The sequence below is a fragment of the Scomber japonicus genome, chromosome 1, assembly GCF_027409825.1.
Source record: "Scomber japonicus isolate fScoJap1 chromosome 1, fScoJap1.pri, whole genome shotgun sequence".
In the NCBI taxonomy this organism is placed as follows: Eukaryota; Metazoa; Chordata; class Actinopteri; order Scombriformes; family Scombridae; genus Scomber; species Scomber japonicus.
Window position 1 is genome coordinate 4,424,464 of NC_070578.1, and position 144,179 is coordinate 4,568,642.

The following is a 144,179-nucleotide window of genomic DNA, read 5'->3' on the forward strand; positions in this document are numbered from 1 at the left end:
GAAAACCACACAGAATTATATGTGTGTATGGATAACTTCAATATGTATTTTATATGAACTGTTCTTAGTGTACATCAGGATCTTTACTGTGCCACTAGAGGGCGCCAGTGTTATGTTTTATTGTGCATTTTTACACAATTTGTATGTTGATTTCAATTCAAATACTAGTCCTGCTTTCCAATAAGGTACTCTATATAGAGGATTGATAGGTTGTAACTAGGACTTTATTAATACCCAATAATTCATGTATTAATGTTTTATAGATCACTTTTAAGCCATTCATAAGAAGAAGTAGAAGTCTCTATGGCAGGTGTTTATCCTCCTCCAGCAGTACATGTTCTTATAATGTTCATAAGTTTTCACTATGTTATTTCATCTCTGCATAAATGTTGTTGAGAATTGTTTTTTGTTCAAGATGGTCTGACAGTCTTTTTCCAGAAGGTCAGAGGTCAAACAGGCCACTAGAGGAATGTTTCTGATTCACTGAAGAGTTAAACAAAGAAACTGATACACTGGAGGAGGATGAACACCGACCACACACATTTTTAAGTTCTTATAAATGGATCTGTAAAGCATTAGTTTTATTAACCATTATGTTCCTGTACAGTCAAAAATGTCTTTTGGTTATTGTTCCTTCAGTTGGATATTGTTCTCTTCTCACAGAATGTTGTAAGCACAGAGTTTGTCTTTTCTCTGTCATGTCTTAAAGGACGACTTCACTATTTCTCAAGAATGTCTTAAACCATAAGTCAGAAACCCATATGAACATATAAAGCTGTAATCATTCCTCCTGTTCATACTGACCATTAGAAGATCCCTTCATAATGCACTTACAATGGAAGTGATGGAGGACTAAATCTACAGTCCAAAAATGTCTTTTTAAAGCCAAACCTAGCTGATGTCATGCCAGTAATTGGCCTGATCATTGATGACGATGTAATGGCCTACAGGGGATGAGATGGGCAAAAGGCACAGCAGTGCCTCTTTCTCCTCTGGCAGCTGGAGGAGTTTGGCATGGGATCCAAGATTCTACATGCTTTTTCCAGAAGCACCACTGAAAGCATCCTCACTGCATGTGTCATTCTCTGGTATGATAACTGCACCACACTCCACCGCTAAGCACTGAAGAGGGTGGTGTGGTCAGCCCAGGACATCAATGCATGTGAGCTTTCCTCCATCCAGGATATATACGACAGGAGGTGTGTCATTAAAGCCCATATAGGATTATTAAAGACCCCCCCCAAACCACCCAAAACCATGGACTGTTTCAGCTGCTGCCATCTGGCAAGTGGTCCTGAAGCCTCAAGGCCTGGAGCAGCACACTGTGGTAGAGCTTTTCTCAACCAGGAGAGCAGACTTATGAAGAACAGACACTAACAGTCTGTTGCCTGCTTAATGTAACACACACATACATACGCATATATATCTTTACATACACATATAATATATACATATACATTTCTATATACATGCACACAGCATTTTACATACAGTACATACTTATGTTTTATACTTTGGTTGTTTATACAGTTATGTATCACTATAAACCTGTCTTTATATAGATATAAATCTTATTTTTTAAACAATGTATAAACCTATTCCTTAGAAAGTGGTACTTAAATAGTTTATGGCCTTCATGTAATTATAATTCGTAAAATGTAATTAAGCACAAAACAACAACAAACATACACTTGGATGTATGTAGTAGTGTATTAGGATGTGTCAGTTGTGTTCAGGGACATGAGACATTTCTCTCTACACCACGCATACAGAGATCAGTCACATATATAGGCGTAAGGCAATACACAATATGATATAAGAAATGACTCATAATAATCATAATTGAAATTAAAGTAAATACATAGATAAATAATTCAAAAATGTGTGAGTTCATATATATTTTAGTTAGATGTTTCAGGGAACAGTGTTTCATAATGGTTTATTAATTTATTGCTTTTTTTATTATTTACTAGCTTATGTGATTTTAATAAGGAGTTCAGTTCTAGGAGGAAAGGTGAAATTTCAGTTGATGTTTTTGAATATTTTTGTTTATGAATAAAAACGATTGGCTTAAAGAATGATCAAATGAATAAGATATCATGCAGTGAGTGTTATTCTATGAGTTGTAGTAGCAGGTTAAAAGACAAAGCAGAGTGGAGAGCTTGAGAAAGGTGAGACACGAGCCACAGATCATCCAGCAGCTCTGATCCCGGTGCTGTAGTAATTTCGAAGGGACGGTCTTTTCCTCTGTCGACCAATGAGCGCCAGGCTGTGCGTTGGAAGCGAAACCCTGATTGGCTCGCTTCAGCAGCTCGCTCTCACATCGACAGTCGATTGGTCGAGTGCGTTGCCCAAACCCTCGACACCAGCCCGTTTTCCCTCCTCTGTGTGAAGACGACGTTTTCCATCCAGAGCAGAGGAGAAAAAACAGCAGTGAGAAAAAGGAGCTGTGGACGCAGGTCTGGAGGAGAAGAAAGGGGGGAAAGCTCGGCTGCTTCACCGGGAATACTACTCATACATTCCAGGAGGGAGACCGGACCGGCTGCCTTCACCCGCGGTTTCCTTTTTCGGTACGTTCTCCTCTCTGTTTGTTGTTATAGTGGCGGATAGTTTGACTGAGCCCTCTGCTTTCACTGGTGTCAAATGACACAAAAATCCAATTGTTCTTTGCTTTTTTTCCTCCCGTTGTACATTTGCTTTATTTTTATCTATTTATTCCCAACAAAAAGACCTAGCCCTCTGTGTGTTGTGAACGGGGAGTTACTTTACTGCTTCACCCGTCATTTCTCCAGTGTCAAGATACATTGTTGCTTTTAGGGAGGAGGAGGAGAAAAAAAAGCACTTTTGGTTGTTGAAGGCAGTGTGAAGTTTACACAGTGGGGCTCGTTTCTTTCTTTATTGACATTTTGAAACGTTTAACTCGTCTTGTGTAGGTTTATAACTTCCTTGAATTCCAGGAATATGACTAATGAGCTCCAGAAAGTAGACTGTAGAGGGGTTTCCAGAGTGGAGGAAACCCCCATGTACCTTGAAGGCAGCATTGGTACCTCCACAAATGTGATGGATAGGCTTACATCTTATCCTGTCTGGAGGTTTACTCAGCTTCACTTTAACCTACCAGTTGCATCTTTTTTTTTTTTTTGCATGAATAACTGTAATGTCATCTGTGAATGATGCATGTAGCTCCAGCTGCAGGAGTGAGACAGTGAAAGAGCCAGAGGGGTGAAACAGAGGAATTAGACATGTTACCTGAGGTTTGCTGCCGCTGCTAGAAAACTGAGTATTAGGCACTTCCTGGGTTAAATCAGAATGGACTTGACCCAGTTGGAATGATTGAATATGCTGGGATATGGTAGTGGTAGTGGTGGTGGTGGTGGTGGTATGGGATCAGTGTGTCATGGAGCTATACTGTATAAGGCTGGGTTTGCCCCAGTTTGTGCCTTTCATGTACATTCAAGTCCCTTCTTCTTCTTCTTCTTCTGAAAACACGAGTCCCTGTAGATCATTGAAAAACACTCACAGCTGCTTCGAAGGTCTTTCCAAAAAAACATTCAAAATCGTCCTTAATATTTTAAAGATTTTTAACCACGTTTCAAAGTTTACTGTTTCCTCATCAGCTGCAAGTGACAGGTCTCCTTGCTTGTCTGTGTTTTATTTACTATTTATGTGTGTATATTTTTCTGATGTTGAAGCTCAGAGAGAGTGTGTGTGTGTGTGTGTGTGTGTGTGTGTGTGTGTGTGTGTGTGTGTGTGTGTGTGTGCGCGCGCGCGCGCACGTGTTTTGACAAGTATGCAGGGCTGATAGCTGGCTGTGAAAGCTGTGTTTACTTATTCTTTGACAGTTCAGTTCAATATTTGCTTTTTTTTCACTTTTATTTTTATTCAGTCAGATGTTTTAAATTCCTGTAATAAGTGACGTACTGAAAAGTCATATTTTGCAGTCACGTTTTGGATGCGGTGAAACAGCAGAATTGCAACCTGTAATCTCTCCCTACTGGTTTTCATTAACCAAAAAAAAAAAAAAAAAAATAAGAAGAGGAAGGAGCAGTGTCTCATGCTTCATGTGTGCTCAGCTCTTTGCTTTCACTGGTTAAAATGGCCACCAGTGTCAGATCAGCTCAACTCTTGAAAGGCTACAGTGAAAATGGAGTGTTGTGTAGTTCATGTTGTGTGTGTGTGTGTGTGTGTGTGTGTGTGTGTGTGTGTGTGTGTGTGTGTGTGTGTGTGTGTGTGTGTGTGTGTGAGCAGGTGTCTATATTAGTGTGTGGAGGAAACATCTCTCAGAGCATTTTACATCGTTGTTACCCGTTGAATCAAATTCTGGTTCATTTCCTGTGTTGATGTGATTCATTAGAGCAGATCTGATCATAGTGGTCGTCCTCAGGTCAGCTGTACGGTGGAGCGGTTGGTCTGTGGTGGCAATGTGATCTGACCTCAATTCAATACTCCTGTGAGCTCCAGTAGTCAGGTGTGCTTTGCATGCTGGGAAACATACGAGTGAATTTAACTCAGATTTACTAGCAGCTATCTGGAGAATGAACTGAGGTGTAACTTGGTCTATCACACATTTAAGAGCACAGTGACATTTCTTTTTAAATTTTAAAGCTTTCCATTGAACATATGGGAGGCTTTTATTGTGAAACAACTACAAGATATGCTATGTGTTTGCATGTGAGTAGTTGGTAGTTTTAAACAAGCACATATATTTTGGAGCATTCTGTTAACAGAACAGTGGTCAGTGTATGTGTTACTGTATGCTTATGGTAGCATTAGCACATTCTGCTCATGTTTAATAATATTCACAGTTGTCTTGTATGTGGCTAAAAATATGACTCTAGCCTGTAATCTTCACTCTCACACTGTGATTGTAAATGGTTTTGCGTGCTTTACGTCTATATCATTTTAGAGTCAAATGACATATGACTGTGTTTTAGATTTGTGTACAACTCTTCTTATTCATTCCTCTGCCACTCTAACTCACACACAGCTGTTACTACAGTGTGTCACATACACATTCAGTTTGGATCACAGCTTTTTTTAGTTTTTGTTCATTGTAACTGAAGTTCATTGTAACTGTTATGTTGGGGTGGCTGTGGCTCAGGAGGTAGAGCAGCTCATCCACTAATTGCATGTATGGTTGTTTGATTCCTGGCTCCTCCAGTCCACATGTTGGTGTGTCCTTAGGCAAGATACATTACTCCAAATTGTGTGAATGGGTGTGAATAGCTCCTGTCATCAGTGTATGAATGTGTATGAATGTGACATGTAGTGTTAAAAAGTGCTTTGAGTGGTCAAAGTGCTATATAAGTACAGTCCTTTTACCACTTGTAAGATAAGTGATTAGAAAGGACTCAGTGATGTAATGAAAAGCTATCAAATCAAACCAGCCTACATGTATCTGTACTGGAAGTCAGGCACCTGTATTAACCCTTACATACTGTTTGGGTCAAATTTGACCCATATTGACATTTGACAGCTGCAAAAACACCCCAAATGTCTTTTATTCGGAAATTGATGACTTGTCCTAAAGTGGACCAGAATGCACAAAAATGAAAATAATTTAAAATGTTATGCTTTTGTATAGGTGCTACAAGTGTTTGTCCATTGAAGCTGTTAATAGTTTTAAGATAGTAGTTATGAGGATTTCTTTTTATGATGTAGCAGTGAAGACTGATGGCTCTAATGGTTATACAATAAACCCCACACTTCCATAAAGTTCTGCTCATTTTACCTTTACATTAAATACATTTCCATCATTATTGCTATGTTATATTTTCATGTCTTAGGTCAAATAGGACATGATATTGTGTGATAGTAGCTGAGTGGTGTAAAAGCTAAAAAATACACTCTCTCTGCTCTCTGAAACATGAATCAAACATTTATTGATCAGTCAGATCGACTATTGATGCTTTCTAAACACATCTGTGGTTCAATATTTAGTACAGACACTTTTTATGAGGAGATTCTTAGACTGGGTCCAAATCTGCAAGCTTGTAGAATATGAACAGAATGTGCTTTACATGGAGAGTGTGAAACCCGCTGTCAGCTGTGTGTGTGTGTGTGTGTGTGTGTGTGTGTGTGTGTGTGTGTGTGTGTGTGTATAAATGACCTCAAAAATTGCAAATAAAGAAGTGATTCAAAAGTGCTACATTAGCATTCCTATCAAATTAAAGGAGAGATGATTAGTCAGCTATAATCAATTTGCCAATTGACAGACAATGAATCAGCAATTTTTTTGATAATGGTCACTTCTTTTACGAGGCAGAGTTCGGTTATGTTGTTTTTCGTTGTGTCATTTATTGTAAATGGGCTGTTTTTATTGGCTTTTTTTCCACTTTATTTTCCCTCCCAAGTGTTTCAGTTTTAGTTAGTTGAATCATTTGTGTGCAAAAATAAAAAAAAGAGAGTTTAGAATAGCAGACCACACACTTTATCTTGTCACACTGGCGAGTAAACACAACGATCGGCAGGCCACTTCAGACGAGCTGCTCCCCAAAAAAATCCCGTCTGTCTGAGAGCATCCGTGATGTTTGTGCACCGCATTCCAGCAGCAGCGGCAAAGAGGCATTTGTGTTTGATTTATGTGCTGAATTTTGTGTGTGTGTGTGTGTGTATGTGTGTGTGTGTGGCCTGTAGGCTGGTGAGCTCACACAAATGAGGACTGCTCTGCTTTTTTCTGTTGTCATCTAAAGCTCTGGTAGTTTTTTAATGAACACTCTGCTTCCTTCTGGCTCAGCTGCAGAGCATGGAGGTATAACCTGCTTCCTAAGCCGCGGGATGCTTTACACACACACACACACACACACACACACACACACACACACACACACACACACACACACACACACACACACACACACACACACACATCGTGCAGCTGGAGAAGTTTTTGAACGGTCCGGACTCTCCCTCTCTGATGTGGTCAGATGTGCCTCCGACCGCTTTTAAAAGAGCCAGCGAATCGTCTCCAAACCACATTAAAGACATGGAAATAATGAAAATAAGCTCAGCATCCAAAACAACCAAACAAACACATGCTGACTTCCAAATCAGGTTGTTTTAATCTGAAGGTTTGCATAACTACACAAGTGTAGCTTTAAAAAAAGATGGAATTTTACCAGTCATTATATCCACATTACTCATGATTATTTATGAAACATCTCATTGTTTAAATATTCAGTGAAAGCACCCATCATCCCTACATGGGTTTCCATGGGTTCACACAGAGGAAAATGCCATGATATTTGATTCCGTGTGTAGTTTTAGGGTCATATGTGGGGTGGATCAGCAGGTAGAGCGGTCGTCCTCCAAGAAGATTGACAGTTCGATTGGCAGTTCGATTCCCGGCTCCTCCAGTCCACATGTCGATGTGTCCTTGGGCAAGACACTTAACCCCAAATTGCTCCCGTTGCTGTGCCAACGGTTTATGAATGTGATGAGCAGGTTGGCAGCCTGCGTGGTAGCTCCTGTCATCAGTGTATGAATGGGTGAATGACATGTCATGTAAATGATAAGAGTTTCCCAGGAGAAGCAGTAACTCAGGAGGATGCTGGGAAATGAAGTCCCCAGGAAACAGGAGTGTTGGCAGGTGTGTGTTTGAATAGAGGGTGCTGAGGACGTGGAGGGGAGTCGGCAGCATCTGTTCGGCCGTCTGATTGGCTGGCACGAGCACACACACAGTCAGTGCGCTGTCTGCTGTGTCTATCATCGACACACACACACACACACACACTCAGATCCTCCTTGTAACTCAATTCAGTCTGCTTTATGGGTCCTGACTGATGAAACATCCATTCGTCTCTCTAGTAAACACACACACACTAACATGTGGATGCCACACTCACACACAAAAGGGTGACTTCTGTGTGTGGTTGTCATGGAAACAAAGACCCATGTGCTCCTTGTTCAGACTCCGTGTCTGATCTGTGTGTGTGTGTATGTAGCCTTTGAGTACAGTGTTAATAATCCACTTATACATATTTTATCAGAGCTAATGCCCCAATTCATTTAATCAATACAGTGTAAAAATATTTGTCTCTGTGGTTTGAAAAGCTGTGTTTCATTCTCAAAGATGATTTTATTTCTTCGTCTTGTGTCACAGATACCATGATGTGTGTTCATGATATGTTAGAAACAGCTGTATACAGATATGAGCTGTTTTTGGTGTTTTGTAACATTTAATGATATCTGAATCTTTTTTTTTTTTGTTTAAGGTATTTTTTTTATTAGTATTTAGGTTAGAGAAAATAAAATCAGAAATATAATTAAATATGGTCCTACAGACTCCCATCCCACTAATAACCCTACCCCCATTGCACTATCCTTAATGTACAACATGACACATCATATTAAGTATGATAAACAACTTATAGAAGACACAAAAAACACAAATGAGTTCAGAAAAAGAAGGGTTATACATTTAAAAAGTCTTAAATCTAGTTTTAAATTGGTAAATCATAATCATAGTAAATCCATTTGGATCTAGCTTCTAAAATTCAGTTAAAGATGCCCTCCAGACATGTATGAAGATCTAAAAATGCTCGGCTTGAACAATAATGTGTGTCTGATATGGTTTGTCCTTTAAAAAAAGTCCAATTACCACCTTAAAATTCTTCAATTGACGTCTCCTCTTTCTCTCTCATTAACATACACATGTAAATATATTTCATCACAGAAGTGTTACTGCTGGATACAAGATGTCTCCTTCACTGTAAAGTCCATTCCCAGTGTTTGTGCACTTCAAGGACTGGCTCCAAATTGGTTGTGATGTCACAAATCCTGTTTATAGTCCCTCTCCTAAAAATGGGATCATGAATGAGCTCAGAGAAACGTTCTACTGTCAGCAGATGAGTGTGAAACAAACTCTGCACAGACATCATTCAGCACAGTGAAGCTCAAATATTCAACTGAAGTAACAAGAAGCAAAAAAAAAAAATCATTTTGAGTGGAGGGAGACTTTAAAGAATCACTACAGCTCAAAGATTGAACTGAGATCTGTATTGTTTGTTGGCTCAGAAGGCAGAAACACAACTAGGAGTCTCCACCTGTAAGACCTCAGCCTGGTGTTCCACCTGTAATGTGGTGTAGTATAGTGTACTGTAGTATAATGTAGTGTAGTGTAGAGTAGTGTGGTGAACTGTAATGTAGTGTGGTGTAGTAGTATAATGTACTGTAGTGTAGAGTAGTGTGGCGTAGTATAGTGTACTGTAATGTAGTATAGTGTGGTGTAGTATAGTGTGCTGTAATGTAGTATAGTGTGGTGTAGTATAGTGTACTGTACTGTACTGTACTGTAGTGTAGTGTAGAGTAGTATAGTGTAGTATAATGTACTGTAATGTAGTGTAGAGTTAGTATAGTGTACTGTAGTGTAGTGTAGAGTAGAGTAGTATAGTGTACTGTAGTGTAGTATAGTGTACTGTAATGTAGTGTAGAATAGTATAGTGTACTGTAGTGTAGTGTACTGTAATGTAGTGTAGAGTAGTGTGGTGTAGTATAGTGTACTGTAGTGTAGTATAGTGTACTGTAATGTAGTGTGGTGTAGTATAGTGTACTGTAGTGTAGTATAGTGTACTGTAATCTAGTGTAGAGTGCTGTAGTGTAGTATAGTGTACTATAATGTAGTGTAGAGTAGTATAGTGTACTGTAATGTAGTGTAGAGTGGTAGTGTAGTGTAGTATAGTGTACTGTAATGTAGAGTAGTATAGTGTACTGTAATATAGTGTAGAGTCGTGTGGTGTAGTATAGTGTACTGTAGTGTAGTATAGTGTACTGTAATGTAGTGTAGAGTAGTGTGGTGTAGTATAGTGTACTGTAGTATAATGTAGTATAGTGTAGTGTACTGTAATATAATGTAGTATAGTGTAGTGTAGTGTTGTGTAGTATAGTGTACTGTAGTATAATGTAGTGTAGTGTAGTGTGGTGTAGTATAGTGTACTGTAGTATAATGTAGTATAGTGTAGTGTAGTGTAGTATAATGTAGTATAATGTAGTATAGTGTAGTGTAGTGTGATGTAGTATAGTGTACTGTAGTATAATGTAGTATAGTGTAGTGTACTGTAGTATAATGTAGTGTAGTGTAGTGTGATGTAGTATAGTGTACTGTAGTATAATGTATTATAGTGTACTGTACTGTAGTGTAGTGTGGTGTAGTATAGTGTACTGTAGTATAATGTAGTATAGTGTACTGTAGTGTAGTGTGCTGTAGTATAGTGTACTGTAGTATAATGTAGTATAGTGTACTGTAGTGTAGTGTGGTGTAGTAAAATGTAGTATAATGTAGTATAGTGTACTGTAGTATAATGTAGTATAGTGTACTGTAGTGTAGTGTGGTGTAGTATAATGTAGTATAATGTAGTATAGTGTACTGTAGTATAATGTAGTATAGTGTACTGTAGTGTAGTGTGGTGTAGTATAATGTAGTATAATGTAGTATAGTGTAGTGTGGTGTAGTATAGTGTAGTGTGCTGTAGTATAATGTAGTATAGTGTACTGTAGTTTGGTGTAGTATAGTGTACTGTAGTATAATGTAGTATAGTGTAGTTTAGTGTGGTGTAGTATAGTGTACTGTAGTATAATGTAATATAGTGTAGTGTACTGTAGTATAATGTAGTTGTAAGGGACCGAGCTGGCTGACAAAGGAGACTGGAGTGTTTTTACAAGAAAGAGGGTTTTTTATTTTACCCAAAAATTGCAAAATGATACAACAACAAAATAACTAAAGTTTTGGGCCCATAAAAGAGGTCAAAATAAACAGAACGCAAATAAAGTCAACTTAACACTAACAGACCTGACCTCCCAAATGAAGACAATGGGGGAACATATATACTGGCTGATCAGACCATACATAACACAAGAGGGATGACTAACAGACAAACACTACCAAAAACACTACCCCCCCCCCCCCGCCCCCCCAAAAAAAACTAACTCAATTACATTAACAAACCCAAAAATACCTGAATAAATATTCAATAAAGAGAAAATAAATCAACATAACTAACTCCTAAACACACAGTTCCCTCCCTGAAGTAGCAGGACATGGTATGACCCAATCAGCCACTCCTGGTATTTAACAGTTCCATCTCCTGTTGCCCATCCTTTGCCTGGGCGTGGCCAGATGTCTCCAGCAGCAGCCCCTCAAACTGGTAACTCAAAAAAGAACAAATTAGAACTAATGACCTTACAAAAGTTTAACTAAATGTGCACGCTTACAAATAGAAACTAATGTACTGCCAAAATGTGAAATAAAATGAGTATTTTATAAACCAAATCTGTGTGTTATTTATTTGTGATGTAAAATATGGATTAAATGATGAAAAAGAATGAACTAAATGTAAAAGAAACCCGTGTGAGTGCAGTGGGAGTCATACAAACTTTAGTTTAGTTGTGTGGCTGCGAGTGCGGCCAGATCTGAAGGCAATGTGTGGCGACCGATGGGGGGGGGGGGGTTGGTTGGTTGGTCGGTTTCGATAAACCGGCCGACGGGGGGGGGGGGGGGGGGATGATCACGGGAGGGGCTGTGTGTGTGAGCTATGTGAGAGAGACGCGTGAGTGACAGAGAGACGCAGGGAGAGCAGAGAAAGGAAAAAGGAAATGCAGCTTAACGAATACGATGCGTATTTTTTAATTAGCGTTAAAAAAAAATTAATAACGAAACGCAATATGTGGTGGCCGGTGTTGAATCTGTGGCGCACCGCCACAAATTAGTCTATGTGTGGGAAACACTGATTGCAGTATAGTGTAGTGTACTGTGGTGTAGTATAGTATACTGTAGTATAATATAGTATAGTGTACTGTTGTATAATGTAGTGTAGTGTGGTGTAGTATAGTGTACTGTAGTACATTGCAGTATAGTGTAGTGTACTGTGGTGTAGTATAGTATACTGTAGTATAATGTAGTATAGTGTAGTGTAGTGTACTGTAGTATAATGTAGTATAAGTGTAGTGTAGTGTGGTGTAGTATAATATAGTATAGTGTAGTGTAGTGTTTTCACATATGATCAGCTGACTCTAAGTATTGTGTATTGGTTCTCTCTCTCTCTCTCTCTCTCTCTCTCTCTCTCTCTCTCTCTCTGTCTCTGTCTCTGTCTCTCTGTCTCTCTCTCTCTCTCTCTCTCTCTCTCTCTCTGTCTCTCTCTGTCTCTCTCTCTCTCTGTGTGTGTGTTATCAGAGCAGTTATGATGTCTGTTTAGACAGTCTCCTCACTCATAAAACTCACTCTGTGTGATGTAGCTGCTTGTTTCCCCTGAAGCTTCATATTGTTGTATTTCATACAGATGTAATCACTTCTCCTGGTATTAAGGAGAAGACAGGAGTGTCTCCACTATTAACTATTAACTGCTGTGTCAAATCCTGTACTGACTTAATAACAGCTGCAGTACTTTGTTTTCCACCATTTCTTGCTCCACATTCAGAAGCATTGTGTCTATTTTTTATTTTTCTTTGCAAATGAATGTCATATTTGCCCAACTCTCTCAAGATGAGTCTCTGTGTTGTTGTTACTCTATTCACATGAATGAAGGGGCTCAGTTCTAGCTCTTTGGCAAGTAGCTTCTGGCTTTAATGTGAACTAGCTACAGCTGCTAGATGTTTGTCCTTTATTCAAGAAAAAGCAGGAAGACGCCTGCTAACACAATGTGATTGTTTTTCTATATTTCTAACAGGAAAAAAGAAAAGAAGGAGGGAAGACATATTGTTAAATCCTAGAAGCCATTGACACTAGGGCTGCAACTGACAATAATTATTTATTATAGATTTTTTCCAATTAATTATTTTTTTATAATAATAATAACTTTATTTATATAACAGCTTTCATATAAGAAATGCAGCATGAAATGCTTTACAACAAAATCAATGACATACACCAAGTACTTCACATTAAAAGCACATACAAACATTGACATAATCAAGCAATCAATCAATCAATCTAATTTTAATTATACTACAGCTTTCATACAGGTTAATATAGTTAGGGTTAAATTGAAGAGAAATTAAGAATGTTAAAAATGTTTAGAAGATTTAAATGAAAATAAATAAGAACATGTAAAGGAAATACAGAGAGAATAAGAGAATTTGTTAAAAGTTAGAAAAGTAAAATGAAGTAAGATGGAAAATAATAGATCCATGAAACGTCAGAAAATAGTGAAAATGTGTATTGAACATCAGCTCTTTCTGAATACTTAACCACACTACTTAATACATTTTTAGACACTTTCAAGCAGCACAAAAATCTGTAAACACAACACTGACTCATTTCAACCTTCTACAATGATTATAATGAAGTACAGTATTCACTCATTAGCTGCAAAATGCTCCAGTATGTCTAATCTGAGACACACCTCTATATTTTATTAGCAGAGCAGAGCAGCTTTAAGATAGTTTAGGTTTTCTCTTTCACAATATGTTCTTCATCCTCATTACAATCTAGTTATTTAAGGTATTGTTAGATTATGTGTACTGAAAGCTTCAAAGCAGCTGGAACTGTGGCTGCTTACCCACATCACACAACAACAGGCTGTTCCACTAAGTAAAGTATAGTGTGTGTGTGTGTGTGTGTGTGTGTGTGTGTGTGTGTGTGTGTGTGTGTGTGTGTGTGTGTGTGTGTGTGTGTGTGTGTGTGTGTGAGTGTGAGAGAGAAATATGATTGGTGTGTTATTCCCAGTATGTAGCCTGTCCTTTGTTTGTCTGTCTTCCTGTGTGGAATATCAACATCCTCTCATTTGTTGCTCCACCCATCGAACATGCAGCCAAACCAGAGTCTCTCTGTCTTTGTCTGCTCATATACATCTCTCTGTGTTACTGAATGACACTGTGTGTGTGTCTGTGTGTGTGTCTGTGTTTGACTCTTGTGGAGCATGTGGTGAGAATGTCATATTTGTTCTGTGTGTGTGTGTGTGTGTGTGTGTGTCTGTGTCTGTGTCTGTGTCTGTGTGTGAGGCTGACAGTGTACCTTCAATCGCTGCGGCTGCTTAAACACATTCCAGTCCTCTCTCACTCTGTTTACTTTGCTGTAAGCATCTCCTTTCTCTCTCTCTTTCTTTTCTACTTCTTCAGTTCACTTGCTCTCCCCTCTCAGTCTTGTCCTCACTTCCTCCTCTCTTCCTCTCTTGTGTTTTTCTCTCTCCAGCTCAGCGAGCGTCTGGGCCTCTCGGAGGTCTGGGAAGTCAAGTTGTTGTCAGTGTGAGGTTTGTTACTGATTTACTGACCGCTGTGTGATGTCACTTTTAATCTCTCGCTCTGTCCAGTCCTCTCCGCTCATCCACTCTGACAGGAACGCCACAAGCTCCAAATAAGACTGGAGGAATCAGGTCCAAACCTCCACATCACTCCATCCAGACAGCTACCTGCTGCAGATGCCTGGACGAGGATTTCAACACCTTGCCTCTTTGTTATTGTGACTCCAGGTTATCCATTTTATCTCTTTAGTTGGAGATGATGAGATGTGTCAATCAGCTCTTCTTCATTTTTCTGAGTCTCTTTGATCAACTTTGAGAAAAAGACTGGGGAGTTTGATCCAGCTTCTCCACCATATGAATTATTTGATATTCTCTTTCTCTCTTTCATGTCCGAGCATTTTTCCTGCAGGCTCTCCACATTTCTCTCAAGCTTGTGTATGCTGTTCTGTAGAAATTACATATATCTAACATTGTTGTTTGACTTGTTTCTAAGTCAGAATGTAGCACCATGATTTTATTTGCACTTTCCATTTTTTAACTCCTTGTAATTCTAATTTAATCGCACCAACTTCCACATATGCAGCTCTGTTTGATAAAGACTAGCTATTCCCACGGCCGGATCTACCGCACAGGCAATCTGGGCAAATGCTCAGGGTCCCTTGAGCAGAAACAGGGCCCTTCATGATGGGCAAAAAAAAGTGCAGTATGAGTTTCAGATATGATACAGTATGATATGATATGATACGATACGATACAGTACGATATGATACAATATGATACGATATGATACAATACAATATGATACAATACAATACAATATGATATGATACAATACAACATGATACAATATGATACAATACGATATGATACAATATGATACAATACAATATGATATGATACGATACAATACAATATGATACAATATGATACAATATGATACGATACAATACAATATGATACAATATATGATACAATATGATACGATATGATACAATACAATATGATACAATATATGATACAATATGATACAATACAATATGATACGATACAATACAATATGATATACAGTACAATATGATACAATACAATATGATACAATATGATACGATACATTATGATACAATACAATATGATACGATACAATACAATATGACACGATATGACACAATACAATATGATACGATACAATACAATATGACACAATACAATATGATACGATACAGTACAATATGGTACAATATGATAGGATACAATATGATAGGATACAATACAATATGATACGATACAATACAATATGATACGATACAATACAATATGATACGATACAATACAATACGATACAATACGATACAATACGATACAATATGATACGATATGATATGATATGATACGATACAGTACAATATGATACGATACAATATGATACAATATAGGGCTGAACGATATGGACAAAATTTCATATCTCGATATTCATGCCAGATATCTCGATATCGATACGATACGATATGACTACGGGTTCGGTGAAAACCAAGCATTTTTCAGAAAAATAAAAACATCAGAAAACAAAGGAGTGCAGTTTTATTGATTAGAACTCACTGCCAGTCATCAACATTAACATAAAGTCACTCAATAATAAATAATAATCAAGTTGGTTGTGTTCCCTTGCTTCGTCGCAATTTTAGCCAAGCACGACTTGCACAACACCTCGCTCTGGTCAACATCATCCTTTCTAAATCCAAAATACCTCCAAATAATGGAGGATGATTTATGTTTTGGCACAAAATTAGATTCTGCACTGCCACCGGCCGCATTACCTTCCGCACTCATGTCTCTTTTCTTCCGTTTGGATTTCCCCGCTGTGAATGTCCTGTGTGTGTGGCTGTGTGCGTCTCAGTCTATGTCTCCCTCACTCCAACCCTCCTATGTTTGTCATTGGTTGGCTTCAGCTGTCGATCAACAGCAAGCATGAAATAAGCTTTGTGGTTGGCTGGCCGTAGTGGTGCGTTCAAGGGCAATCTTAAAAGTAATGTTTATGGAGACTGCTTGAGCTGTACAAGCAGGGCGAGCGCGGCGGAAATATATCGTTTATATCGTTGCTTTTCCGTTATTAATGTCTTGAATGTTCATATCTCGATATAGATACGATAACGATATATCGTTCAGCCCTAATACAATACGATACAATATGATACGATACAATATGATACAATACAATATGAAACGATACAATATGATACAATACAATATGAAACGATACAATATGATACAATACAATATGACACGATATGACACAATACAATATGATACGACACAATACAATATGATACGACGCAATACAATATGATACGATACGATACAATATGATACGACACAATACAATATGATACGACACAATACAATATGATACGATACGATACAATATGATACAATACAATATAATACGATACAATACAATATGATACAATACAATATGATACGATACAATACAATATTATACGATACAGTACAATATGATAAAATATGATATGATACGATAGTACAATATGATACAATACAATATACCTTACATTACAATACAGTATATGATATGATACGATATCATACAATACGATACAACACAACACAATATGATATGATACAATACAATACAATAAGATATGATATAAGTTATTGTCACCATAGGGAAATTCGTATCAAAGGCTGCACACAGAAATGCCTCCACAATCGCTCCAGTGATCAAATTCCGTTTTGGTGAATTTTGAAATGTGAATTCACTTCACTGACTCATCCAAACTTGGCTATTCCCATTTAGAGTGAGGACACAGGCTCAGCTTTACTCAGCTAGCTCAGACATGTCTCCATGTGTGGCAGCTCCCATCTTATTAACAATGTCCTTCTTTGTTTACTTGTATTTACACATATTACTCACCATTTACATGAAAAATGAAGAATAGAAACCAGTTGGAACCTTCTTCTGGTACTTGAGGTTACTACTACTCCATTGTGTGCTCACTAGCCCTAGTTCTCAGCCTTCAGATCACACACACACACACACACACACACACACACACACACACACACACACACACACACACAGGAGCAGGGCCAAGACTTCAACCCACAACCTTGTAGCTGTGAGGCAAACACACACTCAGCATCGCAGCTAATGTTAATCACTCAGTGTGAAAGTGTGTCATGAAACAAGAGGTTTGGTGGTCAGTAATATGGTATCAAACTCCAAATGGAAGCAGAAAAAATGCTGCTGAGAGTGTGTGTGTGTGTGTGTGTGTGTGTGTGTGTGTGTGTGTGTTTGTTTAGGACTTGGTAATTACAGCTGGCAGCAGAGTTTGAATTAGCAAGCAGGCAGAGGAATGTCTTTGGTGTGTTTGCTGCTGTCACTGTGAGCAAGGCCGCTTCACATGCTTTAACCTGTGTGTGTGTGTGTGTGTGTGTGTGTGTGTGTGTGTGTGTGAGTGTGAGTGTGTGTGTGGAGATATTACATGTTATTTATGTAAATGAAGGTGCTTTTCTCGAGAAGTGCATTTTTTAGCATGGGGATGCATTTTTGATTGGTTGCTCGTGTGTGTGTGTGTGTGTGTGTGTGTGTGTGTGTGTGTGACTCTTTGAATTGGCCGACTTGGCCAAAGCGAGTGTTGACCTCTTAAACACACACACACACACACACACACACACACACACACACACACACACACACACACACACACACACACACACACACACACACACACACACACACACACACACATTCTCTTTCCAGGCTGCCTCTACTAGGAGGAAGCTGTAACTTATCCTGTAACACACACACACACACACACACACACACACACACACACACACACACACACACACACACACACACACACACACACACACACACACACAGACTTCCTGTCTGGGTGGAACCACTGGATGACGTGCTTGGCTGCTTCTGGTGGCCTCTGGGTGATCTGTCTTCCAGATGTAGCGAATAGCAGCAGCAGATGGTGGTGCTGGGTGGAGTCAGGGGACTTCTCTGGTTCCTCACAGTGACAGTTGGGGTCAACAACTGTCCCAAGAGCTTTAGTGAAGGGGCTGATTATTCTTTCTGGAAGCAGATTTACAAGGTTTATGCCAAAAATACCAAAACATCACAAACATTTGGTGTATGTCAAAACTGTGAAGTGGAAACAAACAGGCATTTTCTTGATGAATTGTTTGGTTAAAATGTCAGATGTCTAGTTTCAGAAGTATTCTAAAGTAGTAGTTATCTAAGTGTTACTACTAAGTATTGTCTTATATGACAAATAACGAGCACATTTGAGAGGCTGAAACAAGGGAACGTTTTTTTATTCTTGGCTTGAAAAATGATTTACATCATCAAATTGGTTAAGTTCCTGTTGATTGATTAACCAGTTAATCAACAAATTGACGTTTGGAAATGAATCTAAATATACAGACCTAACTTTAGTCACATGATCAGCAAGTACATTCTGTTTTACAATAACAGTCTCATTATATAGACAGTAGAGTCAAGGAGAATTAATGAATCAATGAATTGAGATGTTGATAGTTAGTGATCTTGCTCCATATTGTGTACATGCTTATATCAGAGTGAACTGAGGTCACTGGCAGTAACACAGATATGTATTTGTTTCATGTCCAAACTCATCATAGTTTGTTTTTGTTGTGGTTCTAAATAGTGGATGAAGAAGCTGCTCTAAATCAGATTCATTTTAAATGTAATACTGTTTCTTGGCCAGCTCTAATTGCTTGCTGTCACATATATTATATTCTCTACCAGCTGGAAGAAGACCATGATGAACAGTATGATGTGATGTTCCTACAGGGTTAGACAGGAACATACAGCATACATACAGTAGCACACTGATGTTTTATATACATTTCTGGACTAGTTTTTGGACTCTCTCCCTTTCTGCTTTCATCGTTTGCTTGGACTAGTTAGTAATATTTGGCGCCGACAGAATCTGTCCTGCTGCTGGAAATGAGCCTGTAAAACTGCTCTGCTTCCTTTTTTACAATCTCTATACATCTGTAATGTGTCTATATGAATGCACGTATGTAATGAGACAAACACCAGCCAGGCGCCTTCTACTGACCACATGGAGACGTGGAGTTAGAAGAGTTCAAATATAACACACTGCTTTACTGAGTAGTTTTTAAGGTATACTATGCAAGAGAGAGAGAGAATGAACAGAGGAGGTACATAAAATGTTTTTTTCTGATTGCTTCACTACAGACACACAGAGCTGCTGCTCTTTATACATCACTGACACAGAGAGCAGAGTAGAGGGGAGCAGAGGAGAGAGACAGTGACGTAACTTGGTTTCTACACTACAAACAAGCTCCTAGGAACAGCACCGGGCTTTGAAGCCAGTTTGACATAGCAGTTGCACATCACATGATGCTACTGGGCCCTAAAAGACTTTTTCCAATAGACTAACATTTAGAAAGAGTCAGTGGATACATTATTAATTTGTCTGAGCGTCAAAACCTCTGCAAAATACTACTACAGTACTATCAGAATTTGGTCCGTTTGGTCCGATCTCACTTTGAAAGCAGCCGGCTCAGAAGAACCCTGAAGAACATTTTTTAGCTCCATGCGCCACTGAGCAGCTTTCATAGGAATGAACAAGGCCTTGGCCTCAGACACTGTATTCACTTCTCTTTAAACATCCATGTATGAGTCCTGAGTCTGACCTCACACCCTGCATGCTGTTATTAGCTGGGGACTATACACCCACTGCATAAAGCCCAGACATGTCCTGAACACAGCAAATAATAAGACAATAATAAAATGCAGACACATACAGCACCAAATACTATTAGTGGCTCATAAGTGATTGTCAGGGATCATTTGTGTTTGAGTCTATACATAGTTTTTTAGTAAAATCCTGCATAATATACCTTTTTAAGGACCTGTCATCATGTCTGCTCAAAGGTTTGAGACTGAAAGTGCACTCTTGAACTTGTTGATAGAAAAATTCTTATCACATCTGTGACAAACTCCATCAGTTGCGGAAGCTCATGTGATATAATGAAAAGGTCTAGAACGGCTACAAATGTACTCATCCCCTATGTACTGTCCTGTAGGTGCACCTTTTAAATCCCCCCGTAAAGCAGTAGTGTGTGGGTAGGCGCGGTAACCCCCCCCCCCCGCTGTGGTTGCAGACAGATTTACGAGGCTTTAACGCTCAATTGCCTCTGCTGGTGCTCAGACAACAGAGAGCCCCCATGCTTCCATGGCGATCTGCCTCACAGATCACACAAACAAATCATATCAGCTTCCGTAATCCATTTCTGCTTCCCCAACGTCTGTCAAGTGTGTCTATCCTTATCTCAATCACTCCGCCTTCAACCAGTCTGTGTTCATCTCCCGAGTGTTTTCACAGCTACACCCAATCATAAACTGTAAGTTCACACTGCAACAAGAGGAAGAAACATTGTATCAGTGTTGTCAAGGAGACGCTTATTGTAAAGAACATATTTTTGGTACAGTCTCAATCCCACTGAAATCCAGACTATAGTAAGGATGTAGTCTGGCTCAGTGGATTAAAGTGCAGCCTGACTGTGGATCATCCAGCACAGATATTGGATTTTTGGCACCGATTCTGACATTAGGGAGTAAAAAAAATTCTGATATTGATATTATATGTACAGAATATTTACATAAACATACTTTTTTTTAACAATGATCCAAGTGTCAAGTGTCATCAAAACACTTGTTACAAATATATGTTAAGGAGGTCATGATATTTTACAGTTAAACCATATTGTACCATATTGTTAAAACACATGTACAAATAGGCTCTATTAAACTTGAATTAAGAAAAAGTATCAAATGTATATAAAATGCTGCCTAATATAACTTACAACAAAAAAAAATCAGCTAACATAATACCGATATATCTGTTATAGGTCAATATCAGCTGACTGATATATCAATTGGGCTCCAAACAGAATAGAATAGAATAATTAAATAGAATAAACATTTAGCAGTGTCAGTGGAACTCCTACCAAAACACAAGATTTTACATTAACCAAATAATTAACACTAAACAACATAGTTGGTAGGAAAGTCATCAGTTTTACAGGTTTTGGCCTGATGATGGCCCTAAATGGAAAGTTCACCACAGTCATACAGATTCATCCATGAATGTGTGTAATTTGGTGACACTCTATCCAATAGTTATGGAGATTCACTTGCAACCACATGTATGAACTTCATGGTGGTGTTAGAGGAAATAGAGGTAAAGCTCATGAAATCACTAAAGTCTGGGAATCATGAATGCTCAAAAACAAATGTTGTACAAGTCCATGTAGCTGTTGAAGGACCTGACAGTATGTGAAAACCATCGCCATCACCACCATCATCTGGGCTGAATTCACAGACCTCCAACCACTAAAGTACTAAATTACAGCAGCAGAACTCTAGCAAGCCCCCCAACATGAACAATAATACTGAAATAGATCATAATTCAATATGTAATTTGTAGATAGAAATAACTCTGTCCTCACCCATAATGACAGTCTGTCACAAGTGTAGCACCCACTCTACAATCCCACCCCACACCCCCTTCCATTATTATGCTATTATATTATCATTATATCAGTGGTATAAAATGATCTTCAAACCATAATATCGTTTATCGCCATTATTTCTGCGACAATATATATTCCAAGAAGAGTTGTTATTGTGAAGGTCTGTATATTTCTATATACAGGTCAAGTATATTAGAAAAAGTAATATATACTGTACTGTGTGGTGATGAATAGTTAGGAAGAAAACCAGTGTGTTGCTATTCAATAGCCGCTGAAACAAGCAGTGGCTGTTTGAAAGCATGTAAATGTTACAAATGGTGTGTGTGTGTGCCAGATTTCAGTGTGCATGCATGCATTAAAGCGGAGGTGCAATTAGAATCCAGCTTGAATCAGATTGAGACGACACACCGTGTGAGTGTGTGTGTGATGGGAATGTTAAGCAGGTGGAAGATTAGAGGCTGTGATTGCTGTCATGTAGGACTGAGCCTGACCTTTCTGCCTCACCTGTCTCACTCACTCATTCACCTTAAAGCAGTGTGAATTAATGGCTCTTCTGAGGGCCCTCACACACTCATCTGCACACTCAGCATGACAGTTGGATTTATCTGTTTACATCCCTCACCCCTGTCACTGTAAACTCACGTGACTGACAGATGTCCCGCCTACCAATGTTTCTGATTGGACACACTGCTACATATTTAGATTCTTTTAAAACACAGTAAAACCATTTCAAATGAATTTTAAAGTAATGATGAAGATGAATGAAAAGTGTTTTTACAGTGTGATTGATTGCCTCAGTATAATATGCTTAAAAATGCCTATAATATTAATTTTGTTCATTTTATTATTGCCTCTTCTTGACTGAGAGGGTCCCTTCCACCAGGCTGGAGGAGTAGAGGGTCACATCAGTGCATTGTGTGTGTATGTGTGGGTGTGGGTGGATTAGGGCCTACACACGCACACACACACACACACACAGCCCTCTTTTGAAGTTCTTTAAGCCATTGCATAAGCTCCTATGTGTTGTAGTGTAAGCTTGTTTGGCTGCATTTGTAAAGTAGTTGATTTAGAGATGTACTGATACTGACTCAAGATTTCTTTATTTTTCATTTATAATTATGTGTACTTGCATACATGAAAACTAAATTTGTTTCTCATTAATTCATCACAGTGTAAAACATACAAAAAAAACGGACTACAAAGCACACAGTGTAGAGACCAGATCAGTGTCAATGGGCTGATCATGTACCATTCTTTTAATATATAGAACCATTCAGTCCCAGCCTCTTCCACACAGTGAGGCTTACAGCTTATCCATTAAACACCAGTACTGGATCAGCACTTGGTATTGACTGATACCTAAAGCCCAGGTATCTGTATCAGGACTGAAAAAGTCACATCCCTACTGAGATCCTCATCAGGGTGCGTAACTCTCTCTCTCTGTATCTATCAGCCTCCTCTTCCTCCATCACTCCACATCACCTCTATTCATCTCTCTCTCTCTCTCTCTCTCTCTCTCTCTCTCTCTCCCTCTCTCCCTCTCTCTCTCTCTCTCTCTCTCTCTCTCTCTCTCTCTCTCTGTGTCTCTGTGTCTCTCTGTGTGTGTGTGTCTGGCTTCTCACTGAGCTCTGTGTCACTCACACTGTGATGTGAACTCTGTTCTGCCTCCCTGAGGGAAACAGATTAGAGGCAGACAATTTGCTGCTCATCAGAGGGTATCCATGCACAATGCTGCTCCACCATGGCCTCACTAGTACTACTCCAGTCAGGTTACTCTTTCATATCATGATGTAGTGTTTTGAGATTGTTTTAATGTAAGTCTTTTCAACACTAAGTGCAGCAGAACAGCATTATTTCTCAGATAGGAATGTAGCAACATCAGCATTTGGACTTGTGTGTTACGTGTTTTGGTCTCCACCTCCTCCTGAGGGAAATATTTTTCTCTGCTGAATGCTCCACTATGTTCTCCAGCTACTTACTCACCATGTGTGTCAGCTGTTTGCCGCTGAGCAGGTTTATCTCTGTTGCTATCGACAGGCTTCATTTGTAAAGCTCATTTTTACTTTACTTTCATTGCACAGCATTTAAAATCAGCTGTTATTTGGCACTTTACCTGCTGTGTAATGTATAATAGCAGATCTTGTGTTGCCATCTTTGCTTTTTCACTTTGTGGTTCAGTGTGTTGACGGTGCACTCCAGGAGTTTTATTTGTATTTATTCTGCTTGCTGTGTGTAAGCTGTTGTGTTTGATGCCTGCTGCAGTCTACATTTCCTTCAGGATAACAATAAAGCTGAAGGTTGTACAGCTGCCTGCTGCTGTTAGAACCAAAGCAGTAAAGTAGCAGGCTGTAAAAGTGCAACGATGAGCTGAATCATGCTGTTCATCACTGTGATACTCCATCCTTCATCATGTGACACACTGTTAATATGGGTTAGTCTTGATTAATGAAGCTTTAACCCTTTAGTTGTGTTAAACTATAGGCCAAACAAAATAAAGTTTATCAGAAATTCCAGCCCTGCCAGAAAGCTTTTGTCATTTTGTCAGTGAAAGTGGAAGAAGTAAAGTTTAATGATGAAAGGATAACCTCCTCCTCCTCCTCCTGCTCTCTTTCATCTCTGTTTCACGCTCGGCTTTGCCTTCACATTTCTTTCCGTCTCTGGCCTGGAATTTCATCAGCTTCTTCCAGCAGCAGCAGCAGCAGCTCCTCTCTCCTCCTGAACAGATAGAGCCGTGTCCTCCATCTATTTACCTAATCGTACACATTATGCAAACCTTGCTCAGCTCTTTCGTCGTGGAGAAGCTTTGAAGCCGCTGTGCCCTGCAGAAACGCACCTTTTTATAGCTCTGCTGCCTCAACAGCTGAGGCATGTTGAAAATGCTTCAATAACCTCATATTACCATGATAATGATGAAGGTGATGGTGACAAAACATCAAATTAGAGTTTGATTGACCGACAACGTTTGCAAAATGAAAGTCTACAGCATACTAATTGACGTCTAAGTGTTGTTGTGTATACAGTGTATAAATGCCATACATTTGCTTCAGTGCATATCATTGGGATAATAAGTTATTAATAGCTATTTAATTAACTATAGCTAGCAGCAATAGGCAGGAAGTGAGTTTAGCAGGGAGCTGCGATGCTAAGTAGCTAGCTGTGTCTTAAATCTCTTCTGTACTTACACTTAATATTTTGAGTGCATAAGTGTATTCTCACTGTGAAGTATGGAAAGATACAGTGCACTATGAGTACCTCGATGGTTTCACTGAAAACAGTCAAAAAGTTGAGTGTGGAACTATGGACACTTTTCACCTTGAATGGTTGCCATCTTGGCTATGTAGTGGAAGGGAAGGGGACGCTTTTCAAACAGGAAATGGCGGCCGAGGACGTTGTAACAGAGAATTCACGCAAAGTAACAAGGTAGCTGAAAAAAATATTAGGAAACTACAATAGAATATATAAAATGTAGCTTGTCCCATGTTTGTAGCTCCTTCTGTTACTGAATAACAAGCCAGATAATGTCTAATAGTTCACTGGTTGTAACTACAGTGAGCATCACTACATTATTCAAATGTAAATTATACATGTTTTTTGCACTAAGCACCACTATACTGTTGTCACATATATAAGCCATCAGTAGGTTTATTGGGTTAATTTAGCAGTCTGTAATGATATGTCTGTGAATGACAATGCAAATGCTAGCTTGCTAGCTTGCTAGCTAGCTAGCTATCTAGCTAATTGTCATTTCCGGTAAGTGCACGACAGCAGTGTTTGATTTGAAACTGAGCTACACTGCTGTTACTGGGCTACATTTATTAGCTCTTGGTTAGCCTACTGGTATTGCTGAGTCATGCTAGTTCTGAATCAAGCTAACAGGCTATTTCTGTTTGTATTTCATAGCTCAGTGAACTTTATTTGTGTGTGTGTAACATCTAATATTTTGGTGTATTTCTGTTTGTTACTTGAAGAGAGATACAGACAGCAATAAAGACAGTCAATTTTACTCCAGCTTCTGAGATTTCCTTCAAGTCTTGAGAACCCATACAGTTTCACAGCACTGTGTAGACGTGTGTAATATATGATGCATTTGTCCACGCTCTATTGGGACAAACATGAGTAACTGCACAGACTTATCATGCCAGGTATTTTATATCATGAATATTTTATTATAAACATTTACTGTTAACCAGTATGACTGATATCTTGAGATTTACTCACCAAATGGAAAATCTACCTGAGTGTGTAGATTTTTTCCACATCTCAGGAAGACATCAACATCAAATTGTAAAGAATGAAGCACAAAAAAAGCTTATGAAGTCACTTTTGTTTCCACTTACTCACAATACAAGACTGTAATGATATCATGCAACAACTATGCTATCACAAGATGGTTCATTCTGAAATCTGTGATATTTGACTGGAAAATAATCCACATCATCACTTTACAATATGTGTGTGGATCAATAATTCAGTCAGTTAACTGTCGGACACAGTGGAAATAGTCTAAAGAGCCAGGAAGCAGAAACACAGTTCAAACTGTTGCTTCCAAGATAAAGAGTCAAGTTATTTTGAAGCCAAGTTTTGATTTAAAATGTAAATATCCCAAAAGAATATTAATAATCATATTACGACACACACAGCACTATCACACCAAATCAAACAAAAAATCAAAATGAAAAAAGAGAGTTTGCAGTGTTGTAGGTTTGTGCGTTAGAATTTTATCAAGTTCATAACTGTGATCAGATAAGCTGGAAAATCTCTGCAAATCAGTTACTGCACGTCTCTCCTGCTTCTCTTCTCTCATTTGACATTTCAAGGGTCCACCTCAGACTTTCCGGCTATTACAGTGGAAACATCGCTATTGAAAGCAACCAAACCCGAGGCTTTATCCACCAAAAGTGTGAAGCGACTGTATCTATCAGCCTCCTCTTCCTCCATCACTCCACATCACCTCTATTCATCTCTCTCTCTCTCTCTCTCTCTCTCTCTCTCTCTCTCTCTCTCTCTCTCTCTCTCTCTCTCTCTCTCTCTCTCTCTCTCTCTCTCTCTCTCTCTCTCTCTCTCTCTCTCTCTCTCTCTCTCTCTCTCTCTCTCTCTCTCTTTCTTTCATTCTTTCTTTCTTTCTTTCTTTCCAGTCCTGTTGAATAAATGATGGGAATATGATACTGCTGAGCTGGACAATGTGACACACTGATACCACCCCAACACACAAGGACACACACACACACACACACACACACACACCCTGTTTCAACTCATGTTTGTTGCCTTTAAGTCTGAGTTTGTAGATGAAGTTTGCAGAGTTTATAAGTTGTGACCCTGGCCTAGTCATGTGGTCAGTGTGTGTGTGTAGGGCATCTTTGACTTTGTGTGCATTTCTATTGGCATGTAGGGCGTATGCTGCAAAGAACCACAGGGTGGGTTTATGTGTGTGCGTTTGTGTGTTTGTGTGTGTGTGTGTGTGCGTGTATGTGAGTGAGAGCAGGAGAGTCATGGTTCAGGAATGTACTGTATAATTTGCTACAGTGGAGCCTCTCACTGCAATAACACCTGGGGCCCCATGGGAGATGAAGTTCTCCTGTCTGATATATTTGGGGTAACGGCTCACTTCGGGTACTCAAGTTAGACTGAGCACGCTGCTTTTAAAATGAGGAGGAATGTTTGGAGACTTGAATAGAATGAGTAAAGATTCAGAACATCAATCTTGGAAAAAACTTTATTGGTTAATGTTGATAAGAGTGAGACAGCAGCTCTGTGTGGGAGTGTTGGATGTATGGACCGAGTAAACAGCAGCTCATGTGATTGATTGTTGTAATAGTCTTCGGTGGAGGCGGCTAAACAAACCAACTGTTTGACTCTCTCTGTAAGACACACAGCATTCTCATCATTGTGGAGTTGCTGTGTATGGAGACCATTCTTTGGTTGCCAAGGGGAGAGGGAGTTTTTTTTCGTATACTTTTTCAATCAGACACTTCATGATTTCAATCTTACTTTAAGAGCATTTAAAGAAAGAGATGCTGTGATTACTGTAACTGTACCACATTATTCTCCACTCTCGCTATCTCTGCTCTCGATAGTCCGCAGACTGTCCAAAGTGCTGCTGTGAGACTTCTCACTATAGGTCACACAGACAGGCTCACATTACCACTATTCTTCAATCTCTTCACTGGCTTCCTGTTTCATTTAGTGTCCAGTTTACATTTCTCCCCCTTTTCCTTTCAAAGCAGGCTCCTGCATATGTGTGACAGACTGTATTCACCCCCACACATCAGCTCTCTCCTTTAGGTCAAAGCTAAATTTGCTTTCTGTCCGACGCATCTGCCTGAGGACCCGTGGTGATTGAGCTTTTGAAGACGTTGCACCTATAACTTTGGAATGCTCTGCCTGAACCCTTCTCTTCAGTCATTTAAAAAAACTGCTAAAACACATCTGTTTAGACAGATGTTTGGGTAACCTGTCGACAGCATTTAATTTTTATAACTTTGACTTATTGCAGTATTATTCTATGTATGCATATGTGTGTATATAGGCATAGAAGCGTGTATATATTTTGTGTGTTTGTTCTTGTGTGTATGATCTTTTTTTAAAATTTATCTTGCCTATGTTAAAGACTGTGTAAAGTGAATTCAGACATTTTCTTCTAAACACATTAAATAGGTCGTAAATGTAATTCTAAAGTTGTAAGAAGCATTTCAACCATTTAGATTTGAATTGTGGAGCTAGGTTTCACAAACTGTGTTTCAAGATTTCTGTGTTCAGGATTTAGTGGGCGGGTCTGAAAAGCACTGCCGTGTTAGCATATACCCGCCCTTGTTGCTGTAAAGGTATAAATACATTCACCACACACTACTACTACTACTACAGTCTACAGTTAGCCAGTTAGCTGCGAGTTAGCGACCAAGTTAGCCGCAGAGTTAGCCACCGAATTAGCTGCCGAGCTAGCAGCTGAGTTAGCAGCAGAAAGCTCTCAGGCGTAGCGTCCATGTTTCTGGTAGAGGTGGTGACTTAGAGTGACAGGTGTGACTTGGTAGGGGGTGGGGTTTCAGCAGACTCGGCAGGCACTCCCACAGCATTTCGTAGCAGAGAAAGAGGCAGATTTTTACACACCTCTGAAGCCTAATTTCATATATTTGGCGATTTTTTTTTTTTAATCATTCAAATTTGGCAGGGTGGTTAACAACACACTTTTCTGTGGTATGTCAAACTCAGAACACATATTTATTCTTACTTTACACAGACTTTAAAGCACTTTGTGACAGATACCTATGAAAAACGCTACATACTTTTACCTACTTACTTGACTGGTTTACATTGTATAAGACACCCATTGACACCAATTCAATGTATTCTTCCTGGCAGTGTAGTGCTGCATAGACCTGTCACAATAACTACTTTTATTGGACAATATATTGTCTCAGAAATAATCGCGATAAACGATAATATTGTCATTTGAAGATAATTTTATACCACTCTCTTGACCATCTGAACACTGTTTCTAACACCACAGTTGAATCTCTACCTATTGCCGATAGTGGTGACAGCAGTAACAGTGTGTGTCTAGCTGACTCCAACAAACACACACAGACAGCTTTGTTGTTTATGCAGATGATGAGCTGTTTATTGCCTAGAAGCACTTCAGGGGAAACTGGAGGATGTGTGGTCTACAAGCTGAGTCTCACTATAAATGAAAGTCATAATCAAAGGAGACTTACAGTACTAATGAATGATGTGTGTAGCCAAGCTCAATAATCATTAACTGACTGGAACAGGATCAAGGACTAAAACAAGCCCAATATGTATCAAATAAATGAAAACATACTGACTAAATAAAGTTCTATATTACAAGATTATTGCTATATGACAGAGTAATCAATTAAAGCTTTAATTATGGTGTTTGATGTTCCATGCAGGAGGCTTATGTTACACAGGCTGTGTTAAAGAACATGTTTGCAGCTGTAATTAGCAGTGCAGGTGGGATTATACAGCTGAATGTTCACAGACTGAGTCAAAGCTTCAACATCCACTGAAAACACTACAGAAACACTCACTGACACTTTTTACACATTGCATGTTTTACAAGCACTAATGCACATTTGCGCTCTATTGCTTCTCTGTGATCGCTTTGTCATAGATGTCAGTATAGATTAACACAGCATGTATGAGCTGAAATCAAATGTCAATAGAAATATGGTTCAAACAGGTATGAAGCGTGTTAAATAATGACCTCATCAGTGATCCTCAGTGTGCTCCACAGCAGAGATGACTTTTCAGACAAAGAGAAAAGAGTGTTGGTAAGCCTGTAAAGATGTTTGTGCTTTTTACAAAGGTCAGACTTAACTACTGCAGACAAATAAATACACACAGTTCATTGTCTGCAGTCAGCTGGGAACAACTCAAGTTCAAAGCCTATAAACTATAAACTGTAAACTATAAACTATAACATGACTGAATATAAGTGAAGGAACAAGCAATGAACTAAAAATAAGCGTTATGCACAATGAATGTTAATGAGTCAGCTGAATCATCTTTATTTGAACAGTATATATGTGACTCCCAAATGCACTCTGAGCAGAAGAGTGTGTGTGTGAATTTTACACACACATACACATTTTTCCTACATATTAGGTACCTGCCAATTTTTTTTTTTTTTGCAGGTTTCTGTGCTCTTTTTATGATTTAGTTATGACTTGATGTAGTAGTCAGATCACACACTGATGTAACATCTTACACGTTTTCAACATGGACCAAATGAAAATCAGTGCATTTCATATAGGACTACATTTGACCTGGTGGTGTTTTTATCTGGATTCATCTTCACTGTTTTAACAATAGGAGGTGCTACACAGTATTATTTTAGGAAAAAGTCAAAGACTGGAAGGCTTTTTAAAATTGCAATTGAAAAGGCACCATGGGTAAGTTTTTACCCTGAGGCAGTTCTAGTGCTAATAACTTGATGTACAAACAAACGTCATGCTGTAAAATGTTATTCTTGGAAGAAAAACAGACGCTAAATCACTGTCTGTATATCTGCCTTTGAAATATAACTGTGTACTCTTCTCAGAGGCAAATAGAAGCTGAGCCTTTACTTTATTACATGAAATACTTCAAAAGCACTTGAGTAAGTAACAGAGCCAGGCAGTTACACGTCTGAACCAAAAGCACTGAAACCCACACACTACCTGCCGTATTTACCTGACCAAGATAAAGCACACACACTGATCTGTGTATGTCACATAACTTCCACGTGTTAGTTCTTAACTCGTACAGACCTGTGCCAAACATGGAATGGTTAAATAAACAGTAGGAAAGAGTGTGAGTCATGTATTTGACAGATATGAACATAGTGTGAAGTGGGAATGGTGGTTTGGTTCCAGAAGGGTTATTCCTCATTAGGGTTGCAAAGGGGTGGAAAATTTTCGGTACATTTCCGGAAAGTTTCCGGTAAATTTCCATGGGAAGTTAAGCTGGGGAATTTTGGAAATATTCCAAATTGGAAACTTTCCATGGGAATTAAGGGAATTATGGGAATTAAATGGGAATTTATGGCAACTGAGGGTAATTTAGTGGAAAGGTATCATCATTAGATTGATTAATTGGATAAAAAAAGTCCACCCCTTCATTAAAAATCAGAACATTATTTTAAGTTGACGATGAAAAAAGGTGCACAATGTCGCTTGATGTCCCTGAGCTGTTGAAGTTATATTAAATTGTACAATTATTTATAATTTACTATTTAAAAAAAACAACTAAATGTTATTCTTAATGGTTTCACGCACAACAATGTGTCTGTGAACCTGACATTGGACACATACACCTGATATGTCCTGGTGGAGATACAACTCATAAAAATGTTTTTAAAACTATTAGTTATTGTTATTTACTTAGGTGCAAATGATATAACTAGTAACATCAAAGTTCCACTCCTGTCTGTTACAGTGATATTTGCTGTATAAATTGTGGTTTATTTGGTTTTGACCAGTTTTATTTTTTCCACCATAATTCCCGTTAATTCCCGTTAATTCCCATGGAAAGTTTCCAAGTTTGAAAATTCACGGAATTTTGCAACCCTAATGTTGAGTAACACTGAGTAGATCATGAGAACACAGGATGAGGAATAGGGTTGCAAAATTCCGGGAATTTTCAAACTTGGAAACTTTCCATGGGAATTAACAGGAATTAACGGGAATTAACGGGAATAAACCGGGAATTTACTAAACTGAAGGTATGTTCTTATTAGGGAACTTAAATATAGTTGTGTAAAATAATATTTTAGCATAATCCTGACTAAAACAACCAGATATCATGCAGTACAGCTGAATATCTTTGCTATCACATGCTCACATAGCATACTGTTTACTGCAGGACTACTGAGACCACGCCCCCTACATGCACTGTGCATTCCTGCATCACATGCACAGATAATTTCTACAGTTCTGGACCACACTTTTGAGCCCAGAGCACACAACAACTTGAAGGCAGACTTTTGAGCCTGTGGTTTTGATGACATTATATGATAATATATTTAGGGATATTTTTATGTGTAAGTGCTATATTTAGCCTTATGGTGGAAAAAATAAAACTGGTCAAAATCAAATAAACCACAATTTATACAGCAAATATCACTTTAACAGACAGGAGTGGAACTTTGACGTTACTAGTTATATCATTTGCACCTAAGTAAATAACAATAACTATTAGTTTTAAAAACATTTTTATGAGTTGTATCTCCACCAGGATACATTGAGGGGGGATGTGTCCCTGTCAGGGATGTGTAGCTTCACAGACACACTGTTGTGTGTGAAACCATTAAGAATAACATTTAGTTGTTTTTTTAATAGTAAATTATAAATAATTGTAAAATTTAATATAACTTTAACAGCTCAGGGACATCAAGCGACATTGTGCACCTTTTTTCATCGTCAACTTAAAATAATGTTCTGATTTTTAATGAAGGGGTGGACTTTTTTTATCCAATTAATCAATCAAATGATGATACCTTTCCACTAAATTACCCTCAGTTGCCATTAATTCCCATTTAATTCCCATAATTCCCTTAATTCCCATGGAAATTTACTGGAAATTTTCCACCCCTTTGCAACCCTACTCAACATAGAAACTCAGAACTTTACTGGATAATGTCAAAAATCTTATTTGTGTTTCTGAGAAATCATGTTCTGTCTGTGATTTTGATGGATGGCTAAGAATACTACAATACCCATGAGCCTCGGTGGCCACCGTCGCTGTGGAGAAGAAGCCATGGATGTATTATAAGAGCTGGATACTCAACCAAAAATATCTCTTTTTTAATGGTGTTCTATGGGGAAATGCTTTTTGGGCTTCTGCAATACCATGAGTGACCACTGGGGAAAATCATCCCTATCAGCTCTTATAATACATCCATGACCAAATGTAAGATCAGTGATTGGCTGTCTCTTGCTGAAATGGATCTTGGGAGTCATAGTTTAATACTACCCTCAAATTTTTATGTAAACTTTTAGAATTTTCATGCTGATTCCAAACTGTAGAAGTGAGTAACTATGAGTAATGTAACACTGTCTATGGGAGAAATGAATGGGATTTAACTTCTGGAACCACCTGACACCTGCCAATATTTGACTGCTCAGTGTTTCAGTATCCAGTACTGATCTGTATCTGTATCAGAGTATTAACTTTACTTTATACATCGTCCCTATGATATATAAGATTTAAAATATACAGTGCAAGTGTGTGAGTCATGTAACTGTATGTACATTGTTGTTAACATAAGCCTTTAGTCTAAAAATCTACTAATTGTTAATTACTGATTTCCATTTGTTGACTTTACACTTTATTTCTGTAGATGACTTGGTTTCTGCTAAAATGACAGAACAGGGGCCCCGGTCTGACCCCCGTGACTTAAATGGGCTACAACTGTTACTGTGTTAGAGCTGAGAGAGCCTCATTAGTGCTCATCCTGCTCACATAAAGTTGTACATCTGATTGACGATGAGACTGTTGTGAATTATCTCCAGGGATCTTCCTCGCTGAAGATAGAGATTTCATTGTGTAAGAGCTCTGTTGGAAAAATTAAAAAAATCTCCAGCTCCTCTTTGATGTGTGGAAATCTCTGTCTGGCTGTGATTCAAGAACTCTCTTGACTTTGGAGAGGAAAGAGGTTTGATGTAGAAGATTAGAGCCAAAGCTGCAATCATTAGGTTGCATTAGAGCCGCAGAACTGCACCGTCAGCCATTTTTAATATAACTGGACTGCTTCTGGATGCTTTGTTCTGTATATCAAAAGAAATATGTTAGTCTTTGTGAATCATTTCATCTTTGATGCAGATTATGGGAAATGCATCCTTGTCCTTTTTAATCTACTTTTCAGTATTAGTGGAAGGATTCAGGTGTGAATTTAAATGTTGACATACAAACGTCTTTTCTATTGTCCCACATGTGTGTGAGCCTCTTTGTTTGAAGTCTCCCAGATAACTCTAGGTTTTTATGTGTATACCAAGCACAGTTGATGAATCAGTCTTTGTTTGAGCTTGGCCCACACATGCTGAGCTCCTCTAGTGCTCACTGTTAGAGATGACAGCTTCAACTGCACCCAAGAGAGTTACATTTTTATGCTATTATATTATCATTATATCAGTGGTATAAAATGATCTTCAAATCACAATAATATCGTTTATCACAATTATTTCTGAGACGATATATCATCCAATAAAAGTAGTTATCATGACAGAGCTACCTGTTCTTTTACAGTTTTGTTCCTGCGTGGTGCTGAATGGGTTAACCTGACATTAGTGTGAATGCTGCTTTTTGAGGCACACACACACACACATTTTTTGGATCCTTAAAATTTGGTTATAAAAGAATAGTGGCCAAGAAATGTTCTGAGTCACCTTTTTTTTTACACAATAGAGAAATACATCAGTGAATAATGTCTGAATAAACTCCATAATCACTTCATTGTTACCACATTACAGACAAAGGAACAATGTGTTTGGATCTGGTAATATCATAAACATGACAGTGGGATACTCTATGACTTACTAATTTTGAAAAACGATGTGCATAGTGACTAATGGAAATGTGTGTGTGTGTGTGTGTGTGCATGTAGTGCATGAGTCTGTTGAATCATTCCAATAAAAATCAAAGCCATTATTCAGTGTTCATGTAAGCCCTGTGCTGGAGACAGGTCATTCATTTATTTGTAACGTCAAAACAGGATTACTCAACAAGGCTTTGTTACACAGACAAACAAGCAGCATCAAAATCAATCAAATCAAATCCATTTATTGTCGTTTTAACCACACATTTCTGCAAAGCATAATGAAAGAATGTTTCTCTGGGACCAAAGGGCAAAGTAACTCTAAAAACACAGACGGCGTCATTTTTTTTTTTTTTTTTTGCAAATCTCTTTATTGGCATTTTTAGGCAAATGAGAGTAATATAAACACTTCAAACTGAACTCTATCAGGTATGCCGCTTATAAACCCCAACCCATTTCCCACCCACCCGACAGTTGCATGACTGTGCAATGAGACACACATATATGAATATATATATATATATATATATATATATATATATATATATATATATATATATATATATATATATATATATATATATATATATATATGTGTATATGTGTATATATATATATATATATATATATATATATATATATATATGTAAAAACAAACAAAAAACCAAAAAACCCAGACATTCTGAGATGGTGGGGTGAGGCCCCAAAAGACTGAGACAGGCGAAATAGAATGTCCATAACATGTGTTGAGTCTCAGCCATCGCCTGCAAAGCAGTTCACACACATTGAAGTATAAAATTAAATAAATAAATGAGAGAGAAGAAAAAAAATAAAAAATATATATATATAGAAGATAAAAGATATATATATACACATATACATACATACAATAAATGAGTAAAAAATAAATAAATTAAAATAAAATTAAAATAATACAGACGGCGTCATTTAAGATCAGTTCTGCTGTTTATTATTGATGAGTGGTACATTATGAAACCAGAGGGAATTCATGATTTATTCAACAGAGAAGCAGGAGTGTGAAGAAACTAGTAAAGTTCTGATTTGAATTTGTCTTCATAACATGATGACTTCAGTGTGATTAGATCTGTTTACACTCTTTCTTATGCCATGTGTTCCATATCTGTGCTCTGATGAGTTCATGAGTAATTCAAACTACAGTAATGGGTGTGGAGATGGATGCAGCACTGCATGCAGATTAGGGCTGGACGATTATGGCAAAAATCATAATCACGATTATTTTGATCGATGTTGAAATCGCGATTATAAAAGACGATTATTCATCGATTTGTAAACATAAGCATTTATTGATCCACCAGAACTCAACTTGAAATATATCTGAACAGCACAACCAGAAATACATTAAAATCAAGAAAAATATGATATATAATAATAAATGTAAATAATAATAGCAATATGTAAAAACAATAAATAAAAATAAATAGCCAAAACCTACCAAAACAAAAATCCCCTGGTTGCCAAGCTTTTTTTTGTTGTTGCTTTTCTTAATTTAAAAAAATTACAGCCATCCTGCTCCCTGCAAAATCTAGTGCAAACTAGCAATATGTAAAAACAATAAATGAATAGCCAAAACCTACCAAAACAAAAATCCCCTGGCTGCCGAGCTTATTAAACTAATTGATCGTGTTGCCATGGTGTGCACTGTGTCAAGCAGTTCACGCACTGTCACGCCACACCTTTCATTTCTCACGCTGATAAGTGATAGATCCCACCGCACAGAAATTAATATATTATGTAATCCATACATCCCAACTCTATGCATATTGATAGTGGCTCCCTGACGTCCGCAAATGAGACACAATCTCCCGAGGCCTGTACTACGAAGCTGGATTTTCTCTTATCGAGATAACTTCAGGGTTAACCCTGGGTTTTCCGTACTACGAAGCTGGTTCACTTCTTACCGGGGTAAATCACCATGGTAACTTATGCTGAACGGCTAACCTGCTCCAGAGCAGGTTATGTTCTGGATAAGAGATCAATGAGTATAAAAGCACCACCTCCTGACCAATCAGCTCTCTTAGAAAATGACCTGCCCATTCTTAAAAGATCCTGTCAACATTGGTGCGGATCGTGAGAGGAGTGCTTAGGAGAGAAAGAGCTTTTAGTGATAGATGCAATTTTTTAATTGGCCAAAATATATATTTAAAAAATAATCATTGAGGCACGTGGGGGATATTATTCTGTAGGTTTGACATCCTGAGATCAAAGTGTCAGGGAGCATAATAACTGTATTTATTTATTGTAATTGTAAAAAATTGACGAAAATATATATTTGTAAAATAAGCCTTGAGGCACATGAGGGATATTATTCTGTATGTTATACAGTTGGTTTGAAATCATTCACTCAAATGGTTGAAGCGCATAATAGGTTTGTATTTTGAATGTTGAATATTAAACTAACTTAATGTCTCTATGATAGGAAGGGCACTGAGGAAGCGATCTGCCCCAAACGTCTGTGCCGTAATAAAGTGACATTGTGTGATCAGAGTGCTCTCCGTTTATATTGTCTGATAAATTAATATTGTATGATCTCATGAATTTACACATTAACAGAGTCGGCAATTTTCTGCCAGCATTCCTTCCTGGCTTTTGCTGCATCAACAGTGTTGCTTTTGGCCTGGATGATGTGATTTAATTCTTCATATTGTTGAAGAATAATTGTCTGCTCCTCCATGGTAAAGTAGGCTGCTCTGCAGGGTTTCTGCATGTTTGTGATTGGTCAGACGCTGCAAACACCTCCCCTTTATGTGAACGCGCAGAGATCCAGATTGGAAAACCCTGGGTTGATTTACAGAGTTGATAACCAGCTTCGTAGTACCGTTTATCCTAGACTGCGAATATCTGGATAAGTCAACCCAGGTAACGGAGAGAGATCCTGGATAGGTTAATCCAGCTTCGTAGTACAGGCCTCTGGAGTGTTAGATGGATGTGTTGATGTGTTGATATGCTGATATGTTGATGATGGCAGTGGAGAGAAATGTAACACATCTCCAAAGTTCTTCTACTTCATGCTGTGAAGAACAACCATAGAACAACATCAATCACTGAAGCAAAGTTCTTGGCAGTGAACTTCCAGATTCCAGATTCAAAGGTTATTAAATCACACACATGTTCATGTAAGACATGCTGTGCACTGCAGCGTGACACACTGGAGCCTGCTGAAGAGGCCAGGCATCAAAATTCTAGTGGAAAAGTCACCAAAGTCAAGCAGCCTCTGAGGACCATGAATTATATTATAATACTTGGTATATTCCTGCCCACCAAACCATAATCTAGGCTAAAAAAGGGCGTAAATATAACTGTCTATGTGCCTATAAGACATAATTTCCCTCGATTGGAACTTTTGCGTTTACCTCAGTGGTGTTGTTGACGCTCATCAGCTGATGAAACGCATCATAACTACATTGCATAAAATGTCTATATATCTATATATTCTGCATGATTATGAGATTATTGGCTGATATATTGATATCAGATTTTGTTTTGTTCCTCCCTAATATCAGTATCAGCATCTGCCCCAAAAATCCAGTATGTGCTAGGCCCATAGACTGTATAAAAGACATGGACGTAACATCCGTGACGTCACCCATTGGTTTGTGGACTGCTGCTCAGAAGCCAATAGTTTTGAATCTAGGCAGTGCCATCTTGAAAATTTCAGGTGCATGCTGGGAAAAATAAAAACACGGATTCTACTTATATGGGCATGAGGCGGGGCCATGGGCGGAGCCATTGGCGGAGCGGGGAGGTTGCTATGGTTGCGAGGGCTGGATCTCCAGGACATTGGTCAATCAACCTGTCAATCACGACGTAGCCACGCCCTAATGCATACCCTGCTTTATCATGAAACATAAAATCAGGTAGGCCAAAATGTCCCAAATGAACATCATACTGCATTGAAGAAGGCTTTAAACTAGCGATTGAGACCATAAACACATTTTGAAAACGTTTACTGAGGTTAGAAATCAAGTGAGAAGTTGGTGAATTCTCCATTGAGTTGTATTTGATAGAATGCAGTTCTACTTCCACGTTGGCTTCATTTCAGAGGACCGGAGCTCCCCGCCTGGTTAGGCCCTAATAAGGTTTATAAGTTAGGTTAGGTTATATGTAATGGAGTATATTCCAGTCATAATAACACATCCTGTTGCTGCTGAGATATCACCGTCCCTTCAGACCACACTAGCAGATCCATCCCCATCTCCTTCCATCATGTCCACTGATGCAACTCACCAGCCTTCACAGTCAATCACATCAAGAGGAAGGACTTGCTTTATGTTTCAAATGGGGCTCCCCGCTGAACAACTGGAACTGCTGTGACATAAAAAACATTTCATCTGCCTGATCTGAACTGAGGTGCTGAGTCGTGTTTACCTCCTAACAGCCGTTCAGAGAGACAGTTGCAGCAGGAAGTCATAGTGAGATCAGACAGCCAGCGAGTGAATGAAGCCTGAGAGTCAGACACAACGCTGTGACTCTTTATTTTTCACTCTCTCTCTAGTCTACTTGATGTTTCCAGACTCAGCCAACCCCGCTGAGCCTGAGAGTTCTCCAGTGCTGCTTCTCATTTAGAGCAAAGAGCACACACACTGACTCAAAACACACACACACACGGACATTTTGGCGAGCGATGGGGGAAATCCTCCATAGCCACATTCTGTATCTCTTTACGGCCACATTCACATAAATTAGGGCCGTGAACACACAGGCCCTCTGTCGCCTACTGTGTGTGTGTGTGTGTGTGTGTGTGTGTGTGTGTGTGTGTGTGTGTGTGTGTGTGTGTGTGTGTGTGTGTGTGTGTGTGTGTGTGTGTGTGTGTGTGTGTGTGTTGGTCTTGACCTCTTCCGCTCACATGCTCACTTCAACAAGATAAGCAGACAAGTGAATGATATAAAAGCGTGTTTTGGGTGGAGGAGGGGTCAGGATCAGATTGCCAGCACAGGGTCAAGTGCGATCTGATTGTTTTGTAACGCTGAATATATGAGAGTTAAAGTTAAACATTAGTCAAGAGTTTTGGCCGGGTAACATATGGTCAGTGAGGACAGATGTTCAGTCAAAGAGTTTATGGCCCTGTAGCCTGGCTGTGCATTTTATGGGCCCTGTGATGACAGAGGGTGGGGTTCACATGGAGGTTGGGGTAAAGAAAAGCGACAGAAGGACAAGGGGACAAAAGAAGAGAAAAGGGAAAGCAGGGAAAGGATACAGAGTGACTGTGTGTTAGGATTTATGTTCAGCTAAAGTAGTTAGTTCGGTTGTGGGAGTCAATATCTAGTCCTGAATCCTGCTCCTGGTTTATTTACAGTCACAGAGATGGAAATGCTGTTATTGGCTACAGCCCAACTCCATGTGACGTGATCCTGTGTGCTAGCTTAATAATCAGCTGATCCAAAATAAACAGTCAGAGACATCCATCACTGTGCTGTCTGGAGATGATGAAGGAGGAGAATAACATCCTTAAGTTTGATATGTTTGTCTTAAGTACCAGAGTAGTTAATATAGTGAATGAAACACATTGTACACATAATATAGAGTTTAAACCCATCTGTTACCACTACCTGCTCCATGTGTAGACAGTCTGTCTGCTGTCCTCCTCTGTCTTCCTGTTCTCTGTCTTCCTGTCCTCCTGTTCTGTCTTCCTGTCTTGCTGTTCTCTGTCTTCCTGTCCTCCTCTCCTCCTGTTCTGTGTCTTCCTGTTCTGTCCTCTGTCCCCCTGTCCTCTATGCTCCTCTGTCCTCTTTTGTCCTCCTCTGTCCTCCTGTCCTCTGTCTTCCTGTCCTCTGTCCTCCGCTGTCCTCCTTTGTCCTCTGTCCTCCTTTGTCCTCTGTCCTCCCCTGTCCTCCACTGTCCTTCTGTCCTCTGTCCTCCTGCCCTCTGTCTTCCTGTCCTCTGTCTTCCTGTCTTCCTCCTATGTCCTACAGTTATGCTCCATACAGGCAGACAGTGGATGCTTCTTCTTGTTCAACAGCTGGTTTGATAAAGTATTTATTGGCTTTTTACTCATGATGGTTTTAGTAGTGAGTGTAGTTGTAAGCTCGAGTAACATCTTATCTTTTTACCGCACCAATGTTTTTCACTTCACCTGTCAGTGATTTTAATGTGTTGGATGATTGGTGCATACACCTCATCTTCATTCAACTGCCACATACAGCCAAGTTTGCTCTTATGTGAGAAAGAGAGATGGAAGGAAGAAAGGATGGATTGAAAGATGGAAGAAAAAGAAGACAGGAAGGAAAGAAAGAAAGAAAGGACAGATGGAAAGATGGAAGGAAAAGAAGACAGGAAAGAAAGAAAGAAAGAAAGGACAGATGGAAGGAAGAAAGGGTGGATGGAAGGAAAAGAAGACAGGAAGGAAAGTGGGCCGGATTGGACTCCTCGACGGTCCGGTTCTGGCCCGCGGCCCACGTGTTTGGCACCCCTGACCTAAAGGAAGCGATGTCATCTGGTTGTCAAGGAGATCTCATATTGCATCCTTAAAACCAAGTGTAACTGGTAAAATGTGTAGAAACCAGTACTGTAGTGAACCAGGTCATGAGTCATATTGGTTCTAAGTATGAAAGATGAATGAAAAAACATGAACCTTATTGTTTCAGTTTGTTACTATGTAGTGCACATGATGATGAACATCTTGTGGACTTGTGGTCGTCCACACTATGGCGTCTACACATACGACATCATAAATCTGCACTGTGGTCGTCCACCAGAAACTCTCATAAATACACTTTTATTTAGTTTGAAGCCACAGTTTTACAACAAACTTTTTATTGCTCATTATAAAGTGTATTTTTTTTACCCAGATGAATGGTTTTAGTCAGCGGATGTCTGGATCTGAAGTTATCAGAGAAACAAGCTGATGTACTGTGTCCAATGAATAACCTCAGAGAAACTTTTTTCTTTTTTTAAAAACGTGAAACTGCTTTATTCCATGTTTTTTTTCCTCCTGGTTTAATCCCTGTGTACATTTGCTTTGGAGAGCAAACGTTAGGAACAGCTCCACTTTCAGCCCCTCTGGACTTCCTGTGTCCAATGAGCAGGGTTTGAATTACTTGGTCAGTTTGATTTTATAGAGGAGGAGATCTCTACTAATAATCCAGCTATTGTTAAAAATCCTCCTGATCAATAATCACTGATGGAGAAGCTGTGATAGTTGTGTAACAATGAAGGACAACAACTCCCATAATCCCACCATAATTCATGACATCATCAAACTAAGACTTTTGTTATTGCTTGGATTGTGAGACCTCTCTAGACACATACACACACACACACACACACACACACACACACACACACACACACACACACACACACACACACACACACACATATACATACATACATACATACATACATACACACACACACACACACACACACACACACACACACACACACACACACACACACACACACACACACACACACACACACACACACACACACACACAGCATTAGTAAGGTGGTGGAAAGAAGAAGTTCCAGTGCATGTTAGCACAGGTTAACAATGAATGGTATTATGTTTGACACATTCCTACGTGTTGGATCTATATGAATCTATCAGTGCTCACACACACACACACACACACACACCACAAGTACACTCTGAGGAAAGGAATCATGTCTTTGTTGAATCCATTCCTAAAGAAGAATGTATTTCCTTTTCCTCAGTCCTCTGTGATCTGTTTTCCATATTTAAAGACAGAATATTGACTTGTCTTAATATAGTTTGGACACATAAACTGAGAAGTCCTCAAGTCTGACAACTGTATAAACACAGACCTGATAGTTTGCTGTTCTGTGGGAGTTTACATAAGATAGAACATCTGAAAAAGGACAGCAATTTTTTTCTTCCTGTCTTTATTGTAGAGTATGGAATATCAATTAGAGAGCAAGATTTATTAATTTGCAACAACTCAGTCAAAATCCCCCGGTCAATAGAAGGCCAGTTGTAGTGTACACAAATCAGATTATCCCTGCCTCCTAGCGGGGCGCGTTTGCTTTACTTCTCAGAGCGTCCTGTACGGGTGGGTACTCTCTAACTGGGTTAATCCACCCATGTGCTCCACGGCTTTGGTTTGGGATGTTGGAGAAAGGTTGTTGATATTTGAACTGAACGCAAAAACTAATCAATCAATCATGCTCTCAAATTGATGTTTGAATAATGATAGGAAAATAACACTCTTCCATCATGTGTTAAGGTTTTAAAGTTGGAGGATGTTTTCTTTTGCTTATATTAGCTGGTCTGTGTTTATACAATTGTCAGACTTGAGGGCTTCTTAGCTTCTATACTATATTAAGACAAGTCAATATTCTGTCTTTAAATATGGAAAATAGAGAATCACTGAGGACTGTGTCTGGCAAGGCACTGTGTCTTCTTCCCTGTAACACAGCCAGATGTGAGGGCTGTCCTGTGTGTGTGTGTGTGTGTGTGTGTGTGTGTGTGTGTGTGTGTGTGTGTGTGTGTGTGTGTGTGTGTGTGTGTGTGTGTGTGTGTGTGTGTGTGTGTGTGTGTGTGTGTGTGTGTGTGTTCTCCTGTGATTTATCTCCAAACTATCCATATTTCTACATACTATATTAATATGATTGTAAGTGTTATTTTATGTCCAGATGGAAACCTGGACATTAACTCTGTAGCTGATGGTGAATTGCTGCAGCTCTGAAGTAGCTGAACGATAAAGTAGAAAAGAAATAGAAAGTGTGTTTCCTGCCGAAAACTCAGACAACTGAAATAAATCACAACGCATTGCTGACAGTGCAGAAACATACAGCTTTCAGTGCCATCTACAGGTGAAATTGTATGAAATATGAAATGCTACTTGTTTACAATCTCCATCTGCTGAATTTGGTTACCATTGAATATTCCATTGAAACATAATGGCAGTTAATAAATAGTATGATGATGTTTTATTAATGGCCATAGGGGGGAGCTGTTGGTGCCATGCTTCAATACTTCATGCATATTATCATGAAGAACATTTGATTTTATTAAACAACAGCATTGTAGAAATATCAGGTTATATTTTACAGTAGCGCCCCCTGTGGGTAGAATGGTATTAAATGTTACACACTTGTGCAGTATGACTGTATGTAAAATGTTCACAAATTTGGTTGCGAGTGAACTTAGCATTGAAGAGTTATTGTCCGTTAAATGCTCCAGGCCACGCCTTTTAAAAAGTTTGCTAACCAATTACAGGAAGTGATACCCAAAAAATAAACACAAAGGTTTTGTTCAGGTCATTAACATATGATAAAGTTTGAAGATCAGTGGAATCAGCATCGTCCAATGAACACACTGCAAATATTGTTGTGATACATCTCACAGTTCATGAGTAATTAGCCAAAACATAAAACAAGTAATAACTGACCACATGGTGGTGCTATTGGTCCCCTGCTTTAATATGTGAAGCATTTCCACACGTCTGTTCATGAATTATGATGACATCAGCACTTTTAATTTTCAGTGTCCAGTATATTCAAAGCAAACAAAGACAGCAGAGCCTGCAGCTAGTTAGCCTGACAATGATGACATGAAATCATCAAAACAGTCATAATGTAATTCAAGGTTGTGTATGTGGTATACGCCGAGTCAGCATCGCTTTGATGGAAAGAGAAGAAAATAGAAGAAAGTGTTCATGTGCTACCTGCTGAAAAATTACAGTTGAAACATTGAGAATGGTTTAGTTTTTGAAGATTTAAAATACTGTAAAAAAAAAACAAAACAAGTTCAAGTGTTGAAGCACTAAAGAGCAGCAGCTGTAAAGTGTGAGCTCAGTATTGACAGCAGTGAAAGCCAACCATTCAGTTGAAGTGAAAGTGCTGAAAGAAGCCCAACTCCCCATTTTAAAGCACGAGATGAAAGCAGTTCAAACGTCAGTGAAAGCAGTGGAAGAGGAGCTGCTGTGTCAGTGGATGTGTGGACTTTTTTTTAATGCTAATGATAAGAGCCGAAAGCAGAAGATGAAAGGAGCTATGAAATATTCCCACCTTTTTTGTGGAAAGTCCTGAGCGAGGAGAGACGGTTAATGCTGAGTGTGAGTGTGAGTGTGAAGCAGCGAGGATGTGTTCCAGCATGTTCACATTGTGTTCACGTTCACACTGAAAACACACTCACACACACAAAGTGAACAGTGTTTGCTACAAAATCCTAATTAACTTCCACTTTCTGCAACTCTTTGTGTTCAAAAACTTGTTTCTTTCAAAATAAAAGCGTAATTAGATTCCAAACACTGAGTCCACGATTGTGGTGTGTGATTTGTGTGTGTGTGTGTGTGTGTATTCCTAGAAAACACACGCGCACACACACACACACACACACACACACACACACACACACACACACAGGCACAGATGGAGCTGGTTTGAGAGGAAGTTTTTGCTTTTTTAAAACTTTATTTCTAAAAGTGTTTAATTTGTGCTCGGTCATGCGTGTCTTTGGACTTTGTGTTGAAAGGCGAAAACATCAGTTTTTAATTTTTCTGTCTTTACACTGCTGCAGTGAACTCTGTCACTCCTCCTCCTCTTTTTCCTTTCTTACTTTTTTTTTTTTTTACGTGCTTCCGGCCCAGATTGGGATTGTTTCTGGAATAGGCTGCTGTATTTTGGTTGTGTGTGTGTGTGTGTGTGTGTGCGTGTGCGTGTGCGTGTGTGTGTGCGTGTGTGCGTGCAACGGGGAGATGAAGTGGAGGATGGGATTTGGAAGAGGAAAAGCTGGATGTGTCACAGCGTGGGGATTTTTTGGCTTTTCAGCTAGATTTTGAAATGCAGTTTATTGAGGATAGAGATATAAGAAAGCTCCACAGAGAAACTTGTGTTGTGTTGTTTGTCTTTGTTTATCTGCTGCTTCATCTGCTGCAAGTCTGCTCCCACTCCTCATCTCCTTTCACTTCATGTCTGTTTCTAACTACATCGGTTTTGATCCATTCTAGTAGCACAGCTCCAGCTTCATCAATTATTGACTGTTCTGCTATTAAGTTTTATACAGATAGAAAATGAACTCTTTGAATTCTAGGCGGCTTTTCTTTTCTCAGGCTGCAACTAATCATTTTCATTCATCTCTTCATTATTTTCAGCTAAGGCCCCACCAATATATGATTTACGGGGTTGATGCCAATACTGATATTAGGGAGTGAAAAACTTCAGATATCCATATATCGGCCGATATTGTTTATACAGAATATACACATAAACACACTTTTGTTTTTTAGCAATCGTCCATCAAATGTGCTTATCAAACACGGATACATGATATTATACCCTTCAATAATAAACTTTATTATATAAAATGACATCAGTGCTATGAAACAGTAAACTACACTGTGAATTTAATAATAATAAATATCTATAAATGAAAACAGAGCAAAAAAAATTATATATTAAACTTGAATTAAGAAAAAGCATCAAAAATACACACAATGCTGCCTTTATAACTTTAAAGAATTCAAAACAAGATTGACACATATCAGACAGCAATATTATACTGATATCAGAACTGAACAAATACACATACAGCACTGCCCATATATAAAAAAATATATATTTATATCGTACACACAGATACAGCTATACTGTCATAGGGCAATAACAGCCAATAATATCAGCTGATTGATGTATCAGTCAAGGTCTGTGTTCAGCTGTCAGGAAGTGGTAAAAAAATATGAATCACTGTTTCCCAAAGGACAAGATGAAACCTACAGTGTGTAGTACTGTCCCATCTCACTGATATGCAGTTTACTGTCACACAGGACTGAAGGAAGCAGAACATATTCATTAACAGTGTTTGTATAATCTGGTCTGGAATCAGCTGATGAGTTGATTAACTTGGTTCAGTTTGTTTTCACACAGAAAAATCAAAGTGAAGCAAAATGCATGAGAGAAGTGTACAGTAGATGAAAATGTTTACTCCTGTGTGTGTGTGTGTGTGTGTGTGTGTGTGTGTGTGTGTGTGTGTGTGTGTGTGTGTGTGTGTGTGTGTGAGAGAGAGTGTGAGTGTGCGGTGAGAGGAAGTCTAATACAATGTTGTTATTAATGCTAGTCCAGCTCAGTTCTGCCTTCATTCTCATTCCACATCACAGCATGAAAAGCACCTGACACCTGACTACAGCTGCAGGAGCTAACTGGCCTTTTTGGTTCTGTCAGATGGAGGTCACATGGAGGTCGGATCATGTTCCACCAAAAACAAGCCACTCCAGCGTGTGTGTGTGTGTGTGTGTGTGTGTGTGTGTGTGTGTGTGTGTAGAGGCTCTGTGTGCAGCTGGTCTGATCTGCACCTCAGAGTGAAAATCTGAAAAGCTGAGAGCTTAAAAAAAGGACTCAAAATGATGATCAAACTCCATTATACACTTCTAGCCCTACTTTACTGGGTTTGGTACCAGGCACATTGGTTTCCATGACATCATCGTACCTCCTCAACGTGGGCGGGGTCGTCATAGCACGCTGTAACTAACTCACGTGAAACTAGCTGTAACTATCGTTGCCACTAATTAAAAATGGTTCTCGTGTTTGATTCTCTTCCAGTGTCGACACTCTTCTGACCAATCAGTGGCCGGCAGTCAGTTGATGTCACGTTTTAGTATGGGAGTAGAGTCGAGCCTTGAACTGTATAATGGAAAAGCTCCATTATACTGCTGCTGCACAATAGCTGTTTTAGTTTCATTTAGTCTAATAAAGTGAATAGTTTAATGAAGCAGAATTGTGAGTAGCTTTGCAGTCATATGAGTGAATCATCAGTCAACTATCCATTTGTATATCAGCCCTCGTATCTGTTATCAATGAGTTTTTCACTTTAAAATCAGTGTTGGTTTCAAAAGATCCCATATTAATCTGACTCTACTACAGTTACTACTAATACATATACAGTATACAGTTACAGTATACTGTATATATATGTTCATCTAGGACATTATTTTTTGCCTTTATGTTCACAGGTTTTCAACATGATGCAAACCTATGTATCAGAGGACAGAATCAATGTGTTTCAGAATAAAAGAATGTTGTTGGGACATTCTGAGTCCAAAAAAAAGAAATATCTTAAGTTAGGGGTGTCTTTAAAGTGCTTTTTCATTCTTCTCATAGACACAGCAAACTAACTTTATATTCAGGTTTGACTGAGTTGTGACTGTGAGGAAAGGGAGGGGGTCATTTGTCACCCAGCTGTGTCAGTGAGTGGCTCTTGAACGTTCCTTCAATGTTTTGTAATGTGCAGACAGACAGAGCTTCCAGTGGTTTTACCCTCCACTGAGCTCCCAACTGCTAATGCTAAATCTGCTTCATTTCCTCTCCTTTCTCTTCTGGTTTCCGGCTGGTCGTTCCCACAGTCGCAGAGCTCCTCTGGAACGTCCTCCTCCTCCTCCTCCTCCTCCTCCTAAGGGGAGGGGAGGAGGGAGGGAGACAGGAAGGAGTAGAGCTTTTCTTGGCTCGCTGTGTTCGAGGCCAACTTCACCACAGCCAGAGAGAGTGTATTTTTCTCCAGGATTTCTCAACCCAAACCTGGCAACCACAGCGGAGAGATACAATCAAAGTTCAGCCGCAGATCCCTGTGGGAAAATTTAGTTGTTACAACATAAATGCCTTTTTATAAGAGAGCAGAGAAGAAAAATAAAGAGGAGAAGTAGATGTTACTGTTTTAAAGGGTTTGTGCGTAAAAGTTTTTTTTAAGGAAGGGGGGGGGGGGTGGATGGAGGAGGGGGGGATGGAGGACGGAGGGATGGAAGACTTGATTTAAAGTGATGATTTAAAGTGTACGCTCGTTAATATGAGAACCAATGAAGAAAACACTACAGAGAGACATGTCAGCTTTTGGTGCTGTATTTTATTCTGAAACATTGCACAGTGCGATATGCTGTGAGAGATACAGTTCATAAACCTGCCTCCTCCTCCTCCTCCTCTTCCTCTTTTTGCAGAGTTTTACAGTCTTTACTGCCAACATTTCTCCATCCGCTCCATTCCAGTTTTTACCTTTCCCACACATTGCATTAAAAAGATAAACAACTCAAGTCATCCAACATGTTCTCTCTGACTGTCAGGACAAAGAGAAGTTGGAGATATGCAGCTGTGATAGTGACAGTAGGATGGGAGGATGAGTGATAGGAGGTGAAAGCAGCCTGCAGAGAAGCACAGATCACACAGTGTGAACAACAGGATCAGGTGTAATGTTACTGTCACATGTTGCTTTTCTTCTGCTAAACTGACTGCTATAAAAGAACTGTGTGTGTGTGTGTGTGTGTGTGTGTGTGTGTGTGTGTGTGTGTGTGTGTGTGTGTGTGTGTGTGTGTGTGTGTGTGTGTGTGTGTGTGTGTGTGTGTGTGTGTGTGTGTGTGTGTGTGTGTGTGTGGATACTGATGTCAGGGAGTAAAACATTCTGATATCAATATACTATATATTAATATCTAATAATAATAATAACTTTATTTATATAGCAGCTTTCATACAAGAAATGCAGCTGTAAGTGCTTTACAACAAAATACATGACACACACCAAGTGCTTCACATTATTGCCTTAAGCAATGTCAAAAAAGGAGGAAATATAAAGAAACATTGATCTAATATAAGATGGAAATAGAATCATAAATCATAAATCAAATGTATAACATACATGAAAATACATTATTTGCAATGATCCATCAAATATAGTTATGAAACACTTGTGACAAAGAAGCATGATATTTTACAGTTTAACAACAAACTCAGTGAAACAATAAACTGGACTGTGAATTTAATCATTATAAACAGCTGTTAATAAAAAAAGAGAACAAAAAAACGTACGCATGTATTGAACCTGAATTAAAAAATGGATAATATCAGTGGAAGGTATATCGGCGAACTGATATACATATAAAATATTTAAACCTGAATCTAGAAAAAAAGATCAAATACACATAAAATACTGAAGAATGTTTTTAAAATATTAACACATATTGGGCAACATATATGCTGATACTGATAATATGAGCAGACTGATATATGGGTCAGGTTGTGATATCTCTGTATCCATGAGCACAGAGTGATGTCATCAGTGTGTTGTTTCCTCACACACAACACTCAATAATAACAATATTCAATTGACCATAATATCAGCAGCAGATTCTCACTATGAAGACCTTGAACAGCCAATATTTTAGCATTTTTCAAGGATTCAAGCATTTTTATTGTCAATTTAAAAAAAATATCCTTGAGAAATGCAAAATATTGGCTGTTCAAGGTTTTCAAACAGTCAATATTTTGTATTGTTACACTTGTATTGTTCCAGTAACTTAAATAACTAATGAATTATTAGAATCAAAATATATATATAGAATATATAGAATATATATATATATATATATATATATATATATATATATATATATTGTGACTTGTACACTCACTCACACACACACAGATCAGCTGTTCAGTCCATCTGTCCAATGACACTTCCACTCTCTACACTTGAGCAGCTCTTTGCTCAAACTGCACACAGCTGATCCCAAAATATCTCTAACCTGCCTAAATCCAACCGATCAGAGCGAGGTCATTGATCACTGAGGTGAATCATCAGACAGCATGACCCTTCCCCAAACTGAACTACGAGCAATCCTCTGTTCAAATCAGTCTTGTGTGTGTGTGTGTGTTTGTGTTGTGCATTGAGCTGCTTCCCATTAAGCAGTAGAAGTAGCTGGAGTGTTGGTCATGTGTTCCAGCTGTCCAGGTTCTCTGTGGATTTATTGGCTTTGGAAAGCAGACAGCACAGAGTCTGTCAGTGATTTGGTCAGACTGTTTCTCTGTTCTAAACTTAGATTCTTTCTTTGTGTGCGTGTGTGCGTGTGTGTGTGCGCGTGTGTGTGCGTGTGTGTGTGTGTGATTAGTTAGAGTGCTGGGATGGAGCAGACAGACAGACAGAGAGCAGAGATACTTTCATGTGTGGTCACTTTATTTGATTTTCTTCTTCACTGAATGTGTGTGTGTGTGTTTGTGTCTTGCAGGCTGATCAGAAGAAGAAGAGGATGAGGCTCTCCTGATCTCCCTACACACCACCACCCCCCCTCCCAACCCCCTTCATCCTCCTCACTGTCCTTTTCCACACACACACACACACGCACGCACACACGCCTCTGCCATGAACCACACACCCAGCCCCCACCTGTCCGACGGCGGCAAGTCATCCGGAGGCGGCCTGCTGTGCAGCCTGGGTCTGGGGTCCGATAGGGGGATCCGCTCCCCGGACAGCCTCACTCACACCCCCAGCCCCACCGGAGGAACCCCCAGCTCCAGCCCACCGCTGCTGCTGTCGCCCGGGCTGGGGGGCCTCGGGCTGGGAGGCCTGGGGGCCATGGGGGACGTAGCAGGGGCCGACTGGGAGAGCAGGGAGGAGCTGAGGCTCAGAGAGCTGGAGGAGGCTCGAGCCAGAGCTGCACAGATGGAGAAGACCATGAGGTGGTGGTCCGACTGCACGGCCAACTGGAGGGAGAAATGGAGCAAGGTGGGTTGCGTTGCTATGGTTACGCCTTAAGATGTGATGCTTCATAATTTGGGTTGGTCTCCACTCACTCCTGATCAGGGTTGTGAAGGTTACTTTGGAAATGTAATAGTATACAGATTACTAGTTACTCTGTTTAAAATGTAATGAGTAATGTAACTATTTCAATGACTTCATCAAAGTAATGTAACTTATTACATTTGATGACTTTTCTAATGTTCTAACCAATGTTTTCAGCTGTTAGGATAAGTGTTCCCATTAAGCACCAAAATCAGCTGTCTTTCATGGATACTGACATGATTTATAAGAGAGATCATTTCTTATAAAGCAACATTTATCTCTCATTGTAAAATGTATTCATTAGTTCATGTAGATTTATGAATATAAAATAAAAATATTTGATGAAAAAAGAGGGATTAATTGGTACTGTGAGTCCATTTAAGTCCATGTGTGCGCTAATAAGCCCACATCATGATTTATTTACTAAATATAAAAAATATTGATTTCAAAGAATTAAAAACAGCAATATATGTATTCAGTAAATATTAAAAAATGAGGTGTGACTTCAGATGTAACCTCCTTTATAATCATCAACATTTCCACCAGTAACTGTCATTTAATGACACATTTGTTTCTCAGTAAATGTAACAGATTACACGTATATTTATTTGTAATTAAATGACATAATGCTGTTAATGCTTCTCTTTACAGTAAATGAATCAGAGGCTGAACAGCTGACTAGTGTGGCATTATATTGATGAGTGAACTAAAATGGTGAAGTCGTGGCCTATAAAACCAAAACAAATGAGCTGGAAGATGCTAAAAGTGCAGAGTCATCACTATGAGCTGCTCCCTTCACATTACATACATCATTCAAGCAATTTAAATGATTACCAGAGAGATAAGAGAAGCTTTAAATGATGATAACAATTTAAAAAAGAGATTAAAACAAGAGATTGAAATTATTGAATTTATTGAGCATGAAGGTGAATGCCTGACCTAAGAATATTTTGAATAATGATGAATTCAAATAATTTCAACTCAGAATCCACTGAATAGATTTTTAGGATTAGACTCCATCCAGTAAAGGTGTGAACTAGACTTTCCATCCCTGCTTTCTTTCTTCTTTTCTTGTGTTTCTCTCAGTGTTGCAGCCTGCTGTGGATCAGTGGAACAGTGTGTAAGCGTTGGCAGGAAGCAGTATCCTATCAGCCGTGTGCTGACAAAACTGGGACCCCGCTCCCCTCCCCACTCGCCCCATTAACTGTCTCATAAAAATGATGTCATATAACATTTAATCAGCGTCTCTCTCTGCGCTCCTGGTGACTACAGCATGATGAATGTTTTAAGGCCACTCAAAGAACTTTGTGTTCACAGGAAAAGAATGTTTATTGAGAAAATTCAATATTTAATTAAAGCCACCATTTTTCCAAATGAAAGAAGTCAGGTGATATTATATTCTTTATTGTCAGCAAATTCCTTGAAAAGAACATTTTTGACACACACACACCGTCCTGCTGCTGAAAATACACATTAGAGCACTAAATGTGGATTAATCCTCCGCTGAAAATAGTCCCTAACAAATGCATAATTTCCTCCTGTTTGAGTAATGTAATAACATCTACAGTAACTAGCAGTTTTAAGTAGTGGTTTATCCTTTTTTTGTAATTAAACAGTTTATCTATCAGCTGTTTTTGTTATTAAAGAGTTAGATCTTCAGTAGAATCAGTGTGTTTTGATTGATGAGGTAATTTCCTGTGTTTTCCAGGTCCGCGCTGAGCGTAACCGCGCCCGTGACGAGGTGCGTCAGCTGAGGCAGCGTCTGGACACCCTCACCAAAGAGCTGACCAGCGTCCGGCGGGAGCGTCAGGAACTGGCCTCGGAAAACGAGACGCTACGGCAGGAGGCGCTGCGTCTCCACGGAGACCACGCCATTCCTCTCGCCTCTCCTGCCACTGCCCCAACCGCCGTTGCTTCTCCTTCTTCCTCCCCGGCACACCCACCTCACGGCGCTTCTTCCTCCTCCTCTCCATCCATCCCTCCATCCTCCCCGGCCTCCTCCACCTCCTCTGCTCAGGTCCACACTGAATGTAAGCTGGACCGGGTAGCAGAGGGACCGCCTGGGTCTCCAGAACCAGAACCAGTGAGGGACGTGGACCTGGATGCAGAACTGATGGGTCAACAAAAGGTGAGAGTGCAGCGTGCATTAGATTAGACGTTAATATTATTTCTTTTCTTTTTTTCTTTGCATTTTAGAAATTATATTACAAATTTCTGCTTGACTTACATAGCATAATAAAATATTGATAACAGACCATAACAAAAAAACCAAAAGGAAACAAAATAAAAGGCAAAAACAAAACAACACACAAAAACATACAAATATGCTAGTTCATCAGATATATCAGTTATAATATGATTAAATATCACTTTATAAATCCATAAACAAGATGACATCACTCATTCAATGTTATCTCTACTGTGGTTATTCAGTGGAGCTGTTTTATGATGACTTGGTCCCCACTTTGTTTGTAGTAAGAGCGTGCACGTGTATATGCACGAGCACACGGCTAACGTGAAACAGACTCTTGCTGATAGTTTACACTGCTGTGCTGAGAATGAAGGAGACATGAATACAAACAATACTGATCTCAAACTATTGAAAAAGTCCAGTTTGTAAATGTTTTTCAGAGAGGGAAATGAATTCAACCTGTTTGTTTTGGCATCACACTGAGTCTACTGTGTGACTCTGTGATGTTAAGAAACTCTGGCTTTGTTTATTCTGTGCTGTAGATGTAGCTGGCATAATGCATTAGGATCTTTTAGCAATAAATCCATAAACAATAATGGATAAATCATGGGTTTGATGGAGTTAGACTATTGAATTGTCAATATGTTGCATGTATCATCTAAAAATGTTAATCAGTGAAAGACTGAAGCAGGAACAGCATGTATGGAAACAACAGACATAAAGATAGTTTATAGTGCATAGTTCATGTATATAGTCTCTATCAAACACAATGACTTTGATAGCTTTGGGAAACCTGGACTTCAGGAGCTGCAAGATTGACACATGGATCAGTGAGGTTTTTTTGTGTCCATGTGGTTTAGTCAAATTTAAAGGGGTTCAAATGTGAAAATAAACATATGAATAACCTACACACATTCTTTTTTTGTGAACTCAGCATGAAATTTCTGCTTTTAATCCATTTTGTAACCATAAAAACTTTGCACTAAATAATTCAACTTGCTTAAAAACAGTAAATTCTCAATAAAACACCATATCAACTAGTTGTCATGATCTTACATGTGTGGAATGGAATACAATTGTTCTAAATATTATATTTAATCTGGAGAATCATGGAGATCAGGAAACATTTACATAATGGTTTAAATGAAGTCATTATTAGTATAAGTCCACTTAAATACACTGTAGGTGATACAATATGTAATATGTATCATTCTTTTGTGGTTACACCATTTGATATTTTCAGGAGCATTCAGTCTTACTTTTGGTAAAAAATGGTTAAATGTCATTTCAAATGACAAAACCAACAAAAATTCAAAATGTACATTTTAACCAACCTGATGCTGCTTTAAAACTAGTTTTAACATATTTTTGAATTTCTCATCTTGTCTCACATACTTAATTACATCCAGTCAGTTGCTGTCATGTGTGTAAGTGAACACTGTGAAAGGATACTGCTTTTTCTAAAACCTCAAAAGACAAAAAGGTTGGAAACCACTGGCTTCATCTTTAACAATGTGTTGTATTTTAAAAGCGTGCTATATTATCCATTGTGTCAAATCTTCATCTGAATAGTAGCTAAAGCTGTCAAATAAATTTAGTGGAGTAGAAAGTACATTATTTCCCTCTGAGACGTAGAAAGTAGCATCACATGGAAATACTACAGTAAAGTACAAGTATCTCAAAATTATACTTAAGTACTCTACCTGAGTAAACATACTTAAATTATTTCCACCACTGAGATGAGCACCAGTGACTGTGTGCCTGCTGTTAAGATGAAACATCCTGAGCTGCTGTGTGGACAATAATGTGGCCCGATCCTCAGTGAATGTAGGCCAGACTGGCTGCTGTGTTTCCACTTAGATGATCAAACTCCAGCCATGTTACATGAGAAGCTCCTCACTGCAGAGTTCACCTGAAGGGTCAAGGAGAAGGTATCAAACATCAACTAAAGCACATCTTTAATCAGACCTAACACACACATAAAAAATATAAAGCATGGACGTATATTATGGACAAAGACAATGATACACAAAGTACACAGACACAAAAATCTATATATAGTATAGTGTTTTGGTAAGTGATGAAATGAATGGGTCATAGATGAAGTTAAAGTGTGCCGGCAGCTCCTGGAGCAGCATCAGCAGCATCAGCAGCAGAGATGTACTGTTAGCTTTGGAATTGTGTCCTGGAAAATTCCATGATAATGATGATGATGTGATCGTGTTTAAAAAGGTGCGGGTTTGTTTTCCCTGGTAAAATAAGAATGGGTAAAAACTATTCAGTCAGATCAGAGCTATCAAAGAGGACTGAGTTAGTTCATGTCCTCTTAACGTCCTCTGAACAGCGGCCAGTGGGGATCAGTCCCTCTGCTGAGAGGTGAGGCGCTTTAAATCAGACGGGATCCCTTTTTAGTTTTCATCATGGCATTCAGATTCACTGCTGCTGGCAAGGACAATCCCAACTGTGTCCACCTGACTTTTATACAGACTAGTATGCATCGTTATCCAAGAGGTGGCGCTGTTAGTCTGCAGTTGGATTGAAATCACTGCTCTAAAAATGTTCAACATTCAAAATCAATATCATATCAGCAAAGTAAGAGTATGTCTCAGAGTAATTATAATAAATGGATAACTCATAGTGTGAGTACATTAAGGGTACTTGTATGTGACCAGTGGATACATTCAAAACCAATATATTATTTTATTATATTATATATTATTCAGTGTTCATATGTTAGTTATTGTTAAAGCCACAGTCTGATTGTATTTATATAAACTTTCCAAATCCTTCCATTTCCATATTCTCTTTCATAAACACATTGCTTGTTTATGTTTCTTTTTATTAATAATTGTACACACAGTTTATTACTACTATATACTACTTTGCTAAGATAAATTCCAAACATCTACTGCTTGCAGCTTCCCCAGTGTGAGGATTTGAAGCTTATATCAGAGCTTAAAGTTCAAAGGAACCGTGGCTGATTTCACACAAAGAGCAGTTCATTCACTACATTGTACACAATAAACAGCTTTTCAGCCTCACAGACCTTTTCTTACTTTAATCCCTGTTATATGTGTCATACATGATAGTAAAAACAAATATATCTTTAGATTTGAGGCTGTTGATTGGACAAAGGAAGACATGAAGATATCACCTTGAGCTCTAAGTAATGAAGACAGAATAATTCAATCAAACTTTATTCATCTAGCAGCTTTCATACAGGCTAGTGTAGTTCAAAGTGCTTATTTACAATGAGTTGATTGACAAGCTTAAAATAAGACAGAAAAAGACAACATAAAGAAAAGGTATTCAGTATATTAAAAAAGAACAAATTAAAAGACAAAAATTTAGACCAATGCATGCAAAAGAAAATAAGAATAATAAAAATCTTGAAATCTAGAAAATTAATTTTTAAAAAAAGTAAATGAATAAAATAATTAAATGCATAAGTAAAATAAGAGAGAAAAGAGAAAGGGGTTATTACAAAATTGATTGATTGAGAGAATAAATGGTAATGAAAATAATCATAGTTAGATAGGCAGACTGTCACTGCATGAGTAGTACAGGTGTGGAACACTGTCACATCTTTGTAAGAAGAAATAAAGAGGAAATTGATGAATTCTGCAAATTCTCTTGGTCCACTTGTGCCTGAAACTAAAGAACACATGTCTTACTACAGTAGCTTCTAACATGAGGCCTGTTGTACAGGTCAGTCTGCTCTCATATGTGCATCAACGATTAGTCAAGTGTCCAACATGTCACCCAGGTATTTTCCTCCATCTGTGTGATAAATGAGTGACCCACTTTAGTGTGGAATGAGCAGCACACTGAACACAGTAGAGCAGTAGCACTCTGTCAGCCCATCTGATAACAAACAGCTTTGACCTCCTCACTCTGGGTCCAACTGAGCTCCCAGCGTGTGTTTTAGAACAGCGGTGGGTCCCTCTGTGTTTTTTGGCACCACACACACACACACACACGAAAGCATACTACTTGTGCATGAGCTGTAACCTCATAATGAAGGTGAATGTGTGTGTTTTAAAATAGCAGCAAGTAAAGATCAGTGTCATTGCCTATCAGACGTGACCTTCAGCTAGTTCAGACGGGGTTTCCGTAGTAACACACACACACACACACACACACACACACGGAAACACACACAGTCTGAGGCCGGCTGCAGCGTTCCAGCTAAACCAATGATTATGTGTTTGTCAGCGGTGGCAGCAGAGGTGGTCTCACACCGGCCCACGAACTGTTGCTCGCACAAAGCTCAGCCTCATTTCCTGTCTCCCCTCCATTGTTCTGGTTCTCTCTCTCTCTCTCTCTCTCACACACACACACACACACACACACACTGACACACACACACACTGAGTACTTCCACATGTGGCACAGGAGGGTGGTTTCTCTGACAAACGTCTGTTACACACTGGGTCCCTCTGTTGGCGATGGCCTGTAATAACAGCAGCTGCATCACAGCTTTGTTAATTAAAAATGCCTCAGCAACCACAGATATGATGAAAATGAAAAGAATGCCAAGTATTAAAAATATTGCATTTCGTGGGTGTGGAAATATTCCAGTTATACTAATTATAATGAGATTTAATGGTGCGTGTGGTTTAGATAATTCTCTAGTTTATTTATGGAGTTTTTTTAATAATCTAAGTGTTAAGCTCCACTTCCCAAATGACAGAGGTGTTAGTCACATCTCCCATCCTTCTTCAGGTGAATAGGTCAATGACCTTTGACCTCTTCCCACTGGATTCTGTGAGTGCTTTTAATCTGTGTTTGTGATGCTCATTCAGCTTCACTCAGGTTCTTCTTTCCAGTGTTTAACAGCTGTAATGTAACCTGAATGAAAGGTATCCTGTGGAGTGATTCATGAGGAAGGAAACGCATTCACCACTCAAGCACTGTAGCATTAAAAAAAAAATCCTTCTCCCCATAAATATGTCTGGAGTTCTGTCAGTGGGAAGTTGGGGAGTAACGTCATACATTGAGGCAGCTGATGTCATTAGATTAAAAAGATGGAGCACTATTTTCCTTCACATTGTTTTTTTTTACACCCGTCAGTTAGACAGCTGTGAGAATTTTAGAATGTGAGTAGTAAGTTGCTGTTTAGATATTATAATGATAATAATAGAACAACGAAAAACACTGTTTATATTCTGAAAGTGAGAATTTAATATTGAATTAGGATAAACATGTTTAATCCAGTTGTGACGTGTGTGTAAATTGAACACAGCAATATCATCCTCCAACTTACCAACGCAATTGAATGTGCCATAAGGTAGTGTTTGATCATATCATGGCTTGTATTGAAGCAGTTTGTATCAGAATGAGGAGGAATAAATTGTCACATTCCTTAATTGTTCAGTTGATGGTGTTTGATTTACTAACACCTCAGTAATAAATGTGTCCAGCTACAGTTCATCTTATTTGCATGAAGTGCCACTAATGATGTTTTGACACATGTTATGTGTTATGTCTGGAAATTAATAGTGTCAAACATAATGTGTTCTTTGTCTTAATGATAGGTTTGACTTCATCATATGATTAAACATGCATGTTAAAATGCATCAAAACATCAAAACCCTGTTACACTTTTCTATCTCCATCATGTCACAGCAGCACAAAGGAGCTCTGTGCTGCTGCCGCTACATGAACTACTCTCAGCATCCATCATGTGATTTTTTTTTTTTCGTCCTTGGCTACCTAACAAATCTCAGAAATGGATATTTATGAGCATAGCGATGATTATCTTAAAGAAACACAGCATTATGAAGCCCACAGGAGAGACCTCACATTTTACATCTGGCAGATGCAGATGTTTGTGCAGGGTGGAGTAATGTTCAGATCTTAAGCGTGGCCATGCCAAAGCAGACAGATTTACTGCGGCGAGCGGAGAAAAGCTCAACATTTCCAATTTAATTTCTGTTAAGGCCATTAAATAAAGAGAGATGTGAAAATGTTTGGTCATGAGAAGCCACCCGAGGGGTTCAGGGTTCTGCTGTGAAAACAAGTTGGCAGAAATTTAAGATGATCTCCTCGGATAAAAAATAAGAAAAGGGTTTGATTTGCAACCGTGGTCGGGAGGAACAGAGGGGAGTGGTGGGGAACAGCAAGGACCCTGGCAGCCTCACTCTGGTCTGAACAGGAGATGTGGCTCATTTTACTGAGACAAAGACTGAAAAGAAGCTTTTCTCCCTGCTGATGTTGTTTAAGGATTTGTGTAACGTGAGGAGGATAAATGTTCCTCAGAGGACTGTTTCAGGGACATGGAGACAGAAACATGAGAGAGAACTTCTCCCACAGAACATTGTACAGCATAACATTCCACTACAGTTCACTACAACAATGTGATTATAGAACATTATAGTAGATTACAGTACTTGTGTCTAAAACTGCTGAAAAGACTTTGGATCAGATATTAAAGGCGAGGTCTCACTATGATTTAGAATAGCAAGACTGCTCCAAAATCTTTTTTTCTCTTTTTTTCCGCTCTTTTTTCTGTTGAGTTTTTCATCTGCTTTACAAAATAATTGCCCTTTTTTATATAAATGATAATGATGACATTAGGTGCATGAATTAACATGTGTTGTTCATGTTAATTCATACACCTAATGTCATCATTATCATTTATATAAAAAAGGGTAATTATTTTGTAAAGCAGATGAAAAACTCAACAGAAAAATACAACACAGCATGAAACACAAAAACAACAAAAAGGAGGGGGAAAATAAATAAGTCAAAATCAGTTTAATTGAATTAGCATTCATATGATGACATGATGACATTTATACTTTATATCTGATTATTTGTGATGCTGTATTTATTTCACTGGATTGGCCAAAAATAGACATTTTTTGTCTAGTAATTGAATCTGTTCCAGTTTGTCAGCAGATTTCCCAGAAACAGACTCACTGATGATATATGGATATAAAATGAGTCATACCATGAGAGAGGATTTTATTCAGATTATTCACACTATGACAAGTCATTAAAAAGTGGTTACATGTTATTGATGAGCAGCTTTGAATACTTGAACCCTTAGATGCATGAGTGGGTCAAAATGACCCAGTGAGGTTGTTTTCTTGCAATATCTTCATGAAAAGTTTTCATTTCATATTCCAGCTTTTCCTCAAAAAACATGTTATTGATATCATGCCATTTAAATGTTTAACTTACCTTTTATACATTTTACGAAACTCTAGTTTTTGTATTACTACTCCAAGCTTCCGTAGGTGGGTCAAAAATACCCTGCATTAATTTCCTATGGAATTTCATCGGAACCTGTCAGGAATATATATTTTGTGGACCATTATATATAGATAATAATAAGTAGTCAATGTTAAAATGTGATGTAATGTGTATAAAAAATTATTAGGAATTCATTTCATACTAATTCATATGTATTTATGAATGTATGTATTATATAAGACAACATGTGTGGAAAAAATGAAGTGAATATATAGAGAAATATTACATTATATTACCTTTATGGATAGTGGGGAAGAGGTAGGATTCACTTCTTTCTGCTCCTTTTCAGGCATGTGTATTAGTTTGTTTATAAGAGGGTTTTTTAAAAATTGATATCACTGTATTATGCTTCATTTCATTAGTTATTTTTGTAATTTTTTGTTTGTTTTTTAAATTTCTTTTATTTATATTTTTATTTTTTGAAACAAACATTCAATCAGTCACTTTCTGATCCACCTTTAACCTGCTGTAAACTCACTGTAAATGTTTTTAACCTGATATGGTGGTCTAATGTTCTCTTCTCTCTCTCTCTCTCTCTCTCTCTCTCTCTCTCTATCTATCTATCTATCTATCTATCTATCTATCTATCTATCTATCTATCTATCTATCTATCTATCTATCTATCTATCCATCTATCCATCTATCCATCTATCCATCTATCCATCTAACTATCTACCTACCTACCTACCTACCTACCTACCTACCTATCTCGCTCTCTCTCGCTCTCGTTCAGGACTTGGAGCTTCTGGACTCGGTCCTGCATTCGAAGGCCCAGGGCGCTGAGGAGGCCTGGGAGAGCCGCAGCGGTAGCAGTGGCGTCAACCCGGCTGGCTCGCGCTCCTTCTGCGGTCTGAGCCGGCAGGAACGCAGCAGGCAGCTGTGGGACGACATGAGCACCGCCGAGGAAGACTCCAGCAAACTGAACGCCCTGCAGCTCCGCCTGGACGAGTCCCAGAAAGTCCTGCTGAAAGAGAGAGAGTAAGAGAGGCACACCATCTGGGTTGTAGGAAAGATGCATTACAACAGGTGTAGCAGTTACCCCACAAAAACTGTTTTGTTATTCAGTCAATCAATCTTTACTAAGGGGGGGATTTTGTTTGCAGCCAATTGAGACAAAGTACCTAAAGACATAATTTATACCTTCCTTCCAGGGAAGAATCTGCTAGTGAGCCAGCCTACCTGCATTATATAACACCTAAAGTCTAAAACATTGCTATATTGTAGTTAAGAAAAAGTCAAGCTAGAGTTCAACCAGCCTGTGGATGATTTATTGATTCAGTGATTGCAGTCCACCAGTCAGTCACAAAGCCTATGCTGGTACTGTAGATCATCTGACATTCAAAAAAAAAAGAAACAAATTTGTTGGCCCCCCTCCTTATTGCAACTGCTACTCAATTCACATGGGACTTGATTGACATGTATGAGCGGCCAGTCAGTCAAACCCAGAATGCAAAATGGAAATAAATAGTCTAGTACAGAGACAGAGAGAGATTTTTTTTACAGGAGGGGAGTAACATTATTATAGCCATATATATATATAATATATATATATATATATGGCTATAATAATGTTTTTCCACTTTTTGCTGTATATCATATTATGATATACAGCAAAAAGTGGAAAAATCACCATTCCTCCCCATACCCCTAGTTTCCCTTCCATCAACCTTCTAATCCCGGCAGTGTACAAAATGAACAAGAAAAAAGAAAAATACACAGACACACTCCCAACCCAACTCCTCTACTACCCCGAAATCCCAAGGCCATCACAAACTTCATCATAACTCAATACTGCACTGACACAATGTGAGACTGTTTATATAACTCATATGCGATTCTGCTCTGGTAACTAAGCTCACTGTTTTTTTCTGTGAAGAACACAGAATGGGCGTTTGGTGTTATTTCATGCCTTACTACCAGCTCTGCAAGTAATATAATTGCAGATTATTTTCCATAGAGATTGTTTTGTATATTTTGTTTTATTTTATGTTTATTTTTTGTCACTTTCATTTTTTGTCACTTTCATCATTATGCATCACTACTGTCGTGTCAATTTTAACTTCTCCCTTGGAGGATCAATAAAGATACCTACCTGCCTATCCACCTACTCACCTACCTCCCTCCTACTCACTAACCTACCTACTCACCTACCTAGCCACCTACCTACCTACTCACCTACCTAGCCAACTACCTACCTACTCACCTACCTAGCCACCTACCTAGCCAACTACCTACCTACTCACCTACCTACCCACCTACCTACCTACTCACCTACCTACCTCCCTACTCACCTACCCACCTACCCACCTACCGGCCTTCCTACCTACTCACCCCCCTATTTACCTACCTACCTATCCATCTACCCACCTACCTACCCACCTAGCTACCTACCTACTCTCCAACCTATTTACCTACCTACCCACCTATCTATTCACCTACCCACCTACAGTACCTACCTACCCACCAACCTATTTACCTACCTACCTACCTACCTACCTACCTACCTACCTACTCACCTACCCATCTACCTACCTACCTACCTACTCACCTACCCATCTACCTACCTACTTACCTACCTACCTACCCACTCACCTACCCATCTACCTACTCACCAACTTATTACCCACCACTACTCACCTACCTACATACCCACCTATTTTCCATAGAGATTGTTTTGTATATTTTGTTTTATTTTATGTTTATTTATACTTTCATCAGTATGCAGCTACTGTTGTGTCAATTTGAACTTCTCCCTTGGAGGATCAATAAAGATACCTACCTACCTATCCACCTACTTACCCACCTACCTACCTACTCACCTCCCGACCTACTCACCTACCTACTCACCAACCTACCTACTCACCTACCCACCTATCTACCTACCTACCTACCTACCTACCTACTCACCAACCTACCTACCTACCCTACCTACCTACCTACCTACTCACCAACCTACCTACCTACTCACCTACTCACCTACCCACCTACCGGCCTTCCTACCTACTCACCAACCTATTTACCTACCTACCTATCCACCTACCCACCTACCTACTCACCAACCTATTTACCTACCTACCTACCCACCAACCTATTACCTACCTACCCACCTAGCTACCAACCTACTCACCAACCTACCTACCCACCTACCCACCAACCTATTTACCTACCTACCTATCCACTAACCTATTACCTACCTACCCACCTAGCTACCTACTTACTCACCTACCTATTTACCTACCTACCTACCTACCCACCAACCTATTACCTACCTACTCACCTACCTACCTACCCACCTACTCACCTACCTACCTACCAACTCACCAACCTATTTACCTACCTACCTACTCACCAACCTACCTACCTACCAACCAACCAACCAAACTCTCTTTTCATTTCTTTTGTTTGGGATTTATCTTTTTTGGTTTGTAGATCATTCATAGCTGGTCAAAATTAAAAGTAGCTCATATGCCAAAACAGTCTGGGCACCCCTGATTTACACCTTTTAGTCCTTACTTACAGCTGCGACCCTGAAATGATGAGCGGAAGCCAGCAAAGTGCTAAAATATGCGTCTTATGGCTGAAATGTTAGACTTGATAGTTATGTTGTGGTTTGGAAAAGAGCTGATTAGATTTAGTTCTAACTGAAGCCAGACCTTGTCACACTCAGTGCTAACTCATTCCATTCTCTGCTGTGAAATACACTCATTTGTTTTCATGGATGTCTGCTCACTCGTTAATTTTTAAGAAAAAAGCTCAAACAGTTTGAAGTATAGTATGCTGGAATCATGACGCTGATAACATTTCATTAGAGATTTCCCGGATAGAAGCGAACAGGCTTATATTATAGACGGTATAATGTGAAATATCCATTTTGAAGGCATTTGCTGACTCCGATAATAACCCACTCAAGCAGTAGAGCAGCTTGATGTATTAAATTCACTAATGTGTGCTGTGTCTTCCTGTTATCCCCCCCCCAGAGACAAGCTGGCTCTGAGCAGGAGCATCGAGAGGCTGGAGGCTGAACTCAGTCAGTGGAAACTTAAATATGAGGAGCTCAGCAAGAGCAAACAGGAAGCCTTTAAACAGGTGAGAGACATCTGTGTGGTCACTTCTACTTCCTGTCCTGGCAAGATGTTTGTCTGTCAACTTCTCCTCTACAAACGGTATTAGCTGGTAGTGTTTGATCAAATAAAGCAAATGATAAACTTTCTGTACTTCAATATTGTCAGTGAAGGATTGGCCTTTCAGTTTACACAGATGTCAGACTGCTGTTGTCAAATGTTGGCTCTGGCCTTGATTTGCTTCAACTACAGACTGAAATGAAACAACTATTGGATGGATTGCTATCAAACTGTGTACAGACATTCATGGACTCCAGACACTGTATCCTACTGACTTCAGTGGTCCCCTGACTCCTCTGGCGCCACCATTAAGGTCCACATTTTGGTTTTGAGTGTCAAGAACTATTGGATGGATTGCAGACATATTGGATTGGACAGACATTCGTATTGTAGGCAGGAGCTGCTAGCCTCCAGCAGAGACTACACACCCCCAGATTTGTATAATGTATCATGTATGCATGACTGTGTATAGTACAAGCTTCCAGATCAACAGAAGACTTGGCAGAGGCACGATAAGAGACAAAAACATGGAAAGCAGTGACATTAATGAGAGAAATCTTAGACCTAGACCATTTAGAGTCAATAAAATAGACTTATCATACAGTAACATTATAATCAACATCATCATGTCTATATATGGACTTGTCATATGATACATGGACATGAGCTTGATAATTTTTTGACCTCAGTATCACCACACTTCACATTAGCAGCTAAGAGTCTATTCATGTCACATTGGCTAAACAAGTAGTGTCCTCCATTCCTCACTGTGTGCAGATTAAAGGTAAATAACTCTGTCCCCAACCATAATGACAGTCTGTGTTTTTACACAAGTGTAGCATCCACTCTACAATCCTACCCCCCACCCCACTTACATTATTATACTATTATATTATCATTATATCAGTGGTATAAAATGATCTTCAAATGACAATAATATCGTTTATCGTGATTATTTCTGAGACAATATATCGTCCAACAAAAGTAGTTATTGTGACAAGTCAAGGAAATCCCATCCAACACAAATACACATTACACAAGATATCATAGAAAACTATTATGTAGAGCAGAGCTACTCAGCTGTGAAGAGTAGAGTCTCAGTGATTAGTCAATTAATCAATTAGTAGATACTAATACAACTATTTTGATACTCGTTAATTCATTATTGTAAATGCAAAAAATGTATTTGGTTTCAGTCTCATAAGTGTTAGGATTTGCTGTTTTTCTCCATCATATAGGATAGTAATACTTTTTTTTAAAGTTTTGGACTAGGTTAGACTACATTGTAAAGTTTAAAAAAGGTTCTCATCCAAAAACACAACTCAGAAGAAGTCAGTAGACATAAAAGTTATTTCACTAAAAAAAAAAAAAAAAAATCCTATAATATCACCTAAACCACATTTTAAAAATGTATTTTCTCCTCAGGAAAATTCTATCATTTTGTATGAGACAGTATATTAATAAGACAATTATCAATATACAATAGACTAATATATAAAAAGCACTTTGAGTGCTACAAATATTTCACTATAGCCTGGTTCCACATATAAATCAATCATACAAAACTACTACTTTAGTATTCCAATTAAAAAATTTAACAGCAGAGGTAGATATAAAAAGATAGTATATAGTTATATTATTACACAGATCAGAAAGCAATTAGCAATAACGTATAAAACTATAAAAGGTTGCTGTGATATTTGATGTTTAGCTTTCATTAATTATAATAAGATAAAAACACATACTATTAATAATATATATCAGTACACTTTTACATTCCCTGGATACTAGTTAACAGTGTGCAGAGGTATGAGCACACACAACTGCAACATTGCTGTTTCGTCGGTTTTACACCACTGGGGGGCAGTCCAGACCTGCAGAGGAGAGGGGAGGGGAGGAAGGACACAATAAGCACAGGGTCTCATGGAGGGGCTCACTAAACCAGTTTGGTAAAAGCAGTGAATGTAAAGAAAGCAGTGGGGGGGGGGGGGGGGGGGAGAGACATGTGGATGGTGATGATGGCTGTTTTGAAAGATAAGCAAGGGTAGAAGAGATGGAGATGAAAGCAGGATATGGTAAAGTGCTGAAAAGGTGGAGAGGAGGCAGGCGTAGACACAAGCAGCAGAGATGAAATGATGAGATAAGTACATGGAGGGATGAAAAGGATCGATAAAGGAGATTGGGTCATCCTTATCTACACGCTTGATGTCCCAGATACTCACAGATCACAGGAGATGCTTACTTCTAGCTTTTAAGACAGATTCTAGTACAAATCTATAGATACCACTAAATGTCAAACAATTACATTGTGAGTGGTGAAATGCTTTATTGTAGTTTCATTTTCCTGAAAAAAAAAATGTTGTGTTTCTGAAGAGAACACTGAAGTCTAATGTATCACAACTTTGGTTGAATGCAACTTTGACATGTCAGTACTAAGTACTTCTGTTTTCCAATGCAGGTGATTTATATTCAGAATATGCTATGTGAAAATGTGCACTATTTTATTAAGGCTTTTAAAGAAGTATATTCAAAGTTAACGGTCCAACACAGGAAAATGTCTGAGGCTCTGACAACATTGTACCAGTCATGCTATAGACATGTTAGCATCTCTGTGTAGCTGTCTTCACAAACAGCGGTGCTTTGAGCTAAATATTAACATCAGCATACACGCTACATTGACCATGCTAGTGTGTTGATTTTTAGATGGGATACTTTTGACTTAAAACAGCAATAACCATGGCTTAAAATTGGAGCCAGTGTTGAAGTACCTTAAGTGCTGCTAGCTGCTCCAACTAACTCCTATTCAAAAAGCCTCAACTTCTCTCTAGAAACGCTAACACTAAGCAGTCTACTGTTGTCGCAATATTTCACTAAGTTTAAATGTTACTTTCTTATGATACCTGCTTCAGTTAGCATAATTTAGTAAAAGTAGATAACGTTAGCTGAAGTTCTACGCTCTGTTTCCAGTCAGCTTTGGCCTGAAGAAGTGGCGTGTGTTCACTGTTACTATATTCACCCATATTAGCATGCTAATATTTGCTAACAGACACTAAGGGCCCCATCTTGCGGTCGGCGCACAGCGGATGGCGCGTGGCGCATGTGTCTTTGTTAGTTTCCCCCGGCGCAGTTGTCATTTTCTCGCCTTGGGCCCACGTTGTCTAAATAGTAAATGCACGTGCACCAGTCTGTGCGCTTATGGGCATGTTGGTCTCAAAATGAGGTGTGGTCAGGCGCATTGGTGGCGTGTTGCTATTTTGGGGCAGAGGAAAGCGATTGCGCTACTGACCAAAAAAAAACAGGTTTTAAAGTCACTGGAGCATATGTTACTGTTATTTAAGGGGCGCATTATCAAGAGTCCAATATGCTCCTATATAGGCGGGTATATAGGCGCAGACACTGTGCTTGTTACCACATGGACGCACAGCAGCACACAAACATGCAAAACATTACAAATAAAAGGACCACAATGTGAATTCGTATTATGATGTACATCAACATATTAAAAATACAAGTCATAATATTTATCAGATTTAATTAATTGTAAAAAATGGAGAGCGCCGCTGTGGACAGTCCTAACAACCTATGAAAGTCTGTAGCCTCTGAGATGTTGCACAGAGCGCAGTGCCATTACACACAGCTGATCACTGTTTATTAAATCAGCTGATGACACCAGGCTGCTGCAGTATAACCACACACACCTCTACACTCATCAGACTGGTTAGTTGTATCTCCATATTCTTCCTTTATATGAATTAAATGTGAGGTTAGCAGCTCATCAGCCAACTTTCCTTTCAGCAAAAGTAACTCATGTTATATTATTGAAACACATTGCTGTGTAAATGCACTGTTATAATAGCAATCCGCTAATGTGACAGCGCTCCTGGATATTAAAGGGAATGGGAGATGACACTCTGATTGGTTTACCGCTTGTTACGCCCAAAACACACCTATGATTAATGAAGGGACTTAAGTCCGTCCCTTATAGACCATGCACCTGGCGCAGTGACTATTTTCCCGCCGTTAAAATAAAAAAAGTGGATTTGGATACGCCCCAAAGGTACTTGTGCCACGCGCTTTATGCCATGTGCTATAGATCGTTAAAATAGGGCCCTTAACACTAAATGCCGCACATGGTGATGAGAACATTATAAGACAAGAATGAAGAGTGGAACACACACAAGCAGATTCAGTTGTTATGGTTTAATACTTATTTTATATTAATTTTGCTGCTTTAACAGTAAAGGGTAATAGCTACCCAGCTCTTTTTAATAACCATGGTTTTTCCTAACACCGTCCAGCTTAACCTGCTAAAAGAAATGCACCAGGACGAACTAGGCCGCATATCTGAAGACCTGGAGGATGAGCTGGGAGCCCGGACCAGTATGGACAAGAAGCTAGCTGAACTACGAGCTGAGGTGAGAAAAACAGGACTGTGAGGTTTTATTGATGAGCATTGCATGATACAGTGGGGTCCAGAGTGGGTTTCACAAGTCAAACAGACTGCCTAATAGAGTCAGAACATAGAAGAACATATAATCAACAACAACATGAACATTACTGAGATTGTAGTTTTGAGGCTTTGAGAAAACATCCCTCAGATAAACTCTTACATGCATGTTTACATAGAAGGAGGACTGTGGATTTATTCCTCCATCACTTCCATTGTAAGTGCATTATGAAGGGATCTTCTAATGGTCAGTATGAACAGGAGGAATGATTACAGCAAGAAAAAACACTTAGTGTGAGTTAATGGCATTGACCATGAACCACAGTGACCCCAGTTTGAGTCTTTCCTGTCATCTTTCTACTATATATTATACCCACCTAAAATAAACCAGTTCAGTTTCCTTTCCTCTCTCTCTTCCTGCCCTCTGTGTTGGTGTCAGATGGAAAGGTTGCAGGTGGAGAACGCTGCAGAGTGGGGTCGCAGGGAGCGTTTGGAGACAGAGAAGCTGGCGCTGGAGAGGGACAACAAGAAGCTGAGGGCTCAGGCTGAAGATCTGGAGGAGCAACTGGCCAAGAAACGCCGGCAGGCTGCCTCTGCACTCGACTCTGACCTCAAGGCCATCCAGACCGAGCTGTTTGAGAGAAACAAGGTTTTTTAAACATTTTTTTTTTTTTTTAACCACGCTTAAGCTCAGGTTCAGGAGTGCAGGAGCTGAGTTTAAAGGAAAATTTCAGTTTATTACAGTCCAGGATAAAGTAAGTAACCTAAAAATTCAATTTAGCGTAATGCTCCTTTAAATTCCAAGCAGCACTAAAGTAGTACCGCTTACATGCTACACCAAAGTATGCACGCTTTATACTATATGTTAGACGTTTGTGCTTTGACCTTGTCTTTCCAGTCAGCAAAGTGTGTGTGTGTGTGTGTGTGTGTGTGTGTGTGTGTGTGTGTTTGAGAAAAGAGAATGAGAGTGATTGATTGTGTTTTGTGCATAGTGTTGAAACCATGGTATTGATCTGGACAGAGAATGAGAAACAGGGCAAGCGATTAAGACACTGCATGCACACAAACGCGGGCACACACACACACACACACACATATACACACACACACACACACACACACGCACATAGAGTTGATTGATAGTGGAATCATCTTCAACCACAGCCAGGGCTTTGGGCATCACTACTACTGCACAGATTGATGTCCACTGTCATACTGCAACACTCTCATGTGTACACACACGAACACACACACGCATACACAACACCCAGGAGGTGTAATAGGGGGGAGAGTAAGACTAGAAGTTTATATTTTGTGTGGACTGTGAGTGTGTGTGTGTGTGTGTGTGTGTGTGTGTGTGTGTGTGTTTTGTCATTTGTGATCTATCTTTTAGAGGTGTGATAGATGAAAGGTATCAAAGGCAGAGTCATAGAACAGTTATCGTGTGTGTGTGTGTGTGTGTGTGTGTGTGTACGTGTACGTGTACGTGTACGTGTGGCATATATGACACCAGGGTCCTCTGTGTCTTGAGTTTGACTGCTAAGGCAAAACACACACACACACACACACACACACACACACACACTACCTGTATAACCTCTCTCATTTCTGTGTGCTTGTGTCTAACTGTTGGTGTTGCAGTCTGATGCATGGACATCACTAGTGTTATATTACAGGTTAAAGCATAGTAAACAGTCCAAATCTCACCAATGGTTAAAGACTGGGCAGGCAGAATGATAACACAGTGAGCAGTGAAATAGTTTGGGCTCACTGTTTAAGACAGGTCGACACATCTGGATGGAGCCTGCTGTTCATTGGCTATGACAGAAATTGAGGTGGTTTAGGTATTTGATTAACATTCCTCTCTCTTGACGTGTTTTCTAGTAAGTCCAACAGGTAGCGGACTCTGGAGTAGATCCACAATACACTGGAGGGATTTAATGTCTCATCATCAGCTGGTGTGGGACAGAGACATCTGGGATATCTGAATCCAGATTTGCATTTTGTTCCCTCTATATGACCTTAACACATTTAAATGAGGATCTTCATAAATGTATGCAAAATAAATGGGTAAAAAAAACAAATTCCTTCAAAAATAATCATGATGTTTGATATTATTTAAATTATTTAAATTTCTTCTATTATGGGTAATTTTCCAAATAAAGTCTGGTGAAGTGAGCACCTCAGGAAAGCATCATAACTGAGGGAAATAGCCAAAAATTACATAAATAAGACAAGTTGTAATAATCAGTAATGATCCTTTAAAGCACTTAAAACTGTGACTTTAATCAAGGAAGATACACAGGCTCAACTACTGCCTGCCAGTTATTATCAAAATTCACAAGAACAACTACATAGCTTGAAGTCATTGTGTCTCCAGATGCACCTCAAACACATCCATATCTTTTCATCTCAGGGAACACTGTGGTACCTGCGTCATCTCACCTCCACCTCATCACCAACACAACAGGTGATAAGTGTGATAAGTTTTACATCTCCTGTAATTGGTGTAGTTATTCTAGCTGGGGTAAATCCTCGGGGTATAAATTAGCGAGGGTGTTACTCAGCTTGTTATAAAATCACAGTTACAGGCTGTCTTTGAATATTGTTAACATGTTTTTACTGCAGCACATTTCACATTGTCTTATATGAGCTGCTGACTGTTAATCATAGAAAAGCCTGGAAATACCTGGAGATTTAATAAGGTGTTAGAAATCCTCTGTGGCCACCAGGTGGGGTTGTTTGCCTAAAATGCACCTCGCTCAATATACAATGTTTTGAAGTGGCTACATCTTTCTGTAGGCTGGAGTTTGATGTGAAGTTTTTATGGGGGGAGGGGGGGGAATCAAAATGAAGGTAAAATATGAATGCTTATGTTAAATATGTTTTCTAATGGCTGTTAAAACATCTGTTGGCTTCTAGGTGGTACATCTGTGATAACTGGGAGCATAACTAGTGTAAAGCTAAGCTGTGGTCCAATTTATCTCTCTTTCTTCTGACTATAATAGAATAAACATAAACCTATCACACTGATGTCTGCTGGGTTTTATCCTCAGCCTGGACATGACTCGTTTAGTTTATTTCGGTCATTGAACTCAAATACACATGTATAAATAAAGTAAATAATCACATGTTCATGTTCTTCATCTCCCTTAGAAACAGTGACAAACCAAAAAGAAAGAATAAAGCAGTTTCTGACTGAAAAGCTGTAGACTGAAGCATTTGTTTATAACACCACCCTTTTTTACGTTAGTCTGTTGATTAAATCCCAATGTATATAACAAACACAACACATTTATAATAATAGGCTATATACACAATGTACATATAATAATACAGTGAAAATATACACATATAAACACATATTTCCTTATATGCATGCAAACGACCAAGTAGGGATGCACCGATTGTGAACTTTTTGGCCAGCACCAATTTTTAAAATAAAACGACTTTGGCCGATAACTGATTTATACTGATACCATTTTTTATTTAATTTTTTTGTTTTGTTTTGTTTTTGGATGATGTTATTATGTTTAGTTGTTATTTATTCTACAGGGAAACAAAGAAATCGTAAGAAAAAAAAACACAAGCCCATCATTACACTGCTTTTAAATGAGCACAAATTCATGAAACAATCTTTATTGTTGCTACTACTGTCTGAGTCCGACCATCCGACCACAAATAACAAGAACATCAGCCACTGACATTGGAAATAGTATCTTATGTACTGATAGGCCAATGTTATCAACAAGGGGAATATGGACCGATGCCGATATTTGGCCGATATATCGTTGCATAGTTCCAAAGTTCTTATACATAACATAATCCATTACAAAATGCCTCACTTTTATACTTGTTAATCATATTATGTTGAATTTTTTTTTTTTAAATCTATGTAGTGTAATTTTCAATTATTTTTCCACACATTGACTCCTTTAACTGATGAAATTCATGCTACTCTTTGTTTCTGTAAACATGCAAATTCCTAATTCCTATAAATTCTTAATGACTCACTAACAGGCTTCATAATAATAATAATGAATACATTAATAATGACTCATGTTATACTATGTACAGGCAGCCTATGTAGATATGCTCAAATGAAGGTTATGCAGTATGGAATCTTCTATTACATCTCATGTGGGGGTGTGCTGCAGCATTCAGAGCCTGTTCAATCTTTGACAGGATGCATTGACTCAGACAAGAATATAGAATAGCTGTAATCTGATGCCTGTGTAATAAAGCATGGATTACACTTACTGAGAGCTTTGCAGATAAAAAAAAATCTGATTTTGGAGGAAATGTTAGAAATGAGGAAATAAATGTGAAGAAATCTGTATTAACTCATCCTGGGATAATAAACGGAGATTGTAAAAATTATGTATAGATAGATATGCAGCGTCTACTGCATCCTACTGTGTGTGTGTGTGTGTGTGTGCTTAAATAGCTTTATTAGCAGCAGGTTGGGTGGCATGGCCATGCACTGCAACTAAGTGTGTAAGTGTTTGTCAATGTAAGTGGTACCCATTACCACCTGTCCCACAGGGTTATTTATGAAGCTCTCAGGTTTATTTAATGCTGCAATGCACACACGTGTCTGGTCACACACACACACACACACACACACACACACACACACACACACATACACACATATAGAGGGCAGGCGTTCATACCGAAATGAATCAAAGGAAGAGAGAGAGAATAATTATTGCAGACATAATGTTTGAGCAGAAACGGCAGCAACAGGGTGAATTAGCTCCCAGCCTCAGAGGTGGGAGGATGAGTGTGGTGAAGATGAAAGAGGGAGAGAGGGGCAAGGCAGCGAGAGGGGGGATGAAGAGAGAAGGAAAAAAGATGAAGAAAGACACTACAAGAAACAGGGGAGAGAGGTGCTGAGGCAGAGGAAACCACAAGTTACTGAGAAAACACCAACAGAACAAATTGGAGCACATAGTTCAGATCATATACTGTTCTAATGTTGTGTTTTATTCTTCTTATTTATCTCATGCACATCTGAGGAACATAAGCTGCTTGTGATGTCTTGTGCTGACTGTAACTGTAACTTTTTCAGTGTGTGTGTTCTACTTTATTACTCTCTGTCTCAACTAAAGAAGAAACCCCTGATGTTCCAAGAAAAATCCATAAGTCTTATCTCAGCAGCACCAGTGAGACTGTTTTTCTTTGATATAGTTTCACTGGTAGGAAATCAGCTCATTTAGACAGAAGACAAAAAATGGAATCAGTGTTTGAATGAGTGTGTGTAAAGCACAGGGGCTATGCTATGCTGTAGCCAGATGTTGTTATTACCAAGGCCATTTGAATCACTGTGTGTCAGTGTAAGTTCTTTGTTTGTCAGTGAGCCTTTAGTTCATAAAGTTTCTGTAATGTAACCTAAAGGCAGCCTGGAATGGATATAAATAAGATTTAATTAAGATTATTAAACTAATGTTTGATTTGGACTGGTAGGAATATGTCGCTGCCAATCATCTTCATATCCTCACATTATTCAAGACGACAAACAGTGCTTCCCGCTAGCCTATTGGTTAAAATGCAACCCACATATAAGCACATTGTTCACTGCAATTCCAAGCAGTGGAGCTGTTGCTGTATGTTATTTCCCCCGTCTCATTTCACTAATGTCATGATAATAAGGACGTACAGAAAGAAAAAAATGAAATGTTTCATATATCTTGGAGCTGATATTATATATGCAAACATGAGAAGTAAGTAAGATGCCAGCAAACAGCAATTGATTGTGTTTTTTAGCATCTTGTAGCATTATAGAGCTACGTTTCTCTGTTAAGTTTGTGTCTTGCATGATAATACAGTTTCATGCTATTCCACTAATTTACAGTTTGTGATGGTAACATGCTAAGAAATTACTGTGCCTACAAATGCAGTGAAGAAGAAGTACTAGCGAGCAAAGCTGGATGTAAAGTGCGAGACAAATAAAATGCATTATTATTATCATTATTATTATTATTATTATTAAGTATTCTACAAATTTTCACACATTCTTATTCCTTGTATAAACCAGCGCCTACATTACCCACAATGCCATCCAACTCAATTCACCAGACAGAACAGATTCTGTCGTGATTTGCTAGTAGCAGCTAATGTAGCCTGAAGGTGTTAGCCTCCAGCAGAGACCAGGAGCTACAGCTAACCTCACTGCTTTTTTAAATTCCACACATTCCTTGTATAAACCAGTGCCTACATTACCCACAATGCCATCTAACTCAATTCACCAGGCAGTACAGATTCAGGCTTGTTTTGCTAGTAGCAGCTAATGTACCCTGAAGGTGTTAGCCTCCAGCAGAGACGAAGAGCTACAGCTAACCTCACTGCTTTTTTTAAATCCACACACTCACATTCTTTAACTTTTTAATCTCAGTCTTCAGCCCCAACTGATGCTGACTCGAGTGACATCACTTGAGGCAATTTATGACATTACACACAGCTTCCCCATGGAGACACAAAGGCTTTATACTACTTCCTTAATACTACATGTTACATAAGTAGTACAGCCTGGTGTGTTGAAGAAGTTCTTTGACATACAGAGAATATGCACATATTGCTCTCTAATGTACACATTACTGAATACAAATGGAAGTTGTGACCTGCAGCTTTATTTACAGTATTTACAGTGTTTACAATTGCTGCAAATGATAAGACTCACTTTTAAAGCCTTATTGACTCTTACTTTGTAGACGTGCATCTAAATGGATTTGTAGATTATGTTTTCGCCTTCGTGTTCCTTTCCATCTCCGTATTCATATTTATTATCGATGCTTTTATTCATCCAACCTTTAATCATGTTTGTCCTCTGTTCTCTCTCGTCTCTGTGTCTCCCTTCATTTTCTTTCTTCTTCAGTCTTTTTATTGAGCTGTTCTCTTTTTCGACCAATCCGGTTGGAGCAGTGCCCATAAGCCCCTCCCCCCACTTGGGCAGCCTTGATTATACACCCAATTTGGCTTTTCGCTGTGTGTGTGTGTGTGTGTGTGTGTGTGTGTGTGTCTGTGTGTGTCTGTGTTTATGTTTGTGTGTGTCTTTCCATCAGTGTAAATGAACTGTAGATATGAACATCAGTTATTTCCACATTCCACATTCCACATTGTGTTTTTTCCCTCACATTAAAAGACCTTTTTGTCAAGGTGATGAATGTGTAAACATATTTGTGGGCATACGCCTCTGGTTTATTTTGTGTGTGTGTGTGTGTGTTTTTGTGTGTGTTTATGTGTGTCTTTGTTTTTAGTGGAACAGATGTAGCGGCAGACTTCAGGGTCTCTCCAGTCAAGGAGAAACATTTAACAGGCAGTGTGGCGTAAAACACGTACACACACACACGTACACACACACACACACACACACATATACATACAGTAACATATACACATAATCATGCTTTTGTTTGTGAGCGTACACACACAGATTTGGCACAAATACATAAACACATAATAGAGAATCAACACATGCACAAGAAAGCTGAATGAGCCCACATCCACACACACACACACACACACATCCACACATTCATGCTCATAGATCATTGAGTAATCCCTCATGTTTAATAGAGTCAGGGACTCCCAGCCTCTCACCCTCCTCCCATTCATCTTCTCCTCCTCCTCCCTCCTCTCCTCTTTCTCTTCCTCTGGCCTTTCAGACATTCATTACATAGTCTTGAAATGATAAAACTGCAGGGAATATGGAGGTTTCTGGCCTGCATGTCTGCTTTGAGGCATACAGTAGAAAACGGGCTTCATTTATCAGGCCTTTTTCTGACAGATAACTGGCCAGGGATAGCAGCCAGGACTCTGTGTGTGTGTGTGTGTGTGTGTGTGTGTGTGTGTGTGTGTGTGTGTGTGTGTGATCTCTCCATTTGTCTTGGCATTGTTTTGCATTCGTGTCCATCTACAACCTCCTTATCCATTTTTTGTCCTGTACTCTACTGTTTTCATTCTGCAGAAAAGAACCCTGTGAGTGTGTTTAATACAGATGGAGATAAGTGTATAATATAGTTAAAGTGCTTTAATGTGGCTAACTGGTGATCACTGTGATAAAAAGGTGATAAGTCACAGTGGGGTTTGTTTTCACACCAGCAGCTTTTTTTTCTTTTCTTTTTTTTTTAGGTGTCACATTTCTCAGGAAGTGGATATTTTGGGGTGGATGAAATTTTAATGATCCTGTGGAGAAACTGTGCTGACGAAGCCGAGACAAAAAAAGAAAAGAAGACTTTAAACCTACTAATCAAAAAAGGAGAAGCTGCTCTGAAACTAACAGTTCATTATTGATTAATCTGCCAACATTTTAATTAAACAACAACATTAAAAAATCACTTTAATTAAAATGTTGGAAATATGATTTTAATTTAAAATATTTTAGGTAAATTCTGTTTTTTTTAAGAATTAAATGGAAGAAAATCATCAGTTTTAGGTTGAAAATGAAAATTCAGCCATTATTAATATCGTCATTTTTCATTTGATTTCAGTTTTAATTTATTCACACATCCTACTTACATTTTAATTTTTTTTATTTGGTTTGCCGGATGCTTTTTTCACCTTTATAAATGAGGCAGGATCATGAAGCCTTAAAGCACAATGAGTTAAAAGAGCCACCGTACACATTTTCAAAGTAGCTGAACAGTGAATGAGAAAGAGCCTTAGAAAGAAGGGGTTTTAATTATTTTTTTATATTGACTAAAGTAAAAAACATAACTGCAAGGAGAAAAGTGCATTAAAAAAACAACTATCAGCAAAGTGCTAAAAGGTTAAAGGGACTCCAGTGTTGAGGTGTTAAAGGAAAAGTTTCAGGGAGTTCTTGAAGTCTCCGAAGGGAGTCAGCTGACTTTATTCCAACATCACACAACCACATATGATAAGAGTTTGTATCATGATGTAGGACCAGCTAGGCCTGTTACAATAATTATTGACTTATCATACAATAACTTAATTATCAACATCATCATGTCTATGGATTTATCATATGATACATGGACATGAACTCAGTATCACCACACTTCACATTAGCAGCTAAGAGTCTATTCATGTCACATTAGCTAAACAAGTAGTGTCCTCCATTCCTCACTGTGTATGAATTAAAGGTAAATAACTCTGTCCCCAACCATAAGTGTAGCACCCACTCTACAAGCGTAGGTGGTCGAGTGGTTAGAGCGCATACCATATATGCAGCCGACCCCGGTTCGAATCCTGATCGGAGGTCCTTTGCTGCATGTCACACTCCCCTCTCTCTCCCATGTTTCCTGTCTATCTACTGATAAATAAAGGCGTCTATGCCAACAAAATCTTTAAAAAAAAAAGAATGAAACGTGTGTGTGTGTGTGCGTTGTTTTTAAAGATTCCTTAAATAAGAACCAGTCAGCTTTAAGCTAAGTAGTAGTAATGTATTGAGAGACTAGCAGACTAACACATCAGTCAGTAAAAAAAATAGAGTAAAATAGTGGCACTCATCCTTTAATGCATATCTCACCTTTCTCCCTTCTCCATCATACCTCTCACTCCTCAAGCTAAGCAGTTCACCAAAGCATAAAATGTCCTGTCACACATGTAGGTGATCTCATGAATTTTCTTCAACCTCTCTCTCTCTCTCTCTCTCTCTCTCTCTCTCTCTCTCTCTCTCTCTCTCTCTCTCTCTCTCTCTCTCTCTCTCTCTCTCTCTCTCTCTCTCTCTCTCTCTCTCTCTCTCTCTCTCTCTCTCTCTCTCTCTCTCTCTGCATTTTAGTACTCTTTGTTCTTATGCTTCACCTTTATCATCCTGTAAAACACCCAACCCCTCCAATTACAACCACCACCCCGCCCCCCCTGCTCCTCATCTGTCTCCTCATCTCTTCATCCTTGTCTCCTAGACCCCAGCGCTCCTCCTCCTCCTCCTCCTCCTCCTCCTCCTCCTCCTCCTCCTCCTCCTCCTCCTCCTCCTCCGTTTAATTATTCCCTCCTGCATCATCCTGCCGCTCTCTCTCTCTTTGTTAGGCTGGTATTTGTGTATGCATCCAGGCATTTTCCTTCATTCATTATCATGGAAATATTCAATGAGGGAGGAGGAAGAGGAGTCTGAGTGTCACGTCTTCATCGCCCATTTCTACTTCCAACCAAATACACACAAAAACAACTTCTCTCGTGATAGCAAAAAGGAATGAAATATTTAATAGGTAATAAAGATGTAATGTAGATGATATAGATATAAATAAATAAGTAACCAAATGGCAATTCCACTTCCTAGATCTGGGCTTAACTTTTATTGTTCTTGTAGAGATCTCATTTCTCTCCATCGTATCGGTTCAGGAGAGCTTCTTGGAAGCCGCCCCGTCTGGGGAGCCATTAAAGTACGAGACAGCAGAGTGGGAGGCTCAATCAACACCGTCAAAGTACATGAAAGTGCAGTGAGTGACAATGGTGCATTATTGATGATGCCATTAGCTCCAAGTGCAGCCTCTCCTTAGATAAATCCCAATGCAGACCTGTAGAGTGGAGCTCTATCTCACTTCTAACCTGACCACAATTACACACAATTACAACCCAGTACACAGATATATAAAAAAAACCTCTTTGAAACAGTTTGGAGGATGACCAAATGTGGAGCATTTACTGTACGCTCATCCATTCAGAGGCCATTACACTCTCATCTCAGATGTTGTTATTGGTGTTTCAGAGTAGGAGGGCGCTGCCTGTTGTCAGGAAGCAGGACCGAGGCTGGAGTAATCCTGCCAGGGGCTCATGCTATCATTTTTATTTTATTGTGATTGGATAACACTGCTGTCAGGTGGAAATCGCCACCATAATTCTCAACATCATGAGAAAGGGTCAAGCCGTGTGTCATTTTTGCCATGGAGCCCAACAATAAAAATGTGCCCACTTTTTTTTCTCCCATCAAAGAGGGCCCCTTTCTGCTCAAGGGCCCCAGGGGATTTGCACAAGATTGGTGATTTTTATTGTATTTTATCATACACACCATATCATCGTATCATATGGTAGATCCAGAATCATTCCTGCCACAATGCAGACAGTATGATTTTAGTCCTAGTCTATAGGGTTTATTGCAACATTAATTATGTGCCTGCTTCCTTGCATAAAATGGGTTTAAAAAGTTGCTTATTAAAGAATCATTATCAAAAGTGTTTGTTTTTATCCTGTTTTTATGTTTAAATAAAAAAGAAAGAATATTGATTGATATATTGAATAGATTTTTCAATCTGTTGAATATTGATATCAGTATTGGCGTATGGTTTGGACTCTGATGGTAAATATTGCAGTGGATGTCATTAAGGGACACATTTACTAATACTAATAGGACTGCAACTAATGATTTGTGATCATTCATCAATATTGCCCACAACTAATAATATTGTCTATTTTCATTCAATGTTAATGGGCAAATCATTGAAAAGGTCAAAGCTCCAGCAACACTTGTAATATAAGAACAACTTTATTTAAATAGCATTTAAATAGAGTAGTTAAAAAGCAGAAAGCAATTCATAAAGGTTAAAAATGTACAAAAAAATAACCAATTATGTTCATCCAGATATGTATCAGCCAATGAGGTATCTACCAAGATGGGTTGGGTATATGGTCATGTGACTTCAGGGCCAATCATTACCCCAGACAGACAGGTAGGCCAGGGGGAGTATCCAATAAGAGATGTGGGTGATGTCATTAATGAGGTGATATTTGTGTTAGTATAGAAGTGGTTTCAATTTAAACAGTGTCTATTGGAGAATAGAATCAGCAAATATTTGGTATTTATACACCATCATTTACAACTGATTGACAAAGTGATTCATCAGCTAATAGATGAAGCAGAAGAGCTGGTCGGCCAGAATCAGCCTCTTCAAAAAAAAGTGAGTTGGACAGCTGGCTGTGAGCCTTACTTTGTGTCTCTGTGTTGCTGTGTCCTCAGGAGCTGGCTGACCTTCGCCACATTCACACAAAGCTGAAGAAGCAGTTCCAGGAGAAGACGGCCGAGCTGGCCCACGCCAACCGCAGGGTGGACAGCCACGAGGCCGAAGTCAAGAAGCTGCGACTGCGAGTGGAAGAGCTCAAGAAAGAGTTAGGACAGGCTGAGGATGAGGTAGGAACACGGCTGTACACTACATTTATATGTGTTTGTAGTGATAAACTACTCCATCAATCTTCATTCCAAATAATCCCCTAAATGGGTTAGGGTTAATGAGCATTCTAACATGCTCACAGTTACAATAATGTTTACCATTTTAGTTTAGGATGTGAGCATGCTGACATTTGGCAGTTAGCTGTAAACACAGCAGTACAGCTGAGAACACTACACTAAATGCCACCTAATAATCAAAAACATCACCCTCATGCTAGAGGAGACAAGTAACACATTACCACAGTCTTTAGGAGTCATCCTCTTGGGACCAGGAATGTCAATGTAAAAAAATTCAAGGATATTCAAGGATTCAAGGATTTATTTGTCATCCAGCTATGTAGGTACATTTATAATATATTTACATTTATTAATATATCCATTTTTATATATCTAAATAAATATACATACATACATACATACATATAGACATTGACTACATATCTATATACATACACAGATACGTGATAAAAATAAAGAACATCTTTAATAAAATAAAGTCAGTACAACTTTACAGTTTTTTCTGAATGCTTAAGCACATTTTTTGCAACATTGGCTATTTTTGCTAAACTCTACACACAAATGAGTAAACCTTTCACCAAATTATCAAAACGTTATAGTTCTCTTGCAAAAGTGAACACAGCTTGATTAACTCTTCACACCTTAGTAAAAAGGCTAGGTCAGTTTGAGGTCATACTTTTGTCATAGTTCTGTAAACACACAGGGATCCAAACTTCAAGTATTGGTGTTTATTCACACTCGTCAAAACAAAGACACAGCACAGAACACAAAATAATAAATTCACAAAAAAAAGACAATCAGCCTACATCATGCCGTCTCTCTGGGTCCGGCCACAAAATCTCATCTACATCGCATGCGATGTCCTCCAGTCCAAGGCACCGGGGAAAATACCTCCTTGCATGCCGTATCCAGGCCTGACATGATGCCTGCTCAATATCTCCACATGCCTCCTCCATTGCCTGTAAAAGGGCTGCGTGTTGATGGGGATGGCGGTCATGGACTTTCCAGGGCCAGGCAGAAAAGAACTCTTCAATCGGATTTAAGAATGGAGAGTATGGGGGGAGGTTGAGTGCCATGAAGAGTGGGTGATCGGTAAACCAGTTGCGGACCAAAGCAGCCCTATGGCAACTAACATTGTCCCATATGATGACATATCGGGTCTGCTCTGGTCTCTGAACAGTGAGAATGTCGTGTAAGGTGTCCAGGAATGCAATCATGTGTGCAGAGATATATGGGCCAATGGTTGCATGATGGTGAACAACACCATTTTGGCTGATAGCTGCACACATGGTGATGTTACCACCACGTTGTCCTGGGACATTGATTATTGCACGGTGTCCAATAATGTTCCTACCACGCCTCCTTGTTTTACTGAGGTTAAAACCTGCCTCATCGACAAAGAGCAGCTCGTGTCCCATGGCATCTGCCTCCAGCTCCATTACTCTCTGGACAAGACAAAACAAATGCAACACATCAGGCCCATACACAGCACTACAGTAGCCTATGCACTTCGAAATTCAGAACCAATGACACTATAGCTTACCTGCACATACTCATATCGCAGTTGCTTCACACGTTCACTATTTCTTTCGAAAGGAACTCTGTAAATTTGTTTCATCCTTATTCTGTTGCGGGCAAGTACACGACTTAGTACTGACATGCTCACACTGCGTATATTTTGGAAGATGGTGTCATTATCAATTATACGCTGCTGTATTTCGCGTAGTCTTACCATCACCATATTCACTATATGGGGCTCTTGCTCTGGAGTGAACATTCTTCCTCTGCCCCCAACATCTGGACGTCTAGCAATTCTGTAAAGTAACAATTTCAGAATTTTTGCATGTATGGTATTGTTGTGTTTCTCATTAGAGTAGGGCAGTGCTACAAATCTTAGTGCAATGTGACTGTACTTACCGATTTTCATTTCGAAATGTCCTAATGATGCTTGTTACAGTGTAGCGGCTCAAATTAGGCTGAACCCGTTGGCCAGCTTCCCTCAGGGTCATTCCATGGTTTATGACATGGTCCACTATTGTTGCTCTGATGTCATCAGTTATTCTATTTCTTCTTCTTACCCTTCCTCTTCCCCCTCCTCGTCCTCCTCTTGCTCCTCCTTGTCCTCTTCCTCTAACTTCCTCTAACCCTCTCGCTTCTTCACCTCCACGTCCTCTTCCTCCAACTCCTTCACCTCCACGTCCTCTCCCTCTTGCTTCTTCATCTCCACGTCCTCTTCCTCCAACTCCTTCACCTCCACGTCCTCTTCCTCGGCCTCCTGTGATTCTTACTCTTCTTGCTCCTTCCATTGTACTCCACACAGACAGCTTACCTGTGGCTTATTTATAGTGCTTAGGCTGATTGCAAAGTGAACTAATTCTCTAAAATTGTTTTCACATGTGAAAGTGTGCCAGACAGTTGCAAAATAGTGTAAATAATAGCCATACATGTGTATAATTTTGCTAGGAGTGTTTTGGAAATTTGGCAATTGAGTGTAAGCGAGTTGTGTTTAAAGTTCTGCAAAAAGAGTGCTGTGCAGTGAATTGTGCCTACAGTTTTGCAAAGTGTGTGTTACAAAATTACAAACTGAGTGCAAAGCAGTATTTGTGCTTTTAGTTTGGCTAACTCAGTGAGTGGTTTTGCTATATGTATTAATAGTTTTAGAAATTGTGCTACAAGAACATGATTAGCGCTTAAGCATTCAGAAAAAACTGTAAATAAATAGAGGTGAAGTGAGCAGTGTAGTGTACTGTCAGAATAACTACACACAGCAAGAAGCATTACAGCAGCACTATCATGTAGCTCAGTGTGTATGTGATGTTATAACAAGGTGTACATATTCCACTAATGAAGTAAAAGTTTATACCTGCTGATGGCAACAGAAGAGAAGTCAGAGGATCATTAAAGGATAAAGTATATACTCTGGGGAATACACGTCTGTACAATAATTGAGACACTTGTGTGTGGATCAAAGTGTTGAAGCTGCTGAGTGACACTTCCTTCCCTAGAGCCATGCTGCTGGTGTGATGAAAAACACATCTCTGAGGGATGCCTGTCACTCAAACCTAACGACACAATAAAAACATAAACCCACATAAAATATTAATGTGTTGAAGACATTTTCTGTGGGAGTGAATTTTTTAAAGCCAGGCATCTTATTTTCATTTTTTTTAATTAATTTTCCATTTTATTTTATGGTATGTTTCAACTTATAATTGTGTCAGTTCTTACTATGCATCACACAAGATCAAGATCCATTCAGAAAAATACCAGAATTTCCCCTTTTAGTATTTCTACATGTCTACACCTAACTGTTAAGTACAACACACACTGGCTGCAGTTAGTGTGATGTCATCATCAGACAGGAAATGGCATACAGAGAAGGTGCAGTGGGGATGTTAGGGAGGGTAAATATGCAGTGTGTGTGTGTGTCAGTGCTTGGAAATGGACAGCGGTGTGTCTTGGCTTGCTGATTGAGATCCGTGAGTTTGCATTTTAAAAATGTGTGTGTGTGTGTGTGTGTGTGTGTGTGTGTGTGTGTGTGTGTGTGTGTGTTCCAGCTGGATGAGTCCCATAACCAGACGAGGAAGCTGCAGAGGTCTTTGGATGAGCAGGTGGAGCAGACTGAGAACCTGCAGGTCCAATTGGAACACTTACAGTCCAGGTAAGACGCTGTGTGTCTCTCTCATACACACACACACACACACACACACTTTCTTGAATTCATATTTGGCAGCTGATAATGGCATTTTAACCATGCATAAACATGTAAACACACACACACACACACACACACACACACACACACACTAGGGCCAGCACAGGATTTTGAACATAGCAGAGCAGATTTCAGATGAACGTGCCAACAAGCTTCTCAGTGGCAACAGATACAATGTGTGTATGTTTGGAAAGTTCTCACAGGATTAAAATGACATCATCAGAATCAGCATCTATCAAAATTATGCCCTGTATCACATATGATGTCATTTCCTGTAGCACACCAACTTGACATACAGGTTGAGTGGGTTTCAAATGCAAAACAATCATGGGTCTCACCTCTAATGGAAACTATATGACTCCTGGTACAGTAAGTGCACTGTGGTGAGTGCTGCTCATTCACAATCACTCTACCAGTTGTTAAGTGTTACTGCCTGAAAATGCAGTGAAAATGAATGGACACCAGTAAGTATTAATGACCCATACTGAAAATGTAATACCAGTGGAATATTTTGCTGTGTGTTTAGCAGCCTGATTTGTGTGTTTATGTCATTTAACGTTTTCACAAAATGCCAAACAAGAGACTATATGAATTTACCAACCTTATGACAATAAACCAGTCCAACATGTATAATCCCATCATAGATATGCTTGAAAAAACTAGACGAGAAGGTGTTCAGCAAGTTTTATTCAAATAAGCCAGCATGAGAAGTAGCCTCCATCCTTGACACCTTTAATTAGGACACATTGGTTTCCACTGGAGACGAGTAAATCTTTGATACATACGTACATTTGTAGTGTAGTGAGCTGCAGTAATGGCTACAAGGAGCCAGAGTGGTGCTGTCTATATTTCCACTCTTTGAATCCACATGTAGTAGAGACAGAAACAGCCGACAGTCTTGAACATACATGCCAAGTTTCATTCACAGTAATGTTACACAGTTGAATAGTAGAGCTTAACTATTTAATTTGATCAAGTTATTAACATGACAGATGTAATCCTAGCTGTGCTCACAATGTGGTTAGCAATAGAAGAGTGACACTGTGTGTTTTGTCACTCGTTGACTCAGCAGGCAGAAGAAGCAACAAATCAACTTTTTTAATCAGGTATTTTTTATATATTTCTCAAGAAGAGCTTATCCAAACAACTTCACACTCAACACTGCAGTTACTTGTTGCCCCAGAAATCCACCTGCCAAGTATGAAGTAGATCAGATGAACAGTTTTTACAAGATGTACAAAAGACATACATACATATCTTTTATATATAGAGATGTAGCATCCACTTAATCGCTGTCAGAAAGGTGCGTGTGTGTGTGGGGGGGGGACAACAAGCATCTATGAAGAAGTATACAGCCACCTTTAATCCTGCCTGCAAAGCTTTTATGGTTTGATTGTTTCTGCAACTGGAAAATTATTTATTTGACATGTGACCTTTGATAAGATCACTATGTACTGTACATTAGTACTACTAGTCACTACAGGTGCTTCCTATATACTATAAACTGTTACATTTATGTTAGTGTTCCTCAAGGATTTATCTGTACTTCTTTCTTTCTAAACTGTAAATGCAGAAAGTCAGTCGAGGACTCCAGAAGACAAAAAAAACACCAAAAAAACACACCATAAAATATGCTCCACTAGTTTCTTGTTATCAAAATTCACAAGGACATTGAACTATGTTACCAAGAGGCTTATGCTAAACTTAGAATTTTTGTACTTTAAAGCAAGAGGGGTGCCATATTTAGCAATGGCAACCACACACACACACACACACACACACACACACACACACACACACACACACACACTCACACACTCCCAAACACTCCTAGACAGCCATGAAGGCATCTACTCAAAACACACTGTGCTCAGGTGTGTGTAGGATGTGAAGCTGACAGCCTACTTGTAGCTGCCAGGCTCAATGTGAGCCTCAGCACTCTCTTCTTTTACTATTTAGAGATTAGCTTCTTTTGCTGTGTGTGTGTGTGTGTGTGTGTGTGTGTGTGTGTGTGTGTGTGTGTGTGTGTGTGTGTGTGTGTGTGTGTGTGTGTGTGTGTGTGTGTGTGTTATTGCCTGTCACTTAGTTTAGCTCTCACACTCTATCAGCTTTGCACAGTTCCTCAGCTCCGTGCTCTCTGCCTCTCCTTCTGAATTCTTTCCATTTTCTCCACGTCGTTGCTCCGGCGCCCGGCAGCCAATCGGCAAGCTCCCAGTCGCAGGTTACCCTAGTAACAGAGAGCTCTCTCATCGCTCCGCTGTGTGGAGGAGTGACAGGCGTGTCGGCATGGTAACGGCTACAGAGACTGACACAAATCTGTGTGTGTTCTCGCAGAGGGTGTAGCTTAAGCTTTCCTTCATTATGTTGTTTTTTTTCATTCACTTTCTTAAACACTGCTCGCCAGGGTGTGTGTATGTGTCTATGTGTGTGTGTCTTTTGCCTGAGCATCACTATATGTGTGTGTTTCATCCCACCTAAAGCTGTATTATAATTTGAGTGTGTTAAGAGCTCAGCCCTCATAGTGACGGATGGCCCCGTTCTCACTACATCACTTCGTCCTGTTGGTGTGATTTATGACATGTAACAGTGACACGAGGACGCATACACAGAACGCACGTGTGTGTGTGTGTGTGTGTGTGTGTGTGTGTCACAACCTGTACTGCATTTACTGGGTCACTGAGTTTTAGTGTTGTTCCTAAACCACAATATCAAGCACTGTGTGCGTGTGTGGTTTTGGGGTCAAAGATCAATTTGTTTTCAATACAGCTCCAAACAAAGAAAGGTAGCAAATAACACTTAGGTCTTTTATTTTGAAAAATGTAAATAATCAACAAAGGCTCAAAGGTCATAACTATTCCTGAAACTGTAAGTTGTGTCGCGGTGGGAAAAAAACTATCTTTGTATTGACTGTGTGGAGTCAGGACACCTGCTGACAGCTGTTTTATGATGATTTATGGTCACTCAGAACTGCTTCTTATGACGTGTGGTCTGACCTCATTGGAAATCAGATGTGTTTGAAGGTGCTCTGAACTGCATAAGCAAAGTGAGTGGACCATCGCAGAGGGGTGAGGGGATGGGGGAGATGCAATATGGGATGTATACAGGGATAATGGTGCATATATTGATAATAGTGTTGCACCTGGTCTCAGTTTCGTGGGGTGATCATTCATCTCCAATCTCTTACTTGTCATTCAGGCAGCAGTGAGCATGGATAACCGAGGTCAGCAGGCTTATTTGGCTAAGCTGGCTAGCAGACATTCATGTGTATGCTACATGTATAAAAAGAAGTGGATACAGCATCTGAAGCCTGTTCATACTTTGTGCATTAAGCCAAAACAATTGTCTTCTGAGTTCTTCCTCTTCCACTTTGCCTCCACATCATTGGGCCCATGCAGCAAGCACAATAGCAACTTCAGCTTGCCATGGCGGCTTCTTCCAGTTCAGCCCTCTGGCTAACTTGAATGAGGATAAACCAATCTAATTCTGCTGCTCTTCTAGACGTTTGAAGTTAGATCGCACCAAATGGATCAAATTCTAAAATGAATCATTTTGTGGGGGCTGGGACGTTCAGAGATTTATCCAGTGATTTATAGGCATCTCTTTCACAATATGGGAAAAAATATTTTTGGGCCCAATAGCATCACATGGTGTAATACACAGTTTGGTCACTATATCAAATTGGCTCCAAAGCCCGGCGCTGTTTCTAGGGGCATGCTACAGCTACCACAACATTTCAGGTGGAACTTGCACTCTATAATTATTGTTCCATATGTTGCAGTAGATTACATATTCAACTATGTTGACAGTAATTATTTGGGTCATGGAGCATACCAAGCTGAACTGAAAACCCTGTACCTTGTGTTGAGGATGAATACCTTCCTTCCAGTATCTGTGTCAAAATAATTCTTCAGTGAATTGGAGTGTTCCCAAGGTCAAGACTGATTGTTTTTTTTGTTCTGGTGAAATGAATATGATCGGGGGTACTTGGGCAGAAGCAATTTAATTAACTGGATTAGCTGTGTCTGCGGGTGGGAAGCCAGTGAGGGATCATACATGTGTGCAGTATGCCCTCCTGATGAATATCCTAACAGACATGTGAAAAGAGGAGGTTGGTGACACCATATGTTGTGTACATATGTATCTATGTTAGGAGCATGTGTAGATAGACCTCAAAGGGGGCTTGAACACCTGCCCGTTTGGCCTCCTGGAGAGAAAGAGCCCCATTTCTGAAGAACATAGATAAATTAATGTATTCCTGCTACATCCAGTGTGACACAACAATATACTCAATACTTCAATGTGTTTCTGAGTGTAGCTGACAGAGAATTTATATTAGTATGTTAGCGTTAATAGCATACCACAAGGTAAAGTGACTGTTGCATGGAACTGATGTTACACTTCTGGGGACATAACATAAGACATTAATTTCCTGGAGACTCACTCTAATCTTAAGTATGACCGCTGCATGCCTGAACTTGACTCTAATCTTGACTTAACCTAACCTAACCCTAACCACTGACCTAGAAATCAGTCTTTCACCAAATGGGGACAATGTTTTTGTACAAGCCATCCCCAATCAACTGGTACTAAGTCTGAATTTTGTCCCCAAAAGTAGCGTATGACAGATCAATCACACACATGTTTGTTTAGCTATCTTAGTGAGGACATTAATTGACATAATGCATTCCCCAGACCCTGACCCTAACCTTAACCATCACAACTAAATGCCTAACCCTAACCTTTATCCTGAACTGAACCTAAACCCAGTTCTAACTTTCACTCTAAACCAAAGTCTGAAGCCTCAAACAGCTCTTTGAAAGTCTGACCAAAATGTCCTCACTTTGCAAAAATGTCCTCACTTCCTAGGTATAAAATTGGTTCTCACAATGATAGCAATAGAAACACACACACACACACACACACACACACACACACACACACACACACACACCATCAGGAGCAATTTGGACTTCGGTGCATTGCCTGCAGACATTGACATGTGGACAGGATTAGCTGGAGACTCAACCACCAAACCTGCCATTAGTTAAGGACCCTGCTCTACCTGCTGAGCCGCATCCATCCCAGGGGTGACAGTTTTTGTCCCCTGGGAGTTGCCATAGCTGGTTTGCACCCAATCTGTTAGAAGTTTTCCCCTGTGGTGTGTAATACTAGGAAAAGTCATACTAGGAAATGTCTTGATCTACTGTGTGTATAATACTAGTGTTAAAACTGTTTGCCAACCGCAAAATCGCTCAGATACAAAGACACACACTGCCTTTCAATGAGTGGTTGCTCATGTTTCAGTCTGTGGTGGAGGGAACATGATCTGATGCATCTCGGCCGCTCACCGGATCGATCTCTTCATCGCTCACTGAGAGAATGACCACAAGACAGTTTGGAAAAAATGGGATGCAGTCTTGTCTGTGTCTCCATGTCTCTCTCTTAGATTAATAGTCATTCATGTCTGTAGTTCTGCCAAGTGCTTTAAGGCTCAATAGAAAAGCTTTTAGTGGTGGAGCTGCTGTTGTGGTCCAAATTCTATTACGCTTTATGTAGCAGTTGGTGAGTTGACGCTCACCGGGCCTGCTGACTGACAGATTCACTCAGGAGATAGACTGAGAGGGAAAGAAGGTGAGGAGATCAAAAGGAGGGGTGGTGAAGGAAGCAGAAGGGAAAGTTGAAGCTAGTTTTGTAGATATGGGGTCTGTTAGAAACCGCATACTTTCCTACTACTCGTACTAACTCTGACGTCATTTGAAGTATGTAGTGTGTTTCAATTGCGTAGTATGTGATTTAGAGTATGTGAGAAGTTCCTGGATGGTTTACTAGATTCACCAGAAATGCGGAGTATGCATCAAGAGCTGACTACTCACATTACCCAAGATGCAACTTCTGAAAAAAACGCAAAATACAAACGTCACAGATCACCACCTCAGTGGTTTCAAGTTAGCTACAGCGAGGGTATGTTCGCTTCCTGTTTTCAAAATAAAAGCACCAATTCTATCGTTATGGTTTTCTTAATAATAAAAGGCAACGGGTGTTTTATTTTGTGAAAATGACCGGAAGTCCGTAACTCGCTACGGCTAGCTCCAAATTTGCAGGAACAAATAGAAATGTGGATAAAGTGGTATATTTACAGAGTTAGACCTAAAATGAAATCAGCTTCAGCCTGATGATTTCAGCTCCGGTAGGAACAAAATGCATTGTGGGTTATCGTGTAGTTTACTACAGTGTAAACGGTCTGCTTACTATCTGGTTGTTTAGTGTGTAGAATGGAAGTATGTAGTATAGAAGTATGTAGTATGTAGTATGCAGTTTCGAACACAGCCATGGTTTGCTCAGTTGTCTGAAATGTAGAATTTTGGTGGTTGTATCTGAAGAGCCTCTGTTCAAAGATGGTCTCCGGCGTCGTATGTGAACAATTTAGTCTAAACTCCAGTGATATATCATTGAAGCATTGGTCTGAGGCAGTGACCAGAACATGTGACAATGAGACACAACCGATCAGAACGGCTGAAAAACCAAAGTTGTCTTCTTTGTCTGGTAACTTGCACAAAGTCACTGTATAGAAAAATCTGACCAGTTGATTGTATCAGTAGTTTTAGGGAATTTTCCATATTTAGGGTCAAGCCTTGAGTTCACAGTAAAGGCAGCACTATCATCTTGACAGAGAGACATACTGTCTGACTCCCTAAACCCACAGATGGGTAACATTGTTTCCTTTGTTTGTAGAATAATGAACCAATTCCATTACTGTAGATGCATTGAGTATGACCATTTATGGACATAGAGTATTGGTGGTACTATCTGTGAAGGTTTAATGACTATCCACAGAGGACAGTGTTCCCAGAATCATGGTGACATCATGCATCAGACGGTGTATTGATAATACTTTGATTCTCCTCGGCTGAGCTTCAATAAACATGTTCAGTGTAAGACATCCTGGACTGATGAGGTTAACCATTGATGGACAAATTGTCTATCACAAGTAGGATGCTCTTTCTCCGAGTTTAGCTTCTTTATCAAGTGGCTTCTTAATCCATCCTTCATTTGAGGTTAGCTTGACGTGATGTACACAGCGATGATGTTGTCAAGACAAGGTTAGACATCACTTGAAATGTGTGACCAGCCTGTCCGCTAATCTGTCAACTAATCTCAGTGTGTTCAAACACACTGAGATTAGTTTAGACAGACTGACAAGGCTGTGTGCTACATGTGTGAAAGGTCTGGAGTTACTGTAGAAAAGGATTTAGATGTCCTCTACCTTTCAGCTGAAGATGTGGTCCATCCACCATCCAACACTAGTGTGTTTAAGCAAAACAAAGGTAGCAAAAGAAAAACTGGACTCTGAGTAGAATCAAGCGTGGCCAAATAAGGTCTGTTTTATAACAGGCAGAGCTGTCATCTTTGAAAGAATCAATAGCCATTACATTTTAATATCAATTGGGAATGCACGCAGCTTAGAGTGAAATGAGATTTTCATTTTAGTGGCTCACTGGAATCAACTCCATGTAGATCATGTCTGTCCTAGTCGTTTCATTTGTCTTCAGCATAAATAACAGATATTCAGTGAAGATTTTAGCCAGTTGGTTTCTTACTCCTGAATGCTGGACTGATCCTTGTAGTCCTGTACACTGTCACAGTACCTCCTCTTTGACCATTGTCACAATGAATTGACTCTGATAATATACAGTATTCAGTACAGAAGTTATTAGTCTCTTGTCAAGTCTCTTGTTTGTGTGATTGTGTTGGTTATCCTACACACATTTAGTCAGGTCTCCATCCAAACATAGTTCAAATTTTACCCCAAATTTCTGAAAATCTTTTATTTTATTTGAATGTATTCACGGCTGTTTTGTGAACATTAATAGTTGAGTACATTAAAATAGTTGAGTGCAATAAAACACAAAAGGAGGACGATGGCACAACATACTAACATAATTAATAGAGTGAGAGTCCAAGATGAAGCATGTCCTGATGATGGAAAGATGATGATGATTATGAAGTGTTTTGATAACAGCCGTGTGTCTGAACATAGACACATTGAATGCTGCCCAGCAGGGTGGAACCTTCAGGAACATTTAAGTCACATGCTTCCTGTATGTCAACATTTATTCAATTAATCTGCCTTCATTGCACTTAGTCACCTTTCTTTTTTTTAAAACATGAACTTTATCACCTCATCCAGTTCAGTTGTGTATAATTTGACTGAGTGTAATTTTTGTGTGTGTGTGTGTCTCTCTCCGTCAGACTGCGGCGGCAGCAGCAGAATCCCGGTCTGTTTGGAAAGATGCGATCGGCTCGGTTCAGCCCCGAAAACCCAGAGGGCCCGACTAGCGACATGGACGAGGAGGAGGAGGAACTGCAGCTCCAAATCCCATGACACACACACGCGCACACGCGCACACACACATATACACACATACAGTGATACAGAATATCATTTCACACACACATCAGCAGGAGGTGAATATTGTTGCTGTTGGAGGGGAAATTTTGTTTCCCCAAAAACTCAACTTATCACAACTTACCAGTCAGTTATCAGTTAAAACATTGCGTGATAAAGTTCCCACCTAACAGCAATATGATAAGCACACACAGAACACACATGTCCACACGTACACACACACACAGACACACAGCCACATACTGACACAGACACTCAGCAACAACCCAATCAAAGCCAGCGGGAGTGTGACGGATATTTAAACATCATGGCCGGACAGTGTAAGGCTGAATGAAAGGATCTTTCTTCAATGACCGCTTTAGCAGAGGCTGACACCTTATCATCCTTCACTCTTACCTCATGTCATCACGAGCATCACAGCTGTCCCGTCTGAACTGTGCTACTGTACTAAAACAAGCCTCAACCCCCCTGCCTCTGCATCAGCAGTATTAAGCCTGCTCTGTCCAGCTGTCAGTTATCAGCTTCAAAGTGTTTATCAATATATCATAAAGTCACTTTAAGAATCAATGTGTTATTACAATGGCCCGCCACGTTTTAAGTAGTATTTGTAAGTATTCTTCTCCCAAATATTTAAGATTCAGTGTTTATTTCTGAATTCTTTAAAGTTTGCAATCGATGCTGGAGCACACTGCACTATGTTTAGTCTCAAACTGAGAGATAACATGTTCCAGTTTATCCAATAGTGCATTTCTTTAACCCTGCCCTTCACATTTCTCTTTTTACACTAAAAACACTGTAACACTAAAATATAGAAGACTTGATTTGACTCATTTGGACACTGAAGCTTCAACTTTTAAATCCATGTTTACACAGAAGGAGGACTGTGGATTTAGTCCTCCATCACTTCCATTGTAAGTGCATTATGAAGGGATCTTCTAATGGTCAGTATGAACAGGAGGAATCATTACAGCAAGAAAAACAGGTTTCTAAAGCCAGCTACCAGCTGAGACTCCAGGAAGTTACTGGCTAAGACAGTCTGGCACATCGCCCACCCTGTAAAATGGCAAACTGTCATTTTTTTACACCTCCATTTTTGGGATTTGTAGACAGATGAGATTTAATGTGTCAATCAGGGAGCTTTAAGAGGTGCTTGTAGATGTATTTTGTCAGCTTTGGATAGAGCCTGGCTGGCTGTCAGATGACAAATGAACTTTTTACAGGATCATTTCTTAGACTAGACTAGACTTGACAGTGTTTAAATTAAACAAGACTAGGTTAAAACCTGTTGTATGGTTTGACTGTGTGAGAATGTAGCCAGTGTGTTACAGGGATAGTCAGTGACTATGATGGCTACTTGCGGTGCTTTGACTGTGCGCTCTCCTTCATGCCTCCGTGTGTCATTTTTCTGCCTCTTTCCTGCTCGATGATCGTGGATGCCGCAGCTGGAATTATAATTGAAAAGTTTTTACAGTGCAGCCAGCTGGAGAGTGGATCACAGTGGATGGTAGAGGAGGAGATAGTAGAGACGCTGGTATGTGTCTGTTTAAACAGGAGTTTAGCCCACTTCGCCGCATTTAACACCAGAGCTCAGAGCAGGAAACACTTATATGCTGTCCTCCACTGCCATCATCTCTCAATGATTCATTCTGAAAGAGCAACAGCCAATGGGGACACTCCAACACTGACCAATGGTGTAACTTCATCACTCAGTCACGAACAACAAAAAATGCCAACTCACACATACTGTAGTGCAGAATGTAATCTATATGGAATAATTAGTCCTGTCACTATTCTAATGTAAATGTTTGAATCTGGTGATTTCATGGTGTAGTGTGTTCCAGGCATGACTGCAGCTGGTCCTCTCACAATAAACATGTAAGTGAATGTTAGACAATGTGTACAAGAACATGAGCAAAGTAACAATAAGAGAATGTAGCACATCAATGTTAAAAGAACAGATTCATCATGCATCAGTGCAATGTTACACATGAGGGGAGAGATCTCTCTGCAAGTGTTACTGTTAAGAAAGTCATGAATGTCCACTAAAGGCCCTGTCACACCAGCATTTAAAGGATAAGTCTGCCTATTTTCTATATTTTCCATATTGTCAATAAATCTTATGAGCAGAGACAAACCACAGCAAGTGTTGTGTGTGTATCCAGAGTTTGATATATCTTATTCCTCTGTGCTGTAGACCTTGGTTGGAGTCCAAAAACTATTAAAAACCTGTTAGTGAGACACTTCGCTGCACTGGGTGATATGTTCCTTTGTCCCTGAACACAGTGGTGACAGTTTAGTTTGCTTAGAAATGGTTCCAAAGAGTAAAAACTGTGATATGATAGTAACCCACTACTGTATTATACATGGGTGGAAACATGGCTGGATTTACAAAGCTTTGCTAGCTTGTTATGCTACATAACACAATCTCTTGACTTTATGCTACAATATAACATTATACATTTCCCACAGAACTTCAGTTCACTTCTACAAAGTCAAGAGGTTGTGGTATGTATTGGGGCTTTTACATTATACAGTTCTAGCACTACTCGGCTCGACTCTACTCTGTTTTTTTGCGTTTCCATTTGAGATAGTACCTGCTACCTGGTACTTTTTTTTTGGTGCTGCTCTGCTCTGGTGAGGTTCCAAGCGAGCCGAGCCGATACTAAAATGTAACGTCAACAGACTGCCGGCCACTGATTGGTCAGAGAGTGTCGTCACTGGAAGAGTCATGAGCTGTCCGACACAAGAATCAAACCAGCCATTTTTAAATACCGGCAACAATAGTTATAGCTAGTTTCACGCGAGTTAACATGGTTCATGCTTTGTTTGTGACAATGAAAAACGACGTACCTGGTACCAAACCGAGTCGAGTCGAGTCGAGTCGAGTCAAGCCGAGTAGTGCTAGAACTGTATAATGGAAAAGTGCCATATCACAACAAGCTAGCAAAGCTCTGTAAATTGAACCTTATTTTAGCTCATGAGCAGCAGCAGTTTACTATTTTATTACTGTTTTGACTCTTTTTATTGTTTTCAACAACAATAGAGGTCTACACCACAGAGGAATAAGAAAAATATAGAAAATTGCCAGCCAAATGGCACATCAAGTTATTTAAATAGAATTTAAATTAGCATGAATTTTGCTAACCTTGCTAACCTTTGAGGAAAAGAAGAAATTGAGGAAACTACCATGCTAACGGTTCTACTAGCTTGCTGGCTAGCATGGGGTAGAAAACGTTGCAGTACAGAGAAAAAAGGAAGAAGCTCAAACTTGTGACAGACTAGTGCTGCCATGTTCCACGCTAGCTAGCATTTTTGGGGATTAGCCAGCGACAGCGGTTCACCAACCAGAGCTACAAGTAGCCAACCAGCCTTTTTATTTAACATGCAGATGAATTTCACTGCTGTTTGTTGGTGTGACCGGGCTTTAATGAACTCTTAAAGTAAATATTCAAAAGCTGTAATTTATTTGTGTTGTACTTTATGAGGAAGAGCCTCAAACCAATGTATTTTAGCTTTGGTTCAGGTTTGAATGTGTTGTTTTCCAGTCTGAACAGGCTTTATAAGAAGACTGATGGGCAGATACTGTTACAGTCTATGAACCAGCAGATCCAAACCTTTCCACACAGTAAATGCTAGAAATACACACAAAGTTCTGTTGTTCTGTTGTGAGTTTGGTGATACAGGTGTGCTTTTTTTCAATGTTTCATGCTGATGTTCAGTATTTTAAAATATGGCAATATCCCACAAATCAAAAGTATTTATGTCTCCAAAGCAGAATTTAGACCATAATGGGATACTGAAGCCCTGGCCAGTGGAATTCCTGTAGGCTGAACACTCTCAGGCACCTTTAAGGCGACCTTTGTATTCAACAGTTGGTGGGGGGAGAATTTTGGAAACTCATATTATTGGACTGGAGAGTTCATTTATTTGTGTAAAACTCATCTGCATTAAATCTGAACTCTGTGAAAGAATTCCAGTATCGCAGTGGATCGACGCGGTTGTGAAAGCAATAAAACACTCATTTATCTTCCACCACCATCTAATGTCACTCTCTGCCTCGGCCTCCACTCTGACGCTGGAAGGGGACCAAGATATTTTTACTGATCAGGATTCTGAACTATTTATGTTGTTGTTGTTATCGTTTAGTTTTTATAAATGATCTGTACCACAGTGTTTTTTGTATCAGCTCTATAAATGTCAACTGTACATATAAAACAAACCGGTAACTGTGTCATTTTTTCCTCATATGTATTCATAAGTAATAATGTGTTTCAGTCTTTTATTTGGAGAACACTTTGTGGCGCCTCATTGCTTAAAACTTCAAAGTTCTTTAGCTTTCTCTCAAAATCTACAATTTTCCTAAACAGACTGTGATTTATTACAAAGCAGAAATGATACTGTTGCTAGCTTTTCATTTTCAGGGTATTTCTAGTGTGTTTATTAAATATGTCTGACAACCCCCCCCCCCCCCCCCCCCCCCAAAAAAAAAGAAGCCCAAGTATGCTGAGAAACTGCTGTTAAATGACTGTTGCTTAGGTTCAAGCACAGAATGTGGTAAGAAGTGACAGGAAATTAACTGAAAGGTATTTATAGAAAACACCCGGGGAGGGGTCCATTTAAAATATGTTTTAATATATGACATATTCTAAAGTGATAAGTAAACATAACTTGTGAACTTGTGTTTCCCTTATTTATATGCCAAAGATACTTGTACCTAATGCAAATTAGGGTATGCTATAAATATGTACTCCAGTGATTTATTATTGTACTTCTATCAAAGTGTGAAGCAAGAGAAAGAAAGAAAAAGAAAAACTGAAGAAGCTGATTGTGGTTTTGTGTTGTGTTCCTCATAAAAAACGAGTGCATTTCTTTCCTCATTAACATTTGCAAAGCTGAAGTATTTCTTTAAATCCATGCAGTCCTCTTCTTTGTTAGTGCATTGCTGCATTTCTTGGCTCATTACAGCCACCTGTAGATCACTGAATTCAATGATCTACAGGTGGAATCATGTGAAATCATTTGCAGGACTGTGCACTCCATCACCTGCATGCACAAAACAAAACAAGGATCCCCTCACAAAACGTCTGCTCCACTGTTAGAGGTCAGAAACTCTACAGGGTTCCTTCAATGCATCACACAGCATATTTCTGTTAGACCTGCATGTTTCTAACTATGCCTTATGCACAATGATCAACTTTATACAGTACTTTTAAAGTGCTTTACATGGTTCAGTCAGGTTGAAGGCAACAATGAAAAATCAAACAATTAAAATTAAAGTAAAATAAAAAATGAATAAAAAGACCCAACAATGTGATAAAAACTATACAAACAACAATAATAAAAACAGACATGATGGAAATAAAACAGCAAGATCAGAGGCCTGTACTACGAAGCTGGATTTTCTCTTATCGAGATAACTTCAGGGTTAACCCTGGGTTTTCCGTACTACGAAGCTGGTTCACTTCTTACCGGGGTAAATCACCATGGTAACTTATGCTGAACGGCTAACCTGCTCCGGAGCAGGTTATGTTCTGGATAAGAGATCAATGAGTACAAAAGCACCACCTCCTGACCAATCAGTTCTCTTAGAAAATGACCTGCCCATTCTTATAAGATCCTGTCAACATTGGTGCGCGGATCGTGAGAGGAGCGCTTAGGAGAGAAAGAGTTTTTAGTGATAGATGCAATTTTTTAATTGGCCAAAATATATATTTAAAAAATAATCATTGAGGCACGTGGGGGATATTATTCTGTAGGTTTGACATCCTGAGATCAAAGTGTCAGGGAGCATAATAACTGTATTTATTTATTGTAGGCCTAATTGTAAAAAATTGACGAAAATATATATTTGTAAAATAAGCCTTGAGACACATGAGGGATATTATTCTGTATGTTATACAGTTGGTTTGAAATCATTCACTCAAATGGTTGAAGCGCATAATAGGTTTGTATTTTGAATGTTGAATATTAAACTAACTTAATGTCTCTTATGAGAGGAAGGGCACTGAGGAAGCGCTCTGCCCCAAACGTCTGTGCCGTAATAAAGTGGCATTGTGTGATCAGAGTGCTGTCCGTTTATATTGTCCGATAAATTAATATTGTATGATCTCATGAATTTACACATTAACAGAGTCGGCAATTTTCTGCCAGCATTCCTTCCTGGCTTTTGCTGCAGCAACAGAGTTGCTTTTGGCCTGGATGATGTGATTGAATTCTTCATATTTTTGAATAATAATTGTCTGCTCCTCCATGGTAAAGTAGTCTGCTCTGCAGGGTTTCTGCATGTTTGTGATTGGTCAGACGCTGCAAACACCTCCCCTTTATGTGAGCGCGCAGAGATCCAGATTGGAAAACCCTGGGTTGATTTACCGAGTCGATATCCAGCTTCGTAGTACCGCTTATCCTAGACTGCGAATATCTGGATAAGTCAACCCAGGTAACGGAGAGATATCCTGGATAGGTGAATCCAGCTTCGTAGTACAGGCCTCAGTTCTTATAAGTGATAGTGATTTAACAGATGTATGATTCTGCATAAAGTTTCACTAACTGATTTTCAGTCACTGGGAAGCAGAAAAACATCCAAACAAGCTGACAGCATCATCAAATCACACATAGATTTAATATTCACTCTTAGCTCAGTTTTAGTCTCCACACTCCACACTCTCTGTAGCTGCTGAATGTTCCACTATGTTCATCAGCTGGTTGTTAATGTTGCTGTTTGCTGCTGAGCAGGTAGTGTACTATGGCTTTATCAGAGCTGGCTGATGCTGCTGGAAACATTGTTAATGAGACCAAAACAGTAAATATGCTATAAATCCAAAACAAAGTGCTCAAATAGGCTAAAGAAAGAACCGAGTATTCATTGAGTGACATTAAACAGTAGTTTGATTTAAAAGTAATCATTTATTTCTAAAGATGTTTTATGTTGCACATACAGTATAACCTCCATGGTAGAACAAAAGGCAGAGTAATGACTGCAGCGCAGCATGAGAGGGTAAGAAAGCCAGAAAGTTAGAGACAGAGGAGTTGGAGCAAGAAAGAGCGTTAAACTCACACACACTGTTGTGGTGTGTTTGGCAGAGCAGACTGTGGTGTGCTGCAGAAAGCAGACACAGTAATGAGATTGAACCTCAGCCTGACTCCCCACACACAGCATGGGAGAACCGCTCACATCTCCCTCTGAGATCATATTCATCACACTGTGTGTTCGTGTGTTCGTGTGTGTGTGTGTGTGTGTGTGTGTGTGTGTGTGTAGGTAGGGAGAGAGAGAGAGAGAGAGAGAGAGAGAGAGAGAGAGAGAGAGGAGCCAAGACCTATAATGAATGTTTAACCTTTGTGTAGACTGGAGTCAGAATGACTGAAATCATAACTCTGGTTTTACTTTCACTTAAATGTACGTGTGTGTGTGTGTGTGTGTGTGTGTGTGTGTGTGTGTGTGTGTGTGTGTGTGTGTGTGTGTGTGTGTGTGTGTGTGTGTGTGTGTGTGTGTGTGTGTGTGCGCGCGTGCGCGTGTGTAAGGCTACATAAAGCAAAGAGTTGTATATGTACCATTTAGACATACAAACGTGTACATGTATCTACTATGGTGCCCTTTGGGATAACTACAAACACAGCGTGCCCACACACACAAGCTGTTAGGAGTGAATGATTGCATGTGTGTGTGTGTGTGTGTGTGTGTGTGTGTGTGTCTGTCTGTGTGTACAAAGCCTGGAGCCTAGTTCATTATGTTAATTTTCTCAGGGTCTTTCTCATTAGGCCAGTAATGGTTGACAGCAGGAAAGCAGAACATTACATTGATCCCTCTATAATTATTCCACAGCTACCACAGGATCTTCTTGTATGCATGCACTACACTAAGTGTGTGTGTGTGTGTTTGTGTGTGTGTGTGTGTGTGAGAGAGAGAGAGAGAGAGAAAGAGAGAGAGAGAGAAAGAGAGAGAGGGAGCGTACGTGGTTACGTATCACTACAAAATTTAAAACCAACTATATAAAACTGATTCATTGTTTAGTGAGGAATAATTGAATGGTGGTGTATTGCATGGACTGCAGCTGTAATGACAGCAACCCTCTGCTCCTCTATTCATTTTTATTACACTGAATTGGTGCCTGTCTCTTTTGTAATAAACCAATTTAAGCTTGACTGCATGTGAACAAGGGCAATAAATGATCCTAACACACATACATATACACATCATTACCACCAGCAAAGGCCCGGCTGAGACATTAAAGGATAATTCCATTATTTTTAACGTCTTTTTTCATCATCATGAATTTGAAAGTTAATTTGTGAACATGAAGAATTATAGTTTAGCAAAAGAATCATAACTCAAGGTCCACTTGCTAGTTTTTTCCTTTGCTTTTAATTGCATCTCATGCTCTCAAATAGTGGAATCATTTTACCCAAACCATCATCTTTTCCTAAGCCAATGAATGAATTTCAGTTCAATCTTAACCATAGTGGTGATATTCTAGAAACTCTAGATAAATGTGTGTGAATATTTGTGTGACAGCAGTTATGAATGATGTATTTGGTTGAGTAGTGGAGGACTCGCTTAATTAAAAACACAAAATTATAACACCAGAATAGAAACTGTATTGTTAGTATTCTGTATTCTCATACACTGAATACAGTATAGAGTTACTCTGATTAATATGAATTTATTGCTCATATCAGAAATGTGACATCACCTGAAGGGCATTTTCAGAAATAGAATAGAATAGAATAGAACAGTTTATTGTCATTTCACATGTATACAACCAAATTTCTGCTGCACCGCCTGAGTGGAGCTCAAATAAAAAGAGACTTAAAAGAAAAAATGTAATTCCAGTTAAAAATCTCTCTCACACACACAAGTCAAACATACATACACAGTACTTAGTACCTGCGTTTACAGCCAGACGCTGCTTGTATTGCACTTGTTTAAAGGTAGGTGTATTGCTCATAGTATAAATAAATAAATAAATAAGAATATTGCACTTAATAGCACAGGATTGCCTGCAATGCCTTAATTGTAATGTTCTTCAATGTAATGTGGCCTCACTTTAAGAAAATGTACAGTGTGATGACATCATGCTATTTCCACCTTTTGAAAAGCAAAATCATTCACATTATATAAAGTGGTTATTTGGCTTATATGAACATTAATCACACGAGGAACTCCTTTTCTTTTTAGGTTTTAAATTTTATATTCTTTGGTTTTGTGAAAGCGCCCCCTAGTTTTGCATTCATGTGATGAAATACTGTCCAGTTAATCACCTTAGGGGATTTTTTTAGCTACAGCAATTCAAATCTTGCATAACATGGTGTTCTATCATAGTTAAAGCAGAAAGTTACACTGAGCCTGATAGCCTCCTGCTACACAAGAAACACAGACTCTGAACAACAACCTGCGTTAGCTGTCTACATAAAGTCTCCTTATCTTACAAACATGAACACACATCTTGTCCTGCTCCTTAGCTAGCAAACAAACAAATGTAACCTTGGTCCGGCCTTTACAGCAATGCCATACAACAAGAATGTCCAAACTATTCCATAAAAGGCCCTGTGCCTACAGGTTTTTATTCCAATCAAGAGCACATGAGATCAGCTGATTAAAGGAGTCAAGCTTGGTGTGCTGCTGCTTGGTTGGAATGAAAACCTGCATCCACATTATGGAATAGTTTGGACATTCCTGCCATATAAAAATGCTGGAGTAGTCTTTAATAATAGGCTGTTGGCTTTTACTAGCTGCTGCACATGCTGGCTTTAATGGTTTTGCCATCATCACTAGTGTGATCATTTTTACTGGTTTACAACCCAGCTGATGCTAAACTGATGAATTGATCTGTTTCCACTCAAAAGCTGTCTTCAGGCTGGTAGAACTGATGAGGTCTATGTGTAGAAATAGCCTCCATTGCTATAAACTACTGTTGTAAAGAGATGGATTATGTCATTTAAAAGCATTTTATAAGTAAGTGACATTCAGAGAAAGATGTCTTCAGACATGGAAAGAAAAAAATGTGAAGAAAAATCCTTGACAACAGCATAAAAGTTTTTGTTATGACAGGCCTGAACTGCTTCACGTCCAGGTCAAGGTTCGTAAGCTTGGACATGATCTATTCATACATACCACAGCGGTGCCACCAAATATGATCATAAATCATCTTTATAAACATGGCTTTAGGTGAATAATGACTCAATACAATACAATACACAGAGGGATAAGAATCCCATTTTCTGCGGTTGTTATTTCTTGACAGAAGGAGGAGATGGTCTGCTGGGATGTCCACACAGACACTGAGAAAGAATGAAGATGGGAACGCCGGCAATGAAATAATTGTCCCTTTCAGTCCTGTCAGAGCAGAGAGGACAGAGTGTCAGCACTAACTGTCTGATGGGCAGATGAGAGAGAAAACAGCAACAACAAATACAATTGGCTTTCTTGGCAGCCTTGTTCTGTTTTCATGACAGGATCCTGTGATGTACTTGACACATGTACACACACAAACACGCACACACACACACACACACACACACACACACACACATGTCTAATATGGCTGCTGTCATGGATCCAAATCCCAACACAGCCACTAAGACGTCTCCATGGCCTCCCTCCCAGCACGCACACACACACACACACACACAATGTAACAAAGAAGATGTGTGTGGAGTGGATGTGTATCTATCAGCACACATGGAGGAGAATTTAAAATCTTATTTTATATCTGCATTTATGTAATATAAGATCTCCTTTGATGGACACTGCCTCTACATAGTAAACCTTTAATGTTTGGAGGAAATATTAAAGCTTGAGTTTAATTGTCCATCTGCCCAGTTCATCAGTCTCATAATCATAAGTTCTTTTCAAAACATTTACCTCTGTCTGCTGCAGCTAAAGAAATAACTTCTTAGTATAAATAAAGACATGTATTAATAGCTGTAGGGTGATAAAGCATAAGATGATAAACGAAAAGAATAATAAGGCATTTAAATGATGATATAATAAAATAGAGAGAGAATTGCTTATTGATACTGGCTCAAAGTGTATGTTTCAAGGCTAATATGTTATAAATGGGAATGCCAAAGGAATGCTAACTCAACTTCTCTAAAGTAATTATCTTTTTTTAAATTGTTTTTATCTAGGTCTTTTTATTAATGTCTTGAAAAAAAGATGAACACATATATATTCATTATACCCCACCACCCTCCTCCCCCATTCCTTCCCCTTCCTTCCCCTTCCTACCCCATCCTACTGTACATCACCAACATCTGCACACAATTGCCAGAGAGAGGAGAGAGGAAAAAGAAAATAATATATAGATACATACACATACATACTGACATATAACATATTAAAAGTTAATTTTGTCCGCATTCACATTTTCAAAATAATTTCAGAAAGGTTGCCAGGCAACAGAGAATTTCTGAATTGACTCTTTTATAGTGTATCGAATCCATTCTAGTTGAATATAGTACATGACCTCTCTCACCCAGTGTCCATACACAGGAAGTAATGCTTCTCTTCATTTTTTGTAATATTATCCTTCTAGCTAAAAGAGCACAGAAAGTTCTCATGTAGCTTTATAACTTAGTCAAGCTGACATTTCTTAGACTCAGTACCAAACAAGACAATAACTGGATATGGATAGTGGATAAATTCTCAGAAACTGCTCAATTTTGGACAAGGCCAGATCATGCGTATCAAGGCTCTTGTCAACGTTGAAAGAAACCATCTTTTAAATTTGACCATTAATCAACATCAACCCTCGATCATAAAGCCATGTAACGCCTCACTGTTAACAAGTTTGTCGTAGATTGACAAATTTGTGTTGTGGAGGAGTCAGGAATCAGTGAGTTTAGTTGGTGCACAGTCATCATGCCATTGGCTGTGGGGTAGATGTTTGCGGATGGAGCAGTGTTTAACCATTGGTGGAGAGGAGTGAAGGCTTGTTTCAGACTGCCATGAAGGAGTCTTTATGTCAGCTTCACTTCCTGTTTGGCAGCTATCAGGTTAAAGTGTCTCCTCCTTCTTCAGAGCAACATTTCAGTTTGAGTTCAAGTTCAAGATCCAGGATTCATAAAGTTTCATCTGAGTCAACTGTAAACTCTGTTCAGGGTCAAATAAAACTTAAAGGGTCTGTATGACTACGAATGCAAATAACACTGGTGCAAATACAAGAGTTAATGTTACAAATGAAGCAAAAACAAACTGAACTAAAACATTTAAATATGCACATACTTGGTCAAACAGAAAGAAATCTTAATAGAAGAATTGTGTCTTAGCTCATGTGTTAGTGGAGACCAGCTCAGAGGAAGCTCCTTCTGAGCTTTGCTTTTATCAGTTTGGACAAGACAGACAGAGTTTTGGTTATTCATTTTATTTGCTATGGAACTTTTAAATTGTGTTTAATAAGTTAGTTACTGATCAGAAATGGCCTCTCGGGAGGAATCTCTTAGTCAGTGTTTAACATTGGTGAGTGTCATGTTGTCAGTTAGTAAAGGGTTAGTGCACTTGTTTGGGTGTCTGCACTCAACTCCTAAATGTGAAATGAAAGAAAGTTTGTTTTACTGTATACACTGACACTAAAGAAAAGGCAGTGGTGTGTCCTACATACACACATGTAAACACACCCATACACAGGTTTACAGAAGTCACTTATGAACTCACTTACTGTACTTTAGGTATTTACATAGACTTGCATTCATTTCTTTAAGACTTTGCCTATCCTTACCTATAAGCACTACTTACCTAAATCTAACTCTAACCCCTTCACCACTCACTCAAAAATCTGCCTTGTGCCATTTGTGGCAATGGCTCTTGTTCTCAGTTAACTAGCCTAAATATGAGTGTGTCCCTGAAAGTGAGTTAAGTCAAATCCACAAACACACACACTTTCCAAGATTTTCTGTTTTTGCTCTACATTTCCCTTCTGCATTCCTACACTCCCCCCAGCCCATGCACTCTCTCTCCACCCCTGCATCTCCTCATCAACCCTGCCTTGCTCCCAGTGTCTCTCCCAGCCAATCAACTCCCAGTCTGAACTTGTGTCTAATCACCTGTTCCACATTGCCTCATTAGTTCAGTTAGTATTTAAGTCTTCTGTTGAATCATTCGTCTGTTCTTGTCAATTTCTCATTTATTTTTTTGGGTCTGTTCAAGATTCAGTCTCTGCATTTGTAACACAGGGCTGAGAGGAAAACCATTCAGTAATTAGCAGTGATGGTTACATCAGTGGAGAAAGTGCTCAGGAGTCCAGGATGTCTTACACTGAACATGTTTATTGAAGCTCAGCCGAGGAGAAGTATTCTATCTCCAGCAATATATAAACAGTAAATGTAGCAAAGGTTGGGTAATCATTCCTATGGAAACCTTGTGTTGAGTTAAATGATGATGTCATAAATGTACTGAACCCTCTGGCAAGTGACACCATCCTCTAATCTTGATCTATCTTACTGTTAAACTGCTTTTAAATCCTACTCTCACATAAGCATAGCTCATACTCAGCAGCTTTACCCTGCTTTATATATTATATGTGCTTAAACTAACCTGTATTGTTGCACTGGCCACTGTTATGGAGCCTATTGGTGCATTATTCTACAAACAAGGAAACACAGTTATCCATCTGTGGTTTTAGGGAGTCAGACAGTCATATATATCCTCTGACGCTGTGTCTCCATTATCAGAGCGACTCCCACTTTCCTCAAAACATCACATCCAGTTTCCTTCACTGTCTGAAGAAGAGAGACAGTATGCAAGATGTTAGTGCTCCCTTTACTGTAACCCATGCTTGACCCCTGTGTATCCCATTATATGGCATCTAAAAGTTTGGAAAATTCCCTAACATTGGCAATACATCATCATAACATAACTTTTCATAATATGAATCAACACTTTAAAGAGTTACTTTACATCAGGCTGAAAAGCTGCTTTTCTGTCCTCCCTGATTGAAACTTTTAAGCCTGTTTTACCTCAGAGTAAAGCCAGCATGTCTAAGAGTGTGGCCTGTAACTACTGTACACCCATCAGTGATGTCATGGGGATCTGGAGTACATTTGTACAGCATCACAGTGACATATCAGAAAAAGTTTAGTTATATTTGCTGTCTAAGAGTCTACTGAGATCTACCACATGCATCCCTTCCTGTCTCTCTGTATAACCCACACATGTATTCAGCAGAAACTCATATAGACATATAGCATGAACCTCATTATATACTGTACTGTTGAGGCTGTAAGTGACACACTGCTGTTTTTTCATTAAAATACAGCTTGTGAGTACAAGACTCTGCTGCTATGTGAAGCAGTGACCATTACCATTCATTGATTAGAGTTTTTAATTCTCTCTCTGTGTGTGTGTGTGTGTGTGTGTGTGTGTGTGTGTGTGTGTGTGTGTGTGTGTGTGTGTGTGTGTGTGTATGTGTATGTGTATGTGTGTGTGTGTGTGTGTGTGTGTGTGTGTGTCTTCTAGCCTGTCTTTCAGGGAGAAGACAGGCTGTCTGGTCTCACTGGCTGTAATTACAGGCCCTGTCACCTGGCTGTGCTAACCCGCTATTACAAAACACACACCTACACACACACACACACACACACACACACACACACACACACACACACACACACACACACACACACACACACACACACACACACATCAAGATTAGTCTTGAATTATTTAAAGGAATATGTTGTATTTTATGATGTAAATACTTTGAATAATGACATTTCAAATCTATAACTTTCTCTTCCACTGAGGTGACAATATTCCTGCATAGTTTACATGTATAATTCATGTTTAAGAGGATATGAAACATTAATGGATGTCATGGGGAAAACTTGTAGTATCATTGCAGCTGCTATCACATGAATAACTGGGTACTAAAGAAAAAAAACTGAATATAAGGGCAGGGATATCATTTAGATAAATAACATTTATTATTGTATGGCTATGTAAGTATAGATGGGATATACAGCAAGAGAGTTAGAACCAATCACTGTATGAAATGGGCATGGTTGACCTTTTTAGTGAATTGTTGTTTATCCCAGAGGGTGAATCAATTTTGGTGACCTCATTTCCTGTCACTCATGACAACTGCCACACCAAGGTTTCCACTTGAAAACACACGTCAACATCATATGGGAACGGTAAATGGACTGTACTTATAGACCTCTTTTCTAGTCTTTTTGACCACTCACAGCACTTTTACACTACAGTACATGTCACATTCACCCATTCACACACATTCATACACTGATGACAGGAGCTAGCACAGCCATTAAGAGCAATTTGGGGTTCCATATAGTATGAGGGCCACTTTGAGGGTAAACCACTGAGGACTAAGCCAACATATTTATGAGAAAAACTGATGCTGACTTGTGCTTCTGCTGTTGACATTTCATCACATTTTCTGTGTCAAGACACTCTTTAACATTTATTATCTAATTTTTAAAAGGGTTCCACTTAGCTTTGTCCTGTGTTACTTGTGTTGCACTGTCTAACTTTAAAGTGTGAATCTACAGAATATTAGGCCAACCAAGAATGGGGAAAAAAATATAAGAAAAAGGTCATAATATTATGATCACATGAGTCATATTTTAAGAATAAAGTCACAATTTTACAGAAGAAAATGTAATCATAACATAATTAGGTGTTTATCAGGTGTGATTCAGAGCGGTTAATGAGGCAGCTTTGAGTCTTAAATGCTGCTGATTCAGCTACATTCAAGCTCTGAGAGAACTGAAAGAGTTTATATTTTGGCTTTTATCTTAAAGAACTATATAAAACACACTATATAATGGTCCAATGGTTCATTAAACAGGAGAACAAAACATATATATTATATATTAAAAGTGAATTTTTGTAATTTGGGATAAATATGGGTTGATAACACTACAAAACTGTTGTTGTGGGTCACATTAGGGGCAGTCATCACATTTCAGGCTTAAGGTAAAAAGTATTTTTACTGCTGCTCTCAGATGTAAAAATGGGTCAGATTTGACCCTGAACAGTATATGAGAGTTAAAATCAGCTCTGAACCTCCAGCAGCTCTGATCACATTTGACAGCTGCCAGTCTGAATATTTGCAAGCGTCAGACATAAAGTTGAAGTAAAAGTGAATAAAGCTGGTCAGCTTTTCCAGAAAAAATAAAGGCCAAAATAAAACCACATATTGTTGGACACAGATAGTCAGACCTCTGAGGCACTAAGCTGCTTTTAGGTTTCCTCTGTGCTTTCCAGGCTGCAGTTGCTCGTCCATCTGTTCACTCTGGATGGGATATGATACGACTCCCAACGCTGCTTCTGTTTACTCTGCGAGAGAGAGCATTTAATAGCAGCCTTTTACGTCACTCTGTTATGCTTTACTAATGTTCATTTTATTCTATCCATTAAAACCTCATACCTCTCAGTACTTTAAAGACTGCACGAGTCTTTATGATTAGGGAGTCATGTTTTTTTATGAATTCTACATTATGATACTAATTACCTTGTTCACTGGCCCTCCCTGAGCTGTGGGCGCTGGGGCGAGCTCTGTGTGATCTGCACTGCAAAAAATGTTCACATTAACAAGCTTTTTTTTTGTCTCATACACACCATTAAAATTTAGTCTAAAATAACTTCAAAACAAGTATTTCCAGGCGCCCAACTGTGAGGCCATGCTGCTTTTCCATTTCACATCATTGTAAACTCAATACTGCTGTTTTTAATGTACAAACAGTCAAATCCAAACATGAACATCATATTGGACTTTAGGATTGTAATAGACATGCTGTGCAGTTGTCTTATATGTCATACACTAAATGGTAAACTGATTCATTGGGAAGATGATTAGCAAATCTCTCTCTTTATATATATGTATATATACTGTATATATATATACATATTATGAATATTTATATATGTGTATATATATATATATATATATATATATGTATATATATATATTAAATTAATATTTATATATATATATATAATTTCAAAAAAAGGAAGGGAGAAATTGTCCCTATTCTTTATCCTACTAAATTCTGACATCTGTTTCTCCAAAGTTTAGAAACAGACATCAGTGAGGAAAACACCAGACCTGCATATTAAGTCAGTGGATGCCACATATTGTGATACAAGGGGTCAAGCATGGGCCTTGAGATCACAGTAAAGGCAGCACTATAATCTTGGCAGAGAGACACTATCTCTATCTCTCTCTCTCCTAGAGACAGTGAAGGCATCTGTCAGTGATGTTTTTGGAGAAAGCGGGAGTAACAGTGACACAGCGTTATTGTGGTAACCAAGGAACCACCGAGCTTCAATAAACATGTTCAGTTTAAGACATCCTGGACTCCTGAGCACTTTCTCCAACAATACAGGTTAGTTTAAGCACATATAATATATAAAGCAGGGTAAAGCTGCTGAGTATGAGTTATGTTTATGTGAGAGTAGGATTTAAAAGCAGTTTAACAGTAAGATAGGTCAGGATTAGAGGACGGTGTCACCTGTCACAGGGTTCAGTACATTTATGACATCATCATTTAACTCCACACTAGGTTTCCATAGGAACGATAACCCAACCTTTGCTACATTTACTGTTTATATATTGTCATGTTAAAGGATAGAAAAATGTGAACAAATGAAAACAACTACAAAATAATAAATAATAATAATAATAATAATAAATAGTTCATAGGCTTTTTTTATGACAGCAGTCTATTATAATAGAGTGCTTGTAACATAAATATATATATAATGCAATAAAAATCAAGTCTATCTGAACTTTCTGGAGTTTAAAGCACGAAAAAATCACGATAAAACATTGTTTGTAAATAACATTTAGCTACAAACAATGAACTTTACAAAATGTCAAATTCATGTAAAACACAACCACAACTTAATACTCAGTGACATTTTTTTTTTTAAGTTGTGGCCAGGAGAACAGCAATCTGCTGCACAAACAACAATACTCAAAAGATGGAGAGCAGCAGAGAGCAACAGCAGTTTTCCATTAGATTCAGACACTATAACACAATAACAGTTCAGCAAATACAGATCGTCTCTTGAAAGACTGCTCTCACTTTTTGTTGGATGTGTTTTCTTCCTGAAACGTTTGCTCCCAATTGCCTCATTCCAACACTTAAATGAAAACATTGCTTTTATAATGAAAGTAGTGAAAGAAATGAATAAAGTAAATCTCTACAGACATCTATGTGTGTGTGTGTGTGTGTGTGTGTGATTGTGTGGTTTGTCTCAGAACTCAATAGAGGAGAGAGAGAGAGAGGGAGGAAGAGAGAGAGAGGGAGGGGATGGAAAGGGGGATACACCTGAGCAGTAAACATGTATTGATGGAGGTGATGTGCAGTGAAGTGAGGCAGTGAGGACTGCTGTGCCTGAATATTTTGCCAGTGAGTTCCAAACCTCAAGCCTTCATAGGATCCCTAAAGACTTCTGGGTTCAAGAGGTCCCCAACCAAGACCTCCTGCTCCTCTTTTTCTTCTGTGATGCCTCTTTCTCTCAGGACTTTATGATGAAACTTGCTTTCAGTTGCAATGACAACACTTACATGCTGATGCTGCCACATGTGTCTCCTGTTTTATTTTTACCCCCTACCCTCTGGCATCAGACATGCTTCATGATGTGTCACTGTGTCTAATGAAGGCTCACAACTTGGACAGCTGCTGCCACATCTGTAGCTCCACCACCTCAGCGTTTAAACCTCCTCAACTTCATTAAACCTGCTGGTTATTTGTGTTTTCTCTCTAATTTGTTAGTAAGTTAACATTAGCTGATATTAGATTAGACGTGAAATGTAAAAATAACACTATGGGCCTGATTAACTAAAGGTTTGTGTGTGTAAAAACGTGTGCAAACTTGACATCACTCGCAAAAAGCTGATCTACTAACGCAGCGCACTGAGGTTTGTGTCTTTCAACTGTGCAAGACAGTATGCGCTGTCTATTTAGTACGTTTGTCATAATGAATGTAATATGAGACGTTTTAACCTCAGTGTGTAAAATACAGAGAGGAGAAAATGTAAATATGTTATTTAGCACACACATTGTGATTTACCAAACCTGAAGGTAATGTTTCTGACACTAACTGCGTCTGTAAATAAAACCTTTGAAGGACAAGTATTAACCTGCTGATCACTGTGCTCAGATGACTTCTGTTACTGTGGAGACGAGGAGATGTAGGCACAATGACAGAATACACACAGGACAGAGTTTTTCCACCTGTGTTATAATTTTGGAGTGGAATATTTTTGGTTTTACTAACAGCATCGACTTTATCACTAATACTCTCCTATATGTGTTTCTTTCTGCTAATATTAGTTTTTGTTATAACTCAATATATTAGTTAAACTCTTCCACTAGAACCTGATCACATTTCATTTTGCGCTTGCAGCTTTCTAGTCGTCCAAACTCTCCATTAAGACACAAAACCCTCATTTAAATACTGCTGTCTGCACCTGTTGCTCCTGTTTTCATTTACACAGTTATTCTTAGTAGATCACCTGCAAAACACACGCAAACGAAACGCGCAATTTGGGATCTTAGTAAATCAGGCCCTAGTGTAGCTCTAAGGGCTACACTCAAAAAAATCAGATAGCTCATCTTTTATTTCTGATATGCTGCAACTTATAAACATATTTATAAACACAGCATTTATTGTTGCATCTATGCTGATGATACACTGCTCTATGTTCTCCTTAAAACTGGCGACCCTGCCCATTTACCCTGATTCTATAATATATAGAAGTCTGTTCCAATCACAATGAACCAAGTATCCAGGCTGGTACAATTATGGTTCTTTCAGCTTAGGACAACAGTTAAATTAAATAATTTTAAATTAAAAGTTGTAGAATTGTAACAGATTTTTTGTTTGATAAATAAGAGTTTTGCAAGGCTTATAATTACATCTTCTTTTCCTTCATATTAAACCGTATGTTTTTACCCTGTTATTTTTGTATGTTCTTGATTGTTACAGTTGGGGTTTCACTACACTATTTTATATATACTATACTATAATATAACATCCCCCAAAAGAAGAAAAGGCTCTGTTTTGTTTGGTTGTGGAGCTCAGGAAGTACTGTGAGGCTGCAGGCCAAAAAGCTGTTCCATCAGCTGGATGGAAATGACACAGCTGCAGCACAAATGAAACCTGATGTTTACTGTCATCATGAACCAACCCAGTCTCACATCAAAATGTGTAATTGTTCCACAGTGCAAAACAGCTGTAAAATTGTGAGATGCCTTCAATTTTTTTGGCCTGTTCTTTTCTATTGGCCTGCGTCCACATAATGTGTCAAGTTCCTGTCTGCTCAAAAAAGATAAATGGCTGCCATCCCTTTTATTGTCAGTGGAAAATGCAACAGTTTAAGTTTCAGCATTAAAATATGTTTTGATAACATTTCTAGTGAGAAAGTGCATTTTAATTTCACAATTTTCACAAAGAGGACAGAGGATGTGAATGTGGTCTAGTATTTTTGTGTTGCAGCACAAGGGGTGTCTGCATAATGTGCCTGTGTATAGGTTAGTGCTAAATAACCTATACACATGTTTACTCAGTTATTACAAAGATTTTTGCAGGCTTTCTATTACCATTTACCATCCAATTAAACTCCTCAATGTACTTTCAGTTCACTATTTATGACTTCTAAATCTATGAAAAACACTAACATTGTCTAAAACTACAATTCCCTAGAGCCACACTATGCAACTTGACACAAATCAGCACCACAGTTGTAGTTCTTCTGGTTTAGAGTTGTAAAAAGATATGTCTACTAATGTCTAATTCCACTGCATCTCTTAAAGGTGATTTTAGATTTTAGACAAAGAGGAGTTGAATGTACCAGGTTAAACACAATATACTCAGACACATGGTGGCCATTTGCCTGTGAACACCCAGGGTAGGAACCATACAGCTCCTCCTGTCTGGACTGCTGCTAACACCACAAGCTTAGCCTTTTAGCACCTGCTACCACCAATGCTACAGAGTCAAAAACATAAAACAGCTCACAAGCTTATTAAACCTGTCTCTACAGAGCTGTGTGTGAGTTAATCAGGGGCACTTTGTTTGAAAAAAATAGATACATCATTACAGACAGGCTGGAAAAAAAGCTGCTAACATTAGCTAGCCTGATTTACTCAACACTCAACAGTTCATATAAGCTCTTATTTTAATCCTGCTGTTTTGGTTATTAAACTGTCACATTCAGTCAGTCTGTCAGTCAAACTGATACGGTTTGTATCATGTTTTATGTGAGCGACCCACCAGACTGACCATGGATATATTATAAGCGCTAGTTTGTTAACCATGTTTTGACATGTCTTTGGACATAGTCAGACTAGCTGTTTCCCTCTTGCTTTCAGACTTTATGCTAAGCTAGGCTAAATATGTCCTGACACCAGGTACTTAATGCACTGACCTGACTGATTTCAATCCTCTCATCTTAGTGTCAGGATGACAGCTTGTCAATGTATTTCCCAGAAGGTTTAACTTTTCCTTTACCGTCAGTTTTTTACAAAAAAAAAACTGACTGTGCCTGAAAACTACTCAATCTTAGTTTTCACATATAATATCTCCCCGTGTCTATAATCTCTTACAAATTAAAAAAAAAAGAATTAAGTGAATGCACTGAATCTGGGTTTGCTTTTGACAGCCACCTCTTCTTTCTCCTCTCTGTTCCTCGTGCCACCACTCAGTTTTTCTGCTGCAGCTCTGCCCAGAATGGAAATGCATTTCTGTCTGAGGAAATTGATTTGGGGATAGTCCAGCCCAAGTCATCTACACAGCTAAGCATGAGAAGGCAATAAGGAAAACAAATTAGAAGATGAAGGTGGGGTATGGGTTTTAGATAAGCGCAAATAAAAAAGTGAGAGCACCATTTTGATTGGTAACCATTAAATTATTGCAGAAATTGAAATACAATATATTTTGTGTTCCTGGGGAAAGTAATATCACAGTTTCACACTGCCCACCATTGTTCACCTTTTAGTTCCTTCCTCTTTGTTTCATATCAGCAGAGAGCAACACAAGTATTACTTAATGATCAACAGAACATCTATTCTGTTGAAAACAAATTCAAGACCAGACCTACATCATACATTACATCCCATTTATCCAGAAGCCAAAGATCAGCACAATTAAGAACTGAAATTCTTTTTCCAGCATGTTCATGAAATGGCTCGATAAATCCCTGAAATAACCTCACAAAATATTACATGTGTAGAAGTTGGAATGGTTGCTTAATTTAGAATTATTTAAGTAAGCTAAGAGTTGCTTAAGAGATAGCAGGATGCTATCTGGTTCAGGTTCATGTTAGGGTTCAAGATGATCCTGTTTCTTAACTCATTAAATGCCATATAATGCCATTTTTAATATGGAAATTAAAATACAATTACATTACATACGTAGGCCAGTCAGCATGGCTCCTGGGGAAGAGACTGGGGGGGACACCAAAAGCAATCACCATCTACAGTCAAGGAACATCAGTCTACGACCAGACATGTGATCTTCTGGGAAGGAGTCATTATCGTCAACCAGTAGACTGTGGACATCAGAAGGAAGATCAAAGATCAGTCCACCCACTTAAATACCAACAGCCTGCCCTGAAGAGAGGCTGGGATTATGACCTGCCTCAAATTTACAACCACCTGTTGTGACCTCACTTTGTCATGTGGCACATCGTCACACACATTAAATATTACATATCTGAGCCAGCTCTATTTACTGAATGAAGACAGTGAGATACTAGATTCAATCCTAGTAAGTGGACCTTTGTGCTATCTCCTTCAAGAACAAGTATGTTTCAGATGTACAACAGAAAGGACTTTATGGTAAATTTCAGTTATGTTGCTGGTATTGTCTCTGTGCTTCTCTAACAAAATGAATGTTAATTTGCTGCTCTGTGTGTACATGTGTAACACAGCAAGACACCAGAACAAAACCTGCTCCCGTTCAAAAGGTGTGTGAGTGTGTGAGTGAGAGCAGCTATAAGTCTCAACACTAACAGATGGCACTGACTGCCACATTCAGCCCATTTGTTACTAAGAGAAATAAACAGATAAATAAAAATAACATCACTACACCGATGCCTGTGTGACCCAAACCAGTTTTAAAGGTGTTCAGAGGGTACTTGGAGTTGTGTGTGTTGTGCATGTGGGCAGCAGGATAATGGGTAGATGGAGCATCCAAAGAGCAGAGGAAACATCAAAAATGTAGCCAGATGATGATAGTAAACTAAGCAACAGAGGAGCTATAATGGAAATAGTCATATTTATGTTATATCTTTATATGGGCATCTGCTGACGATAGACTATAAGGCGTACATGTTAAAATCCATCCTAATACTTTACTCACCTGTTGTATTTAGATTGAGTAAGTAGAAGTGAAGAAGAGAGTTACAAACCAAACCAAGATATCTTTCAAAGTTAGTCTTTTCCTCTACATTCTTTTTGGACTATGTTTCCTTGCAGAGCTGCAGTGGAGTAGTCCTGGTAGTAGTACGAAAGTTTGTTTGCACCTGCAGTGAGTCTACACATGACTGAACTTAACCATTTGATTTGGACTACTGAGGTCTCTTATTGGGTTTTGATGAACTCTAGAATTACTTTTTTAACTGAACCAGCACTGTGGATGTTTTTTACCCTAAAGGGTCAGTATGCTTCAAACAAAGTGCTTGGATTGTCAAACGCTGCTGAAATGTTCAGCTTGGGATCAACAAGCTCCTGTGAAAACAAATCTAGTTTTAAGGCTGTTATATTTTATTTTACCCTATTCTCACATGATGCCTATTCCTAAATAAAGTTGTGCATTTATCAAATCTTCACAAACTTTAAGCATAGAAAACTTGAGGTCATGTTTTCATGTTTTACAAGCATTGGAGTACTGGTTTGTTTCTAGTTCCCATTAGTACTGTGACTAACCCTAACCCTAACCCTAGCATGACATGATCTAGAAATGTTGGATGAGTAAAAAACTGATTTATTCAGTCCAGTGTAACAACAATAAAAGGTGTCAAAATAAGTGAGAAGAATGCAAGCAATCAAATTTAACCGGCTTAACTCAAGATGGACAAACTAAGGCATGATCACGTGCGCAAAGCTACACCGTCATCCTTTAAATTCTGCCCTGTTTTACTTGAACCAAAAACATTGCTGCAATATGAGCTGCTATCAAATATAAGGCAAAACACAGTATATGTCTGTAAATGACTGATTACTGTTTAACAAACATTTAACAAGCATAGTTAAAGGAACAGGTTATTTGGTATAAATGTGTACATGGCGACAAATGGTGTTCTCACCCACTTTGTCACAAGTACAATTTCCAGTCTCTGTTGTGATTTACATGCTAGCATGGCTTAAGATTTTATAGGCCCCATTTAGACCTGGTATTAACATGTCATCTGTAATCAAGGTTCAAGATCCAAGTCATCTTTATTATCCCCGAGGGGCGATTTGATTTACAGCCAGCTGTAATACACAAATAACAGACACAACCAATAAATACAACAAAATAAATACAAAACTATATTTTAGGGTTGTCATTCACAAGGCTGATAGCAGCAGGAATAATTGACCTCTTGAACCTATTCGTTCTACATCGAGGCAGATTGTATCAGTGCCCTGATAGTAGCAGCATGAACTCGTACCACACTGGATGGATCGGATCGGCCAAGATAGAGTGTGCCTTTTTTCATGCACTTGACCTGACGCAGGTTGTGGAGGTTGTTCAGTGTCACCCTGCAGGCTATTTTTAAAAAATAGTACATGTTATTGCTTTCTCACTATCTAAAAACGCCCACACTGTGTTTGGACTGTGGGTGTATTAGGGCTGGTGGACAAATCAACAAATATGGTGAACGTCTCTGACTCAGAAAGAAAGTGAATAAATGTATTTTCCATAATGTTCAACTACTCATTTAATCAGGTTTTGTGTCCTATCATGGAGTTATGAGCAATGTCTGACAACTTATATGAATCCATTAATAATGTGCTGATTAAAATAGTTTATAACACTCAGTAAAACAAAAGCAGCATGACTCATATACATGCTCCTCCTGCTTATACTGTAAACACCATCTACATGTAAGGTGTTAGTGTGTGCTGAAACTGTATGCACATAGAGTAAAAGTTGATTAATTTGGATTTAAAAGCATCCTGAGATTCACTGAATATGAATAGAATTCAAAAGCAGACCTGAGTTCAAGGCAGGTGAAAAGGATAGAGAGTCTGTGGAATAAAAAATGAATCTGGACCTCTTAAACTAAACCTTTCCTTCAGTAGTGACACAGTCGAGTATCTTCAAGGAGAAGAACAAAGTGCAAAGAAAGCTACAGACAAGGTTAAACAAAGCTGCACTCTTACAGAAAGTTGGGCTGTTTTTTACAGAGCGATGCTGACTCTGAAGGTTAATTACAACTCTAACCTTTCCACCTTCCTCTCCCACCTCCCCTTATTTCACCATCGTCTTCCTCCCCCGCTCACTTCATTTCATCTCGCTGACTTTGAAGCCATGCAGGAGCAGCAGGAATCTAACTTGATAGGGCAGACAACCCTCCTTTACACGTCCTCTATCTAATGACTTTTCTCCTTCCTCCTTCCCATCCCGCTCCTATCTTCAACTTCTTCCTCCCTCCTCCCTTCCAGTCCAGTCCAGTCATTTGCAACCCCTGCATCCCTTTGTTTGTCATTTATTTGTTTTCCTCTTCTCTTTTCTCTCCTGGCCAGATTGACTCATTCTCCTAGAGAGCAATAACATCTGTATATGTGTGTGTATAAGTGTGTGCGCGTGTGTACCATGAATTAGCCTCAATGCTCTTTATTACTCGATCTCAGCGCAGCTCTAAAGTGCTGCAATTACAGCACTCTTCAGTAGGAATCTCAGCTTCAAATCCCTCCCCTCCTATTGTGCTTTGTACCAGACATTATTGGCAGCATTGTGTGAAAAACTCTCACATCTTTTGTTTTGGATAGAGACCCACCAAGGACATATTCACACCTAAAGTTTGTTTGTTTTGGTCCGAATTAGTGGATGAATTGCTACTTTCCTGCGTTTTCCCTTTGGTTCGGTTTTTGTTTCACACGGCAAAATTTCAAGTGAACCAAAATGTATCAATAGAAGCCATGTGGGAGCTGTCTGTCCGTACATTGGTCAGAAAACTTGTGGGGTTGGTGGTGGTAGAAAGAAGACGTTATTTTTCTTCTGGGATAGCTATGCAAAATGGACCATCAGCAGAATTTGCATTTCTTCATAATTGCAGTCTGTCGCAATTGTTTGGGTCACATAGCAAGCCAAAATATGCAAGCAGAATGGCACATTTGAACGCACTGCAAGGAAATGTCTTTAGAACCACATGTTGGGTTTTTTCCATTAATGTAGGAGGGCTGACACTGTTTAAATTTGCCACACTACAGTTTCACATCACTGTCATCCTGCATATAACCAACATTTCTGACAGTGACATATGTGCATGTGTCTGTTTACTGCCCATTGACTGTAAATATGGAACTATCGCTCCTACACCTATGCAAAAGTGAAGCCAAAATATTTCAGGGAGCAGCCATTTTGCTTTTGTGATGTAATTTGGAGACAGAGTTCGTGTGGTAGAGTTGAGTGACAGGATGATGGCTTACGCCCCCTTCTTTCATCCCATAATTTGACAGAGGTTTGAGAGCGGCTGTCACAGCTATCAAATATATAGTCATGTAATGAATTCAAAACAAATAATGATGATATGATAAGAATGAAATAAACCATCATTATTGGGAAACATTTTGTTGACCTGCACTTTTATTTTCCAATTTGGCTCATGTCCCATCTACTAACATGAAGGGGGCGGGATTTTTGACCTATACTGCAGAGTATACTGCAGGCTGACATTTTGGGAGCTGATGTCCATATTTATATACAGTCATGTTACCAACATACATGTTCTTAAAGATACTTAGGCCATAAAACAAGAGGACCAAAACACAGCTGATAATTACACAAACTCATTTTGTGGCTTTAGACATTCTTTCATGAAGACAAAGCTTTAATACGATGACAGAGTAAAATGTATTAGTGTTGGAAATGTGGTATCCAGGTGCACAGACATTTTTAGGCATTAGTGTTGCCTGGTGAACTGAAAAAATGTGCAATGCTTCCTGCAGTTGGGTCTGGGTCAGATCACATTCATACCATAAATTGTACCAGAGTTAATTTGTAACAGAATTGAGACCACCTCTTCAACAAGATCTCAGTCCAGTTCACACTTGCCCAAATGACCTGCACCAAGGAGATAAATGCTTGTGTTCAGGGACGTGCACATGATTATAGAGAGGCAGGGGCTCAAAGTCAGAAAAGGGCAGCATGTGCATGCAGAATTTTTTTTTTTTTTCGGTCCTTTACACAATATGGAAATTAATGTAAAATTAAAAAATAAAGTGCTAATAGAAAGCTAACTACTTAGCTGTGTGTCCTGTAGGTGAAAGTGATATGCAATTGCCATTTATTTTGTGTCAACAAATGATTGTCAACATGAGTAACAATACAGCTTATATCCCCAGAATGCTGAAATTACTATATCATTATTATTATTATTATTATTATTATTTTGTTAGCCCACACAATAGTAGCAACGTCACAATAAACTTTATATCTAAACTTCAGACCTGTAGTGAAGGAAATATGATCCGTCGTAAACAGGGTGCATTCTATTTTGAAAATTAACCCGGTGTTTTATTTTGTATTTTGTACACGATTTCCTGTCCCGCACGATCTGCTCTGTGCTGATTTGATGCGCCGTGCTCCCACGTCCGGCAAAAATAGAAGCTGACACATTGACTAAAATAGAGCGTTTTTCTGAAATATTACCCATATTCAAGCACGTTGAATAAGTGGACGGCGACTAGTTAGACCATAACTCACAGGTTCAAGTTGCTCCACTGTCACGTCTCCTCAGTTATCACCCCCCCCCCCGGCGGCTCTGTGACCGAGCGGAGCCGCAACAGATAAAGAAGCAGCAGGCTCAACACACACAACAACCCCGTATTACAAGAAATGGGTACAGTTTTTGTACCGCCGTTTTTTTGTTTTTTTTTACATCCCTAACAGGAATTTATTAATGTTATTAAAAACAAACAAATAAACACACACACACACACACACACACACACACACACAGAGAGAGAGAGAGAGGGCACTTTTTAATACGAGGCAAAAAGGGCAGGGGCTCAAGCACCCCTAGGGCCCTATGTGTGCACGTGCCTGCTTGTGTTCCTAGTATTTTACCTCCCTTATGTATTTTAATGGAGTGGACAAAATATTATGAACGCCATTCATTATAATGCACCCCAGTATACCACCATCACCCACTATAACCTCAGTTATAAAGTAGAATTATCTTAATTAAATTAAAGCGTACGGTCTAGTCTAATTTGGTGCTGTATAAATAAAACTTGATGGATTGATTGATTGATTGATGACCTTCCTGGCAGTGTTAACAAAAACTGAAAATGTATGAGCTTCATAACTGTAGATTTTATAGCAGAGCTGTTGTATTGGATTGCATTAGATTGGACAGGTGTACCTAATAAAGAGGCTGACGATACACACTCATAAAAACAAAAAATATGGTAAATTATGTTTATTAAAATGCACTCACACGTGTGTTTGCTAGCAGTAACTGAGGAGATTTAAATCAATACATTTTGTTTTATGCTATTGTGGCAACCCAAAATAGGGTAACCACATTTAGATGATAAGATTCCTTTAATATCACAATTATTTTTGTTATGGTATATATTGATGTTTTCAATTAGAAGTCTTGAGGTGCTCCATTGTTGGAAATGGGGGGGGGGGGGGGGGGGGGCGTTTGTGTTCCCATGAACTGTTCCTCAGAGGCAATCTGGACAGGAAACACAACAAACGGTGTCCTCATTCCTCTGCTTACCAGCTTTATACAGGTCAGTAAACAGTTAATTCACCATGAAATGTTACATATATTATCAGCAAGAGTGTTTGTGTTTTAATGAGTTATTCATGTTTAAACAGCATTAATATGTGGAAAGTTTTCCGGCGCAGCCGCCATTTTGTGCCAGCGCCACTACAGTTGCACTAGTTAAAGTGGGAATAAGTGACATTAAAGTTTGTGTAAAGTGAATTCAGACATTTTCTTCTAAACACGTTAAATAGGTCATAAACGTATTTCTAAAAAAGGTGTAAAAAGCATTTCAACCATTTAGGTTTTAATTGTGGAGCTAGACTTCACAAACTGTGTTTAATAATTTCTGTGTTCACGATTTAGTGGGCGGGTCTGAACGTGGCGGTGATTAGCATAAACCCACCCCTGCTGCTATTGAGGTATAAATACATTCAGCGCACACTACTACTACTAGAGTCTACAGTGAGCCAGTTAGCTGAGTTAGCCGCCGAGTTAGCAGCTGAGCTAGATGCTAGATTGATGTTCCCTTGGCAATCTCTTTATACTGTTGCAATGTATGTACAATGAAAGTTGCCATATTTTTATTTTTGTAAGTTTTCAATAAAGCATTGAGGGAAAAAAGAAAGCGTTCATGTTTTGGTGAGATAAGTAAGTAAGTGAGATAAAGGACTTAATCTGGAAAATGTGAACTTGAACTACGTAAAACTGAGATGAGGTAAAAGATATGTATTGTGCTTATGTGACTGTTATGATTCATGATGTTAAATAAATCATACAGAGAGGCAATCTGGACAGGAAACAACAAACTGTGTCCTCATTCCTCTGCTTTACCTGCTTTATACAGGTACATATTTGTTACTGTGGCCCCCCATCCCTGGGACCCGTAACATTATCTTCTTAATTATTTATATCTATCTATCTCACCTATGCTTACCTGAGCAGGTGGTAGGTTCTGGAAAGGATAAAATGCTGGTCACTGGTGTGTATAAAGAGCACTAAGTCATACTGTCTGAATCATGGATAACGTCAGGAGGGAGGAGAGGAGAGGTTAAAGAAAGAGAAAGAGACTTTATTAGGTTGTCAAGTGAAATGGAGTTGTTTCTTATATCCATTCTCCTCACTTGTTTTTGTGCCTGACATAAAGGAGAAATCTGCTTCATAAAGGTGCATGATGGAGAAGAGCAGTAAAGTCTGAATGCTGATAGATGGAGGAGATTCTCAGCTTTAATGCACAGCAGAAATGATGGGAGAGGATGCATGCTGAACTGAGGCTGGTCTTCAAATCAACACATAAGTTTACACATAGGTATGTAAAGCAGAAAGCCATGAGCCATAATAAATAACGACACTCACCTACATCACTTATATCAGTGCATTAAAACCACATAATACACTCCAAACATGTTGAAACACCAGTCTTCGGTGAAAGCAGGGGTGTGGATGAGAGTATAAAACTGCTTGGTTCTGCACGCCTAAACAAAATATAAACTGGCAAAAAAAACAAAATAACAATAGATTTGATGACTACCACATCCTTAATTCTCATGTGGCTTAACCTAAAACTGATATCCAGCTGCTGTCTGTCTCCTCTACCCCCCTGATGTGGTCATGAGAGACTGCTCCAGTGTAGAATGGTGTGACTGCTGCAGAATTAAGGGTATGAAATATTCAGCAAGTTCTTTTCTGCGCTGAGAGGAGGCCACTCCCTACTGTACATCCAAATGCACAGAAGCCTCTTGTCCTCAGGCTCTCAGGAAGCCTTCGTGTAAATGACAGAAAGAAGTAATTAAGTATTCTGACAGCGACATATTGTTTGTTGTTTTTCCTGTGCTCTCCCTCTTTATGTTTGATGAGAAAATGCGACATCCTGGCATGCAGATTAGTGGCTTTATTTTCAGTCCTGCCAATTTTTTTTTGGCACGCTAAAATTGTCCAGACTGTGGACAAATAGAGCTACAATATTTGTCTACTCATTGTTGATTCAATGTTGTTGAAAATGTCCTCAAAAATAAAAAAATGTGTGCACACATCTGCCCTTAAAACTCATCCATAGTAACACAGAACCATAACATGAAACAATACTGTAGCTTACAAACACTTCTAAATGACATTGTACATGTGTAAGTCTCATAATTGTCAGAGCTTGGCATCTGATTTGTAACTACTATTGCAGTGCCTGTTCACTATTTCAACACATAGAAAAATTAATAGAGTTGATATGAGTTAAGAGTGAGTATATACACCAACAACATAATAGAAGGGTATCGTATAAATAATAAGTACTCTAATGGCAAATTAAGGCCTGCATTTAAAAAAACAATCATGTACATCCTAAAATAAAGTGGATTGATCAGTCAGCAGAGCTCTGAAGCTCAACCTTGCCCCTACACAGAGTAGAGCAGCTTGCTGATTGCTGGTTTATTCAAAGTGTATTCATATCATGTACTGTATGTCTAAATTGCACCAAATTCAATATGACAAACCCTTGGGTCCCCAGCCATACACCTGCCAAGTGTGGAGGTGATCAGATGAACGTTTCAAGGGATACATGAAGGACATACATACATACCTACACTGCTTCCTTCTGTTAGTAGAGATATTATATGGGTTAGGTCGATGTATATTGAGTTAACAAATTCATAGAAATAAATAAATAAAATGTTTCTGGGATGAATGTAGTCTTCTGAAATCCATGGACATAAATGTTCCTTTTTCAGCTGATCTTCATGCCATCCGTGTGCATGCTCATTAATCTTGACAGGGACCTCCAGCTGTACACACTGGCATAGTGACCTCACAAACAAAAAATCATGGTTAACATGCACACAGTTAAAACAAGAAGGTCAGACATGGTTAGAAGCTAATAGGTAAGAGTGTTTTAATAAATGGTGTCATGTATTTTAGACATGTTAGCTAACATAATCATGCTCACAGTGACAACGCTAACAACACAATGTAGCTGATTTTTCACCAAGTACATGAACAAGTAAAGTATGGGAAATGTTATATAATCTGATGGTGGCACTATGGAAAGTTAACCATATGATCATCAAAATAATGACAGATCATCCTGTGAGGGATGTGAATGTCTGAAGCAAATGCTATTTGATGTACTTGTCAAGAAGCAGTAGTAAATGTGACAAAACTAGCACATACATAACATACTCTTTCTTTCGCTCTGCCATCTCTACACATAACTGTGAGGACAATTGAGCACAAAAACCTGAATAAATATTTCAAGATTGTATTTGTACATTTAAAAGGTTAAAAGGATTTGTTAGGGACAATGCAAAAACAGATATTAATATTACATAAGAAACCAATAATGATTAAAAGGAAAAGAAAAAAGAAATTATTTAAACCATTACAACACATGATTGCAACACATTGTCTTAGTTTATTATAAAATAATTACCGTAAATTCCGGACTACAGAGCGCACCTGATTAAAAGCCGCATGCTCTAATTTTAGAAAGAAAAGGTGTCCCACGTTGTAATATGAGATATTAGCTAGGGTTGGTCCGGCAATGTCCCCCCCCCCCCCCCCCCGCGGCTACTCTGACTACACACTGTTCATTTAGGGCGCACTAGGCAATCGTACCGTGCTTGAGGGAAAATAAGCCAATTTTCCAGGGAATCCCAGGAAATCACTGCGGTAAAGTGAGCCGCTGTTTGCGAGTGAGCGGTAAAGTGAGCCGCTGTTTGATTTTCGTTGCACGCGAAATAGAGTAACTACGGTAGGGACGGTCCTTGAGCAAAGTGAAGCTCCTAAAAGATACATAAAGCCTACGGTCTTTTACTGGAGAAATATTATATGGAATATGGATGATATGGAAATATTTAATCTTGACGGTGGTTTTAAATATTATTTTCTCAGCATTGGTACAGTAAAATGTCACCGAAATGATACCAGAGGTAGAGTAAGACACCAGGAACAATATGCAAAAGGAATGAGACTGACATGTATGAAGGAATTTGTTTTACATGAGGTCAAAGGTCATCTTACTGTAAATATATTTAATCTTGACGGTGGTTTTAAATATTATTTTCTCAGCATTGGTACAGTAAAATGTCACCAAAATGATACCAGAGGTAGAGTAAGACACCAGGAACAATATGCAAAAGGAATGAGGATGACATGTATGAAGGAATTTCTTTTACACGAGGTCAAAGGTCATCTTACTGTAAATGGAGTTGAGTCATTATGGCTGGCTTTAAATATTATTTTCTCAGCATTGGTACAGTAAAATGTCACCAAAATGATACCAGAAGTAGAGTAAGACACCAGGAACAATATGCAAATAGAATGAGACTGACATGTATGAATGAATTTGTTTTACATAAGGTCAAAGGTCATCATACTGTAAATGTATTTAATCTTGACGGTGGTTTTAAATATTTTCTCAGCATTGTTACAGTAAAATGTCACCAAAATGATACCAGAGGTAGAGTAAGACACCAGGAACAATATGCAAAAAGAATGAGGATGACATGTATGAAGGAATTTGTTTTACATGAGGTCAAAGGTCATGTTACTGTAAATGGAGTTGAGTCATTATGGCTGGTTTTAAATATTATTTTCTCCACATTGGTACAGTAAAATGTCACCAAAATGATACGAGAAGTAGAGTAAGACACCAGGAACGATATGGAAAAAGAATGAAGATGACATGTATGAATGAATTTATTTTTACATAAGGTCAAAGGTCATCATACTGTAAATGGAATTAATTTTTTTCTACATTATGGCGGTGAAATATGCCTAGTAATATATATATATATATTCAACATTTCATATAACATAACATTTCTCAGGTAAAAGACCATAGGCTTTATGTATCTTTTAGGACCTTGACTTTGCTCAAGAACCGTCCCTACCGTAGTTACTCTATTTCGGGCGCAACGAAAATCAAACAGCGGCTCACTTTACCGCTTACTCGCAAACAGCGGCTCACTTTACCGCAGTGGGAAATCGACGATTTTTTTTAATAGGCAATACTAGCTGAGCCCTGGTCATTTCAAGCAACACTAAATGCAACGTGGAGACATTATGCATATGGGTTCCCAATCCGATCATTTTTTGTGTATTATTGTGTCATTATTAAGGCAAAAGAACTCAATTTATGTCCATCGACATTATAATGAATAGGCTATAAGGCTTAATATTAGTTTGCATCCAGCGTGCTGCGTGGACTTCATTACATCTGCTGCACCGCTGCTACCACAATTATCAAATGGTAAGTTTATTGTCTGTGACTGTGACCCTCATAAAAGTCATATTTTACAAATCTGCATTATATAAACTAACAAAATTCGTTAAAGTAAGTCATTTGGCGATTTCTAAGTCATTATACTAAGTTTTACTTTTACTGGAGTAATCTACCTTGTTCGCACCTGTCATTGTATATCTTGTATTGGAAAACTTTGAATTAAAACTTACCTACTGAGCGAACTCTCCCATTCTCTCCTATGAATGAGTCGGACAACAACGTGTATCAGACACGAAGCAAAGTGAAAAAATAATAAAGTACGTAACAACAAGTTAGTATTTAGTCGAGTATTTTCCATGTTGATGATTGTGAGTACAAATGACTGATTTACAATAATGAAGTGCGCTTGATTTATCACACAGTTTCATTGGACCTCTGTGAACTACTCATCAATTTTATTGGTCTACTATTACTAGGCAAAATGTTTTGGGTGCCACGAAAAAAAAAAAACATGCATTAGCCGCACCGTAGTAAAAGCCGCAGTGTTCAAAGTGTGGGAAAAAAGTAGCGGCTTATAGTCCGGAATTTACGGTAATTAAAAATGCCCACAGTTTTGATTTTGCAGCGTTGCTGGTTCAAATCCAGCCAGGGACCTATGCTGCAGGTCATTCCTCTCTTTCCTGTCGGCCTCTCTGCTACTTACTTTATAAATAAAAACATCTTAGTATGTTTCATCAGGTTTATCTTGGTTGGTACTATGTTCCACATCTGATTACAGTTAGCGCTTGCTGTGGTTCTGGTGATCCTACTACTTTGCCTGCTGATAAGTTTGCATTAACAATCCGTAGCTAGGTTTTTAAGCATTTAAAAAACAATTTGACAGATGAGAATTTTAAAAAATGATCGCAGCTGATTTAGGATATGAAGTCTTTAAATAGTTTTAATGTGTGTACTCTGTTTTCTTTTGTATTTATCTTATATTTTATATTTATTTGTTGTGTTCATTTGCTTTGTGTCTTTATTCTGTTACACTGCTGCATACCCATTTGCCCTTAGGGGACAGATAATGTAATTGATTGACATTTCACTAAAGCCAATATTCCTATGTGCAGTTGACCTCCGTTGGTTACCCAACACAGTGGTGTGGCTTATTGATAGTTGTTGATCGTTTTTAGGCAACAACAGAGGTCTATAGTACAGTGGAATAAGATATATCAGACTTTGGATACACATACTTGTAAGTAGATGAGTTCTGTGGTGTATTGATTTACCACATGTTCTATTTACCAGCTAGTTATTGTATGGTAACTATGTTCATGATCTATTTTGGCTAGATCTATGTGTAACCAGAACAGGTCAAGGTGCTGCACGCATGCGCATTGTTCAGTGAAAAAGCATGGCAGGACGCACGTCAGTTGAGAGGGATGGAGAGCGAAACAGGCGGAGCTGCAAGCGTCCATGAAGTGAAGCTGTAAAGAGCCAGGAACTGTTACAGCAATGGGAAAAATCACAATGCAAATGAGTGCCATTTTAAAGAGAGTAAATGCCATAACTGTGGAAAGTAAACAGTGTTTACTGTTTTGACTGTCACAAGTGAAGATACTGAGCTGTATGAAGCAACATTCTCAGTTAATGGTGTAGACTTAGTGATGGAAATTGATACTGGTGCCAGAAGAAGCATCATTTCAGAGAGAACATATAGAAAGCAGTTTTCACACATGCCACTGCAGAGAGCTAACGTAAAGCTTAGAGCTTACAATGGAGGTCGCATCCCTGTTTTGGGTCGGATCACACCCACAGTTGAGTATCAGGGTCAGAAAGCAGTTTTGTCACTTCTAGTTATTAAAGGGCATGGAACAACATTATGTGGTAGAGACTGGCTGAGGAAACTTAAACTAAACTGGGCAGAAATCAGTTTTTTGAAGGAAACAAAATGTAGCTCAGTCGGGGAGTTGCTAAAGAAATACTCAGAAGTGTTTCATGAAGAGTTAGGGACACTCAAAGACATTAATGCCTCAATCATGGTCAGACCAGAGGTCCTAAATTCTGCAAACACAGGCCCCTCCAATTTGCAGTGAAGGAAAGAGTAGAGATAGAGCTCAAAAGGCTGGAGGAAGCTAACATTATATCTCCAGTAAAGCATAGTGACTGGGCAGCGCCAATAGTTCCGGTGGTAAAGAAGGATCAGTCACTTCGACTGTGTGGCGATTATAAGGTGTCAGTTAATCAGGCACTTTAAACAGACACTTACCCCTTACCTCGCTTAGAAGAGCTTTTAGCTACCCTTAGTGGAGGTAAGATTTTCTCTAAGATTGACTTAGCAGCAGCTTATCAGCAAGTTGTGCTGGACGATGACTCCAAGAAATACACTACCATCAACACCCACAGAGGGCTGTTTGTGTATAACAGACTTCCTTTTGGGATCAGTTCCGCTCCCTCGATCTTCCAGCGGATTATGGAAAACATAATGAAAGACTTACCTGTGGTAGTTTTCCTTGATGATCTTCTCATTATGGGACGCTCGGAGGAAGATCACCTCCACAACCTTCAAAGAGTCCTGCAACGCTTACAGGAAAATGGACTACGAGTTAAACGCTCAAAGTGTGATTTTGGGAAAACTCAGCTCGAGTATTTGGGTCACGTACTGGATGAGCGTGGCATTCACCCTTCAGAGGAAAAGGTGAGGGCAATACAAGCTTTTTTGGGTCTTTTGAACTATTATGGGAGATTCTTGCCCCAAGAGAGCACAGTGTTGGCACCACTGTACAGACTTCTTCGAGGAAATGTAGTTTGGAAATGGACTGAGGCAGAACAGTCTGCTTTTGTGAAGTGCAAGGACCTGTTGACGAGTGACCAGGTTTTAGCACACTATGATCCCAGTCTTCCTCTCACACTAGCATGCGATGCATCGGCATATGGCATTGGAGCAGTGATCCAACACACCATGTCAAATGGGGAGGAGAGACCAATCGCTTATGCTTCCCACACATTGTCTCCAGCGGAGAAAAAGAATTCCCAAATTGACAAGGAGGCTCTTGGATTGATTTATGGTGTAAAGAAATTCCACCAGTATTTATGGGGTAGACATTTTACTTTAGTAAAATGTCCCCTATTGACACTTTTTGGCGAGCACAAGAGTCTGCCTACATTGGCCGCTGCACACATTCAGCGGTGGGCAATTATACTGTCAGCGTATGACTACAACATTGTCTATCGTAAGTCAGAAGAGCACAGTAATGCTGATGGACTCTCCTGTTGTCCTTTACCTGAGACCAGAGACACAGGAACTACTGTAGCATCAGCTACTGTCCACTCACTGCTAGCAAAACATCTAGAAAAGGCGCCACTCAAAGCCACTTCAGTCGCCCAGATGACACGCACTGACAGTGAGCTAGCCCGTGTCTACAAGTATGTCATGGAAGGTTGGCCAGACAAAGTAGAAGACACATTGAAAGTGTTTTTCACTAAGAGAAGCAAGTTATCTACAGTGCAAGGTTGTGTCCTTTGGGGGACCAGATGACACAGGTCATTGTACCCTCAAAAATGAGAAAAGCAGTGTTAAAGGAAATTCACTCAGGGCACCAAGGTACAGTATAGTGAACACTAAAGCTCTTGCTCGTAACTTTGTATGGTGGCCAAATCTTGACTCAGATGTGGAGCAAATGTGTAAAGAATGTGAAACATGTCAAATGGAGCAAAAAAGGCCTCAACACGTTCCACTAAACCCATGGGAATTTCCTGGTGAGTCCTGGAAGAGACTTCACTTGGACTTTGCCGGACCTTTTCTGAACAACATGTTCATGATTGTCGTGGATGCTTATACAAATTGGTTGGAAGTGTTTCGCATGTCACAAATCACTTCGCAGGCTACTGTGACAAAGCTGAGGAGACTGTTTGATTCCTATGGATTGCCGGAGCAAATTGTTACAGACAACGCCACCACTTTCACTTCTGAGGAGTTTCAGACCTTTGTCAAGTAGAATGGGATTCTGGGATTCTGCGTAGCACTAACAAGTGGATTCCAGGGTTGGTGGTGAGACAGACTGGCGCTGTGTCATATGAGGTCAGAGAGCGGGATTCTGACACAGTACACAGACGCCATGGAGACCAGCTAAGAGCTCGGGCCATGGCTGAACCTGACACTGTGTTAACTGTTGATAAGGACTGTAGTAGTTCTCAGGACATTGTTGACTCCACTGTGCAGTCACCGGAGCTCCTGGAGCCTGAACCTGTGGCTCTGAGGCGCTCCACACGAGTTACTAAACCACCCCAGAGATTTATGCAATGAGACTGTATGTTTACACATGTAAAATGGTCATAAATGGTTGTTGCAAATTTGCCAGAAGTACTGATACTGTATGATGTAGATCAGAAAGGATAATACCAAAAATGCTACATAATATTATTATGAGTAATGCGAGTTCAATTGTAGCCATTTCTTGTTACTTGTCTCTTGACATAACATGTTTACTAATGAAACAGGAAAATTGATGTTGTTAATATTTCCATGGTTATTCTCAGCTAAAAGGGGAGATAATGTGGTGTATTGGTTTACCACCTATTCTATTTACTAGCTAGTTATTGTATGGTAACTATGTTCATGATCTATGTTGGCTAGATCTATGTGTAAGCAGAACAGGTCAAGGTGCTGCGCGCATGCACATTGTTCAGTGAAGCAGCATGGCTCAGTAAACAAGCAATGAACAGCATGTCGGCCTCCCTCTCGTTCATACACAACAAGTTCATTATTGGTTTGGCTCCAAACAAGAGATACAGTTGTGGACAATAAGAAAAATATATAAACTTATCAGCCTTACCCTTTAACAATGAATATAGTTTGAAGTTATATTGGAGAATGAAGCAGAATGTTCCATGTTGTTCATCACAGCTAACAGAAGGTTTGCATGAATTTCTACCTGTTCAATACTGCACACTATATGCACAATGCAGCATATCCCACTCCTTCTGGCAGAGGATGACCTGGACAGTGGGGATTAACAGGACAGGACTGTAGTTTCTGCCAGCGTTTTACCAAACTTCATTTCACATATAAAGTCCTTAAGTGACCCCACTGTGACACATAAAATGCATGCAATTACTATGAATGAAGCTATTCTTCCACCTCTATTGTTAACTTCACAATTGCGCTAGTCAAACAGTTTTATTGTTAAGTTTCTTTATCTTCACTCTATAATATTCTTTTTGCAATTTCAGCACTTTCAACAGCATTTTCCTCATTTTTAGTTGATCCAGTCATTTCATTATTGGGGCAAGTGGAGGGGGCTCTGGTATGAATGCTGTCCACTAACTTGAGTGTTTATGCCTGGAACAGACTCAAGAAGCCTACAGAGGCATAAAAAACATTATTTCAAGGCTTTAAAAATAAAGATTTTTGTTCATTCACAAAATGCATTTGTGTAAAGACAGTTGTTTGGTAGCGCTAATATCACTAGCTCCATCATCCTGGTTTAGTTTTATTTGGGTTTATATTTTAGACAAAATGAAGTGAAAGCAACATCTAGATGGGTTGTCATTGTTGGGATAGTGAGATGCTACACCACACAGTACTACAGGGAAGTGACACTGGGGAAAAAGAATGGTACTTACCAGGGTTCAGATGGCAATGATGATATATGGCACTCAGTAGGTGTTGTGTCCTTTTGGTAGCCTTCCAGCCTTTTAGCAGTGCTCGCAACATGGCTCTGGGGATGGCAGTGTCACTCTGTCCACCACTTTGGCTTAAACTGAAATATCTGGACAACTATGGGATGGATTGCTATGAAGTCTATCATGGTTCCCAGAGGATAAATCTTAATTCCCTCTGTGATTCCCCAGACTTTTCCTCTAGCGCCACCAGCACAGTTTTCACTTATCCTGAGAAATATTCTACTGTCTACTTGATGGATTGGCACAAAGTTTCATACAGATATTCATGACTACCAGATCCTATAATGACTTTTATGGTCCTCTGAGTTTTCCTCTAGCACCACCATAAAGTTTGATTTAGAAATTCATGTCCCCCTCAGGATAAATTGTAATAACTTGAATTGTAATAACTTTGGTCATATTGGCTTTTCACCAATAGTAAACTTTGGTTTATGTAAATACCTGCAAAACTAATTACATTTGCATCTGCCTCTATGCACTACACTAAGAAGGGGGAGCATGGTAAATACTTTCTTTGCCTTTCATTTTGACCATGGTAGCAGATGATGCTGATAGCACTTAGCTTGAGGCTGTGCCTTCAGCCTACAGACAATGCTGCTAGTGACTACAGGCTCTTCTCTTACATAAAAACCAAGTGAGCTAACCAAAGAAACATTCAAACTGTTACAATTGTTTTTGACAGTACTAAAACCATGAATTTGGAAAGTAACACACAGTTGTCTCCCTTTCCCAGAAATGCTTAATTTCCAGGCTGTTGTCTGGAGTTAAAGCCAGAGGGAAACTCTCGATCTCTGTTCTCCAGCCCTGGAGACACATAGCTGTCCATGCTGCTTTGAATGTATCACTGATAGTGTGTATTGCTCTGCCTCAGTTATGTGCTAGTTCCTTTTAACAAGCAATGGTTATGTCAGCCTGTGGTTATCCCTTTTTGTCTGTGTTTGCATGTGTGTGTGTCGAGTCTTTGCGGTTTCTTGTTAGGTCTAGTGGGACCAGTTAGCAGTTGACTAGCTCTGATAGCTCTGACTAGATTGTCCTTCCAGCAGTGAAAAATGCTGGAAAGTCAATGACACAATGAGCTTTATCATTGTGGGGGTGGTGTAGCTCCCTCTGCATACTGTACTTAGAATGTGTAGTATACTAACAGCAGAATGAACACCAAGCATCTGAACGCTTGTGTGCCAGTGTGTACATATGTATTATATGTAATTGTGTGTGTATGTGTGTGTGTGTGTGTGTGTGTGTGTGTGTGTGTACCCTACCCATACCCAGCAGATAGCGATCACAGGTAGATGTCTCACCTGGTATAATGGATGTTGCACTGATAAAAATGCTGTAAGCACCAGTAATGAGAGCTTGATTGAATGCTAGCCTTAGGCCTGGTGGTTGGGATAACCTACAAACACAGCTTCCACTGTGTTGTGGTTGGCCAGTCTGTTAGCTGTGTGTATCCAGCACTGTGTGAACAGTCATTAGCTGTTTAGCCTCAGGGCTGCCTCAGGATCAGGATAATATAGCATGGAAATGATTGCAGAGGTGTGTAATGAAACAAAATGTGTTTCTCTGTGGAACTGGCAGGTAAAATGAGAAAGGACGTGGACAGGGGAAAAGCTGTCTTCCACCTGTCATTAGCCAACCCCATGATACGTGGAATTAAGTCTATATAGGAGAATTCATGTATCTGATGATAACCTCAGTTTTATTGTCAACTAACCATAACTGTACATTAACCACAGTTTATTTCCGTTGTGACCATGACCTTAATCATACTGTTTTATAAGATATTGTAGTAAGCAAGAATTTGAAGAACAGTTTGCATTTGACATTAGAAAATGTTATTTTGTAGATTAAATTATATATTTCATGCATACAGTTTCTGAAACTTCAGGCAACTAAATTTCATTTTGAGAAAAGCTGACTGGCACATTTACAGCACTTGTGCCTCATTAACTTCTCCTTAGCTGTCATCTTTTTGTCTTTTCAGCGTCTTTCGTTGTTGTCGGTTTTCCAGTTTATAACTTAAGTCTAAACGCAGAGGTTCAGTGTCAGTGCTCCCATCAACCTTATGTCCAGCAAACAGAGGGAACTACTTTTTTCAGGATTTGATGGAGACCAAAAACAAACAGGTAAAAGAAAGTAAATGTTGGACTTACATAAGAAACCCAACACACGATTGTATGAATAGGCTGTTTGCCTGTGTTCAATCATTACAACTTTACATGGCGATATGTCATTGTCATTGTTGTGTTCTATGACCAAAAAGTCTAATAAAACTAAAACTACAAAGCACGCTTTTAGCTGAGGGGTTACAGGGCATGCCATGTCCCACAATGTCCCTGGTTCAAGTCCGGTGAGAGACCTTTGTTGAATGTCATACCCATTTCTCTCTCTCCCCATATTTCCTGTTGGTCTCTCTCCTACCAACTGTCCAAAAGAGCCCAAAAAACAGTCCTTAATAAACATTAAAACTATTGCTTCTTGAAGTCTTCTACTGACTACATACCAAAGATGAGAGAAACTATTCTGAGGTATATAACGTGATTACCATGATTTAAAAGAGGAGAAAACAAGACGTTGGAGTTGCTCCGAGGCTTACTGGTTAGTTAATTTAAATGCGACATGCACATCTAATCCTCAATAATTCATAATTACTGGCTGAATGAAAGTTTCCGCCTGACTTTAAATGATTTGTTTGCACAAAAACTGTGCAAAGTTAGCAAGAGGAGCTTAGTTAATTCATCTTTAGTCTGTTGTCTTCAATTAGCCTTTATTTCACTATGTATTTTCTCGTTTGTCTTTGTCTCTGTTTGTCTGACAAGCCAACACGATACTGCTATTTTTACTTTATATTCTAAGCTTAATCTACTAACTGATAAAATCTGAACATCTTGTTATTTTAATGAATTATTACTTTTTGGAGTCATTCAAAAACTGCAGCCATACATGACATTTTGTCTGTTTGCCTTTGTCAAAACAGGACAGATATAAGCATATAAAAGACAAGGTGTTGAGGAAGAAAAGGTGGGACAAAGTGTGAAATAGAAAGTGTGTGTTTGTGTGTGTGTGTGATGCCCTTACGATCACAGAACAGAACCTTGTCACAGAGACTAAAATGACTGACACAGACACAGCGTGTGATAAAAAAAAGGAGTCTTGGTCCTGGCAAGCAGTGCAGACTTCCATTTATATGGCTGATGAACTGAAGTGAAAGCTGCTCTATCACAGCTGGCAGCATGGTGAGCCTGAACATCAGCGCCTGCACTGTCACTACAAAATATCTGGCAGCCTCCTCACACGTAGTGATCCAGTGAATGTTACACTCTGCATGTACAGTTTGATAGATTCTCTGCAGGTTTCTCTCTTCTCCTCTGCCTCCATTAATACATTATATTACAGTCAAACCTGTCTCTGGTTATATGCAACTATGTAATGTAAGCAATGAGCATTCAGACATTAACCCTTACTGTTCATATTCTACACCCTCACAGTGTGTTTCAGGTAAATGTTGACCTGATTTAAGAATCCCCTTATAAAACGTGTCTATACCAAATTTTGAACCCTACAGTATGTGACTGATCAATAAATGTGTGATTAAGCCTTGATTCATGTTTCAGAGAGCAGAGAGAGTGTATTTTTTACATTTTACACCACTCAGCTACTATCACACAATATCATGTCCTATTTTACCTCAGACATGAAAATATAACATAGCAATAATAATGGAAATGTATTTAATGTAAAGGTAAAATGAGCAGAACTTTATGGAAGTGTGGGGTTTATTGTATAACCATTAGAGCCACCAGTCTTCACTGCAACATCCTATAACTACTATCTTATTAAACTATGAACTATTCATTTCACTAAAACACATGTCAATGTCAACCCAGAACAGCCTCAATTGACAAACATTTGCATCATCTATACAAAAGTATAACATTTTAAAATATTTTCATTTTTGTGCATTTTGGGCCACTTTGAGAAAAGTAATTCTTCAGGGTAAAAGACCCTGAAGAGGTAATTTGAGGTGTTTTTACAGCTGTCAAATGTCAAAATGGGTCAAATGTGACCCAAACAGTATGTAAGGATTAATCAAACCCCTCAAAGACCTGTCTGATTCACATTAAAGGTCCACTCTGTTACATTAAAATACCAATTTTTGGTGAGAGTTTGGCTAAAAATATTCAGTACTGAAGCCAAATGAACAGTTCTAACAATACCACTGCTTATATAGACATGTGTATGAACATGTGTAGATCAGAGATCTGTGATTGCAGCATGGAGACGACAAATTGGACCCAAAACTTTGGAATGTGTGCTTGCATGCCATGTGCACGTTGTTCTTCACTGTTGCCGGTTGACATGTACACAAAGGAGACACAGGGGGTTTTCTGTTTGCAACACAGGTCCAGTTTGTTTTGGAGTCAGTTTAACTGAATCCCGAGGAACAAATTACCTTTTTTTGTTAAAGCTTTTGGAAGGATCTAATGTTGTGTTAATTAGAAATACTGGGTGGGACAAAATACCATATTGCCATGTTTAGGGTCATGCCACTAGTATGATTAAAAATATAAAATGGACAGTTTGGGTTACAGTTTACTACTCTACTTGTTTGGAAGAGAATACAAGGGTTAAAACAAGAAAGAGGATCTCTAAGTGATCTTTTTGGTTGTTGTATCCGATTATTTGCTGCTGCAATGACCCACTTTCTTTAAATGGACCATTAAAGTCATCCTCTGTTAAACAGTATTAGAGATAGTGGAGAAAAGAGTGGAAGAAAGCAAAAAATAAGATGGAGATAAAACAGAAGAAAGAATAAAGGCTGACTTTGTTTGTCTGTACTTTTAATAGACCATGAAGAACAGCAAGACAGAGCACAGTACTTTTTCACATCCATAAACAAGCAATTTGCCCAACTAAAAACTCAAAAACGAGGAGGGGCGAGGGGCAAAAAGACTTACTTTGGCAAATGTAAAAACCCCTTCTACAGGGCTGTTTGTCTTTTGTCATTTTGACATTTTTAGTTGTGTCAAATAAATGAATGGTTTCTTTGCTTTAACTTCTTGTGTCACCTCCTGTTATTTGTCATGGTTTTTGAGCCCGCCATAGCAAACTGGGGACTCATCCAGTTCTGATTCCCAGGTGTTTTGTTTCATTTGTCAGAACATGTCCAGGTGCTGTTAATTGTAGGGGTTTCCCAGGCAGTCAAAGCGGAGGGACCAATCAGTGATGGGATTGGTAGGTATACCTCCCAGAGGGTGGGTCCTTGGGGGATTCCCTGATTTATTTGCATATTCTGGTTTGGGCCTTGTTCTGTGTGATAGAGGTCAGAGAAAACTCCTGGGTGAAGCTCATGGTTGAAGGATGGATTGGACCAAAGGACAGTTAGTGTTGACATGCTGATAATGGTCGCCTCTCCATACCAGCAGTCTTTAGTGCCTGATACAAGTAAGAACATGAAGACCAGGGGTGAGCTATAGGCAGGTGGCCAATTAAAGGAAAAACAGATACAGGTCGACAGCTTGACCCCTATAGTGAAGAGATCTGGTGACTCTGTTATGCTGTGAGGGGCATTGCTTGGATCCACTTGCCCCATTAGAGGGAGAGGTCACTGCAAATCAATACAAAGTTGCTGTGAGTGATGGGAGTGGTCTCTTCCAGGATGACAATGCCCCCATCCTTCGAGGGATCACTGGATGGTTTGATGAGTATGAAAATGATGTGAATCATGGCCTTCACAGTCACCATATCTCAACCCCATTGAACATCCATGGAAGATAATGGGTTCACAGACTGTATAATCAATGTCAAGGTGCACTGAATCTATTCTGACCAACACCTTATTAAGACACTTTATGTCAGTTTTTCCTTTAATTTGTCACCAGTATGTACTCTGTAATATTTGGTTAGGCAGATAGAGGGGGTGCTCTTGTTTGCCTGTTTGAAGCAAGCATGTTGATTATTATGTTATATTGATTTTTATTTGTGGAATGACTCATGTTGAGGATTTTTTCTTTTCTTTTGAGAATCCATCAGATGGTTGTGCCAACCACTATAAGGTTGAGATCAATGACAAAAGGCTCAGTGGGCACAAGGCTAGCTTGTATAAGATAAATGTGTTACCAGGCGAAGCAGGAGGTATTAAGGATGCTACTGGTTTGTCTTTGCTGTTCAACCTTTAAGCAACAAAGGGAGTTAATGGCATTGCAAATAGAACATGAAAAGTTAAAGCTTCTGGCTGAAGTCGAAGAAAAGGAATGTAAAGTTGATAAAGAATTGGCTTTGGAAAAAATGTGCGACACAGAGAAGGAGACAGGTGACCATTTCTGGTGGGTAATTTGCAGCTTGTTCTGAGGTTAAATGAGAGGGACCCTGAAACATTCTTTTCTCTGTTTGAAAGAAAAGCTGATTCTGGAGGCTGGCCTGATGCCGATTGCACAATCATGTTGCAGTGTGTACTTACCGGGAGGGCACAGGAGGCATATTCAGTTTTATCTGTGACAGATAGCTTGAGTTATGCATCAGTGTGAGCCACTGCTCATAAGGTCTATGAAATGGTTCCTGAGACTTATTTACAGTGGTTTAAGAATAGTAGGAAGGAGGATAAACAGTCTTACCAGTCCCTGTGAAGGACAAGGCGGATGGCTCTTCCAGGTTTACAAGTCCTCGCAGCTTTTTTGTCTTGGGGAACACACCAGCAACATTCCAACATTTGATGAATATGGTGGTTGGTAAATTGAAAAGTTGTGCCATCTATCTCAATTAGGCGGCTGTCCACGGTGACGAAACGGTGGGACGGTCATGTTCCGCTTAGGTTGTTGTTTGAACATTTGGCTGCTGCATGATTGACAGTTAATCTGATGAAATGTGATTTTGGTGGCACAACACTAATATACCTTGGACATATTATGGGCCAGGGCCAAGAAAGTCCAGTGTATCAATCAATCAATCAATCAATCATTAAACTTTATTTATATAGAAGCTTTCATATAGGTTAATGTAGTTGAATGACAAGCTGATAATAAGACAGAATAATTGCCAACATGAAAAAAAGGAATGAAGTCTTGGGATAGCAGTGACGTGCGGTGAGGTTCATGTCTGGTGAGGCACTGACTTCATCACAATCAGATTTACAAACATATGAACCCTACAGAGTAGCTTATTCACCATTTGATTGGCAGCAGTTAACAGGTTATGTTTAAAATCTCATATCAGCTTTCTTTACACATACAAACTGTAGCACACAAAAAAACACATTTAATTTAAAAAACGTTATTATGGCCTTACCTTTACTTACTTTACTTGCCGACTAGCTCACTGTAGTTGTAGCATAGACTGTATGAGTTGTAGTTTACTGTCACTTATTCTGCAGCTAATGAGTCATTGTAAGAATCACTGGGATCAGGAGTGCCCCCTGCCATGAGGCCGGAGAACTGCGTGCCTCACTTAGTGACTTTTTGCAGCCGTTTTATGGGTTAGGGTTCGGCTCAGCACACGAAACACGCTACAAACACTGTACATTATATCATCAGCTAAACTATGGAAATTTAGTTCATATAGTAAAAGTGTTTGAACATGTTAATAGCGACATACAGAGAGACAGCTGTACAGCTGTACTGTCTCACTGCATAGCATGCCAGCGCAGTAAGCCCAGTCATTGCGCAATCCATGGTGAGGCTCGTCTCGCTGCTGCCTCACTGCGCGTCTCTTTTCAGTGTTTGATCAGTACATGTGAAAATTCAGCGATTTTGAATTAAAAATAATCCGAAACTGGTAAAGTTAGATAGAAAATAACGTTATAGTGCAAATCACTGGACAAATATAACCATTTATTATTTTTTTCATTTTTAAGTCTTTTTCCATGATAACAGGTGAGGCACGGCCTCACCTGCCTCCCCTGACCGCACGTCACTGTGGGATAGGTATATCTCTCAATTCACATCACTTTGTATTGGGCTTGGACTCTAATTACCAATGCAAATACTACAACATTCTAAGAGTCACTGTATATTTCACATAATATTACAAAAATTGCTGGTTAAAGATCCCCCTGATATTTTAATGGTAGTGCAGTTGTCAGTAGTGTTCAGGCTTGTTTTAAGATACTGAGATTTGTTGCTTGATAAACTCCTGAAGCAATGAAAGTGCAGTGGGAATAAGTGTGTAGTACGCAGGAAGTGGGAGATTCATGGTCCAACAAATGCTGGGATCAGACAACGCAGTATTTTTGTTTTTCACGATAGTCACCATGTCAGAATATGCACTCATACTGCCATAAATTCTTGGCGTGTCTTGGTCAGGAGACTGGCAATACTAAAAGTATGACCTCGACCAATCATTGTTCATGACCTCACACGAGTTCACTGGGGAGGAGGGTCAAGAAATTGTCAATCATGGCTACAGGAGCACTACATGTGATGCTGGTGGTCCTGTGTTAAAAAAAAAAGAAAAAGAAAAGAAAGAAAAAATGATTGTGGAGGGTCCACAATCATAATGAATGTGTTAATATATCGAGAACATTACATAAAGCTACCAGGTTCACTGTATGTAAACAGACAGTCTTATGGAGGGGAAAATAATTGGGTTTGGGAATTGTATACTCTAGTAGCCTAAATGAAGATAGAACGATATGTTTTAATATCAAGTGGTTTCACAATCACTATAACTGAAGTGCTCTCTGGCACACATATGTAAAACCTGACACAGAGAGTCAAAGCTGTGCAGTGGCTGTCCAACTGAGCTGAGCCATACCCAGTGTCCAGTACAGCAGGAGAAGTAGTGGCTCATCTCTGCCTGAGATGAGTGATATGTATATGTGTATATCAGTGACGTGCGGTGAGGTTCATGTCTGGTGAGGCACTGACTTCATCACAATCAGATTTACAAACATATGAACCCTACAGAGTAGCTTATTCACCATTTGATTGGCAGCAGTTAACAGGTTATGTTTAAAATCTCATATCAGCTTTCTTTACACATACAAACTGTAGCACACAAAAAAACACATTTAATATAAAAAACGTAATTTTGCTATGTAATCCTCCATACTGAAAAAAGGCCAGACAAAAAGGAAAAAAAACGGATGACTTGCCGACTTGCTCACTGTAGTTGTAGCTTACTGTCACTTATTCTGCAGCTAATGAGTCGTAATAAGAATCACTGGGATCAGGAGCGCCCCCTGCCATGAGGCCGGAGAACTGCGTGCCTCACTTAGTGACTTTTTGCAGCCGTTTTATGCTGCTCAGCACACGAAACACGCTACAAACACTGTACATTATATCATCAGCTAAACTATGGAAATTTAGTTCATATAGTAAAAGTGTTTGAACATGTTAATAGCGACATACAGAGAGACAGCTGCACAGCTGTACTGTCTCACTGCATAGCATGCCAGCGCAGTAAGCCGAGTCATTGCGCAATCCATGGTGAGGCTCGTCTCGCTGCTGCCTCACTGCGCGTCTCTTTTCAGTGTTTGATCAGTACATGTGAAAATTCAGCGATTTTGAATTAAAAATAATCAGAAACTGGTAAAGTTAGATAGAAAATAACGTTATAGTGCAAATCACTGGACAAATATAACCATTTATATTTTTTTTTCATTTTTAAGTCTTTTTCCATGATAACAGGTGAGGCACGGCCTCACCTGCCTCCCCTGACCGCACGTCACTGGTGAATATATATAACTTAAATCAAGAAAATGGTCACCGATGACTGACTGAGCATTCTGTCATCCTATAGGTCAATGTCAATGAACACATGTCAAACTAGTCAGGAAAATACAAAAAATGCTAGACTTTTTGTCGGGGTGTTGTTGAGCATCCCAGACTCCACATCCCTGTTCTTTGGTTATGTCACACAACAATCCTGTTTATTGTGATATTTATAATCAGGCCCGTATCTGTAAATTTGTCGTTGATGACAAAACTGTGTCACAATCACACTGAATTTGTGTAGTCTGAAGCCGGCAAACAGCAAATAATCAAGTGTTTGCATTAAAAGGACAAAATTGTGAAGAGAAACAGAACAAAACAACATTTAATCTGGATAATTGTGTTTATTCCTGTGAGTTTTTGATATCAGTTCACAGGTTAAAGTACTTTTAAATAATGACCAAAATAAGTATTTTATCGCCTATAAAGCCTATAAATATCGCTTTTCCTGACACCAACTCAATGGATCATTAATGTGTGACACACAGCAAGCTCTTGTATTAGACAGAGAGTGATGTTGGTATTGTCAGTCCTAATTTTAAAGGAATAGTTCAACATCTCGGGTTATATCATTATTTGCCTTCCGTCTAGGAGTGAGATGAGAAGATCAATATCATTCCTCTGTGTGCAATTATAGAGCTGCATAAAGACTGGAAGCAGGGGGAAGCAGCTAGCCTTTCTCTGTCAAAAGTTCAAACAAACACCTACGAAACTCACTAATTTCCATGTACACAAATATAAATGTGGAGTTTTTGGAGGAGTTTAATGTTGGAACTATTTCTTGTTAGATAGCAAACTTTGGAAGTCCTCATGTTGAGGTTGTAAGGTTTGGTACCATCATGCCAACAATAGATGTATTTTTGAACTTTAAATAGAGCCAGGCTAGCTGTTTCTCCCAGTATGGAGTGTTTATGCTAAGTTAGGTTAACCACAGAAGCTTCCATCCATTCAGTCCATGTGGATTCCAACCTCTGTTATGGTGTCCAAGCTATACTTACCAGACTAACATACAATACCAATTAAAAGTATGGACACACCTTCCCATCCCATTGTCTGGTACTGTACATGAGAGATTCAGCTGATAAAAACAGTACTCAAGTAGGCTGCATGGTTGAATAAA

The 144,179-nt window shown here is 39.1% G+C and overlaps 1 protein-coding gene across 1 annotated transcript; it reads left to right on the forward strand.

Moving 5' to 3' along the window:
* The first annotated feature begins 50,884 nt into the window (after positions 1-50,884).
* On the forward strand, positions 50,885-93,993 carry ccdc102a (coiled-coil domain containing 102A). Its single transcript, XM_053337921.1, has 9 exons — positions 50,885-51,247; positions 53,013-53,432; positions 61,489-61,733; positions 64,733-64,841; positions 69,175-69,291; positions 69,763-69,972; positions 81,238-81,408; positions 85,023-85,126; positions 93,431-93,993. The coding sequence occupies exons 1-9, from the start codon at positions 50,885-50,887 to the stop codon at positions 93,561-93,563; spliced, it is 1,872 nt and encodes a 623-aa protein (XP_053193896.1). The 3' UTR covers positions 93,564-93,993.
* Positions 93,994-144,179: the final 50,186 nt, after the last annotated feature.

Excerpts from the sequence above, each read along its gene's own strand:
- ccdc102a (XM_053337921.1), top strand. The coding sequence starts at position 50,885 with ATGAACCACACACCCAGCCCCCACCTGTCCGACGGCGGCAAGTCATCC. Across the intron at positions 81,409-85,022 it reads TAGGACAGGCTGAGGATGAG|CTGGATGAGTCCCATAACCA; the intron begins GTAGGAACACGG and ends TGTGTGTTCCAG. Across the intron at positions 85,127-93,430 it reads TTGGAACACTTACAGTCCAG|ACTGCGGCGGCAGCAGCAGA; the intron begins GTAAGACGCTGT and ends TCTCTCCGTCAG.